Source organism: Bubalus kerabau, chromosome 10 (genome assembly GCF_029407905.1).
Source record: "Bubalus kerabau isolate K-KA32 ecotype Philippines breed swamp buffalo chromosome 10, PCC_UOA_SB_1v2, whole genome shotgun sequence".
Lineage (NCBI taxonomy): Eukaryota > Metazoa > Chordata > Mammalia > Artiodactyla > Bovidae > Bubalus > Bubalus kerabau.
The window spans coordinates 102,260,321-102,404,499 of record NC_073633.1 but is presented as its reverse complement, the minus strand read 5'-3'; the positions used below and the strand labels follow the sequence as shown (position 1 = coordinate 102,404,499).

At 42.2% G+C, this 144,179-nt stretch overlaps 1 protein-coding gene across 4 annotated transcripts; it reads right to left on the bottom strand.

The window, feature by feature from the left end:
• Positions 1-24,834: 24,834 nt before the first annotated feature.
• Positions 24,835-128,617, bottom strand: FLRT2 (fibronectin leucine rich transmembrane protein 2). Of its 4 annotated transcripts, none has more exons than XM_055538828.1 (2): positions 128,140-128,617; positions 24,835-29,593 (listed from the first exon to the last, which is right to left on the bottom strand). In XM_055538828.1, the coding sequence occupies exon 2, from the start codon at positions 29,229-29,231 to the stop codon at positions 27,249-27,251; it is 1,983 nt and encodes a 660-aa protein (XP_055394803.1). In that variant the 5' UTR covers positions 29,232-29,593; positions 128,140-128,617; the 3' UTR covers positions 24,835-27,248. The 4 variants fall into 4 exon arrangements, 2 of the variants coding, with proteins under 2 accessions (XP_055394803.1, XP_055394802.1); XM_055538827.1 differs by lacking the exon at positions 128,140-128,617 and adding an exon at positions 124,673-124,812; XR_008699802.1 differs by lacking the exons at positions 24,835-29,593; positions 128,140-128,617 and adding exons at positions 100,373-119,135; positions 124,673-124,745.
• Positions 128,618-144,179: the final 15,562 nt, after the last annotated feature.

Below are 144,179 nucleotides of genomic sequence, written 5' to 3'. Positions count from 1 at the left end.
CAGGGACAGTAACAACTCTTCCCCAGAGATACAGGGTTTCTGTCCACCTCAGTGATGGAGCAATGTCTCTGGGCAACATACACGACACGGATGCTATGAGTTCAAAGGAACTAGTAAGCTATAAACAGAAATACAAACTCTGAGCCTGCTTGCTGCTGCTGCTGCTAAGTCGCTGCAGTCGTGTCCGACTCTGTGTGACCCCATAGATGGCAGCCCACCAAGCTCCTCTGTCCCTGGGATTCTCCAGGCAAGAACACTGGAGTGGGTTGCCATTGTCTTCTCCACTGTGCCTGCTTACACATGGCTTAAAATCTATTGATTCAAAAAACTGTAATCACTTTTTTAAAATATAGATCTTATTTGTATATTAAACATTGGTAAAGCAAGTACACCATCCATGCACTGAGCACAAACATGGAGGGATGGGAAGACCAAGGGTCATTTAACACCCATAATATATAACTATACAGCAGTCTCCTGAAGTGCCACATAGTCTTGACGCAGTAAATGTACATAAGGCATATGAGGTGTTCAAACTGTAAGAGGTTGTGATCAATCAAGGGCTTCCCCAGTGGCTCAGTGTTAAAGAGTCTGCCTGTCAATGTAGAAAATGCAGGTCTGGTCCCTGGATCAGGAAGATCCTCTGGAAAAGGAAATGGCAACTCACACTAGTATTTTTGCCTGGGAAAGGTCATGGACAGAGGAGCTGGGTGGGCTATAGTCCATGGGGTTGCAAAGAGTCGGACACAACTTAGTGACTGAACAAGAACAAACAACAGATCAAACATTAGTGACACTCGTCCCAAATTCATATACATGCAAATAACATCCATAGCTGTTCATCCAGAAACTGGCATCTACAGCAGTGTGCACATGCCCCTTAGCATCCTAGATAGAGTATATTGCCTTGGACAACTTCAGTATCTTAGGGGCCCTCCCTTAAACCTCAGTTCTGATGCTCTTAACCAAGCCATTGGTGAGGAAGGCTGAAGGCTAATCTACTCAAGAGGGAGAAACTATAGATATGTTCAACTGAAGATTAAGTACTAGAGTCCATCTAGCCCGCTTGCCCTTTATTCTAAGAAGAACATTAACTGAACTCACTCCTTTCCTTTGTTTCCAATTGAATATGTCAGCTGATTTGAGCATCTGAATTTTGTCTGTATGTCTCTTTGTTTAACGACCTCTGGGAAGGTTAAGCACAACTCCCCATGTGACATTCAACTGCAGAGAAAAAGTATCATCTATTGGTCACTAATTTAGATCATATATCTTAATATGAAGGACAGAACCTTCAACCTCTAAGTGAATCTTCTCCCAAGTGGTGCTGCAACTGAGTCTTCATTGGTTCATTCAGTTCAGTTCAGTCGCTCAGTCGTGTCCAACTCTTTGAGACCCTGTGGACTTCAGCATGCCAGGCCTCCCCGTCTGTCACCAACTCCAGGAGTTTACTCAAACTCATGTCCATGGAGTCAGTGATGCCATCCAACCATCTCATCCTCAGTCATCCCCTTCTCCTCCCACCTTCAATCTTTCCCAGCATCAGGGTCTTTTCAAATTAGTCAGTTCTTTGTATCAGGTGGCTAAATTACTGGAGTTTCAGCTTCAGCATTGGTCATTCCAATGAATATTTAGGACTGATTTCCTTTATGATGGACTGGTTGGATCTCCCTGCTGTCCAAGGGACTCTTAAGAGTCTTCTCCAACACCACAGTTCATTGGTTCATTATACTGTCTTCAAAGGTGGGTTGCTTCAGGCAGCTAGTTTCCCATGATACACAAGTGAATCCTATTGACCTGAGTCCATTTTTAAAATTTTCTTCATGTCCTATAACTGAATCTACTCTTCAGAAACCTTGTCACATGAATCACCATGATGATGTACTGTAAAGTAAATCAGAGGCATGGTAACAAGGAAGACAAATCCATAGGCAGAATAATTGTCTATCCCACAATGAATAGTTGCAGCTCCCATAAGGGAAAGAATCCCATGTCTTTATCTGTCATCAGATAAATTACTGTTCCCCTGGGCATGGTTAAATGTATTAGCATTTATCCCTGGGGTTGGCAGCTTGGGTACTCAGTATCAGTTCAGTCGCTCAGTCTTATCTGACTCTTCGTGTCCGTACTCAGCATTGGCCATATCAAATTTGCCCTGTTGTTTAACCTGTGCTTAAGTTACATCGTTCCTGTTGTGAAATCTTTTTCATAACACCATTGAGCAAGCAAGAGATGGTACCTGATTAAAAAAAAAAAAAATTACTTAACAGTCATACAATGGGTAATTGTATTCATGAATCATTGAGCGGTTCCTCATCTAGGAATGTCTTCTAAGGAGAAATCACTTTGGGACAGGAATACCCCACGTAGGCTCTGCCAGTTCTGAAAGCTCCTTTCACATATCTCTTCCCTATGCACACTAAGTCACTTCAGTCATGTCCAACTCTCTATAAACCCAGGGAATGCACCCCACTGGGCTCCTCTGTCCATGGGATTCTCCAGGCAAGAATACTGGAGTGGGTTTTATGCCCCCCTCAAGGGGATCTTCCCACCCAGGGATTGAACCCATATCTCTTATGTCTCCTACATTGGCAGGTGGGTTCTTTACCACTAGGGCCACCTGGGAAGCTCTATACCTCTTGTCCCTCTACCTCCTTATCATTTCTCCAAATTACACCCATACTTTGGCAACCTTTGTTTCCAAGCAGAGTAAGCAAACAGATGCACCACTCAAATTTCTGTGCACTTGAAAGATTTCTCTCCTCTTTAGCTATTCTGGGAAACGGGTATGACTGAAGTGGCAATGCAGCAAAATAAAATCCATCAAGCAGGTAAAAAATTGCTCAAGGGACAAATTTGAGCATTCGGCCAATCTTATATATTCCATTTCCAATTGCTGTAGGTGGTTTGTAGCCTGAGCTCAAATATATTGAGTTGATAGAAAAAGCATGATCTTCACGGTTTCATAACCACGTGGGAATCCAATGGTCAAGTGTTTGAGCTTTTTCAGCATCTTTCAGCAAAGAAGGATCTTTTCTTCAAAAGAGGATTAATAATTTCAGTAAGAAGACATGATTTTGTCTTAAAACCCCAAAGATCTACATTATTAATCTCCTCTCAGATACGCAAGATTTTCCAAAACGCATGACCTATCTGCACACACACTTTAGGCACTACTGAGTTTGCTGAATCCTTCTGTCGAGTGGCAGAGAGAACAGCTGGTACCACAGCCTGGATGAGGTGTAGAATCTCCTCTTGTTCTGCAGCAAACCGAAGACCCACAGCCATAGTGATTACTCTGTAAACGTTTTGAGGAAGCGCCTTCAAAAATGGCGTCTGTTGCTTTTAGACATCCAAGATGGCGGAATCCAAGATGGCGGAATCCAAGATGGCGGAATCCAAGATGGCGGAATCCAAGATGGCGGAATCCAAGATGGCGGCCACCTAAACCGGGACTGTTTCTTTCGAAGGGACTTCAAGACATCCCCCACTGAACTCTCAGGATTTTGAAAAAGATGGCAGGTCCTGAATTTTCATGGGGAGGGGGGATTTATCCTACTTTCTGTCATTGTTGTTGTTTAATTGCTCAGTTATTTCCCACGCAGTGTGACCCCATGGACTGTAGCCTACCAGGCTCCTCTGTCCATGGGATTTTCCAGACAAGAATACTGGCGTGGGTTGCTATTTCATTTTACAAGATCTCACATGCTGTGGAGCAGCAAAGCCCTTGCACCACAACCATTCAGCTTGTGCTGTGGAGCCGGAGGGAGGGCGCGGTGGGGGGCAGGGGTGGGCACCACAACTTCTGAAGACCATGCACTGTAGATCCTGTCTCCACAAGAAGAGAAATCATGTCGATGAGAAGCCCACGCGTAACTGGAGGTTACTCCCTGCTTCTCACAAGCAGAGAAAAGTCCACGCAGCAAAATAGACGCAACACAGCCAAAATAAATACATACAATTAAGAGAGAGAGAAAAAAAGAAGAAACTAAAATGAGTCAGATGATAAGCCACTTCTAAGTTTTTATCCCCCAAGTCTCTGATTCTGTAGATAGGCTGAGGAATTTCTTGCATCTTGACTTCATTTGGTGTGAACCACCACTGAGTCCATGTTTCAGTCAACCAACCCATCACTTATATAAGCCCTCGTGACTTCTTGGGCCAGCATATTGGATGCAGATTCTGGTATTTGCAGCCATACTGGTTAATTTGGCTCAATATGTTTATACTTTTTCCCATCTGGTACACCTCCTTTCAAATCTATTTGCCACACACATTCCTCAGGTCTCTGCTGATAATGAAAAATAACCAACTATTGCCATTTTTTAATGTTTTCAGATTTTCCTCCTGGCTCACACTTTGTACTTGACCTCTACTTACGCACTGGGAACCAATTCAAACCTTAAGTCTGGAGGCAGTGAGGTGGTAATGACAAGCTATGAGGAGAAATGACGTTCCTTACACATTAGGTACTTCAGATGAGTTAGCTCTCCAATAAAGGAAAAATCAGTCTAATAGAATAGAGATGAGGAGGCCTCTACTGGCAAAGAGTTTTCAGCAGATTTAGACATTCAGTGTGGTTATGAGAATCTATATCTGTCTAATATTCCCATTCAAATTCTCTGGGTTCTCAAGCTTTCTCATCCAATACTGTCAATTTCAGAGAAAGCCTGGTAAGGCTGTGATTCGGCACTCATTACAATTTAACAATAAATAAGGTCATAGACTGCGTGCGTGTTTTTGCCAACTTCAGCTATGAGATACAAAAATTATAGTAAGTAGTCATGGACACTTCCTGGGCTCCTGACTTACCTTGAGCAAAGTATTTAAAGCTCTGAATTTGTTGTTTTCCTTCTTTACAATCTTCAGGCGTGTCAGAGAGAGCCAGCCTACCTTACAATTATTATATTTATATTTCCATCATAAAATTCTATTGAAGAAATCACAAAACCTAGGCTTTCATAAGTGCTTCATTCCAGGTGACCTCAGGTAATAATTACAAGCCAAGAATCAGCAGTGTTTTATTGTGCACTGACAAGATTTGCTTGTTTGCTTTTTGTTTTTTTGCATGCATGTGTGTTCAGTGGTGTCCTACTCTTTGTGACCCTATGGACTGTAGCTCACCAGGCTTCTCTGTCCATGAGATTCTCCAGGCAAGAATACCAGAGTGGGTTGCCATTTCCTCCTCCAGGGCATCTTCTTGATCCAGGAATCGAACCCACATCTCTTGCACCTCCTGCATTGGCAAGCGAGTTCTTTACCCCTGCACCACTAAGGAAGTCCTACTCAGCAAGATTCAGATCAGATCAGATCAGTCGCTCAGTCGTGTCCGACTCTTTGCGACCCCATGAATCGCAGTACACCAGACCTCCCTGTCCATCACCAACTCCCGGAGTTCAATCAGACTCATGTTCATCAAGTCAGCAATGCCATCCAGCCATCTCATCCTCTGTCGTCCCCTTCTCCTCCTGCCCCCAATCTCCCAGCATCAGAGTCTTTTCCAATGAGTCAACTCTTCGCATGAGGTGGCCAAAGTACGGAGTTTCAGCTCTAGCATCATTCCCTCCAAAGAAATCCCAGGGCTGATCTCCTTCAGAATGGACTGGTTGGATCTCCTTGCAGTCCAAGGGACTCTCAAGAGTTTTCTCCAACACCACAGTTCAAAAGCATCAATTCTTTGGTGCTTAGCCTTCTTCACAGTCCAACTCTCACATCCATACGTGACCACAGGAAAAACCATAGCCTTGACTAGACAAACCTTTGTTGGCAAAGTAGCGTCTCTGCTTTTGAATATGCTATCTAGGTTGGTCATAACTTTCCTTCCAAGGAGTAAGCGTCTTTTAATTTCATGGCTGCAATCACCATCTGCAGTGATTTTGGAGCCCCAAAAAAATAAAGTCTGCCACTGTTTCCACTGTTTCCCCATCTATTTCCCATGAAGTGGTGGGACCAGATGCCATGATCTTGTTTTCTGAATGTTGAGCTTTAAGCCAACTTTTTCACTCTCCACTTTCACTTTCATCAAGCGGCTTTTGAGTTCCTCTTCACTTTCTGCCATAAGGGTGGTGTCATCTGCATATCTGAGGTTATTGATATTTCTCCTGGCAATCTTGATTCCAGCTTGTGTTTCTTCCAGTCCAGCATTTCTCATGATGTACTCTGCATAGAAGTTAAATAAACAGGGTGACAATATACAGCCTTGACGTACTCCTTTTCCTTACAATGGTATGGACCAAACAGAAGCAGAAGATATTAAGAAGAGATGGCAAGAATACACAGAAGAACTGTACAAAAAAGATCTTCACAACCCAGATAATCACGACGGTGTGATCACTGACCTAGAGCCAGACATCCTGGAATGTGAAGTCAAGTGGGCCTTAGAAAGCATCACTCAGCAAGATTAGACAATTCCAAATTTACATCCTCATATAAAGTAGATCTGCAACCAGTTTTGCAATTAAGTACTTCATGTGATTAGATAAAATGCAAGAAAATGATAGCTTCAGGTTGTTGGATTCTTGCTCTCTGACATTTGGCTTTGGGACCAGGGACCAGGCTTGATCACTCAAGAGCTTTTGTGTAGCAGAGTTTTATTAAAGTATGTAAAGGGACAGAGAAAGCTTCTGACATAGACATCAGAAGGGGGACAGAGAGTGCCCCCCTCGCTAGTCTTAGAAAAGGGAACTATATACTTTTTCAATTGGCTATTACAATAAATCAAAAGAATGTCTCAAGGTTGTAAAGATCTTACTAGACCCATTCCCACAATTTACATTCTAAAATGACAGGATTAGAAGTAATAAGAGAAAGATCTTACCAGACCCACTCCCATAATATGAATTTTAAGATGACAGGATTAGTCAGAATGTTCTCAAGAAGGAAAAACATGTCTTCCAGTAGGATACTTTGTTGTCATTCGTACTGAGTTTAAGGGAAAACAAATTAAGGGAAAACAAATCCTTGAGCAAGGTTAGTTGTTTTGTTGTGCAATCATTAGCTCTGGGCTTAAAGGGAAAAAAAGTTTGTCCTTTCCTTCTCCATGAGAATTCCAAACCCCTATCTCCTCTTTGAGAGCCTCAGACCCTTTTCTCCTCCTTGGGGACCCTGGACTTCTTATCAACATGCCTAGGAATTGACACTCTCAAAATGAAAATGATTCCAGGTATTTTAAGCAAGAGAGGAGCTAATACAAATATGAAGTGTGTATAAAATCAGTTAAAGAGCCTGGGGCGGGGTGGGGGGGGGGAGTGAGGAAAGAAATCCACGGCCATTTCTTACACTATTATTTACATTGGTGCAAAAGTAATTGTGGTTTTGGACCCTGAATTTCAAATCATTATAACTAGATTCAAATATATCTTTATTAATAAAATAGGAACCATTGCAATCAACACATTTTTGACAATGAGAAATAAGTTTGTTTATTCCTACAGCATAAAAATCCATGCCTCAGGATTTGATGGACTCTTGGAAAGCATTTTATGCATCAGGCTGGTTGTGAAAACGTTTTCCCTGCAAAAAGTTGTCAAGATACTTGAAGAACTGGTAATTGGTTGGAAAGAGGTCTGGTGAACATGGCAGATGAGGCAAAACTTTGTAGCACAATTTGTTCAACTTTTGAAGTAATGGTTGTGTAACTTAAGATTGGGCATTGTCTCAGAGAAGAACTGGGCTCTTTCTGTTGACTCATGTCGGCTGCAGGAATTGCAGTTTTTACTGGAGCTCATCAATTTGTTGAGCAGACTTCTCAGGTGTAATGGTTTCATCAGGATTGAGAAAGCTGTAGTGGATCAGATGGGCAGCAGACCACCAAACAGTGACCATGACCTTCTTTTGGTGCAAGTTTGAATTTGGGAAGTGCTTTGGAGCTTCTTCTTGGCCCAACCACTGAATCAATCATCACTAGTTTTCATGTAGTGATGACTGTTGTCACTTTTCATCACAAGTCACAATCTGATCAAGAAATGGTTTGTTGTTGTTGCATACAGTAAGAGGAAGACAACACTTCAAAATGTTCATTTTTTTTGATTTGCAGTCAGCTCATGAGACACTGTCATGAGCTGGGAATCCTTGATAGCTAGCTCAGTTGGTAAAGAAGCCACCTGCAATGCAGGAGACCCTGGTTCGATTCCTGGGTTAGGCAGATCTGCTGGAGAAGGGATAGGCTACCCACTCCAGTATTCCTTGGCTTCCCTTGTGGCTCAGCTGGTAAAGAATCTGCCTGTAGTGTGGGAGACATGAGTTTGATCCCTGGGTTGGGAAGATACCCTGGAGAAGGGAATGGCTACCCACTCCAGCATTCTGGCCTGGAGAATTCCATGGACCATATAGTCCATGGGGTCACAAAGAGTCTAACATGACTGAGCGATTTTCACTTCGCTTCACTCCATGAGAAACGTACCAAGCTTTTCCACCGTTCTAGGTGCTTCAAATGTCTAACGATCATAGAACGGTCGACGTTGAGTTCTCAGGCGGCTTCTCATATAGGTGTTAAGAGGATCAGCTTCAATCATTGCTCTCACTTGGCTTCTCTGATGGTTCAGATACTAAATAGTCTGCCTGCAATGCAGGAGATGTGGGTTTGATTCCTGGGTCAGAAAGATCCCCTGGAGAAGGAAATGGCACCCCACTCCAGTATTCTTGCTTGAAGAATCCCACGGCCAGAGGAGCCTGACTGGCTGCATTCCATGGGGTAGAAAACATCAACTACCAATGGGGGGCCACTACGCTTCTCAATTTCAAGGCTCTTGTCTCCTTTGCAGAACTTCTTGAGCCACCAATGCACTGTACATTTGTTATCAGTTCCTGGGCCAAATGCATTGTTGATGTTGTGAGTTTTCTCCACTGCTTTACTACCCATTTTGAACTCAAATGAGAAAATTTTGCTTGAATTTGCTTTTTGTGTAACATTACCATAGTCTAAAATACATATATAAATGAAACAGCATGTTGTAAGTCACTGGGCTTCCCTGGGAGCTCAGCAATGTAGGAGGCCCTAGTTTGATTCCTGGGTTGGGAAGATCCCCTGGAGAAGGGATAAGGTACCCACTCCAGGGGCTTCCCTGGTGTCTCAGATAGTAAAAATTCTGCCTGCAATGCAGGAGACATGGGTTTGATCCCTGGGTTGGGAAGTTCCCCTGGAGGAGGGCATATAACCCACTCCAGTATTCTTGCCTGGAGAATACCTAAGGACAGAGAGGCCTGGTGGGCTACAGTCCATGGAGTCACAAAGAGTCAGACACGACTGAGTGACTAAGCACACACACACACACACACAGTAAGTCATTAGCAAAAAGCATAAAGCACAAAATTCACATTAAAATGGTGTATAACACAGCCACATTTATTTAGGAATGTATTCCAAAATCAAATGGCAAATTTCAATAATGCAAAACTGCAATTACTTTTGCACAAATCTAATATATCCAAGAACACTCTGCTGTAGCCTTTATCCTGAAAGCAGACCCTCCTGCTACTGCTTCTTGACCTCAGTGAAGTTCATGACTAGACACTGGAACACTGAGTATGGCAATCATGCCTGACCTCTACCTAAGCCCAGACATCCAAAGGCGGACTTCACTTCAACTTCACATCAGCCTTGGAAGGTGTATATTAAATTGAGAATGATGAATACCACACCAACTGACCATATTTAGGACTTGTTTAAAAGAGTTGACTCTGAGAACTTGCCACGCCAACAATAATCACTGTATTCCCTTCTTTTATCCTTTGAGGCTCTTATGTATTTTAAAAACCTTCTCTACTTTTAGTTTTTACTTTAGTGGGTTTTAGCAGAAATAAATTATAGACTAAATACATTGTAGGAGGGAATTAGAGTATTGCCACCCACGTGATAGAGAATTGCACTAGATATCGAACGAGCTTTACGTGTATTTAAACTCATTTAGCCCTTGCACCAAATCTACTAGGGATGCTGGCTACAGTTTAAACAACTTGCCCAAAGTCACATGATTAGTAAGAAGCCAGGTCAGGATTTCCACACCTCATCTGTGCTATAGAAAAGCCTAAGGTGATCTCTACACTTTAGAAATATTCACACTAATTATCTCACGCTCTTTGTGAGAAAGACGAGGAGGCAGCTTGTCATGAAGTATTTGCCAGGTCATTTTGGTTGTTTGCTATGTTCTAATCAAGGGGCTTCAATTTCTTTGCAAAGAAGCTAGACTCTAATAGAAAAGACTGAGCCTGATCACTGAGAATCCAGAACATGTATAAAGATGTAGTAATATGCACAAGACATATTATTTAAAAGTAGGAAATTTATGGCAGCCAGTGGTTCTGGGCTTCCCAGGTGGCACTAGTGATAAAGAACTTCCTGCCAATGCAGGTGTCCTAAGGTGGCAGGATCAATCCCTGAGTTGGGAAGATCTCCTGGAGGAGGGCATGAAAACCCACTCCAGTATCCTTGCCTGGAGAAATCCCATGACAGAGGACCCTGGTGGCCTATGGTCTATAGGGTTGCAAAGAGTCAGACACGACTGAAGCGACTTAGCACAACACAGCACAACGGTTCTGTAATGGCAAAGACCTTAATGAGACAACTTAGTCTTTATTATCATTATTAATGAATTCAGCCTCTTCTAATTTGCTACTGGAGAGAAACCTGTCGGTGGCTTTCCCAAGGATTAAATAAAACAAAATCTCAAGGTATCTAGCACTTGCTACACATACACTTTTGTGACTAAATTTTATTTCCCAGGGGAATCTGGGTCATGATCTTCATTAAAAGCTGGTAATTGCATGATTGCATGTACCCAGAAGGATGGTCGGGTCATTAATCCTTGGAGTGCCTTGCTATCCTGATAAAATATATAATTTTGGAAATAAAGAGATCAGGTTGGTCATTTTTAGATTTCCTTGGTTTTATCTGCAGAACGGTCCACCACCTTACAGTGGGCTTCAGTTATCTCATCTTTAAAATGGGTGATGCCCTTGATGATAGCAACAGTCTGTAAATATGGATTCTCAATATTCACTCTAATTCTAGCAATAATCACGAGAAAACTCAAAAGCTCTCCCAACAGGGGTGGAGGCAACCCATTCACTGCTACCATTCTTTGGGCGCCTTAAAAAGTAAGTAGCCAGAAGTAAATCATAAGTTTCAGAATTATTGGTGGGACCCCGTGTTCTGTTTGTGTTATAGAAAGCAAATGTAGAACCTTGAATACCTGATGGCCTTTAATATTCATCTTTCCGTCCATAAGGGTAAACTGCTATCAAGAGGAGTAAAAGTATATCCACTTCAGATAGAAAATTCAATTCGCTTTCACTCCTGTCAAGATTTTGTCGACCTAATGAGAAGCTATGTTCATAAACAACTTGCCATCTGCTGCGTTGAATTTGTCAAGGAGTACTGAGGCTGGAAGAAGCAAATAGGACAATGGTGAATGAAAGGGGCCATTTTTCCAGTTTCCAGAGGTTGATTGAGAAAATCAGGAGACCTGTAGGGATAGTTAAGAGAACATTGTTATTCTACATAATATAAGAGAAACGTAGAGAAAATTGTTACAGAGTAGCAGCTGCCTATTTTGGGAATTCTTTTGATTTCATTTGAGTTTTCATCTATTCACAGGAGACACTTCTCTTAACACAACAATCATTTTGATTATCTTTTTCATAGATATTTTTATTTTCTTATAGAATTGATAAACTTGGTTTCACATGGCTTCAAATAATTGAATGCTGACTATTTTTGTTTCTTATACTTTGTGTTTTTAAATTTTCACTCAGGGTACATTAGGGTGAGTTTCTTAGAAATTTGGCAGTCATCAGAGAAGGGAAAACACCAAATACTGATTAATCAAAATAAAGTTGCTGTAAAAATAAAGCAAAACTTGGGCCATGCATAGGTTCATGGACATCATTTAAATATACAGAATTAAGCAGTCAGAAGTTATAACATGAAGTTAGTTATACTAGTAAGGGACACCTTTAAGTTCAGCCTCACCCTTTCATAAAATGATAGTCGGACCTGCAGTGAAATTTAAACCTTGAGCAGGAGGATCAAGAAGGAGGCTTCCAGGGAAGGCTGCCAGGTTAGCATGCAAAAGACTTATTTGCAAGGACTCTTGCAATCCACAGCTGTGAAAAGGATGAATAAGAAGGAAGATCAGGGTAGGGAAAGAAGTGAAGCTGCCGTGAAATCTTAAATGAAGCCTAAACTGAACCTGCAGTCCATTTGTAAGAAGCCTTGACCACTCTGAGCTGATCCAAGTTGCAGTAAAATACCCAGACCAAGACAAGAGTCACCAGGCAATGGTGCTGTTGACCTGGAGGAGAGGATAGAGGTGAATATTCTTTCTTGGCTGTTGTTTAGTCACTAAGTCATGTCCAGCTCTGTTTGCCACCATCTGGACTATAGCCCACCAGGCTCCTCTGTCCATGGGATTTCCTGGGCAAGAATACTTGAGTGGGTTGCCATTTCCTTCTCCAGGGATCTTTCCAACTCAGGGATCAAACCCACATCTCCTGCATTGGCAGGTAGATTCTTTACCACTGAGCCACCAAGGAAGGCCCACTCTCTCTTTAGACTTAAGCTTTCCACCAACAGCACTGGAGCTCTTTCTTGACAGCTGGCCACATAGGCATATCTTGCTCTCCTTAATGTTGCTCTCAAATTTGGCATCCCTTCTGGTGGCTATTCATCTTAGTGGCCTCTGCTCCAAACTTCTCCAACTTTCCTCTCTCCATCTATACTCAGTTGTCTTGTTCCATCCTCTACTGCTAATTGTTAGGTTGGGATAAGACACATATCCCCAACTTCCATCATAATAGCTAGTAAATACTCCACTTTTTGAAAATTTTGGCAGCATGAAATCCTTTTAGTAATGATGCCTGGTATCAAGGGAATAAAGACACTGGTGGCAACTCCAAGCAGAGTGGAGGATGATGGAACAAAGAGGAAAAACAGGGAATTTAAACACCTTTTAAATGACATAACTATGGGCTGCATATGGCTTCCCTGGTGACTCAGATGCTAAAGCATCTGCCTGCAATGCAGGAAACCTGGGTTCGATCCCTGGGTTGGGAAGATCCCCTGGAGAAGGAAATGGCAACCCACTCCAGTATTCTTACCTGGAAAATCCCATGGATGGAGAAGCCTGGCAGGCTACAGTCCATGGAATTGCAAAGAGTTGGACATGACTGAGTGGCTTCACTTTCTTTCTTTTATGGGCTGCATAGAATTAAACTTACTGATATACAATTGAGAGATTACATCATGTGAAATTTGCAAACATGCCTCACAAGCTCTCCCAGAGACATCTACAGAAATGCCAAAGGAAATGACTATGTTTTAAATCTTAAAGTAATAATTCAAGCACTAGATGAGCATACCCAAACTATGGCAGCATTGATGAGTCCTTGCTCAAAGCTTCATCACTCCTGGGCTCATGAGACAGCATCTCTCTCTAGCTGAGGATTTCATGGAAGGGCATACTGTGAGCACCCATGACAGGAGTACAGGAAGGCAGTTCTACCAGAAGGGATAGCAAGGGAAAGGAAAGAGACTAGAAATTACAGGAAGAGGTTGGATGCGGTTAGTATAGCTAAGTGACTGCTATGAACTAGGTGCTCTTCTCTTAACTTTCAATGAATTCTCACAGCAACACTATGGTAGATGTTTTTATTATATCTTTAAATAAATATATATATATATATATATATATATATATATATGAAACAAACAAGTATTAAAGAAGTTAGTTATTGGCTAGGGAAAACAGCTGGTAAGTGAATGGACAAAGACAAGTTCAAAGCATTTGAACTCCAAAACCAAGGCTTTTCCCATCATCTAACACTCTCATATATCTTATGCCTTGGGGATTCTTAACCAACCTTTCTTTTTTTAATTTTGGCAGCACTGGGTCTTCACTGTGCTGCGTGGTTTCTCTAGTTGTGGCATTGTGTCCTGTGGACTTAGCTGCCCAGTGGCCCATGGGATGTTATTCGCAGAGCAGAGATGGAACTCCTGTTCCCTTCACTGGAAGCGGGACTCTTAACCAGCAGACCCCCAGGGAAGGCTCTTAAACAAATTTCAATAACAGCAGTTCAACTTTCTAGTGCTTAGAGGATTCATATTTTAAACGATTTGTTAATATTTTTAATAACTTCCTGGCTGAGATGTAAATATTCTCATATTTTCTAAATGAACCCTGATTATTTTAACTTATACCCATGCCATAAATGATTTATATATTTAAATATGTTTACTCTTATGTCCATAATACACATTGCCTCTTTTTCTGTAAAAAATAAATAAATAAATGTACTTAACACCATTATTTCCTGGTCTGTCCTTTGATCACTCTGCTGTAAAATACATATGTTTATGTTTTTTTATTTGTGTGTGTGTGTGTGTTTGCCTGTTAAAATAGTAGTAATGTAGTATAATCGTTTTGTTTTCCTTTCTTCCTTATGCTGTTTTTGTTGGTTTGCTTTGGTTTACTTTTCAGATCACCTTAGCTTTTTAAAATAGACTCACTATAGTAATTCTTTCATTAATAAATTCTATCTTTATTAAAATAAATGATTTCCAAAACATGTCTCTGAAGTTTTGAATTTCCCTCACTATGGAAAAATAGTTAAGATTAATAAGAATGTATTTTTCCTTGAGGTGACTCCATCTATGATTTATTTATATTTAAGTAGTATTAGAGATGTTTCTAAACTGCTAGATAGAATTTTAATGTTTGAAAAAACACTATTAAATAATTGCATAATGTTTACTTTGATAAATCATTTTTTAAATGCTATTTTGGTCTTTTATAAAGGCAGAACAATATTTACTTAACTAACATTAAAAAATAATTATTTTACTAATTTGGTTTCATTTGATTAAATTCTAGAAATAATGGACTTTAAAAATTTAATAACAAAGAGCTAATGAATAAGAATCATAAATAACAGGTTGTAAAAAGGTAAACAGATAGAGATGCCTCAACCTGAGCTCCAAGGATGACTTTCCAAACGTACAATTAAAAGTCATTCATTTAAATCCCACACACAGCTGATAACATGTGGTGCCCGTCTTTGTGGGAAAATAATCTAAAGAAAGAGTGGATCTTTGCGTGTGTGGCTGATTCAGCTTGCTGTGCAGCTTAGACTCCTGTGACACAGTGCTGAGAGTGCGCTACGCACGAGTGCGTGCGTCTGTGCGGCCACATTCGGCTCTTTGCCACCCCACGGACTGTACTCGCCAAGCTCCTCTGTTCATGGAATTTTGCAGGCAAGAATACTGGAGTGGGTTGCTATTTCCTACCCCAGGAGAAATCACCTAAGTGCTGCAATAAAAATTATAAAGTCATTTATTTAAAGTATCAATCAGGCTGTCATAAGCTATTGGAAAGTCTGGATTAGGGAACATCTTTAATAAAACAGTATATCATTATTAAATTCAGATGTATGATGTAATCAAATAAAGGTACTGTTTACTGTTTACTGCAGGGATTCTTAGGTAATGACATTGAGGCTAAACATTTTGAAATTAATATCCCACTGTTATCTAAGCAGTGGTTTTATAAATATATTGAAGGTCCTGAAAAGAAGCATTTTCTAATTATTTGACATTCTTGTCCTTTATTTTTTTTAGACTACAACTGCATACTTTTTGAAGGTTTAAAGATAAGAAATGGCAGAGTCAGGGATAGAATCTGTTTCATTTCATCTAAAATAAATATTTATCAATCATAATTTTCCTGAATATTCTTCTCATAATTTTCTGTTGGATATTTAAAGTTTAACAGCTATCGTATAAAAGGCCAGCAAAGATACAGCTGAATTTAATATTTTAAGAAACAATTTTGCCTTATACAATTGTAGGGAAATCTACCTTTGATATTTTTCATTGAGATAAAGTATTTTATAAATGTGTCAACTTAGTAATATTGCTCGAATTTTCCTGTTTTAAAGGGAAGGTAATTGCATTAATCAGAAAGAGCTTTGTTCCACTTTCTTCTCTTTTTATTCATTTGTAATTTTTCAGCAGTAGTGATTAGGAATGAATCCCTGTCACTGCACTGAGCTCTTGAAATAAATTATCTCACTGAGTCCTCATATGTTTTAGTACCCCATTTCACATAGGAGGAAACTGAGGCTCAGGGACATTAAATAATGTTACACAGGTACAAAGTGGGAGTTGTGATCCCACAACTTATTCTTTAAATGATTGTGCTTGTTGCTTCCCAGACATACTGAGTTTACTCTTGCTATAGCTAATGGGAGACATGCCAGTCTTTACGATAAAATTAAGGAAACTGAGGGAATGCTCCCTGATTTCCACTCCATCCACATTTTTTGTAAAATTGATAAGAACATAGGACATAAAGCAGTCCAATTAAACAAAGCTAAACTTGAAAGAAAAATTAACGAGGGTGAAACAGAATTTAAAGAACTTAAAAAATCAACCAAATTCTGATGCATTCAAATATAAAAGAGAAGCCTGAGAAGTGAACGTTCTCACTCAAAATGCAAGAGAGACTTGAGCTATGTAGCCCAGAGTCTGGACATTAATTCCATATATTTCCAGAAAGTAAGTGACAATTATTGAGCACTTGGTATGTGTCAAGCATGGTGCTGAGTTGTTGCTGAGGTAAATTTTGCAATTACCCTTTGCACATATGAGAGAATTGAAGCACAGATGTGTCCAAGGCCCAAGCATTAGTATGGGCTGCAGCAAGGATGAACTGGGCTCTCGAAAGCTTTGAACTCAGAATGAAAGCAATTCACCATCTTTCAGTAATTTAGCTTCCCACCCAGCAGGCTGCATAGAAGCTGCTGGTCTCTATCAGGTGTAACTGTCCTGTATTACAAAGCAGTTGTTTTCCCCTTACTTCAGATACACTTCAGGAGCATCCTATATTCCAACTAACCAGCGCTGCCACTATGTGAACTATTTAACAATAGAAAGAGCTGTGGGCCAATCTATCAAAACAGACACTGGCCCAAACAGACCATGGGATTGGTGGCATCGTCTTACAACTACCAAAGAATTGGCCTGAAAACAATTACACTCTGCAGTCTAGGACTAGAATAGAAAGTATTTATTTTTTCTTCCCTTAGCATCAGAATATTTGACCTTCTGTATTTATTGATCAAGGAAAGATGGGATTAAAAAGAAAATAAGGCTAATATAAACCCCGGTGAGGGAGCTGCTTTGAGACTATTTTCACAACCATGAGCAGAAAGTATACAGAAGAAAAAAAAACAAAAAAAAACCAACTCAGCTGAGGAGGATGCATGTTTCTTAATTACAACTAGATTACGAAACCAAGAATGGTATTGATTGCAGAAAGGAACTGTGTGACAGCTGGTAGACTATCGCATCTGCGCTGCAGAGCCATTACAACCCTCTTCCGTTCGGCTGTCACCGGCCCACTCTCAATCAAGCATGGATGCACACTGCCATAGTCTGTGGTGTAGCAGAATGAAATACACCTATGCCATTTACCATTATAGATTTCTGAAACAGAAAGTTATTACCTTGATTTTTTGTTAAGCGTTTCAATTTCTTGATGTCTTTGGAACACTCGTTCTGATACCCATGTGAAACAGTTCCTGAATTAATTTCAGGATAACCATGCCTACATGTCCTCTGCAGATCAGAAAGGGAATAGCTACTCTACAAAGAAGTCAGTCCTCTTTGTAGGACAGTGTTCTATCCTGTTCAATGGATCCCACTCACCAATGAGACAGAAGACCTGGTGTTGCTTTGTGTTACACTAGGGAACCTCCTTTTCCCCAACTGTTCAAGAAAAAAGAACGTGTGTGCATGTGTGCTCAGTCCCATCTGACTCTTTGAGACCACGTGGACTGTAGCCCACCAGGCTCCTCTGTCCATGGAATTTCCCAGGCAAGAATATTGCAGTGGGTTGCCTGTTCCTACCAAGGGCATCTTCCTGACCCAGGGATCGAAGCCAAGTCTCTTGCGTCTCCTGCACTGGCAGGTAGATTCTTTACCACTGTACCACCTGGGAAGCCCGGTACATGAAAAATGAATAGAGAAAATTAAAAAAACTGCCTGTCAAACTTGTATTGAGAATGGTTATACACAGTGATGTGGGATTTTGAATGCTAACTACCTCTAAATAGATGATTCCTTAAATCTGATTTTAATAATTCTAATAATTATTCTGATCTTAATCCTCAAGAAGCTTCATTTCACCATGAAAAGTTGGCAACATGTCTCCCTGTGCTTGTGAATTGGGTGTCTGGAAAATACAGAGGCTGAATGTCATTTATTTCAATCCCAGATGATGCATTAACTACTATGCTTGTGTGCTAGGTCACTTCAGTCATGTCTGACTCTGTGATCCCATGGACTGCAGCCCACCAGGCTCCTCCATCCATGGGATTCTCCAGGCAAGAATACTGGAGTGGGTTGCCATGCCCTCCTCCACGGGATCTTCCCAATCCAGGGACTGCACCTGAGACTCTTATGTCTCCTGCATTGGCAGGCGGGTTCTTTACCACCAGCGCCACCTGGAAGGCCCATTAACTGCTATGTGTGCCAGTCACTCAGTCGTGTCCAACTCTTTGCAACCCCATGGACTGTGGCTTGCTGGGCTCCTCTGTCCACGGGATTCTCCAGCCAAGAATACTGGAGTGGATTGCCATTCCCTTTTCTAGGGGATCTTTCTGACCCAGGGATCGAACCCAGGTCTCCTGCATTGCAGGTGGATTCTTTATCAACTGAACCACTAGGGAAGATGACTAACTGCTCTACATGCCTCCAATTCTGTCAGCCACCACATGTGTTCATCTAAGGTAAAAGAAACTGATAACCCTTTAAAATGTAAGTTATTAGCAAGGCCAACTGGCAGGTCAGTGACAGAGGCAGGTTTCAAAAAAAAAAAAAAAACATCAGCCTGATACAAATTTGAATAACTATCACTCTCTACTGCTTCCTTCTTTATGGGAATATAATTTCTAGGAGAGACTATTTACTCTCATGGTAATAACCAAGATAATACAATGTGAACCTTTAAATGATATATGCTGTATTTTTGGTATAGGATGTGACACAGTGAATAATGACTGTCCCTTTTGATATTGCTGATGGAAACAAAAAAAAATCTAACTCTGTTTTTTATATGTGAAGAATTCGTTCTGACTAGCAAACTGTCAAAATGTTTTTTTCTTTGACTCTGTGTCGCCCAATACTTTGCATATTTTTCGTGGTGGTGACATTTTGTTGCAAGAAGATTCTTTAAGATAGCTCTTTATATCGCTTTTGCAAGCTGGCTCAGTTTTGAGGTTGTGTGTAAAATATTCTTCGAATTATTTTAATAGTTCTCTTAAACATATCCTGAGTCCATTTCAAGCTTTCAGTTAATGTGTGACAAAAACAGAATTCTGCAAAAAATAGCAATGGGTTACCAAAATATATTAAAGGAAATATATGTTTTGCTTTTGAGCAAAACTTATTCTACATAATTCACAATTCTACAGCTCTTTCTGAGGCTTTAAAAAAAAAAAATATTCGGCCACAGTAGATTGACTGGGTATCTGTTTTCTGAGATGCTGCTGTGTGTGAAGAGCTGATTCCACAGAGAGCCTGACGTCACCGCTGGGCCCCCTGTCCTCCAATCACATTTTCTCCAGAAGCAACGTGTGGGGCACGTGCGGGGGCAAGACACCGTACACAGCGCTGGATGAGACACAGCTGTCGATAGAATACGTGCTCTGTCTCCCAGAACCCAGAGCACAGGCATGAAACAAACCCATGCAAAGTTCAAAAATATCAGTGCCACAAACAAAAGAGTAACTGCTAGAGAAACTGCACAGAGAGGTGGTATCTTGGGTAGGCGTGACCCAAGCTTTCCAAGTCAATGCTTGTTGGGGGTGGTGGTGCATTCAAATTGTATCTTGAGGGAGCAAAATGTCACCAGACAAGGTGTTTGAGATCTTTGGAGTTAGACTTAAAGATTTTAATTCATTTGGTCATTTAAAATATATATCTGATCCAGAGTCCATAACGCATGAGGAAATAATACTGGTAAGGATTATCAGGCAGCAACGTGTGGCAGGACACGTATGTTATGCAAAGAGTTTGATTCCTCTCTTAAGGTCACATTTAATGACACATTTTGAAATTCAGACAGTGTCACACCAGGTATTCTTTATAGATTACCCTTTGTTCCTCTGGCAAGGCTGAAGTGGAAAGAGAGGAGAGGAAGGATCTTGACCATGTCACACATTTGAGAGATTAAGTACTGGAACTAGGATTCTTAGCTGATTGTTTTATAGGTGCCTGAACTCTCCAAGGGCTTCTCTGGTAGCTCAGATGGTAAAGAATCTGCCTGCAATGCAGGAGATTCAGGTCTGATCCCTGGGTTGAGAGAAGATCCCCTGGAGAAGGGAAGGTCTACCCACTCCAGTATTCTTGCCTGGAGAATTCCATGCACAGAAGGAGGGGAGCTCTCCAAGAAGGCAAAGAGAGGGAAATAGCCTAGGCTGTGAGTTGAACACTAGCAGCTTCCAGGAAAGATTTTTGATGATGCAAAGTTAAGTCTGCTGGAAAACTGTCTTACTCAGCACCAAAACTTACCTGGTCTCAGCGAATATTTGCTGAATGAAAACAAAACTAACAAAGACCCATACTAAGCTAAAACAGGGAGTTTAATAGACTCTCTGATCCAGCAGTTTTATATTTGATTGGGGAAAGATGGACTCATGATGGAAGCTAATTATGGAAAAGGATAAGAATTCCCCTAAAGGTACATTGAAACGTTCATCTAGTTTAGACCTCATACGAAGAACATGGACAAATGAGATCATCAGTTGGTGTGTATGTTCCAGTGACACTCGGTTTGGAGTTAAACATTAAAAATTCTTTACCCTTGACTTTCTGTAAAACTAATGAAATAAAGCTTGTATAATAGCCTCTAAAGCAAACATTCTATATTTGTGCTATGAAAAAAAAGTCTAACTCCAGAAGCCAGTTTGCTAACACCCTAATAGATTGTGACATATGAGCATCTTCAGCAGGATTTACAAAATATTTAAAGCAACCTCTCAAGTATGAAACAAATTCATTACCCAAAATAACCTGACTCAAGTCCTTTTAATACTTCTCTCAGCTCACCCTGTGGATATACACAGAGCTTGATTCCATCTGAAGCTTTCAAGTCACATCAGTGTGCAGACATCAAATAATCACAAAAACAGAACTACTGTTAAAATCTAGGAGTGGATCACCAAGGAAATTCAGATATTTGGAGGTTTGTAAAAATATTCCTTTGATTTGTCAAAAATAGTGAATGTGCCCACTGGGTGAAGTTGTGATACCTCCATCATTAAAAACTTTAAACATTAAGAATTTGTTCTGAGGACTAGCCAGTCTTAAGGCTAGTTGAACAATTTAGAGGCAAGAAAACAGTTAAGAAGGATCCATGGAGTCAGGCGCCATTATTATTATTATTTTGGATTGATTTCCATTCTGGTGCTCAATGGGACTGTAAGAGGTTGTTGTCTGTAATCACCAGACAATTCTGAAATTTTCAATGACTTGGTGTAAACTTGAAAAGTTAACTCAATTAAAGTCTGATTTTATTAAGGCCTTGTCACTTTGCTTCATCTACTAAACACCAAGGTCATCTATCATTTTTCTATCTAACATATAACTTTGATGTGTTATCACATTTATCAACAGGTATGTACACCTCTCGTATCTTAGATATTCCATTGAGTTTTAAATGAGAGAATGTCAAGTTATTACATGAGCTCTGAGACACTGGGATGTGTTAAAAAAAAAACCAAGTTTATTACACAGTCTGTGGGCTTCTTAGCAGCGGAGTCATGTTTTTCTCTGAATCCCCAGTAGAACCTAACAAAGTGCTCTGTAAAAAGTAGATGAGAAGTAAATGCATGGGATGAACAAATGAAGTTCTTTAGAAACATGGCAGAGGGGAAGACAGGCTTGACTTGGCCACACCTGTATTTTATTCTTCTATCAAACCTCTGAACTCAGACCAGTGCCTAGGTAAAGGTCAATGTCTCCTAAACCTTTTTGAATTAAAGGTATTCCTTGACTAAGGATCTAGTCTCCATAGAGTAAAGTCTGTACCTCTTGGTAAAAGTAACCAAGAGTATGTAGATGTTGTATGTAAAATCTCCCAAATTTAATATGGATCACCCTCTTGCACGTTCATAGTTAATTCCCCAACAGAGATTCTGCAGATCATTAATACTTATAACTAGAGTGTCATCATTTTATTTCCTGGTTTCATCTCTGTCAAATACATTATTAGTAAAATGGCCAAGAGGGGTCAGAGAAAGGGGGTTCAGGAAAAATCAGGAGATTAATCCCAAGTTGACTTGAGCATAGGAATAAACACATTTTCATGAGTGCTCAGTGAATGTATGGGTGGATGAGCCATAAAAATTCTGACGTAGAAAGTACCATGAGGATTCTTAAGGGAAATGACATTTTAAATTGATATATTATGAAATAGGGAAAATGACTATTCTGATGAGGTGACTACATTGGTATTTATCTATATTCTAAACACAGATTTCACAAACATAAAATAATATGCTCAGGTACGTGTGTATATTCAAAAGATATTCGTAGGAACATAATAATTTAGCCAGGAAGTAGAAAAGAACATGAAGATTTCATATAAACCCCTCACGCAAAACAGCAGTCAAAATGGCCTTAAAACACAGAAGCTGTGTTCAAGGAAAGAGAAAGTGAAAACCCCTATTATCTCCTCCACCCTTCTCAACCTCCAGCATCCGGAAGCGTCTCTCATTTCTCTTTGACTTGAACCCAGAAATGATGGGCAGTAACCCAATGAACTTACTCAGATAAACACAATGAGGTTTCTTTTTAAAATAAGCCTTTACTGAATATATCAACAAGGTACTGTATAGTGTAGAGTGAAGCATCTAGTTAACAAAGTGTGCGACGCGGTCGGTCTCAGAGGATGTGTGATGCACTCTCCCACCCCCCTTGCAGTCCCTTGTCAGCGAGAACGCACTACACGGAAACCAGGAGCAAATCGGCACGTGGCTCAGACGAAAACAAATCATCAGCACTAACTGTCAGTGGCTATATACTGATCCTAGAAGGGGCACACAGTGGCGACGTCTTCACCTTGCCTCAGAAGGTTATAAATCTTCCATCCCATGGATGTAACTATGAACACCCCAGTGTGTGCGTGTGTGTGTATGCAAGTGTGTCTGTTACACTAGCTTAAAAATGCCTTGCTTTGTGCTCTTCTGGTGAGTGTGCTGCTAGAAAAACTAAAACTATAGCAAGAGAAGGTGATATTTTGTTATAACAGGATTCCATGTGTACAAAGCTTTCTCCCACAATCAGGGACAAGCACCCCCTTTGTTGGCTCGCTTTTCACCCCCCCACCCCTGGAAGAAATTAGAGAAGGGGGGCAAACTACTGCTTCCTACGTGACTTAAAGAAAGTGCATCAAGCAAGGCTGGACAAGACTAATAAAGAAGGAGTTTTGGGGTTTGCTTTGTGTATCTCTTCCTCTTTGGGAAGCTCTTTTCTGTTCTGCTTTCCCATGAAGTTGGACAGGTAAATCAGGAACAAAACCATTATGCTCATGTTCTAAAGTGAAACACTGTCTCCTTTTCATAGGGTAGTGATAAAAATGTTACAAGCAAAGAAGTAATGGAAATTGATGACTTCTAGGTCTAAGGTTGCAATGGATGCTGCAAGCGAGATTAGCTGACCAAGCCATCTGCTTCCTGTGGACAGCAAGTGTATCACCTTGTGTCTGGAATGGATACTTTGCTCACAACATTCAGAATTTGTCCTCCTCAGTGGGGAAGAAGTTCGGATATTCATCCTTTTTACCAGACTGGTCACATTATACCTTTTTTTTCTCTTCTTTTAAATCTCAGGGAAAACATCCAATAAATATTCAACAAACATCCAGATAACTAGAAACTGCATGATTTCTCACGATAGACTTTTTTCCACTTTTCACACAAGAAAAATAGGGGAACACCCTTTTTCTCTCTGCTTCTGCTTGTCCCTTGTGATGAGCTGCTAATGCATTTGACAGTTTGAAGGAAGCTAGGGGCCTCTCCACGTTCAAACACGTCTCCCTAAATAAGTAGGTATCCATGACAACCCTGGGTATGAATAATGGTCGGCAATATCTGTATGCTCCCGGTTATGCCTTTTCCTTTTGGAATTTTTTCTGCACAGTAACAGTTACTATCTCTAAAAGTAGACACATGATATCTGACATCACCCCCATTGGGTCACACAAGCATCAAGCTCTTTATCAACTGGAAAGTATGGCTTTGTTCATGGTCTTGTCCTGCACCTTCAGTTTTGATTCTTGGTAACCTCAAAATGCGTAATGATGAGCACAAGAGAGGTCCAACATAGAGATGATGTATCAGCAAAACATTCCCATGACAAAAGCACCAATCAAAGCAGAATCTGCCACTGATGGTCCTTCAGCGGTTTTCCTGAGACAGGTAAGACAGTGCAGATTCCATGATGTGCTTTCTATTCTGGTGTGGGTGCGAGTCCCAGGTATGCTACTACCAACAGGAGACCAATCTTGATTTGAGCAGTCTCTGTCATGTACACAAGCTTAGAATTAAGCCTCTAACTAGATTCTATCTCTTCAGGAATGCCTTCTAGCAAAGGAACCATTTCAGATCATCCTAATCTTTTCACATGACCAGGTCTCCAATCATAGGACTTAAGCTCCAGAGAATTCTGTAAATCTCATAAGACATTATAGAAACGTCTCTAAGCTTGGTCTTCTTGGCTCAAAGCAAAGACATTTGTTTCAGCCGCCACATATCCCACTGGAGGTTATACACACAATACAAATAAATGAGAATGATTATTTTGTAGATAAAAGGAAAAAAAAAAACTTCAAAAATCAAAGTACCATCATTTGAACACATAGTTTTATCTACACAGCCAAGGAGAAAAGGACAGTGGAAGGGAATTATCCAGTTAAATACACAAAGCCCCGTGTCATGGTCCTGCATTTCAGATGGCTTACTGCTACACTAATCGTTTTCACAGATTTTTTCCCTTCACTGTGTGGACCTAGCTTTAAAAAGGCAACAGTCAAAATGAGCTAGCTAACAGACTAAAATGGAAACCAAAGTCACTTTAGAATTAATTCAAATTAATTCATAGTTAATTTCAGCTTGACTGCACAGTTTCGATTCTTGTGTCTGCAACATTATAACTTCAGTTATATTTTCGGCTTATTCTGAGGGACAAGGGAGATTAAAACATACTACTTGGGGATATATTATTAAAGAAAATAAAGCTCTTACTATAAAGAAAAACTTGCATAGCATTTTATACCTAAACTTTTACAAAGAAGACACATCACAGTTCTATTTTGTTAAAAGTAAGAGGGACAGAGAAAGCCAAAGCAACATGACCGTGACGTTAACGTCATAGGTTCCTAAAATAATGACCAGCGATCAAGGAAATATGCAACACAGACAGAAATGCCTAAATTTGATTTTCTAAAGAATTTCCCAAGGGTGTACTTTTTAGATAAGGTGTGTGTGTGATCGATAGCCCTTCTACTTCTAAGGGATGGAAAGGAGGACATTATACATGCTTTCTGAAGACGGACATTGCTTCAAAAAATATCTAGAATTAAGCGTGGACATCCTTCTCTTCTCCATGCCCTCTGTTCAGTGCCCTGTGCTGCCAAGATTAGGGGAACAAACCTTCCCTCCCAGACTTGTTCATTTTTCATCTGTTATCCTGTTAATATAAGATTGATTATCCCTCACAATTCCCAAAGAAGAGGAACATCCACAATTTAGAAGGAATAAATGAAATTTTAAAAAATGGAAGCAGATCAAAGTCAGTTCAAGGTGGAAACACAGTATTGCTTTTTTTTAAAAAAAAATATGATATTTTGCCAGCTTTGATGTGTCCTTACAGGATTATTAGCAGGGAAAATTAGTATACATTTTAAAGTGAGTATGGATATTTTGTGCAACCAAGACTGGCATCCATAATTTTCTTTCAAATTTTTAGCAGAGGGGTGACCAACAAATGTATCATCAACAGCTAATTATGAAAATATACGTGAGGTGATTGGAAGACAAGAATTTCTGAGGGGATAAAGGTATTAATTCAAGCTATTTCAACATGATACTAACAAAGTTAGTTGATATAGAATAATGGGACCACTGATTACATGCTTTTGTCTAAAGGGTATCAATTGTTTTTAAATAACCAGTTTAGTACGTTCCAAACATTGATCCCTTGTTGGTCTAAATATCATGTTGACATAGCTACAGTGAATCTACCCAAATAATTCTCATTATCAAAAATAATTCCATTCAATATAATTCTTCCCATTATTTTATTAGCTTCTTCTAAAAAAGTATTCTAGAATATATCTCTGTTGAACGTGATTCAACCTGATGTATAATTTGAACAGTAACACTTTTAAAGGGACTTTTCTTGCTGGGGTATCCTACCTGCCCCGAAGATGACTGAAACCAGACTCAGGCTTCTGTTTCACATAGGGCCAGGGGAGCCTGAAGGGTGATTTTTCAAGTTCCCAGTCAGAAAGCCAACCCCTGGATTCAAAGGTTTTTTCAACTCTTGTCTCATTTTCTTGATTCTGCCAGGATGGGTTAACTTCTCTCATAGGAACTGATTTCCTCCAGAGATGCCTTCTGCATTTCCTCCTTTGGGTCAAAACAGGGTGACTACCTCCTTTCTTAGATTCTACAAAATTTCACTTTTCTTCCAGAACCGGAAGTATATAAATAGTATGAAGATATCTGGGGTGCATTTCTTGTTTTATGACTATTATCTGCCCTACTCTGATGAGTCCACTTTAACCTGCCCTTTTATCTGACCACCAACTCTAGGAAACGAATTTGTTCTGAAGCATCAACAGTGAAGTGGTGAATTGCATCAGGAGGAAGAATCACTCATTCTTTCACCCTGGCATTGGGTTCTCATTGTACAACCCTGTACAGTACTTCAGCAACTATTTTTTTTTTTAAGATTTAAAAAGCAAAGAGTTACAAAACTGTCTGTAATTAACTTGGAATAGAAAAGATAGCACTTTTTTTTTTTTAAATCCCATTATATAGTACACCGTATAAATTACAGAGTATTCAAATGCACAAACGCATTTGTGTAACATTTATCAAATGTAACTCGCGTGTCTTTACGTGCACACACGTGCATGTTCTTGAGAGTCTCCATGTCCGTCCACTCGGTAGCGCTGGGCCTCTGTCTGTCACGTATGGCAGTGCTCCAGGTCTGGCACGCTGCTGTTGCAGTATCGCATGTTGTTGGGGATATGGCAGTCTGTGTAATTAATGCCCCCATTTGGGGTGTAAATGGGCTGCAGTCTGAAATCTCCTTTAAGGAGCTGATCGTTATTTAAGGAGACGATCTGGAAACTGGTCTCTGTCATCTCCAGGATGGAATTGTCCTTCTTCGTGCCCGCCTCGCAGTAGTCATCTTTCCGCCTGCCTCGGTTGTATTTCCACTTCTGGGAAGTGTAGCGCCCCTTTCTGTGCATGTGCCAGCAAAAGACACTGAGCAGGACCACAAGCACAAATATCACAGCGCCCCCGATCAGGCCTGCCAGCAGAAAAGGGGAGCCCAAGCTGTGGGAAGTCGTCTGTTCGTGGCTGGAAGCCGTGTTGCTGCCATTGTTCACATAGGAGTCATGGGTGGTAGCCTCCGAACAAATGGTGTCTTCTACAGCTCGGTAGTTAAATGCATCCAGGGGCACTAAACAAATCCGATAGGTGGATCTGGGCTCCAGATTTACCAGGCTCAGATGCTGCTTCTCGCCGCTGACGATGCGTTCCTGAACGATGCCCCCCACCAAACTGTGGCCCATTTTCACCCACGTGAGCTTGTAAGCCATCACAGTGAAGAGAGAGAGCCAGCCGACTTGGATGGAGGTGTCATTCACGAAACGGATGGAGAGTTGGATCCGTTCAGAAAGTGGTGGGGTCACCCTTTCTCTGCCGTCCCATTCGGGAATCGTGGGGGGCTTGGAAGCTGTGGGACTCAGGGGTGTGTAGCTTCTGCTGGGGATCGGGGCAGAGAATGTGGTGGGCTGAGTCACGGGAGAAGCTGAACTCAGGGCTGGGGTGAGGGGAGGCAGGCCAGGGGTCGTGGTGGGGCAAGACAACAGATTCATATTCAGCTCCCGCACAGCCATGCCCCTGACTTGCTCGGGACCTTGGCACATGAAACCTCGTACGTTGAGCGAGGCAGGGATGTGTCTGAGCCACTCTGTGACCCATTTAATGCTGCAGTCACAGAACCAAGGGTTGTTCCGAGCAGTGAGCTGCTTCAGGTTGGAGAGGTTGTCGAAGACCCCTTGAGTCAACATGCGCAGCTGGTTGTTGGAGATGTCCAGCCGTTCCAGCTTCCGGAGGTTGGAGAAGGCTGTCAAAGGGATGTGGTTGATTTGATTGTCCTGCAGGTAGAGCCTGACCAGGTGTGTACCCGGGAGGTCAGGAGGTGGGCGGGAGAGTGAGTTCCGGACGATGGAGAATTCCTTGAGCTTGGTGAGGTGGCCGAAGGTGCCCTCAGCGATGCCCTTGTTGGTCAGGAGGTTCCCGTCCACGATCAGACGCTCCAAGCTCGTGAGGTTCTGGAAGGCCATGTCTGAGATGACAGCGATGCGGTTCTCATCTACACGCAGCTCCTGCAGGTCCACGGGGAGGCCCACTGGCACACTGCTGAGGTGGTTCTTGGACAGGAACAGCAACTTGAGGCTCAGGGCCTCGCGGAAGGCCCCATCTTCCACGCCCACAGTGGAGATGGAATTGTCATCCAGGTGCAGCTCCTCCAGCTTCAGGAGCTGGGCCAGGGCTGCCCGTGAAATGGTCTGAATGTTGTTTTCCTGCAGGTGGAGGACGCGGACGTTCTTGGGGAGGTTCATGGGGAATTCGTCCAGTTGGTTGCCGTAAAGGTAGACGGTGTGCACAGACTGGACGTTGTGCAGTTCTGCAGGAAACCCAGCATTATTAATTTGGTTGTTATGGAGGTAGAGTACAGTGACGCCCTCCGGGATCCCAAGAGGCACTGAGGTCAAGCTTCGTTCGTTACAATAGACAAAGTTCCTGTCACAGCGACACACACTAGGGCACGCCAGGAATTTTGACACTTGTGAGGAGAGCCCCAGGGAAATGAGAAGCCAAGATTTCAGGAAAAAAGCCCCCTGGCTGGGCCCCTGTGTGGTCTGTAGGCCCATTTCTGAAGTACAGAAATCAAATACAATGCTGTAGGGAAAAGAAAAGTAAAAAAATAAAAAATAGAAACAGATAGCTAAACCAAAATAATTGAACAGGGTTCTCAAGTCCAGAACTCCAACTAGAGGAAATGTCCTGAAGGCCAAGGTCAAAGAATATTCTTGAGGTCTCTGGTCTTCTCAGCTTGTGTTGGCCTCTTTGCTGTTGTCCTCCATGTGCAAAAATATTTCAATAGGAAGAATTTTCCACCCAGGCAACAAGTGAAGCCAAGAGGGGCCCAGCCAGGCCGACAGAACCTCTTCTGTGGTCAGGCAGGTCAGCGTGGATCAGCCCACGAGCTTCTTGGTTAAGCTCAATCTGCAATCTGTTGTAGGAAAGAAGAGAGAAAAGAGTCAGTGAAGGGTAGACAATGGAATAAGTGCTGATCTGACTGTTGGCTTTTCAAAAATGCTGTGATTGGAACTAAACACCCAGAGGCTAGTAGTTGGCATTAAGTAATGTGTTAAGTAATAATAATTCACTTGAAAAGGTATTCAAGAAATGAAAATGATTTGTCTTCATCGTCAAAAGAAAATCTTATTGTTGCCTCTCATTATCAATGATCATGCAGTGAATTTTACATCACAGTCTGCATCTTCTCTCAGAGATCTATTTGCATATCCAAACAGAGGCATAAGAGGCCTGGGGCTGAATCTGCTGAATCAAGGATGACTATTATAAATGCAACTGGTCACAGTCATATTTCACCATGAAACGACTGACAGAGCAAAAAATACAACTTAAGGGGAAAAATGTGAAACCCTTTTCAGTTATAAACAAATGCAAAATGGAGACTGATAAAGTTCTTTGGAAAGATGCCTCTTTCCATTTGCCATTTTTCAATATAAAAAACGGAATCAGTATACCTGAAACTAAAACAACATTGTAAATCACTTGTGTTTCAATGAAAAATTATCAAGTAAAAAAGTGACAAACGAAAAAGATGCATCTTTCTAGATAATTTTATCTGTCCCCATTTTGCATTTGGCTTCCCTGCTGGCTCTTACGGTAAAGGGTCCATTCGCAATTCAGGAGACCCAAGTTCTATCCCTGGGTCGGGGAAGATCTCCTGGAGAAGGGAATGGCTACCCACTTCAGTATTCTTGCTTGGACAATACAATGGACAGAGCAGCGTGGCAGGCTGCAGTCCATGGGGTCACAAAGAGTTGGACACCACTGAGCGACTAAGCACATGAATACATATCAACTATATATAAAACAGAAATATGCATCCTTTTGATCTGACACTGTGATGAGGCAGTTTAAAGGTGACGTAAAGATGCATGTGTGAAGGCAGAGAGAGGACTTTTTTTTCCCTCCCCTCCCTGCCTCCTCTCATCTCTGTCTGCCTCCCACATAGCTCACATTTGAGTTACTACCCAGAAAGACCAAACTCCAGTCCATGGCACATTTCCACTTATCCCCTCTTTTGAGACCTCTAGGTACAGATGAGACACGCCACTGTGATTCCTTTGAGAGCTGACAAGCTCATGACTAGGAATACATTATTTTTCAGCAACGCAACCTTCCTCCCACCTGTGAGTGTTTTCCTGCTTCTAGAAAAGGACTTTCAGCAAACTTTGAAATGACAGGAGACACATTTGGGGAAGTAAAGGCAATCTGAAGATACTAATCAAAAGCTTCTTGCTCCAGAACTCTTCCATCTATTTGTATATTAGAGAGGTAAAGACGTTAACTGAAAGCTGTCAGATTTGATTTCCCTATAAAATAAGCTAACATGACAGGACACGGCAAGCTAGAAGTCACTTAATTCTCACCAATACACAGTAATTGAAACAACTTGCATGTAATGCACAGAGGAACTGTTTGAAATTGTTTCCTTGGCTGTCTTTACACGCATGAGAACTAAGTCACTTCAGTTGTGTTCGACTCTTTGCGAGCCCATAGACGGTAGCACGCCAGGTTCCTCTGTCCATGGGATTCTCCAGGAAAGAATACCGGAGTAGGTTGCCATGCCCTCCTCCTGGGGAATCATCCTGATTCAGGGATCGAGCTCTCGTGTCTAACGTCTTCTGCATGTAGGCAGGTTCTTCACTACTAGCACCACTTGGGAAGTCTGCTGTTTATGTTTTTAAACATAGTTAAAAAAGAAAATAAAAAAATGTAACCTCTATTCAAGTGTCCAGACTGTTAAATTTGTTCTACCATTAAAAAGATTGTGAACCATCTAAAAAATGCCTTTGCTGACCAGAAATGGTAATATACATTTTCAGTTGTTCAGAAAATGTTAAAGAAAAAAAGGAGGTTGGTCGAGAGAGTCTCTTTCCAGGCAAAAAGGATGGGTGTGATACTTTATTAAAAATCAGGAATTATTTAATTTGTTAAAAATTACAAATGTATGTTTTGTCACAGGAAGCAGGAGCAATCCCCTCTAGCAAAAATCTCCCTATAAGCTTACCGAATAATTTAGGAAAAAAAAAACCTAAGGTTAGTGAGGGAAAAGTGAATTCAATGCCATCAGCTTGATGCCATCCCTAGCTTAGGTTTCAAATTATCAAACCATCCCAATATTCCCTCATAGCTGCTACTGAGTGTGGTCTTTGGTCCAACAACATGAACCTGACCTGGGAAGTTGTTGGAAACACACAGTGTGTGCCTTAGCAAGAGCCTAGGGCACGCACAATAAAATTTGAGGAACACTGCCCTAAACACAGCGCCGTCTTACTTAATCATCCAAATGCTTTAATTTATTAAATGTAAAACAAAATCAAGAGTATATCAAGTGACTGATTTAGAAGAGTAAAAGCCTAAGGCATACTAATCACTTTGGTCCCGGGGAGATGGTCTCAAATTACATCTTATATGTAAATGACATCTTATAAGTAGAGTAGCCCAATGACCAAATATATCACTTGGCTTCAACAGATCCTTGGAAATTTATGTTTGCATCACAGACATTAATATCCAGTAGGAGCTGAAAGAGTTATTTGTAATCAGAGGGACACACTCTCATAAAGCGTGATTTAAAGAACAAAAATCTGTTTGGTGCTATTAGCATTTCCTCTTCAAAAAAGGTAGGAAAGTGAGACTAAAAGAATAGAATCTAACACATTTTTGAGGATTCCACAGGAATCTTCCAAGTGCGAAAGTGGTGCACAAGGAACAGAATTTTCCAAGGGAGGAAAAAATAACTTCTCCAGGGTCTTTAAATTCTTATGTAAAAATAATAGATGCTTCTTAACTGCGTTTACAAGCTCAGTTTTAAGGTCCTAGAAACAACAAACCAATGTTTCAAGATGGTAGGATTGGTTTAGAAACTTTATCTGTGAATAGCCTCAAGGCACTAATGATTGAAGCATCAACTCACGGGAAAAGACCCTATTACTGGGAAAGAATGAAGGCAAAAGGAGAAGGGGACCACAGAAGATGAGATGGTTAGAGAGCATCACTGACTCCATGGATGTGAATTTGAGCAAACTCTGGGAGACAGTGCAGGACAGAGGAGCCTGGCGTGCTGAAGTCCACGGGGTCGCAAAGAGTGGGACATGACTTAGCAACTGAAAAACAACCGTGACAGTGATTGGGTGCCAACAAAGTATTCAGAAATGGGGCTGGAGGCCATCACTGTGCATCCAAATGGCAAATATTCCACTTGCTTCAATTGTGTTCTCTTAAAGGGGAAAAAAACACCCTGAAGGCCAACCCTTTGTCCCAGGTCTTGCTCTCTGGCAGGTGTGCTTTACTTATAAGTGGTTCTTGTATAATTACATAAGAAGGGGATGTGGTCCCGAAGAAAGCTCCTAACGGGATTACATGGGGCAAACTGTCACTGTTTATCCCCCTCAACAGGAGAAAAATCTCATCTGGATCACACTGTGTTGATCAGCTGTGACAAGTTCAATGTTGAATGAAAACAAACTCTCAGGGTGTCCTTTGTGCTTCTCGGGACTCCCACAAAATAACTGTGCATGGTAGACTTGTTCTAATTCTTGGATCGACAACAGTCTATATATTATGTCAGCCAGTAGACTGTATCTTTGTTCAAATCAGTGCAAGTGTTAAATCGCAGCCACCTAGGCAATAATGATTTTTAAGTCAAGCAGGCTGAAATCTCCATATTTTTAGCTGTAACTCCTACTAAATACTAAGGGGCGAAATCCTTCTTTGGAGAAGTCTGTCTTGGAAATGTTTTAAGAGAAATCCTAAGATAGAGACTCAATTTATAGAGAAAGTAGCACAGTATAATGGTCAAAAGCATAGTCTCTGAGTCCTCACTCCACCTCTGGTCCCTTACCTGAAAAATGAGGATAAAATAGTTCCTAACTCAACAGCACTGTTGAGAGGATTAAATAGGATAATATTTGTGAAAAGCTGTGTGAGGCCTGACACGTGACAAGGACATAATACATAAAACTGTTATTCTTGGTATACTTGTTATGATTCATGATATCCAAAGAGGTAGACTCCAAAATGTAGAGTAAAATAAAAATCACCTTTGACCACCCACGTTCTCCTTACTGACACCTACTCTATGATTTCTGAACATCAGCACTATTCAAATTTTGAGCCAGATAATTCTGCTGTGAGGCTGCTGTGAATGTACAGAGGTGTCTCCAGATATAGGTATGTCCCCTGGGGAGGCAAAATGCCTCCAGTTAAGAACCAATGACCTACTCCATCTTACAAGTACCTTAAAAGCTTAGTATTTTTATTCTGATTTTATAGAGTAAATTAAAGATGCATTTCTAATAAACTGAGGCTAAATGTGCTTCATGCCATGGATACCAAAAAAGCATGGAAACTCAGTATGTTTTTCATCTATTTATTCAGCCAATATATTTGGTGGGGGGCACTGGAATGAGGGTAACTTCATGCAGAGCTGATACAGTTTTTGACTTTGTGAGTCTTAAAAATGTAATGAGGGGAGAGCAGTGAATAAGCAGGGAATTACGGTGCTGTGTAAAGGTTTCCAGCCTCAGGGTATCAGGGAACTGCGGTGCCTTGTAAAAAGCTCTAGTCTAGTCCATGGGGTGACAGGAAAAAGACAGTGGCAGGAGGATTACCTTTGTGAGGATCTGAAGGATTGGAGAAGGCAATGGAAATCCCATGGATGGAGGAGCCTGGTAGGCTGCAGTCCATGGGGTCGCTAAGAGTCGAACACGACTGAGCAACTTCACTTTCACTTTTCACTTTCATGCATCGGAGAAGGAAATGGCAACCCACTCCAGTGTTCTTGCCTGGAGAATCCCAGGGACGGGGGAGCCTGGTGGGCTGCCGTCTCAGGGGTCGCACAGAGTCGGACACGACTGAAGCGACTTAGCAGCAGCAGCAGCAGAAGGATAGGAAGGTGCAAGCCAGGGAAGAGATTTCAGATGTTCTGTCCAGGGATGGCCGTAACATGGATCCAGAGGTGAAACCCAGGCCCGCTCAGAGACGGAACGGAACTTTAACCACACAGCTCTTTCTTCCAACTCTGTCTGCTTCCCACTGAGACCGTGCTATTTCTAGAAGCTAAGAAACAAACCTATGTTTCAAAATCATTAGCCACTTCATAATGGTTGTATATTAAAAGATTCTACTTCACAAGATGCATTTAAAATACTGAGAACAAAAGTTGTGCTTTTTTTCTTTTTCTTCTTGCATCTTTGCTGTTTGTTTGAACATGGCACTGACAGTGTCTCCTCTCCAGAAAAGGAGAGATTATGAAGAAAGACTTAATGGAAGATGCCAGGTAAAAGCAGACATTTTCATTTATATCAGAAAACACAGTTTCAAAAGCCTAAGTATAAATCAACATGCAACCAGTTCTCTTTGGAGATAGCAAGAACCCGCCCCTGCCTATCTGTTAAAGATGACAATAACAGGAGCAGTTATCCCAGGCTCATTTAATTTAACTCTTTCCAAAGAAACTGAGACTCAGAAGATATAAATCAGGTAAAAGCTTTCTGTAAAGTGTTTCTCTCCTAGTGCTACCTACAAAGTGTTGGGTTTTTTTTTTTTTTTTTCCCTTTTTTAATTAATTCCAGGAGCTTGTATTCCAGGAGCCCTTAATAAACTCAGACTATAAAAATCATACTACAGAAAATAGGGATTGTCAATAAGTACCACCAACTGCATTGTATAATGACATCAGGCCAAACCTAATAAAATCTTAAATGGTTCGGCACCGAATCCATTCATGCCAAGAGACAACACAGCGCCTGAAGTGATGCTACAAGTGAAAAAGCTAACTTGACAAGGAATTCTCCTGGAAAAGTGTCCCTGGGTACATCAGATTTAGAGCTTCTGGAGTTAAGTTTGTGCTTAAAAATCAGACACACACAGGTGCAGAATCCATAGGCCCAACTACACTACAAATGTCTTTGTTACAATCTGGAAACACTAAAGCAATTTATAGATCTTGTGCACATTTCCACATTCCTCCAGATAGGTTATAAATACTGTCCCTGCAACAATCAGGAGAGTTCTATAGTTAGCTGGCCAAGATGTAGGGATTAGCAGAGGAATTTGGAGAAAAATATAACAATAGCTACCCTCTAACTTGAAACCATTTTTCCATCTCATTCACTGAAGCTTAATCAAGCCCCTTGAAGTTTTTCTCATTAGACAAATATTTTTCTTTGTTAAAACAAAGAGAGAGAAAGAAGGGAAAATGGGGGAAAGGAAGCAAGGAAAGCAAGGAAACACTTTATTTAAACAGTTGACAATTTTCTGGCTCCAGTCAGTCTAGAATTGAAAACATTAAAATTGGACCAAAAAAAAAAAAAAAAAAAAGAAGAAGAAGAAGAAAAACTATTCTCCTGACAAGCATAAAATTCTCCAACACATTTGAAGAGTTGTTCTCACATGGATTTCAATGCAGTTGGTTTAAATAATAGGGGTAAGTTTAGTACTAGTTACAACATTACAAACTCAGATGCATAAACTTTGAGGACACATTTATTACTGCCATACAGCTGCTCTCAATCCACTGGGGAGCTCCCACTGACCATCCCTGGGGTTCATATAAATCTGCATAATCAAGGGCTGCAAGACTAAGTCTTTAGGATATTTAATAAGCCCAATGGTGAACAGACACTAATAGAGAAGAATTTCATTGAGGCATCACCAATAGGGGGAAAAATAAAAGCATATGGTCCATAAAGGAGGGAACTTGCCATAGCACATGTCTATACACTTTTCAACCCATTTTAAAGGGAGGTCATTCAGTCATTCATTCGTTTGCTCAGATACTAAGGATCTCATGGTTCAGGTAGGAAAAAAAAAAATGCTGGTATTTTTTAGACTCATCTTTTGGAGAGATTTTCCCATCATCTGATCCAGTGATTTCCCACCCCCAGGGGTCATCAAAAACACTTGGGGAAGGTGATGAACCATTAGGTTTCTGGGTCCTATCCCTGTAGTTTCTGGTTTGCCTGGTCTTCAACGAAGTCTGGGCAGAGACATTTTGCCCACTTTCCCTAGATGGGTCCGATGATCAATCACCTCAGTGTCCGACTACCCAGACATGTGCTGATCAGAAACTGCTTTCAGGAAATTGAGACAGCTGGTCCTTCTTGTGTCCAGACCAAACCAGCAAGTGAGAGGTAGAAGTGAGGTGGAGGCGTGGAAACACCAAACGATGTCAGGACTTAGTGGAGCCAGAATTCAATCTGACCTCAGCTCAGAGTTCCAGAGAATAGCAAGCAGAGATAAGAAGGCCTTCTTAAATGAACAATGCAAAGAAACGGAAGAAAATCCCCATTCTGGAATGGGAAAGGCTAGAAATTTCCAGAAAGTTGGAGATATCAAGGGAACATTCTGTGGAAGGATGGGTACGATAAAGAAAAGATAAGGACCTAACAGAAGCAGAAGAGATCAAGAAGAGGTGGAAGGAATACACAGAAGAACCATATAAAAAGAGTCTTTGTGACCCAGACAACCCGGATGGTGTGGTCACTCACCTAGAGCCAGACAACCTGGAGAGTGAAGTCAAGTGGGCCTTCGGACTAGCATTTCCATGAACAAACTTAAGAGGACAGAATTCCAGCAGAGCTAGTTATAATCCTGAAAGATGATGCCTTGAAAGTGATGCCCTCAATATATCAGGAAATTTGGAAAACAGCAGTGGCCACAGGACTGGAAAAGGTCAGTTTTCCATTCCAATCCCAAGGAAGGGCAATGCCAAAGAATGTTCAGACTACAGTACAATTATGCTCATTCCACATGCTGGTAAGTTTATGCTCAAAATCCTTCAAGTCAGGCTTCAACAGTACATGAATTGAGACCTTCCAGGTGTACAAGCTGGATTTAGAAAAGGTAGAGAAACCAGAGATCATATTGTTAACATCTGTTGGATCATAGAAAAAGCAACAGAATTCCAGAGAAAAACATCTACTTCTGTTTCATTGACTACTCTAAAGCCTTTGACTGTGTGGATCACAACAAATTGTGGAAAATTCTTAAAGAGATGGGAATACCAGACCACCTTACCCGCCTCCTATGAAACCTATATGCAGGTCAAGAAGCAACTAAGAAGCAAGTTAGAACCAGACATGGAACAACTGTCTGGTTCCAAATTGGGAAATGAGTCTGACAAGGCTGTATATGGTCATCCTGCTTACTTATCTTCTATGCAAAGTACATTATGCAAAATGCCAGGCTGGATGAATCACAAGCTGGAATCAAAATAGCCAGGAGAAATATCAATAACCTCAGATATGCAGATGATACCACTCTAATGGCAGAAAGTGAAGAGGAATTAAAGATCCTCTAGTTGAGGGTGAAAGAGGAGAGTGAAAAAGCTGGCTTGAAACTCAGCATTCAAAAAACGAAGATCATGGCATCCAGTTCTATCACTTCATGGCAAATAGATGGAGGAAAAGTGGAAGCAGTGACAAATTTTATTTTCTTGGGGTTCAAGATCACTGTGGATGGTGACTGCAGCCATGAAATTAAAAGATGCTTGCTCCATGAAAGGAAAGCTAAGACAAACCTAGATGGCATATTAAAAAGCAGAGACATCACTTTGCCGATGATGGTCCATATAGTCAAAGCTATGGTTTTTCCAGTAGTCATGTATGGATGTGAGACTTGGACTATAAAGAAAGCTGAGTGCTGAAGAATTGATGCTTTTGAACTGTGGTGTTGGAGAAGGCTCTTGAGAATCCCTTGGACTGCAAGGAGATCAAATCAGTCCATCCTAAAGGAAATTAACCCTGAATCTTCATTGGAAGGACTGATGCTGAAGCTGAAGCTCCAATACTTTGGCCACCTGATGGAAAGAGCAGACCCGTTGGAAAAGACCCTGATGCTGGGAAAGATGGAGGGTAGGGGGAGAAGGAAGCAGCAGAGGATGAGATGGTTGGATGACATCACAAACGCAATGGACACAAATTAGAGCAGATTTCCAGGGACAGTGGAGGACAGAGGAGCCTGGTGAAGTTCATTCCATCAGGTCAAGGAAAGTTGGACAGAAGTTGGTGACTGGACAACAAGAAACAACAGCTCAGCCACTTCCATTAATGGAAGGACAGCGACACTAAACCTCTTTCAACATGGCTGTTTCTATGTCATTAGGAGATAATAAGCCACGGGAATTGCTGAGAACACTAAATATGATGCATATGAAGTAAACCAAAACCACTAAGTAGGTATTCAATAAACTGTGATTTAGAAAGGTAGAGATTGCTTTAGGTTGACCAAAAAGTCTGTTACATCTTATGGAAGAACTTGAATGAACTTTTTGGCCAATCCAATGTAAGAGAGAGAGAGCCTCTCTCTGGGGGCAGCTGACTTGGACAGCTTTTCCACAGACTAGCTGTGCTAACTTGGGCACATTACTTCATTTCCCTACGCCCTAGTTCACCCATATGCAAGATGGGGAAAACGATGATACTAATCTCAGGGTTGCTGTAGGACTATAAATCACTTAGAATTTTATCTAACATATGGAAAACATGCATTCAGTGTGCCATTCCTATTATAAGCATTTTGAAAACTAACAAAAAGCCCTTGTTTCAGGGAGCTTTTGTCCCTAATTTAGTAGAGAGGAGGTTCTTTTGAATTCATCAAGTTTTATTTTCCTCTGATTTTCATTCCCTATTTTTACCATAGTTCTTTCCTATCTAGACACATACATCTTCCCATACATTAACCTTACAAATATGTGAAGATATTTATTGGGTCTCTGAGCTCTTCTCCTTTCCTGTGTAAATGTCCCTTCTATTTCAAGTGTTCCAGGATCTCAGCAATGCTGAGGCCTTCATTGGTAATGCCTTTCTTGATATGCACTGCTCAGAATGGAAGATAAGACTCATAATGGTCTGACCAGCAGCAAGTACAGCTTAGCAAATACTCAGGGAACATCCATTCCTGCCAGGCAAGGAGTTGATTATCAGAAAGACAACTATGACACAGCCCTTACTATTGAGTGAATAAAAGTTCATGTCAGATCAAGTAACTCTTTGTATAGGCTCTTCATGGGGCTTCCCATGTGGCTCAGTGGTAAGGAATCTGCCTACCAATCCAGGAGACACAGGTTCTATCTCTGGGTAGGGAAGATCCCCTAGAGTGGGACATGGCACCCCATTTCAGTGTTCTTGTCTGGAGAATCCCATGGACAAAGGAGCCTGGCAAGCTACATACAGTCCATGGGGTTGCAAAGGACTCAGATACTACTTAGCAACTAAAAATAAAAGATAGACTCTTTAATATCCAACACATTTTAATATGTTTCGTTTTATCTAATCCCACAACAACCCATCGGAGAAATTTTTATCAACCTCAAATGAAATCCACGGAGATGACATAATTTGCCTGAAGCCACATAGACAGGACAGAAAATCAGTATGATCAATTTTCTACATGAAAATGCAAGCTTCAGGTATGATTTTATGAATGGTGTTAAAATGGTGTTGAAACCAGTACCCACCTTCCTGCAAATCTAAAGCCCCTCCTCAGTGCTGAAATTTACAAAGCTAGCAGCAGCCTGGCATTTAAGTGGGTACCACTTGCAAGCAGCACTGGGACATAAGTAAAGGATAATTACACCAGGGGGCCTTTTACTGCTCTCCCTAAGTGGCGGCAGTGCTCAGCGGGAACAGGAAATCAAGGGCTGCCCAGCTGACGAGCAGCAGCAAGGTGCCAAGGACTGGAGGCACTGAAGGACAAGTGGCTACTGATAAGCTGGTAGCAAGACAGACAGCAAAATCTCCTTGTGTGTTAGTTGCTTAGTGGTGTCCGACTCTTTGCGACCCCATGGACTGTAGCCCATGAGGCTCCTCTGTCCATGGAATTCTGCAGGCATGAATACTGGAGTGGCTTTCCATTTCCTCCTCCAGGGGACCTTCCCCACCTGGGGTTCAAACCCGGGTCTCTTGCACTGCAGATCCTTTACTGTTTGAGCCACCAGGGAAGCTCCTTGCCCGCTTCACATCCAAGAGTCCCAAAGCTGTCACCGCTACGTTTCTACAGTTTGGGAAAATCTGTATGTGGGGTCACTATAGGAAACCTAAGAGATGTGGGTTTGATCCCTGGGTCAGGAAGATCCCCTGGAGGAGGGCATGGCAATTGACCCCAATATCCTTGCCTGGGGAATCCCATGGACAGAGCAGCCTGGTGGGCTACAGTCCACGGGATCGCAAAGAGTCAAACACGACTGAAGTGACTTAGTGGACATTCATGCACCTGCTGCAGGAAAAGCCACTGAAACGATAAAGTAATTGACAACTGTCTGTCATACAGCCACCTTATGTACACTCTTTAAATGAGATGTTGTAGGTGCCCTGAGTTCCTTGAATTCCAAGTGAAAACACCTGTAGAAAGTGGGAAATGTAAGCTACCGAACAGTACTTTTAGGGAAAATCTTGCTCTGTCTTCTTTTACTCTACAAGAGGCTGTGTTCAGACAATCCCATAAAAGCACCTGACACCAGGGAGTCTAAAAGGTTTCCTCCCCCTCCTTCCACCGGAGAACTCAGCATGCAGCACTCATTCTGAATACGTGAGCCCCTTCCCATGCCGTCCCCCAAGTGCAATCTGCCAGCGTTGACCTGGAGGAGCGGATGAGAATGAGAATTCATCCTCTTTTCCTGATTCCTGCCTCTCTCTTTTTCCAAAGGCAAGCTGTGCAGTGCTAGAACAAAAGATTCAAGCTTAAATTTTAAACAGTTCCTGATAGTTCAAAAGAAGGAATAAGCAAATAACTCTACCCGCATTATTCACTAGTCTCCTGTATATAGCCAACTTGAGTTCAGATTCAGCTAAATATCCTAATACCTACTGACGGCTAGCCACTACTAGCCTCGTGAAATACCTTACAGAGGCCTGAGAAATAAGTCATCACTAATTTACAATTAAGGAAACAAGCCTGGAGAAATTGGTGTCTTCTACGCGTTCAAATAATAGCATATTTCAGAAATAGGACTGGGATATGCAACTCACTTTTCCTGGCTAAAAAACATCAGTGCTCCACCCACAACACCCCGTTTTTCCTTACCAGTTTAGGATATATGATCTCTCATTTAAAAAATTCCTCTGCCAACACCCCAGGTTCTCTTGTCCTCAATTCTTTCATGACACTAATCAAGCAAACGCTTGACTCCCATGTCCGCCTGAGCTTCAGAGTCCCACCAGAGAAAGTCACTTAACACCACAGGCTAGGTCTATCTTAAAGAAGAAATCCCAGGGACTTTCCTGGTCGTCCAGTGGTTAATAATCCTCCTTCCAATGCAGGAGAGTCAGGTTCAATTCCTGGTAGGAGAATTAAGATCCCATATGCTGTGGAGCAACAAAGCCCACATGCCACAGCTAAAAAAGCCCATGTGCTGCAACTTGAGAGAAGCCTATGCCCCATCTAGCAATTTTACTGTATTCATACTTCTCTGGAAGGCACCCTCTCCCATTCTCCTCAAAGATGGCATTAACCTTCAGTCTCTTTACACCTCCACTCGCAATAAAACAATGCATTTTCTACTGCTATGATCCCCATAGAGGGAATGGCTCCAAGTTATTAAGTAACTTCTCCAAGGCAGATCGGCAGAGAAGAGACACAGATGGACTTGAACTCAGGCATGGTCTGCAGGGCCTTGCTCCTAACCTGTGTTCTGTCTCCCTGTAAACTCCACACAGTCACAGAATGGTCTGCTTGTGCTCACTATTGCCTCCCCAGAGTCTAGAGCAGCACGTGGCAGGCATTCAAGAAGTGTCTGCAGAATAAATGGACATATCAAAGGGCGACCTTCAGATGATTACTTTGTTTGAAGAGGCAGTCTGTAAAATCTCTTTCACATCTTCAATCTGAGGTCCCATAAGGAATCGTGGAGATAATATTTCAGAACTGGCTTCAAGAGTTTTATGCTACACTAAGCTAGCTGGAGAGATTGATGGATAAATAGTCCCCAAACACAAAGGAACTAAATGACCTTAGGAAAAGACACAGACCATGCAAGTGGAAAATAATTGTAATTACTAGAGCACTGTGCTTGTTTTACAAAATGACATCAAATTCTCTGCTCTTCTTCAGCAAGAGTACCACTCACATACGATCAGTGTGATCTATATAACTACAAACTCGTTTGATGAAAGGCATGTTTGATCATGCTTGCTACTTAACACCTCAGTTCTAAAATGGTGATGATCTGAATGCAGGTAAGTCTTTACAGTCTAAGCAAATACGTGTTTGTGCTCATATATACCAACAGCTTATAAATATTTACATACATTCGGTGTGACAGTTCAACTGTGTTTAAATTGTGCATCACTTTACCACTTCACACAGTTAGCATCGTCGCGAAATAGGCCAGTTTCAGAGGTATAAAAACACTTATGAAAAAAATAAACTGAATCCAAAAGTATAAACATGGCCTCTTTTCCCACCAAAATACCGCACCCCATATGTGACAGATATAATGAGACAAAATCTCATGACTCCTTCACAAGGAGAATGCAGATGTCAGGCATGATATTGATTAGGCATGTGAAATGAAATTACAAAGTGTGCATTTCCAGGTAAGTTATATGGTTTTGAGTCTAAAAAAATGAAACACTCATTGCTTAAGCCTATTTCAGTATGATAGGAATGGCTCTGAATGTAAATGGTGTAAAATTTCCTTACTGAATAAATAGGCTTTACAATGCACTTTCTCATCTTCAGAATACCTGTCATGCAGATGTGTCAGGCTATGTTCAGGGGACTATTTCTGGATTTGGGAGATGAGAAGGGACAAGAAACAGCAGAAAGATAATTATTTCTTATCCTTGACCCTCTCCTTCTCTCAAGGACATTCTCCCTTGCCCCTGACCCTGGATCACATTCAGATAGGGGCTAAGATTAAATCAAGGGATTTCTGAGACATAAAATAAAACCTCAGATGAGAGGCATCAATACCATGTTCATTACGGCTACAGAATTCAGATAAGAAACAGTTCATAGGAAAGCAACAATCATAAAAAACCTACACAACAGATTTTGAAAGCTACCTTTAAAAAAATCTATACTGGTGGCCTTTCTCATCTGAATGAATTTTGGAATATGCACCCCCCCCCGCCCCCCCACTGCTACTGCTGCTAAGTTGCTTCAGTCGTGTCCAATTTTGTGCGACCCCATAGAGGGCAGCTCACCAGGCTCCCCCGTCCCTGGGATTCTCCAGGCAAGAACAATGGAGTGGGTTGCCATTTCCTTCTCCAATGCATGAAAGTGAAAAGTGAAAGTGAAGTCGCTCAGTCATGTCCGACTCTTAGCGACCCCATGGACTGCAGCCCACCAGGTTCCCCCATCCATGGATTTTCCAGGGAAGAGTACTGGTGTGGGGTGCCATTGCCTTCTCCACACCCCACCCCCAATTCTTAGCAATTGAAACATACAAGCAGATCCTTTTATAGGTTTATACACAGTCAGAGTCCTGCTTTCATTTATAAACTCTGCAGGTTTCCAACTTTACCCCACATGCAAAAAGCTTGTATTCTCCAAAGTATATGCTGTCAAACAATTTCAAACACTTTAGTCTTTGTTTAAATAAATAAAAGAGCTTCCACCAAAAGAAAAAGAAAAAAAAATTAGGAAAACCTGGTAACATTTCTTTTCTTTTTTAAGAAAAGCAAGCCACAGCCTGACTTGGTCCATGTCACCCGGCCCATGTACACAGAGCTGGCACCAGAGGTAGGCAATGGAGCTGCAAGATGACCCCAGTGACACACACGCACGCACGCACGCACGCACACACACACACACACACACACATGAGCCACATGAAAAGAAAGTTTTGACTGGCTTTTCATCTTTGTCTCAGCTACTTTATAGTTGTTCAGAAAAGAGTTCCTATCTTCCCTTGTAAATAAAACTAAAATCCCATATACTAGAGAGTAATGTGAAGTTTGGGATGATAAAGCAGATTTTAAAGATCATGAATGGGAAGCAGGGCATCATGTGTTTGAAATCAGATCGTATTACTCATTCCTTCCTTAGCTACACTTTCACACTTGACTGAAATGCAGGGGCCCCTGGTCCTTGGGAGTATTGTGGTGGGTCTAACAACTTTTAACTTCTAAAGTATTACATCTAAATGGCAGGTCTGCTCTCTTAGACAAAACACTCAAGAAACAGATCAAGGAAAAATACTCGTGGGTGGGCAGCCACTTAATGCGACATGGTTTCCCAAGGGACCTCTGTTTCCTCAAAAACCTTTTTACACCAGCTCCCTGACACAATTTCACAATTACAAACCAGTTTCTTTGGACTAGAATATTACCCTCTCTAGAAATCCAAATATCCTTGGCAGACATTCTAAATCAAGCGAAGTGTACGGACTTTCTCGTAAAGCTAGTATTTCTCATTCATTCATTCATCACACAAGCGTTGAGTGGCTATCCTGTGCCAGACACAGCTCAAGGCCCTTGGGATACAAAGATGAACAAGACAGATAAAGTCCCTACAGTCAGAAAGGTGATACATTTCAAAGGCAAGACAGAAAAGAAATATCAAATAACAACTACAAACCCGAGACTGGAAATGATAAAATCACGAGCGATGTCATGAAGGACATAAAGAAGTATGATAAAGAACACTGGGGGGCTGTGAGTGTGGACTTAAATATGGCACACGTGGATGGCATCTTGGAGAATGGGATTTCCAAAAATGAGCAGTTGATACCCACGGGGGAACTGGGACCAGGGAGAGCAGAGGTTAACCCAGCAGGCCAGGTCTTAGTGTGAGCAGGGGCAAAGTCAGAAGGGAAGAAGACTGCTCTTTCCTGGGAAGTCAAAGACCAGTGTGGCTGCAGATGTTTTTGGAAAGAACGGGGTGCGTAGGCGGGGGCCAAGGGTTCTGACAGGCCTGGACACACAAGGCCTTGAGGCTTTGGTAAACTACCTGGATTTTTATTTTAGGGGCAACGGAAAGACTGCAATTAAATGGACTAGAGCAGCCAGGGAGAAGGAAGGTAAAGATGAAAACCGACGGTCTGACGCTGTACAGCCTGGAGTGGTAAGAAGTGGTAAGAAGGGGGAGGGGAAGTAAGGATGAAGCAAAGGAGGCAGTTTTATCAACAGGAGGAGCCAGGGGTGGGGGTGGGGGGGTGCGGGGCGGGGAGGAGTAAAGCACCTCCAACCTGCTAACTTCTGAATTGTTGCCGCAAACATCCTTTTTCAGAGAACCCCCCAAAGCTGCCCTGCTCCCATTTTTTCATATCTCCAGTTCTCTTTGGAAATAGACGCTGCCTACATAACGAATAAATAAAAGAAACACGGCTCTGCCTGAAGAATCTGCAAGACCAAGCGAGGTACCCATGTGGCGTAAAGATACCACGCCATTCATTAGAAAGCTCTGCCCAGTCATTAATTAGAAAGCTCCCCCCCCCCAACTTTCATCGTGATCCCTGAAGCCTTTCACCCTGCTTGGCAAACTATCCCTTCCACCTTGAAGGATGCAGACCACCCACTGTTCCTGAGCAAGCCAGTGGGTCCCTCACTATAAATTATTCTATGTGTTGAAGAAAAGCATTGGCTTTTTAAAATGTTTTCCTGAAGCTATGAACATAGCCCGGCAAGTCACCATAGGTAATTCTGAAAACGTGGCTTTTCACGACCCCGGTGACACACGAGTGGCTCCTGTGGTCGGGTTTGGCATCCACGAGTGGTCGGGCCATCTCATGGGAGTGCAGGTGTGTACCACCGCCCCGGCTCCCTGCAGGCGAGGTGGGCACCCTGCTTCCTGCCTTTACCCGAAATCTGTTCACACGTTTCCAGACCTGAATCTCCTCACAAGGAGCGAGCCAGTCTTTGGGAGAGACTTCACAGGTGCAGAAACTGTGGGTGTTTGGCGTCAGGACGTAATGAAGCAAATCCCCACATGAAACAACCACTTCTGTCTGCTTCATTTGAACGTAGCTAAGCCCTGACCTTGGGCTTCCCTGGTGACTCAGAGGGTAAAGAATCCACCTGCCATGCAGTAAACCTGGGTTCAATCCCTGGGTCAAGAAGAACCCCTGGAGAAGAAAACGGCTACTCGCTCCTGTATTCTTGGGCTTCCCTTGGGGCTCAGCTGGTAAAGAATCCACCTGCAATGCGGGAGACCCAGGTTTGATCCCTGGCTTGGGAAGATCCCCTGGAGAAAGGAAAGGCTACTCACTCCAGTATTCTTGCCTGGGGAATTTCATGGACAGAGGAGCCTGGCGGGCAGGCTACAGCCTATGGAGATACAAAGAGTAGGACACAGATGAGTGACTAACACACAAACCATGACCCTGGTGTTTTCTCAGAAAGTTCTGATTGCCTGACTCTCCTGCTCATGCTTCAAGGAAGCCAGAGTATGAGGATAATCTCAAAGCTAGTGTGAGGTCCTGAAGGAGCTGAAACTGATCAGAGAACCACCCTCAGACTACGACTCGCACCCTCCCATCAGGGCAAGGAGTGCACAGGGCCAAACACCATGCCTGCCTGAAGGCTGGGCAGCATCTTCCAAGCTGCGCTCTTTGTAGCCAAGGTCCAGAATTCCCTGCCCCAAACCTTCTCCCAGGGCTGGGTGATTCTCTCATGGGTCTGTCCTCTCGAGGTTCTGACACTCTAGGTGTCGCTTGCTTCCCTTGGGGAGGAGAGTGCAGAGCTGGTATGCGTGGGCCAAGCCCCTCGTGGTTCAGGGTGGAACCCCAGTGGAAACAGAAGAGGCTTGGGACCAACTCTCTCTTTTGCTACTTTCCACGCAGAACTGGTGGAGTCAGACTTCTAAAGTCAAACCTGCCTGGGCTTCCAGGACATTCTGAAAGACAGATCAATCACAGGTCTGAGGTAGGAGGACTGTACACACTTTATGAACAGTGTGTTCCGAAGAGATAACTTTTCAAAGATTAAATCTGTAGTGGCTTCTCTCTAACCCTTGCTCAGGGGCCTGCGAATGTTTGGGGCAAGCCTGCTGATAGCAGGGGCTTTTCACATGATGAGACATCCTTCCTGTGTGAAGAGTGGTGAAGAGTTACTGAATAATATAAACGTCACCTTGGGATTTTACCTCCTAAGCATATCTTCACGTTAATAGAAATATAACAAATTTAAGAAACTTATCGATAACTCACACGTATTGCTAGAATTGCTAATTCTTCAAGTAGCAGAAATATGAATAAATAATTCATTTGTAGGACCTCCCTGGTGGTCCAGTGTTTAAGACTCTGTGCTTCCATTCCAGAGGGCATGGTTTCTATCCCTGGCCAGGGAACTAAGATCCCTATGCTGCATGGAACAGCCAAAACCAACCAAACCAAACAAAATCCACTCATTCATTCATCATCAAATGCCCATTACCCAACTGGTAATGGATTGTTATGAACTGAACTGTGTCCTTTAAAACTCAAATGTCAAAGTTCTAATTCCTAGGACCTCAGAATGGGACATAAGGTCTTTAAAGAGGCATTGAGTTAAAATGAGGTCATTACAGTGGGCCCTAATCCAATATGACCGGTCTCCTTGTAACAAGAGATTATAGGACATGGACACACCCAGAAGGAAGGCCATGATATAAGGAAGCCTCAGAACCCTGCCTTAATTTTGGATTTCTAACCTCCAGAATTATGAAAAAATAAATTTCTGTTGTTTAAGTCACCCAGTATGAGGTACTTTGTAACATCAGTCCAAGCAAACTAATACAGAGATATGCTCAGTTTGATGATTCATAATACAGTGGAAAAGAAAGATATGCCAAACTAATTGTAAGACAAGGTGATTAAAAACAGCTCGCTTACATCCAACTCTCAGAGCAAGACTGCAAAGCAGACTTGTTTGTAAACCGAAGGAAGGTTTTTCTTCTAGACATCTGCTTTAAACCTAATTTCAGCTTCTAGAACTCCCCAGAAGGATTTCTGATTCTTGGAGCTGAAAACGTTCTTTTCCCAGGAGCCATGGTCATGTCCCCAGCAGATCCAAGAACCCACCCATCAGATTATTTTCCCTTAAGAGTATTAAAACACGATGCATATAGTTCCCTGTGCTATACAGAAGGTCCTTGTTAGTTATCTATTTTAAATATAGTAGTGTGTATATGTAAATCCCACCCTCCTAATTTATACTCCCATTTCCCCTTTGGCAATGATAAATTTGTCTTCTAAGTCTGTGAGTCTATTTCTGTTTTGTAAATAAGTTCATTTGTATCTATTTTCAGATTCCACATATAAGCAATATATATGATATTTGTCCTTCTCTATTTGACTTACCTATCATACTTTAGTATGATAATCTCTAGGTCCATCCATGTTGCTACAAATGCCATTATTTCATTCTTTTATATGGCTGAGTAATATTCTACTGTATGTTTATAGCACAACTTCTTTAGCCACTCATCTGTTGATTAATATTTAAGTTGCTTCCATTATAAAGAGTGTTGCTATGAACACTGAGGTGCGTGTATCTTTCTGAATTACCGTTTTCATCTTTTCTGGACATATGTCGAGGAATGGGGTTGCTGGGTCATACAGGAGGTGTGTTTTCAGATTTTTAAGGAATTGCCATAGCATTCTCCACAGTGGCTGTACCAAATGACATTCCCGCCAACAGTGCAGGAGGGTTCACTTCTCTCTATACCCTCTCCAGCATTTATTTACAGGCTTTTTGATGATGACCATTCTGACTGGAATGAGTTTTAATTTGCATTTCTCTAATAATTAGGGATTATTCAAACTCTGTATTATAATTAATAAGAAAAAAAATACAATGCAATAAAATAGGGAAACACAAAGGAGCTATTTAGTGTATGAAAAACTACTTGAATGGCTTAGAAACATTCATGAAAGACAAGTTAGTCAAAGTTTCTAGCAAATTAGGGGACACAGAAGTAAGGAGAGGGCAGAATCTTAAAAATCTGGAATAATTCTACACTCAGATTACTCTCCACGTGCCTACTTGCTTATATTTTAATATAAGAAACTGGAAATCAGAGTTGATGCATTAGGGGAAGGAAAATAAGATTAATTCAATCAGTGGGTCCACAGGCAAGCAGTAACTTGGACCCTACATCAAAAGATTGGCAAGGCAGTGTCCATCCAGATAGTTTAGTGTTTCACTATCAAATATTTTTATGACTTTATTTAACTGAAATTACTATCAAAATTATGTCTAATATTAGATTACTTGTACACTATATACATTTTCAAATGTATAACATGGTTCTATTAGCCCTATAATCTGGGGTCTGGGTCGGGGGGTGGTGGGGAGACCTGTGACTTATTATTGAGGCAAAAGCTTAAGCAGAGGAGCTGAGTACCATCCAATGGAGAGAGTTACCATTACCGAAATAAATGATGCTCCCTACTTCCAGTTATACTTGTAAGTTATTGAAAGAGTAATGTGGCCAAGCAGAGAAGGCAATGGCACCCCACTCCAGCACTCCTGCCTGGAAAATCCCATGGACGGAGGAGCCTGGTAGGCCGCAGTCCATGGGGTTGCTAAGAGTCAGACACAAATGAGCGACTTCACTTTCACTTTTCACTTTCATGCATTAGAGAAGGAAATGGCAACCCACTCCATTGTTCTTGCCTGGAGAATCCCAGGGACTGGGGAGCCTCGTGGGCTGCTGTCTATGGGGTCACACAGAGTTGATCACGACTGAAGCGACTTAGCAGCAATGTGGCCAAGAGAGATAAAACAAGGGACTGTCTTGACAAAAGAGAGCTAGAGACAGAGGCAGCGGAATAGAGACAGAGAAGTGACAGAGAGAAAACAGGGAAGCAGGTGAGGGGGGAAGATGCTAATCAGATGGAAAGGAGGCCGGGGATAATATTCAAGGAAAAGATGAAAACGCACCAAGTCTTCCATACCCAGGCACTCTGACTATCTGAATTATTTATCAGGTTCACTGCAATTAGGCCCCCAAAGGGCTGTGAATTCTTAGTGGTGTCTTCTTTGTAACCTGCGCTGATTCCGAAACTTCGCTAAGAGTCACACCTTCGGTAAACAGCAGTGAAGGCGGAAGAGGCTGAGAGGGCCACTGTGGTCTTCCCATTCTCTTTCCTAATCCCCGCATCCCACCCCTCTGGGCAGAAGCAGCAGGAAAGACTAATTTCTTCCCATTTTCTAAGCACTCTTTGAAGGCATTTCCCTAGGACTGCTCTGAACTGCAGCTATTTAGAGCAATTTAGTTTATCTGCATCCTTTTATTCCTGCTACCATTAGTCCAATTTCAAAAACAGTAAGAACAACAACAACAAAAAATCTTCTCAGTTTTAAAAACAATCTTTAGGCTTATTTTCTTTTTCATTTTGGTGGAGCTTTCCACCTCTCACTCAATTTCTTCATCCACAGTAATTTATGCAAACAAATGCTGCCCATAGTAATCATTAATTCTGAAAGGAGGACCTACTGTGAATAATAATGTTCAAAGACTTGGGCTTGGTTGTAAGAGGTCAAAAGAAGTCAAAGATACGATCTGAGTCCCTGAACCATGTACATTATAGTTCCATAAACAAAATATACACATTAGAGGAGATTACCAAGCAGCAGATAAACATGTGAAATATAAACGAAATAAGGTATAAGTGAAGGAGGATCCGGATAAGTGTTAGGAAATAAATCGTGACTTTACTCCTAAACATTCCACTGATACAGGCAAGTCACTTAGTTTCCCTGGGCATCCTACCATCTTTATGGAAAAGGATGGACTCCCCATTATATCTAAGCTCCTTTCTTTCTGTCCATCCCACCCCCCAAAAAAAACAACAAAAAACTTCTCAAAAATGTTTTCAAAAACTCATAAAATGAGATAGGGTTAATTTAAGTGGGACCAGCTTTGACATTCTTGAGTTCAGAGAAATACACTATAGAAAGCAACAGATGGGGGTTTTAACCAAAGCAGCACATTTTAACATTGTTAAAATGGTCCTATTAAGACACAATGAAAAGTTACCGTTTGCTACCCAGAAACCTGTACAGTTTTAATCTCTGATCCCTTCTCCCTTCTTCATTCAGGACTCAAATACCTGCCAAGATTTGACAAGAAAGGAAAAGAAGGAAAAATAGAGAGGGAACCCTTTCATCTTCTATCAGAAATTATCTGTCCTTATCTTGTCCTCAGCAGAAAGCATCACTCATCAACGAACAATAAGAAAGACAGGGGCATTTTTTAATTTGCCGGTTTTAAGCTTATCAGTTATTCGGTCAACGCTGTTTTTTCTAGAAAGAATTATGACACGTCGTTTTTTTTTTTTTTTTTCCTTCCTTCCTTAATAATCAAGACCCAGATCCTCAGCCTTCCTCTCCTCTATGGATACAAGCAGAGGGGTCTCCATCGACCCTTGCCTGGAGCTCACCTCACTGGAGCAGCAGCAGTTACCAAGTGAGTGTGTATGAAGCACAGGGCTCGAGACTAACAGCCTTCAGGGAATTCAGAAACGAATTAGTCCAAGTCCTTGCCTGCCTGTTACTTAGGAGACCGGAAGACAAGGAAGATGGATAAATGAATAATTGAAGGCAGAAGGTCATAAATGCCATAACTGGAGGTATCAACACAATTATATACAGGCAGAAAAGAAAGGGAATATTTGATTGGGAATATCTGAAAGACTTGGAAAGTAAGTGGCATTTGAGATTAGCTTTAGCTCTAACTCCTTACCGAGTTATAAAGAAGAAAACCACTTCACAACCCCCAAACTCCCTAAATAAATCTGAGCAAGTGATAATAATTAATATGGGCTTAAACAGATTTTTCTCTGCAGTGTATCTTAAAAAGTTATTAATTTGTTTTAAACAGGAATGAAGAATCCCCACACAGAATTCACATGCATCAAAGGATATGCTATAAACTTAGAATATTCAAGCAACTTGTTTCCTAATAAATAATTTGCCAGATATATTCAGCTAAAGGGCAAATAATGTGATGTGAAGGTAAAGTTCCTAAAGCAAAATTATGCCCACTCTTTCTATTTGACTCTCCATAATAAGCAGAGGTTTTGTGAAATCACAGTTTTCTGTACTGAATGTCGAACTCCATCCATTAAGCTACTCTGGCTTTGAGAACTCTAACATGGCTTTGAACAAATACTGACAAAGACAAAGAGAGCACAGAAAATAATCAATCCTGATTTCTCCCGTTTGTTCCCTGAGCTTCAGGGTGCTGTAATGAAAGCGGAAATGCCAACTCCCCGCAGTGAGGAAGGTAGACGGAAAGAAGAGCCAGAGTGGACCAGGGATGACTCTTGAATGGTAACAACAAATCTTCACCCAAAGACTACTTCAAGGTTGTTTTAGCAAGATGGTTAACTTCGAGAAACTGGAATAAATGTATCATTATTTGAAAAGACAACTTTGTAGGAGAGAGCAAAGAAAATAAGGTAGTTATGTATGTATGTTCATGCAACAGACATATAAATTTTTATATACATTTTGCAAGATGAGATCAAACTGTCAATATTTGTTGGCTCATAGAAAAAGCAAGGGAATTCCAGAAAAAAAATCTGCTTCTGCTTTCTGGACTACATTAAAGCTTTTGAGTGTGTGATCACAACACACTGTGGAGAATTCTTAAAGAAATGGGAGTCCCAAACCACCTGACCTGCCTGCTGAGAAACCTGCATGCAGGTCAAGAAGCAACAGTTAGAACTGGACATGGAACAATGGACAGGCTCAAAACTGGGAAAGGAGTACATCAAGGCAGTTCATTGTCACAGTGCTTTTTTAACTTATATGCATAGTATAATATGAAATGCCGGGCTGGAACCAAGATTGCTGGGAGAAATATCAATAACCTCAGATATGCAGATGACACCACTCTAAAGGCAGAAAGTGAAGAGGAATTAAGGAGCCTCTTCATGAGGGTGAAACAGGAGAATGTAAAAGCTGGCTTAAAATTTAACATTCAAAAAAAGAAGTCATGGCATCAGGTCCCATCACTTCATGGCTAATAGGTGGAAGAAAAAGTAGAAGCAGTGAGAGATTTTATGTTTTTGGGCAGTGGATGGTGACTGCAGCCATGAAATTAAAAGACTCTTGCTCCTTGGAAGGAAAGCTATGACAAACCTAGATAGCATATTCAAAAGCAGAGACATCACTTTGCCAACAAAGGTCCATATAGTCAAAGCCTTGGTTTTTCCAGTGGTCATGTATGGATGTGAGTTGGACCATAAAGAAGGCGGAGCACTGAAGAATTGATGCTTTCGCATTGTGGCATTGGAGAAGGCTCTTGAGAGTCCCTTGGACAGCAAGGAGATCCAACCAGTGAATCCTAAAGGAAATGAATCCTGAATATTCATTGGAAGGACTGATGCTGAAGCTGAAGCTCCAATACTTTGGCCACATGATGGGAAGAGCCGACTCATTGGGCGGGGGGAGGGGAGGGGGGGAAACTTGATGCTGGGAAATACTGTAGGTAAAAGGAGAAGGGGGTGGTGGAGGAAGAGATGGTTAGATAGCATCACCAACTCAGTGGACATCAATTTGAGCATACTCTTGGAGATAGTGAAGGACATGGAAGCCTGGCACACTACAGTCCATGGGGTCACGATTTAGTGACTGAACAAAAACAAGATGAGTGTGTATATGTATTTATACACAAAATACATTTATACCCTCAAAATCTACTTCCCTACCCTTTCCTATAAATATTTCATGACAAATTTCAGATGTGGCTTTTAAAGAAGTGTGTACTGCAGAAAGGGCCTTCCTCTATACAGACAAAGAGATCCTCTTTTTCATGGACAAAGAGATCCTCCACCTGAACTCCCAGAGCAACCATGTGTATAGCCTGGTATTCAGAACACTCCACAGTAGACTCAAGGATACCACTCCCAAATGTGAGTACTGTATGTCAGATATGGGGCAAGACTTTTGCTAGCAATATTTCTTAGCCATTCACATCTCTGTGGCTATTCCAACAATAATGACGGTTGTTTAAAAAAATTAACATTTGGATATAATTTAAAATTTATGAGACCCTCCCATACATCTCATTAGATCTTCACAACATCTCCATAAGGCAAGTCTATCATTAGTCCCATTTCTAAATGCAGAAGTGAGGCTCAGGCAGTTTCAGAGATTTGCTCAAACTTATCTAGGTAGCGGGGGCCTCCCTGGTGGGCTCAGATGGTAAAGAATCCACTTGCAATGCAGGAGACCTGGCTTCAGTCCCTGGGTTGGGAAGATCCCCTGAAGAAGAGCATGGCGATTCACTCCAGTATTCTTGCCTGGAGAATCCCCATGGACAGAGGAGCCTGGTGGGCTACAGTCCAGGGGGTCGCCAAGAGTTGGACATGACTGAGCGGCTAAGCACATGTAGGTAGTGGGTAGCAAGGCTGGGGTTTAAGTCCAAGTGTTCTGCTTCCAGAGTTGTGCTCTTTGCTTTGGGGTGGGAAGACCTTTAGAGCTTTTCTCCCCAGGCCATTAATCGACTGCAGCCTGTCATTCCGCAGCTGCAAGAGCAGCCTGCTGCCTTCTATTATCCGGAGACCTGCAGTCTCCCTGGGGAATTGGTGATGTGAGGCGTCACCAATTTAGTCCTAGATGTCTGGCTGTGCTCCAGGACCTCTTTATTAGGATCACACTGTGTCCTTCAAAGTTCAGTAGGGCTTGTGAGCAACGCTGACAAAATGGCTTACTGATGGTCTCTGAGTCCACGCAAGTTCGACCCAGTCCTGATGGATCTGGGCTGCCGGTACCCTGCCCACCTTGGGCCACATTCTGTCAGTGATTCTCTTCCACATTTTTCTTCCCTCCAGGCTCATTGTATCCTCTTTCCAGTCCTTCTGTTCTGTCCCTGCAGCCTCACTGCCTTTCTGAGTCTCATCCGCACCTGGCCATCAGCTGAACCTGCTCCTTTCTGATGTTAACCTGCGTCCTTTATCCCACATCCTCCCCATCATCCTGCCTACCACAGGACATGGTTTCCATTTGCTTCTTTGAGACCATGATTTTTCAAATGTATAAAATGAGGGCAATATCTATCTTTCTGGTTGGATTAAAAAGTCAAATTAGTCATTCAACAAACTGGGGTGGATGACACCATGGATAGCATCTCGAACTAGGTCTTCTGTGATGACAAAGATGATCAGGTCTCCATGATTCCAAAAACTCATTCCCAGCATTGGGAGTCCGTCAAACTTCTAGTCCATCTTTCTCCTTGCCTTCTTGTATGTTATATTATGTCTATTTCTTACCATCTGGATCTTTATAATTCAGTTCACACTATCCTTGAATACTTTTGAAACTTCTTTCTCAGAAGTCCACATTATGATTTCATAATATAGAACCCAAAAGTCTTCCTTCACCCTGACTTTTCTGCAAGGAGCAATACTCCTGACCACCTTTCCTTTCCCTAAACGTCCCCCTTCTTCTGTTTCTCTGATATCCCATCAGATTTCCTCTTACTTTTCTGAATCCATTTGTTTTTGTCCCAGTCTCTAAATGTGGACAGTCCTTATAGTTCTGTCCTCATTCACCTTGTATTTGGTGCATGATTAAAAAATAAATAAAATGTTACTGCTTTAATCATCTGAGTCTGGATCCCCAGTCTCCAAAACAGTTCCAACACCCCATCAGAAATCCAGTCCCTACATTTCCATGCCCATAGACATCAACAGCCACACATCAAATCAGGACCTTCCTCTGACTTCTTCATTTTGACCAGTGGCATCAGCATCCTCTTAGCTATGCACAGTGAAGAGGTCACCACTGCCTCCTACTTCCTCCTAACTTACCAGGCAAATGCGTCACTGGTGAGGTCAGGTCTAGCTTTAAATCTCCCTCTTCCGATACGTACTGCTAACTCCATAAATAAGCCAAACTGAACTTGCCTCATATCTTCTTGTCACCACTTTCTCTTTTCTGCTAAGTCACTTCAGTCATGTTCGACTCTGTGCAACCCCGTAGATGGCAGCCCATCAGGCTCCCCCGTCCCTGGGATTCTCCAGGCAAGAACACTGGAGTGGGTTGCCATTTCCTTCTCTTTTCTATTCACCCTCAACTAGTTACAGGTGAATATCCTGAAAGTATCACTGTATTGCTCTACTCAAAACTTTATTTCTACTGCCTGTGCAGATACTATAATTTAAACTCTTCTGTAGCTGGATGCAGTCTTTATATTTGGGTCTTGGCTTTAAGTCCCAGATGTATCATTCCTGGCTGTATGGCCTTGGGGAAGTTTAATTTAAACTTCCTATGGTTGCCTCATCTGTAAACTGCTCATGCGTTTGTTAACTCACTGATAAAAGAAAGCAAGGATGAATGATCAAACTGAATGTCTAAGGTGCAAATTAAGAAGGAGAAATTCATTTTGTTGTGCATGGCATCATTAGACTACTTAATATTTTTTATTTTTAATTAATAAAATAAAATTAATTTTTTATTTTTAATTTTGTTGGTCCATTGTGGTACATAGGGAAACATATAAACTTTATAGTTAGAGAAACCAGTGTTCAATTACTAAATATTCTATTGAGTATTTGCATGACATTGCGAAAATCATGAGTCATAGTTTTTTCCCAGTAAATGGGAATAACAATACTAACCCTACAGAATTATTTCCAGAATTAGGAATAGCATCACATTATATCTATGGTAGCTACCAATTCGGTGGTAGCTACTAAGGCTAGTTCAAGAATGGTTTAAGGAGGGCTATTTAGAACGTGGCCATCTATAATGCTAGGAAGTATTTTTCATCCATAGATTCAAGAATCTTTCATGAAGTCAAAAGCTACTTGCATTTGTCATTTGAATTTAAAGCAAACAAACAAACCCATGTCTGCATTTTATCCTAATGCATAGCTGCATAAAACTTGATGTATATGACTACATCTATTACTCAACACTACTTTTTAACAAGAGGCTGTCTAAACAGTCAAAAGAGGTAAAGTCACGGATTCCAGAAACCCGGCTCTTTGTCATTGTTTTGTCACTAACTAGCTGTGTGGCCTTGGGGAAAGTCATTTCATTCTCTAGGCTTGAGTATTAAAACCATAATGGGAAGGGGGTTTTTATATTGCCTAAGGTCTCTTTCCGGCTGAAAACCACATAAGTCTCTTGGATAGAGTGCCACCCATTGGCAACTGGGATGTGGTTTTAAGATTTGAAGGACTTCTCTGAGCACCTGAATATCCCCAGAAGAAATCAGGGCTGAGAATGAATAGAGTGGACATAAAGCATCGAGGAGGATGACAAAGAAGACTTGATTTCTGAATTCTGTTTCTGGTAAGCGTCATCTGTGTACTACAACCAAAAATCACGTGAAAAATCTAAGGAGGTTTAGAATTCCAGTAAAATATCTTTACTCAGTTGAGAAACCTGCTTAGCTCCAAGAGGAATACACATAGTCAGAGAGACTTGTGTGTCCGAACACTTTCCCTGTCATTAATGAACTGTAGGCAAATATTCAGCAAATCATTTAGCTTCTCTAATCCAAAACTTCCTTACACCACGGTTGTAAAGATTAAATGAGGGCATTTATGCAAAGCTTTTACTTAGTAAATGGCCTGAATGGAATAACTGCTCAATAAATGGCATTCATGATTTTCATCATTTGACTTAGACTGTGTCTATATGAGGGAACCAAATTAACAGTTTTGAATGAAACAATTACACTGAAATAGTGACAAGTGTCGAGAAGCCATTAAAGAGAGTCTAAAACTCAGGAGATCAAAGGTTTATTTTCTAACCATAGACAATTGTGTTTATGACTGTAAATAAGTCTGTTTTGCTGGTGTAAAAAAAAAATATGCCACCAGAGCCTATTATCTCTGGAGTCCCACTCAGCGGTCACATCCTATCAGTAAGTAACTTTAAGCCACACACTTTACCGTGTAATTCACCAGTGACTGAAGCATAAAGACACAGTATCTCTGTGAATAGACCAGACTTCTCACAGGTTGTTTAACCCCCTAAATATCTTTAAGTTGACTGCATTTTAGCATCTCCAGCATTCCGTTTTAACAATGAAAACAGTGCGATTTAAGAAAAATATCACCCCATAGGCTTTTAAAAAATAAATTGGGGAATAACTGCTATACTGTGCTGTATTCATTTCTGCTATAGAACAACAGTGTGAATCGGCCGGAAGTGCACGTACATCCCCTTCCCTCCCACCCCCTCATCCCCCCCCACCCAAGGTCATCACAGAGCACCTTGAGAAAGAGTAATTCAAAAAGATACCCACATTGAAGCACTGTTTACAATAATCAGGACATAGGAGCAACCAAGACGGCCACTGACCGAGGGATGGATAGAAGTTGGGGCACATATGAGCACAACAGAATGCTGTCCAATAGGCTTTTGTCATCCAATTGGGAATGACAGTGGGCAAAATCTAACAGAACAGATTAAGAAAACAAACTTCCAATGGTACCTCCAAGTCTTTTCCCGTAAAGAGATCAAATGTCTCCAAATGACTCATTTCATTGACCCACATCTCTCTCTCACTTAGTAGGAGACGATGTAGTGGGTCATATACACACCTGTCGTTCATGCCTAAATGCTTAATATTTCTCTTCATTTTGCTTTCACACCCTGCCACATTTTTTCTCATTTTCCAACTCCTTAAATTACATTTTTATTTCTTATATTTTAATTGACTTTTCATATTCTTCTTTGCTGGAAAGGCTGATCTGAGTTCAAGAGCACCAAGCGCTGTATCTTTGGAGCAGAGCCTTATGTCATATTTAATTTGATCCAAACTTTGATAGTAAATTCTGGTTTTCCTCTTTCTATGTTTTTCTTCCCCGCACAATACAACATGATGAAGGCAGAGCTAATAATCATAAAGATGGAAGAAGTAGTTTCTGTCATTCAAACCCTCCGATTTCACCTTGAGTTTCACACGAGTGAAACTCCATCATTTTAAAATGTTTGCCTGCTTTCTGAGAATCAAATCGTTAAAACCATATGCTATCTCCCAGCCTGGCATCCTCATTACCATTTAAAGTGTGCTTAAAATCAATTGAAAGTCAACACATCACATAACAAGGCCCAGCTAACATGTTCTGATCTGTGCAGCTGCAGGATAACTGCTTGCCTATGAAACATCTGAATTCTCCCAGGTATCGTGGTGAGAGACAGAAAGAGCTTAAACAGTGAAAATGTTTAAAAGAGAAGCAAAAAAAAAAAAAAAAAGACAGAAAATCTCCTGAAAGATGACGGGCTCAGTTACTTTAGAAATTCTAAATCTGAAGTTCTTTTATCTTCTTGCACCTTGGACAAATCCAGAAAATAAATTCTCACATGAAAGTCCTTTTCCCCTTAAGAAAAGAAAAAAGTTACTTCAAAAAAAGCCTGCCTTGTGTTCCTATCTAATCTCTAGTTTGGTCCGTGGCTCAACAAGGCATAAACATGACAAAGAGCAAACAAATGTGAGGGAGCTTCTCCAAAGAGCGAAAACAAAAACAAAAAACCACATGAAAAGCGTGCGCTGGACGTCTTTAACATTTGCAGGAACGTCTGACTCCTGTGAGGATTCTTGTGACGATGAGGGCTGGTGGTTATTGAACTGACCCCACCCAAATCTGAGAGGATAGATTCTGTGTCAGTCTCCAGATCTGGAAGAGAAGATAACCTGTGAAAACAAACCGCGTAGAAAGTTCAGAGGAGTGTGTTTCCTGGCCCCGGGTGAGATGTGGCCTCCCTGCCCCGTGCAGGGAGAGGCTGTTTGTTTGTTGGAAGTCAGTATTTTCAAAGGCCCTTCCTGAACAGTCAAAAATGAACTGTAATTTCCTGAGAGAGGCAGCCACAAGCCTGTCCGAAGATGAATGAAAAAAAAAATGCCAGTTCCGACAGCAGAACTCTCAAAACCCTCCACATCCTTCCCAGAAGACTCACAGAAGTTGACTCCAAGTGACAGACCAAGCAAGGAACATGTTTGCCTCTTGCCAGTCAACTGAACCATTCTAAGATACCAGGAGAATATATACGTGAAGACAGAAAAATACAGCAAGACAGATATGTCCCACAGGGCCTGTTACTTGATATTGAGAACTTATCCCCCTTAGAAATAGCTACAGGTTTCACTTCCAGGCCTTTCTGCATTAAGACTTCAAAGAAAATTCGGAATATTAATCCTATTGACGCTATTTGAACATGGTAGGCACTTATACCTTGGATAGCAGCAGGACATTAATTCCTAAGCTCTTTTCATACAGACTTCAAAAGGTTCTTTCTTCCCTATCTTTGAAAGGAATCCATGAGTTCTCCTAGCTCTGTGCATATCCACATACAGAAATAAATAAGCATGAATATACATTCAAAATGTGTCTAGGAACTACAGACACTGTCTCCAGGCCAAGCACCTTGTTGGGCATTTCTTTACGTCTTATTGCTAATCCTCAGAAAAGCCGTACAGGTACCTCATTACTGGGATTTTTTTTTTTAATCTAAACTTAATTAAAGTGAAATAATTTGATCAAATTCACGCAGATTACACACATCAGTTTTGAACCTAGGATGATGTGAATACCAAATCCCAGGGTCATTCAGACGTATCACAGGGTTTCCGTTAGGTAATGACCAGGGCTATATGAAGCTGTAGGGAAAATCGTTGAATTCTTAGCAAGATTATATGAAAATGGAATGGGAGGACTTTGAATCCAATGTGCCAGAAGATAAAAACCTTTTGTATGTTTACAGACTGAAAATCACCGAGATGGGGACAACATTTTTTTTTGGTACAAATTCAGTGTAATATCTCCACCAGAAGCAAATAAGTTTTAATTAATTAACTTTTTTGGCCAAGCCTCACAGCATGTTGGATCTTAGTTCCCTGACCAGGGGTCAAAGCCATGATTCCCTGCAGCGGAAGCAGAGTCTGAACCACTGGATAGCTAGGGAACTCTCAGGGACAACTTTTAGGGTTCAAGTTCTTTCAGAGTTCAGGAAGAACATGTCTCACTGCTTATCAAGCACCTGCTAAGGTGAGAGGGACTTAGGTTTGTGGTGAAGGGCTGAGTGGGTACAATTTTAAATAAGGCATTTGAGCTGAGGCTTGCAGGAGGGAAGGAGCTGGACACACAGCCACCTGGGGGAAGTGATTCAAGGAAGCTCTGCTGTCTCTCTCACACACACATACACACTCAAAGCCACACTCTGAAGTCATACATTCACACACACTCCATTCCAGAGGCAACAAATTCTACTTCTCCGGAGTAGCGATTGCATCCGCATTTCTCCATCTCTCCCTCTACTGAGGACAAGCTAGAAACACAGATAGAACTTGAGCAAAACTCTTGCACCCATTTAAAAAGTCACTCCACCACACAAACCACATCTCCAATCCCCAGACAAATGTGCAACTTCCTCATATAGACTTGCAACTAGCCTTAGGGTTAAGCCCCTGCTTCTTGACATACGTGGGGAATGTTTGTAGAATTTTCTCTCCTTTAATTTCTTTTCTGTTTCCTTCAGTCCAATGGTTTGTTCCCTCTGTCTCTTCCTTTCTAAAATCACGTCTGTGGGCTTATTCTTATTCTAAGTTAGAAATCAACCTCGTCCCATTTTAAGGGTTTATTTGTAGTAGGAGAACCCCCTCCAACAAAGACAAATTTTTATTGCAAAATGCATTCTTATCTGAAGAAAAACCCTGGAAGGGTTCACAGGAGGGAAGTCATGCTGATGGGTGACACGGGGCATCCAGCCCTCTGTGTCCCCTGCCTCCAGCCCACGCTTCATGTTCTCAGCCATAGAAAGAGACTCATCTCAGTCACATCTAGGCAGAACCTAGTTCATTTTTCTTGTGGCTGTGGAATTACCTAGGCCTACCAAGTGTAATTTGAATTTTCTAGAGAAACTGTCCTGAGGAGCTTAAACCTAATATTGGTTCATTAAAATATTCAGAAGGCCACAACTGCACAGACTAAAAATCTCATTTCTGTTGAAAATCTGAATTTTAGCTTAGGTAAATTATTTTGGGTTAAAGAACATTATGGCCACTCATCTACTGATAAAGTTTCATTATTAGTTTGCTTAATATTATTTAAATAGTCATATCTAAGTAGTATATTGTTGTTGTTCAGTCGCTCAGTCATGTCCGACTCTTTGTGACCCCATGGATTGCAACACGCTGGGTTTCCCTGTCTTTCACATTCTCCCAGAATTTGCTCAAACTCATGTCCAGTGAGTCAGTGATACCATCCAACCATCTCATCCTCTGTCGTCCCCTTCTCCTCCTGCCTTCAATCTTTCCGAGCATCAGGATAAGTAGTATATACTTAATATTAAATACTGTTTTTAGATGAACTCGAAAACAAATTAATAGCAGATACTTGTGACTGGCATGTTCTTAACAAGCAGATGGATGTTAGGGTCTATAGTATATAAGATGGATAGAAACTTTTAAAATACTATTTCTAGAAATTGGATATTGAGATGTTTTAATGTTCAGAACCAGGCATAAAATAATTGCAAATCAAGAAAAAAACAAACAAAAAAACACAGGTAACTAAGAGCCCTGTAAATGCTAAACAACTGCTAAACAACCAAAAGACACAGTTAAGGGTTGGCAGTGCTATAAAGAGTTCACAATCCATAAAACTTTATTAATTGGTTTTCAGATAGACTATAAAAGATCCAACAATATCCCTCAGTTCCAATCCCCAGAAAATACACGACATATTTAAAATCCTACTGGCACCTACTGATTTTGACTGAACACGTTTAACCTTATCAAATCAACAGGGTTTCAACTGCACTTAAAAAGACATTATATGAAAGGCACGACAAGCCTTAAATTAACCTACTGGCCATGCAGTCCAGAGATGAGCTGCAGAAAAATAGAGCTTGAACATCATAGGAAGAATCAGCTTTGAGTTTCATGGAATGTGCAGCACAGAATGGGGCCACACAGACATCACAGAAAAATTTAGAAATGTTTAAAATAATTAGGTACTGGGAGCCTGTTGTATAGCAGAAGGAGCCCAGCTTCGTGCTCTGTGATGACCTAGATGGGTAGGAAGCAGGTAGGGGTGGGAACGAGACTTAAGAGGGAGGGGATATATATACACATATAGCTAATTCACTTCATGGTACAGCAGAACATAGGAAAGCAATTATACACCAATAAAAAAAAGAAAATCTAATAACTCATTAATTAAGCATTAATCTAGAGTTAGTATACATACATCAAGTCAAGTAACCCTTTTCTGCTTTCTTCTGGAGCGGCATCACTTCTAAAGTTCTTAAATATAAGAGTTTGAAAAAGTTACCCTTATCCAGATGTGTACTGAGATTTAGTGTAGGGTAGATAGAGATGTATTTTGTGTATTTTCCACCCACTGATTTGAAAATATTATGTGAAATATTTATGTAATTTGCAAACAGTATGGAATGACTACAAAGAGAGCCCTGTGCTTTGTAGACAGACACTGGAGCATGTTCTGCGCGTCTGGAGCCCCCACAGCACTCAGCAAGGGCAACCTGCAGAACAGGTGCAGAATTAATGTGGTTACAGTTTCTGACTGAGCAAGTGATACCAGTCCTTCACTGTACACACCAGATTCCACTTACTTTCAGAGCCAATGTACTTTTATCCCGAAAGGTTAAAGGATGTACCCGTTCTTATCTGATGAAGAAGCAAGGGAAGGAGGAGGTCTCCATCCACCATGTGTCCTTCAGTTGGCAGCCCAACGTCCTATACAGTTGGGCAGGAAACCAGGCACTCAGCTACTAGGGTGAGCAGCACAGAAGAACAGAGCCACCTCTGTCTTTCTCTAGGGCTCTCTCCTTCCTTTTCTATTGTGTCCTCCATCAGAGGACAGAATATATCGATTAACTCTAAGAAACCAGAAAGTCATCTTCATCCTACCACTTTGTTGTTGCTGTTAAAAAGAGTCTTATAAAATATTTTTGCTTTCTTTGCATCACATCTGTTTTTAATGACCCATCTCAAACAGAGTTCATCAGTAAACAATCTACCTGCCAAGCAGGAGACCCAGCCATGATTCCTGGGTCGGGAAGGTGCCCTGGAGAAGGGAATGGCAACCCACTCCAGTATTCTTGCCTGGGAAATCCCATGGATAGAGGAGCCTGGCAGGCTACAATCTATGGGGTCACAAAAGACTGGGGCACTACTTAGCAACTAAACATCTCAGACAAGGTAAAATCAACTACCAGGCAGAGGTAGAGAAATATTTGACACTTAAAAGTCGATTTGCAATTTACTTTGCTGTTTCAGTTTACTGGAGTGACTCATTTATTTCTTGACTGTTACTGTGTTTGAAAAGCTAAGATAAATGCATATTAAGTTTATATAGCATTCTATGTAAGTATAACGCCCCTTTACTTTCCACATCCATAAGAGTCAGGGTTTAGCTCATGAAATATTTATTAGCAATAAAAATGCTATATATTCAGGAAACAAAACTCCACTTCATTTATAAATTAGATACCCATGTATACTTGTCACACAATAAATCAAAATCAATTAAAAAGAATTACATTGAGTTGCCTGCTAATCTATAAAGATTTACTTTACTCTCACCTAACTATTTTATGTGCTCACTGGCAAAAACAATTTGATGGCTATCTTGGAAGCCTGAGGTGATAGGATTTCTCATCACCTAAGTGCTTACCTCCCACTCCAGTACTCTTGCCTGGAAAATCCCACGGACGGAGGAGCCTGGTAGGCTGCAGTCCATGGGGTTGCAAAGAGTCGGACATGACTGAGCGACTTCCCTTTCACTTTTCACTTTCATGCATTAGAGAAGGAAATGGCAACCCACTCCAGTGTTCTTGCTTGGAGAATCCTAGGGACGGGGGAGCCTGGTGGGCTGCCGTCCATGGGGTTGCACAGAGTCGGACACAACTGAAGTGACTTAGCAACGACTTAGCAAAGCCCTCACCTGAGTTACCTTTTAGGAGCTATTGGAACCCGCCCCATACATTCCTCAAGCCAGAGGCAGGGGTCTGGTCTGTCCTCTGCCAGCGTATCTTCAGACCCTCAGGGTGCAAGCATTTTATAATTTTATTGATTTATTTATTTTCCTCCGCGCTGGGTCTTCCTTGCTGCTCGTGTTTTTCTCCAGTTGTGGAGAGCAGGGGCCACTCTCTAGCTGTGGGGTGTGGGCTTCTCCTTGCGGAAGCCTCTGTTGTTGCAGAGCTGGGGCTTTAGGATGCTCAGGCTTCAGTGGTTGTGGTGCCTGGGCTTAGCTGCTCTGCAGGACATAGGATCTTTCTGGATCAGGGATCGAACCCTTGTCTCCTGCATTGGCAGGCGGATTCTTTAGCACTGAGCCACCAGGGACGCCCCCAAGCACTTTCTCACTGCAGACTCTCTAACCTGGAGAATAAATTTACACAGGACTATATGCACTTCAAATGTACCGACACTGAAAGAGGGCAAGACACACCCTCCGCTCCTGTGAAATGAACGGAGACACTGACATCAAGACACCACCGATGTGTGCTTTTACTACCTTTTTCCAAAATGGTTCTGTATTTATACCCAAACCCTCAGCTTCAAGACAGCCTGAGGAAGTGTCTACCCCTGAGAAAACCGAAACCAGCGATGACTTGGGAAAGGTGTGCGTGGCTACCTCTCGGCTTTCTTCTTAAAGTATTTTATTCTAATGGCTGACCAGTGGACTATTTCATCTTGAAAGTAAGTTATCTCAGTGAATGAATATACTTTTCCTTTTCAAAAACTGTATTTACTTTTCAATGAACCAGATGTCTTAGAATTCCTTCCAAAAGGTTTAGGAGTGAACACACCACTCTCCAAAGTGAAAGGTAAAAGGCATCGTTTTCTCAAAAAAAAAAAAAAAAGAGGAAGCACAAATGATTCAGTGACTCGCTGAAGGCCACTTAGTCATTCAGAGAAACAGTGATAGAAGTCTGACTCAGCAAACACACATTCAGCAAGCAAGAGAGTTGAACACTTAAACATTTAGTGTATGGCTCTTCACGTGTGCTGCTATGCGCATGATATTGCCCTCACGAGGCACAGACCCACCACCATTTTACACTGACCACACCCACAGCAAGAACAGGAAGGCGTCTGTCAATGCACTGAGTCCATCCTCAAGATGAACAAGCAGACGCTAACCTTCACTTGCCAAGGGCTAAATCTCTATGTTCATAAGAAAGAAAGGAGGGAGAAGAGAGAAGAGAAGCTGATCACTGTTGCTATGTCCTAAATGAACAGGGAGTGGCAACACAGTAAGAAGAGTGAGTGAAAGTGAAAGTCACTCAGCGTGTCCAACTCTTTGCAACCCTATGGACAATACAGTCCATTAAATTCTCCAGGCCAGAATACTGGAGTGGGTAGCCTTTCCCTTCTCCAGCGGATCTTCCCAACCCAGGGTTTGAACCCAGGTCTCCCACATTGCAGGAGGATTCTTTACCAGCTGAGCCACAAGGGAAGCCCAAGAATACTGGAGTGGGTAGCCTTTCCCTTCTCCAGAGGAATCTTCCCTACCCAGGGATCGAACCAGGGTCTCCTGCATTGCAGGCGGATTCTTGACCAGCTGAGCTATCAGGGAGGCCCACGAAGAGTTAAGAGGAAGGGAATCCATCTAAAACATCCCCAAGCTCTGCCACGTAACTAGTACAGTGATTCTCAGTATGGCAATCCTGCCCCCCTCTCCAGGGGACATTTGGCAATACTGGAGACTTTTTACTAGTCATGGTTAGGGCTGCAACTGGCATTTAGTGGGAAGAGACGGTGGATGAGACCGTGGATGTTGCTCAGTCTCCAAGAAGGCAGAGTGCAGCTTCCCACAACAAAGAGCTAATTTCAGTTCAAACTGTGGATAGTGCTGCAGTGGATAAACCCTGAACCAGTGACACGACATTGTATAAGTTATTGAACTTCGGGAAATGCAAGTCTCTTTATCTGTATAATACTATTAATAATATAGCAGTCCCTACCTTGATGGATGGGTGAGCTACTGCAAAAGATAATTCAAGTGAAGTCCTTCATTCTGTTATTGGAATGTTTAGAGAACTGGAAGTATTTTTAAATTATTTTTTGTTAATAATAAGCCCATGTCACTTCATGTAACAGCACGTGAAGAAAGGAAAATATGTGGGCACCAGAATAATGCAACAGTTTAAGCTTAAAGATAGTATTTAAAAATAAAATTCAGAATCAAACAGTCTCATTTGGTTCAGTCTAGACTATTTTAACGGAGAAGGCAATGGCACCCCACTCCAGTGCTTTTGCCTGGAGAATCCCACGGACGGGGAATCCTGGTGGGGCTGCAGTCCATGGGGTCGCTAGAGTCGGACATGACTGAAGCGACTTAGCAGCAGCAGCAGCAGACTATTTAAATTAATCCCATCTCCACCAATAAGAAAAACTATAATGGAATCAATCCCCTGGAACATTCCTCATCATTTACCCTATGAGAGTTCTAGAGATTTCCCTAAAAGGATGATTCAGAAAACCCAGCCTTACAGTTTTGTGGGGAGTATTTCATCAAGAGAAATTTATGCTAAAAGGGGATGTTTAAAATTATTATCATTTTAATATCATCTTTGAAATCCGAGCTTTTATTCCAAGAATGGTTTTTTATTTCAAGTCTTCAGGGTTTTGATTTCATTCTTTTGAACTGTCAACTGTGAGCACATCTAAAGAGACAGTTTGCGTTTGTCTGCTGAACCCATCGTGGGGTTTGAGTAACAGCAAAGTGTTCACTTAAAAAAAAAATTCCACAGTCAAGTCCTTTAATTTGTTGAAACAGTTAGAAGCTGAGCGAGACCCAAGAATCGAATATGTTTTTCTGCTTTAGGTGGTGAAAGGGGCCAGAAACCACAAGATTATATGTCAAATGAGCAAACAAAGCAAGTCTGGAAAATCTCGGACCGCAGAAGCAGCTCTTCCTCGGGAATCCTTTGGCACTGTTGGTACACTGGCGTCTGCTGTGAGTGACAATCAGAGACCAAGACAAGATCTGCTACTTTTCATTTCTTAGCCAGATACAAACTGGATGACAAAGCAGCTTCAAGGCTGGGTTACTTGTGCCCATGTCCTGAAATGCTGAACGAATGTAAACGTGCTTCTTTCTTAATGTCATTTTGAAAACAAGGTAAAAGTGAGCTTCCTCATTTGATAGTTACAAATACTTTCAGTTCTCTAAACATCCCAATAACAGAATGAAGGACTTCACTTGAATTATCTCTTAAAACCTCCAGTTGGTGTCTCATGTTGATGTATGGCAAAACCAATACAATATTGTAAAGTAAAAAAAAAATATTAAAAAAAAAAAAAAGAGCCTTCTCAAAAAAAAAAAAAAAAACCTCCAGTTGGGAACTGCATCACCTTTTCGAACACATAACCAAGGGTCAAATATCAAATAAGCTATTGCTTATATAACACAGTGTAGATTTGCCTATAGCCAAACTGGAGAATACTAGTCTGTAAAGGAAAGTCAACTCAAAAAAGAAAACCTGTACTGTCTTTAACATTCATATGCTACCTGGGAAAGTCTTTGACTCATCTAAATTCCATAAGAACCAGCATACCTTTCTGCGTTGATCTCTTGGATTTGAACATTTTTTCTGATTTTGAGAAATATCATGGCCCCATTATATAAATGTTGGGATCATTACTAAACTGATGCCATGTCTACCATGCCCATGAGAATTTGCCTACCAGTGTTCTAGCTTCAAATGCTTTTATTTTTTTAATTAAACGAAGACCTCCTTTTACTTTGATACCCACACATATAGATAGATATAAATATATAGGTATATATAATGAACATCATATTTCCAATTCCTAAACTGTGGAAAGATTGACACATAAAGATGAGTTTTACCAAGATTGTAAAATGCTGCTTTGGGACATTATTTCATTTCATTTATTTTATTTTATTGTGGTAAGAGCACTTAGCAAGACCACCCTCAGCAAATAAAGTGCAAAATGCAGCAATTGTTAATATAGACACAATGCTGTAAACAGATCACTAACACTTACTCATCCTGCATAACTGAAACTTCATGCTCCTGGATCACTATTTCTTACACCAGCATTATCAGTGCAATGAGCAGAACAGATAAAAAGCTCACGCTCCACAGCACCTGGGGCTGAAGCTGGGCTCTGCTGTTAGAAGCTGTGTGGTATGTGGGCAAGTTACTAACCTCTCTGTGCCTCATTTTCCTCCTCTGCAAAAAGAATAAAATAAATCATATATGTGTATATGCTATATATATATATATATATATATATCACACATAACATATATGTGTGGGAATATATTGGTATGTGTGTGTGGCATGTAGAACTAATGCCAAGAAGATAGATAACATAAAAATATTTGCAATCATTATCACTCTCAGCAAGTTGAAGCACTGGTACACTAAAGAACATCAAGAAAGGAAAATGTATATGCCTTTGTATTCTCATTCTAAAATGAACAAAATCCACACATCCTCGATCTCAGCAAACTTTACATTGCAGAATCCAGAACACTGAGTAAAATACCCACCACATATACAGTCTCATACCTATAACACACACACACACACACACACACACACACACACACGTGCAATGATTCTGTGTACTGAGATTATAATTGCTGATGATTTCACTCTTTTAACTTTGGATTTTCCAAACTATCTACAAATAAGCTCACCTCACCTCTTTAATTAGAAGTAAAGAGGTTCACATTTTTCAAAGGAGGATAGTTGTGGAATTCTCATTACAACTGAACAAGACCGAGCCCTGTTTGAGTAAGGGAGGCAAGGTTAGCAAACTGATAATACAGAGACTGCCCTGAAAACATCATCATCTGGCATGAAGCAGGTGGGGAAAAGAACAGTAAGAGAAATACAACATTTGAGTGATCTCTTGCTCTTTGAATGCAGAGGACAGATCTCGAGTCAAACCTGAGGAGGGGTGACTTGGAAACACTTGGGCGCTGGAGACCTTATTGAATATTGATGACGGATAACTTGACAAGCATTATCTCCCTCAATCTCACCTCCACCTGGTAGGTCGCTATTTGGACCATTTTACAAATATGGAAACCAGAGGTCAAGGTCACATCGACTGTCAGTGGCCATGAAAAAAGGCCAGTCACATTCCCCAGCTCTGTTACTTACCCTTTCAGGATACCACGGAGGCCCTCATCTGCGTTGCGCCTCTCCTCAGCCCTGATACCTTTCGTCATTGCCCCTACCACACTGCCCCTTCATGCCCACCCTGTTCCTGGCTTTTGGGATGTGGCCTCATTTGCAGTGAAGAGTCCGTAGGAGTAAAAAGCCTCATATTGCTCCCATGCAGAAGGCCTAAGGTAGGGCCAGAGGTGTCTGCACCCACCAGCATCCTCGCAGATGAGCAGCTGCAGGCATGGACACTGACTCCGTGAAGCTTCGGAAAGCATGTTTCAGCACCATCTAGAACCCCCTGTCAGCCGGCATCTGAGGAGGAGGCTAGGTCCTGCACAGCAAGTGGGTCTCTGCTGAAGTTGGGCAGGCCTGCACGGACCCCAGAGGAGGACGTCTGTCCTCTATGGCTCTGGGGGGCACACCATCCTGACCTGAAAGATCAGAAGGGGAGAGAGAGCTGCAGAGATGGCTTAGGACGAAACTCCAAGCCCTCCTGCACCCAGCCACCGATTTCGGCACAGAAAGTCTATTGCTCGACAGAAACGCAGAATCAAGACCTCACAAAAAATAGCTTTTATGATTCTAATTGACCGTCACATTTTTTTTTCATGTATACCTTTCAGCTTTTTTTTTTCCCCTCGTGTAATTTCTCCTGCTAATTATTTAAAGAAGAAAGGAGTGCAATGCCCAAGTCAATACCGTAAGGCCTGGTATGTGCTCACGCCATTCCTAAAAGGCATTTCCCAGTCCTGTACAAATACTAATCAACTCCTGCATTTTGTGAGGCAAGTAGTGAAGAAGCCCCAGTTCATCAATGCTTAAACAGGGGTTAGGACAAGAGAGTAATGTAATTGCGGAGGTTTCCTCGGACTGAAAACTCACAGGTAACAGACAGGGAAGCCCATATACCCTGAGGGATACATAAATAAATCCTATTACAGGGGAAAAGACAGTCCTGGGAACCACAGGAGCCCATCAATAGCAACAACCTAGTGCCAATCTCCTCCCATTCTTAAAACCTCCATATACCCATGGTCAGATTCTGATTAGCTTAAGAAAGGCGCCTTTCTCTCCTTTTCACTGATTTTCAGGACTCACAGCACAGTACGATCAACAGGCAGCGCCTGTGTTATATAAAGTAAGTTGTATTTTGTCCCTTGTACAATGCCTTGAGGAAATACTCTTTAAGTAAGCCAGGAGCGCTGATCTAGACTGTATCCTTAGGAGCCCTGGGATGTGCTAAGAGGGTCTCCTCATGGCATATACTGCCTGATTCTGGGGGTCCCCAGGGCTTTGAGCCACTGAGGCTAAAATAGGAGTGTTCTGCTCCCAGAATTCACTGCTTTAGCCCATATCTGGATCCTGTTCATCCGACACAGTGCCTTCACTTGCTCCAGGGATTAGCTCCTTGACTCTTACCACTGGGGAACTCTGCCCACTCCAGTTTACCAGCAGCATAGATTTCAGGCTTCACAAGCACGAGGTCCCAGGTTCAATCCTCGGCACCTCCAACTGGAACTCAGCCTCTTGTGTGGCATTACTTTGGTGCTAACCAAAAATGGTCCTTGGTTTTGAGGACTTCCCTGGTGGCTCAGTGGTAAAGAATCCACCTGCCAAAGCAGGAGACTCAGATTTGATCCCTGGGTTGGGAAGATCTCCTGGAGAAAGAAATGGCAACCCACTCCTATATTCCTGCCTGGAGAATCCCATGGACAGAGAAGCCTGGCGGGCTACAGTCCATGGGGTCACAAAGACTCAGACACTACTGAGCAATGAACACTTTCACCTTTCTACTTCTTTCAGTAGTATGACTTAGCATAAAAAATTAAATGAATCAAAATTAAAAACAAATAAATGCTCTCAAAGTATTTACTACCAGAAGGATTGGGACATTCTAATGTTCAGAGTTGATCCCTCTCAATAACTTTCAGAGTCTTATAGACAGTATCTTTCAATGATTTTCCGCACACAGTTTCTAGAGCCCTAACTTACCTTCACAAGGACAATTTCATTCCTCACACAGGAGCTTTCTCTAGGTCTATTTTTTTTTTTTTTTGGATTGGCTGATTTTCTATTTTAGAAAAGGGCTAGGAGAGGAATATGGAGGAAGCTTAGCTTAACCTCCAAAGTCGTGCAGTGAGACAATGTGCAACTCTTACTCTGAAAACTTGTGCAGAATATAATGGAATATAGAACAAAACAATAAGATTGATCTAAGAGACAGAATCCTGTGGAAGGGTGCCCTTTTTTCATAGTTACCACTTAACATCTCTCAAAATTAGGTGTTTTCATTCTAAGTTAATAATAAAAAGCAGCTAGACTTTACTGAGCACTTTCTTTGCAAGACAAATTGATGCATAACAATTGTATGTAATGCCTACAATGAGTACATAAGATAAGTAACTCTTATCCCCATTACATATATCATAATAATGATTGTAGCAGCAACAACAGCTAGGATTTATCTACTTAGTGCTTAACTACGTGCTAAACCCCTTCCGGGTAGCTCAGCTGGTAAGGAATCCACCTGCAATGCAGGAGACCCCGGTTTGATTCCTGGCTTGGGAAGTTCCCCTGGGGAAGGGATAGGCTACCCACTCCAGTATTTTGGGGCTTCCCTGGTGGCTCAGATGGTAAAGAAGTCCACCTGCAATGCAGGAGATCTGCGTTCGATCCCTGGGTTGGGAAGATCCCCTGAAGGAGGGCATGTGAACCCGCTCCATGTCCTGGAGAATCCCCAAAAACTATGGCAGGCTATAGTCCACAGGGTCACAAAGAGTCGGACATGACTGATTGACACCTTACTTAATCATCTTTATTTAATCCATATAGTAGTGTTATGAACCCAATTCTCTAGTTGTTTCCATTGTACAAATGAAGAAATTGAACCCACAGAGGTTAAGGAACTAACCAAGATCATTACCAATGAATGCCAGCATTTCAACCTAGATTGAAATCACTCTAGACTTCTTAATCACTTTGATCTATTGTCTCAAACAAACACAAAGTACAATGAAAATCAATAAGTGGGATTGAGGAACATCTCTACGAGTTTTTGTTTGAGGCAGTAGGTCAAAGTGGTTAAGAAGTCTAGAGTGATTTCAGTTTCAGGCTCTTTGTCACTTTCACAGAGGTTCCTAAATCAAAAGAAACTATGATTACCCATTACACACACACGCACACATCACATAGTCATAAGGCATATGTATCAAAATAATGCTCATCTTGCTGTTGATAAGAATACAAAAACTTTATTTTGCTTTACTACCAGCCTGTGGATCTAAGAGTAGGACCTAAGTCACCTTAAACAGGCAGATGCCTCACAAAATGGGATGGCAGGTGATTAAGTAAATATCTTCCACTGTTAGAGTTACTGGTTCCTATAAGTAGCTTCTTTAAGCTTCATCAGAACATGGCAGAAAGATTTCTTTTGTACAATTTAGAGACATGAAAACTTAGACACAGAAAAATAATGAATCACACAAATACTTAAGATGAGTTCTTCCTCCAAAGCTGGTACTCTTTCCACGAACAGACAGGGTGAGCTCCCCACTTGTCACCCCCTCCAAGAAAAAGCAGCCAGTGTAAACGATAAACTCTGTGAGCAGAGAAGTCCACTAAAATAAGTACCGAAGTTGACACCAACTGCCTCTGTGTTCACAGGTACAGCTGTCAGCTGTGACCAAGTCTTCATCCCTTCAAAGACTATGGCCCGGGTTGAAACAAAGTAACAGAATCATATTTATCAGACATCCTAATTGTGGACAAGATGATACGGAAAAATAGCACTGCAGAAAGATCGCAAATATCAGGCCTTTTTTCCACTCAAATGAAATGTGGCAAGGGATCTTTGGACCCTATCCTCTAACCTTGAGCCCACTCTCCCAACAAAAAACCCTCATTTTTTCTGAATAAGAATAAAGAATTTTATTATTTAAAATCTATTTTTGCAAATTAAAAACAATGGATACTGTAAAACAAACGTTATAAAATACACGTAATGTCACTGTTGCAGAGGGAGAATGGTCAGCCTTCCGCCCCATTAGACAATGGAGGTCTTCACCCTCGGGTCAGGCTTCAGCCAACAAGGCTGGATTTGTGACTTCAGCTGTCACCCACGAGGACTGACTGGATCTTTGAACCAAAGGAAGGGAACAGCCACCATTTTGTCCCAGGAAGAGGAAAAGTGGTAGAATTTCCTGAACCGTTTGAACTAGGACTGAATGGTCCTGGGGAACTCTTGTTTTCCTTTCTTTGACCACCGAGCATAGAGGCTGGTCCTCCCTGGGGGTAAGCGGCATCCTGTAAGGAGCCAAGCGAACCCACCGGCTCGCCATTCAGGGCACTGCCGGCTGGGTTCTAGAATCCTGGAACACCCCCGCCTGCCGCTGCCTCCTGACCATCTCCAAACAAATGGGAAGCTGATTTGCATAAACCTCATTTCCATTTTATTCATCCCCTGCCCAAATCTAGATCAGAATGTTTAATATCATCCCCACTGTGGGAGGTTTCGTGAATTCAAAGGCCATTCGTGGTCAACGATGAGAAGGCCTGGATTCTCAGATGTGGGTTTATATTCGAAATTAAAAGCAGAAACAAGAGAAAGTGTGTTGCCAGATACAGAGCATGGAAAACAAAAGGACCAGCTAAAGGATAAACGTGGCAGAAACCAGAAACCGCTGCTAAGGCCACCCGTTTCTACTGGTGAGCTAGCAAGTCACCATTTAGGGACGCCTAAGATGACACCCGGCTCTTTACTTGCATTTCCACATTTAACCATTTTTTAACTCCCAAATATACAAGGAAAGATCCAGAGGAAAATGACAACCAAAAGGAAGGAGGTTTTCTCAGTGTTAAACACCCTCTAAACAGAAGAAGCAACATTCAGACTCGTGTCTAGCTGTGACCTCATTCCTTCACACACCACCGCAGCTCCCCTCTCTTCCACTGACCCTTGGTTTTCTGACATTAGCCCAAAATACAACGGAAAAGTGTCCTAATAAGGGTAAACAAAAACTGGTGATTCATTCAGTATTTGAGTGTTTTCTTCTCCTTGAACATTAAAAGGACAAACTGTTAAACTAAACTCTAGGTTTATGAGTCAGCTTTTGAGAGTGTGTATGATTACTGGTTTCCAAGAATAAATCTGCTTAATGTTATAATAAACACATACACACACACATATATGAACACATAATTTCTTGAGCAAACACAGTCCCATTAGAAGGAGAAAACACAACTACTTGTGAAAACTCTGCAAAAATCCTGCAACACAAACAGCATCTTCACTGGCTCATTAATTCTGGCCTAAATTTGCTACTGTCAGGCAAATCAGGCACACTGTCCGGCAGACACCCACCTGCTATTAGGCTGAATGTGCCTGGCGTCTTGACATTCTATTGATTCCAATCCAAAGCTTATGTAAAAAAAGTCAGCTCAGAGTCCAAAAGGAATTTTAGCCACAAATACTTTGGGACAAATCCAAACAACTGAAAACAGAAAGAAAGACAAGATGCAAATCTGAGTGACAAAACTGAGACAACCCAAACCGGCCCGGTAGAAGCTCAAGGACAATTCAACAAAGGACCCAGCTTCCCCTTTTGACAACTACCGATTTTAGGACATTCCAATGGCCACCGCATTGAATGGGACTTCCCGGGTGGCTCTGGTAAAGAATTCAACCGAGAATGCAGGAGATGCAAGAGATTTGGGTTCGATCCCTGGGTTGGGAAGATCCCCTGGAGTAAGAAATGGCAGCCCGCTTCAGCATTCTTGCCTGGAGAGTTTCACGGACAGAGGAGCCTGGTAGGCTACAGTCCATAGGCTTGCAGACAGTCAGACATGACTGAGCAACCGAACACCCACACTCGACGCATCTGCACTATCACTACCCACAATGCATTTCATTACTGCTCCACGGGTGTTACTTTCAAAGAGGATTGCCAATCTCTGACCCTGGAGCCCCGTGAGTCTTCACTAGAAACTTGCTGCACCATCCATAGGATCCTGATCACGACAAAGGTTCTGAAGCTGTTCAGAAGAACCAGAAACCACTTACAGTGCTTAAGAATACTGCATACTTTAATTTTCAGAACAGCCCCATGAGCTAAGAGTTTTATTGCCATTTTACAGATAAGGAAAGCTGAGGTTCTGAGAGGCAATTTTCTCCAAGTGACTGAAAAAATGAGAGACTAAAGAAGAGAGGGCATCAGGATTCATTTCGAAAGTTTCTGGCACCTCCCCAGCCTCCCTCCACTCCTGAAATAACCTCAGCCTAAATGGAATGGGTGTATGTCCAATTTCCAAGTCCTGGCACTCGTGGCTTCGGTGGCAGCTGCTTGTCACAGTCAACTTTGCATGAACAGGCTGGCTCTGGTGGTGGTCTTTAAAACCAGAATAATTCTCTTTACTTAAGCCAAGGGAAGACATGCATTTCAAAATAAAAGTGAGGATCTATCTGGATAAAGAGGCAAAGGAGAAACTTGCAGTCCCACGGAGCAACACGGCTCTCAGCTGGCCCCCTGTCCTCCCCTCCACCCACCTCCCGGCTGCCATCAGCCGCTGCAGGGCGCCCTCTGCCTTCAAAGACAGCTCCGGGGGAACAGAAGCCCCAGGTTCAGAGGCCCAGCTGGCAGGGGGACCGCACCCCTCGGGAAGGGTGGAAGAGGAGCGGAGATTCACCGCAGAGGTCGGTCAGCTCAAAGACAAGAATTCAAAGGGTTTCCAAAAGCTGATTTCTATCAGGACTGCCAGGGCAGATCAGAAGGTATGAGGTGCCAACTGAGAGGGATGTGTCTCTGCTGCTCAGATGCCAGGTTTGCAAGGAGATCCCGGGATTCTGAGCGCCAGGCTGGATTTCAGGAGCAGGGGTGGCCATCAAGGTGTCCATCAGACTCATTTCCTCCCCACCACCACAAAGCAGCAGAATTTCACCCACCAATAAAGCTGTCTGTGACTGAGCATTTCTGTGAGTTAAAGCAATCTGCTTTTTACAAGAATGCTCCTGAACTGAGCTAGATAAGCTAAACACGTGAAATAAAAAGTTCCTTAGGACAGTCTGTAGCATGCCTCGACCCCCACCTCCCCTCACTTGCTACAGTGTCACTGTCTTTGTCCCGTGATCGGAGTTGGAGCCCCTGCCTGCAAGTCAAGCCAGCGCATCCTTCCCTTTGCTCGGGCCTCTGATTTACAAGGTGATTTTTCAGAGACAGCCGCGTAGCCATCTATTCTTGGTTTATCATCCATCGGTTATCATTGTTACTGCTGCCATTTATTCAAAATGATTATGGACTTATAAAGATGTTCTTCTCTGATAATAATGTTTGCAATATGCTTTCACACTGCCTAGTTAACACGGTGTGCCTGTGATTTTTTTGTTCTGGCACAAGTTGCAAAAGCTGCTGCAGTGGAATGTTTCGTAGCTTTCAAAATGATTACCTGTAAAACTGGTGGGGGAAAAAAAAACAGGTGCCTATGTACCTATCTATCCATCTATCGACATCTGTATATCTGCATAGATATTTGTATATCTACAGATAGATAGATACGTATATACACACACACACATATTTTAAACAATGAATTGTGTAACAATGAGAAAGGCAGCACCGCATGCAACATTAAAAATACTGGCCCTTTCCTCGTCAACTTAGTGCGACAGACTCTGACAGTAGTGACTGCCACCTGCTGAATCAAGGCCCAGGTCTGCCCTTGACCCTCTCCCTCAAGTCCTACTGACAGTTGGGGACGTAGAACAGGCATGTTAAAGGCAGAGCATGGTCCTCAGAGGCTAATAAACTGAAAAATGGTATACTGGCCAGAAAGCAGAGTCTCAAAAGGGAATACGGCTGCAGGAAATTAATAAAACTCCATGCATATCTTTTTAAAGTCAGCAGCAGTGGGCTGTGACTGGAATTCACCTCTTCAGTCATGCACTCGCCTCCCCTCGATATGGACAGGAGTTCTATAAGAGCACTGCAGGAGAAAATGGATTCATACGTCATTTAAAATGAATCATTTCACTTCCTCTCCTCCATTTTTATACATATTGACAAAATATAAAAATACATTTTAAAAAATCGATTCGCCTTTGTTGTTTTCTACACCAACAGCAAAAGGAGACATCAGAATTATAACACTTGATAGTCTCTGAATAATTATTTAAATGGGGTCACCCACAACGGACATTCCGAGGGCCTCAGATGGGCCAACCCCAAACGAAAAACAGGCAATGCATTACAAATCGCATCTTATTTATTTCGAGATTTGAATTTCCATTTTATTTTTAACAAGAGCTTCACAGTTCGCTGACAAATGTCCTGAGCTATATTTAGAGGAATAACAGCATTTAAGATCAGGAGCTCACATGGACAGATTCTGCTTTTCACTTTTCTAAACAGAAATACACAACACGTGGGCATTGTGTGAATTTCATGTCAAGGATTTGGATTAGTTATCAGAATTTCTGCTCTCCTCTGAGTGTAGCGTGTCATTGCTCTTGGGGGTATATCTGAAGGGCTTTCGAGGGGTGTCTGTAATGTCTTTTCTCTGATGCAATAGAATATTTCCACCACCAAGCAAGCAATCGTTTTAATATGGCAAACTGAGTCTGAAACGCATTTGGAAATGAAATCAACAAATGACTTGTTAGGCTACTCACAAAAGGTACAAGCCGTTTGTACTGCTGTTGCTTTAGGAATTAGATTTTCAGAAGTTGGAAAGCATAGTCTTTGACTTTCCTTGAAAGAATGCTAGAGGCAACATGCTGATTATTTTTCAAAGAAGGAAAAGGAAGTGTTGAAAACTTATAATAACATGTACAATTCTAAATTTGTAAGCACCGAACACAAAACAATGATAATGTTTTATCACTTTATAAGTGTAAGGGGCTCTCTCTACTGTTTGGAGACTGCAGATACTTGTAGACAAATTATAACATCCCCGCTTCTATGCCCAGATAGAGGAAAACAACCAAATACGAGGCACCAGAAGATAACCATGGGGATGAAAATACATAGCTGTTGTTCCAAAAGGAAAATACGAAAACTCCAAGCATAATTGAGATAGTAGTAAACCTGAAAGCAATCCGAATAACTGAGGGTTTGCTCATAAGTTTCTGAGACTGTCTCTGACAGCCAGAGTTTCAATTACAGCATAGACTGCAAGAAAGATTGTTTTACCTCTACACTGGTCACTGGTGAACTCGATGGCAGATTATTAATCAGAGGAAGTACAGAGTATGAACATACAAGGCTGTGAATAATTTCTGAAAGACTTAGTGCAATAAGCCTCCTTCCCAATTCTAGAAAATGCCTTCCCAAACAGTTTTACAGGCAAGAGAGAATGAAGGTTTACTGAACACCTTAAAAGCCATGTCCCTCCCAGACACTGTGCTAAGCACTTAACATATATTCCTCGCTTTAATCTTCTGGATGGTACAGCCAAGGAGGCGGTATCATCCCTTCTTTACAGATGAACAATTTGACACTCAAAAGTGAAGGCGCTTAGCAGCAGAACCATGGCTGGAAAGTGGTTCTGTGGAACAAAGGGGCCGCCTCTGTCTTCCCTCCTGCACCCTCTTGCTCCCCACAGCCTTTAGAGAGGCTTGAAATTGCTGCTGCAGGTTGTTCATTAGCTCTTCCGCCCCGTGGGAAGAAGCACAGTCTACGGCAGGGTTTCCAATAGAGCTCTAAACAGCTTTGATTTGGAGCCTCAGGCATTCATCCTGTTCATCTCTCCTTATTCCATTTACCTACCCAGGTGTCTCAGTGGTAAAGAATCCATCTGTCAATGCAGGATACACAAGAGATATGGGTTCGATCCCTGAGTCGGGAAGATCCCTTCAAGGAGGAAACGGCAACCCACTCCAGTATGCTTGCCTGGAGAAACCCATGGACAGAGGAGCCTGGTGGGCTACAGTCCATGGGGTCGCAAAAGAGTCAAGACACCGCTGAGCACAGCACGGCAGCAGGAGATTACCCTTGTGGGGCCCGATAAGCCCATTCAAGAGAAAGAACTTTTGTTTCCCCACTTCCAACCTAACTTATATATACTTACAAACAAGGAGAGTCGGTGTGAGGACATCTCTCTTTCTCGAGCTGCAGAGCGCCTTGTTGCTGGCACTGTTTACTCAGTCGTATCTGACTCCTTTACAACCCCATGGACTGTAGGCCTCTGTCCATGGGATTTCCCAGGCAAGAGTACTGGAGTGGGCTGCCATTACCTTCTCCAGCCCAGGGAGTGAGCCTACATCTCTTGTGTCTCCTGCATTGCATGCAGATTCTTTACCGCTGAGCCACTGAGAAAGCCCACAGAGCCCGTGAATCAATTCTAAAATTTGTGGGGTTTTTTTTATATCCACCAATAGAGGTATTGGTGGATATTTATTGGGTATCAAGAAATATTTCATTAAGAACAAATTGTCCTCAGCTCCAGAAAGTGGGAAACGGAGTTCTAAGTCACAGAGTCCCTTGTTTCACACACATTCACTCCACTCAAAGTTACCCAGGAGTATCAGATATACACATTCAATATTTACCTTGAGCCTCTTTTAGATTAAGGAATGTGTAGGATGATCTGGGTCGTTTCAAAATCTCAGAGAGATGACAGAAGTCCAGGAGCAAAGGCTGGGGATAAACAACCTTCAGACGGTGACGGCTGCGTCCACACAGCTGGACTACTGCCTCGGCGATCACAACAGCTAAAGGCACCACGCTTGTACTGCTGTGCTCATAAGACAGGTGTGCCCGTTAACTGTACCCAAAAACTTAGTAAATAAAAGCCAAAGTGAAAACACCTGCTCACCTAGTGACAACTGGGTTTTCTTTCTTTTTCTGAGTCAGTCTATACTAAGCATGGACGGTACCCAGAGATCAATTTCAGTGGAAATGAATCCCGGTGGTGTTGACCATGACCTGATCTGCTCTTAACAATGGCCAAGGCCTTTGTTTCCTACCTTACCCAGTATGTCTTGGGTAATTTTTTTTTTTTTTTTCCCCCAAAGGAGACTAAAGAGATGCAATTTACAAACAGTGGAAAAATATTCCACTTGGAAGAATAACTATTTGGATAGCCAACAAATTGGTCAATGGGGAGGTCTCAGATTCCTCACAAGTCTCATCAAAATAAAGTTCTGAAATTTAGGAGACGGTAGCCGTATCCATATGAGAAATGTTGGAACAGATTTCCACATGAAGAGATGGCTTAATAGGAGCTGTGTGGCTAGATTCCTTTGCACTCGAAATCAAGCTCTTCAGTTTATTTCAGGAGTAAAAGTGAACGCAGCACTGGCAAAATGCAGCATTAAGGGAAGGAAACAAATACACGATTTTAAAAAGTCACCTTCAAATTTCTTTCTAATACAATGATCCTCCAAAGGTTTAAGATGCAGGTTTGCAGGCTGTACCAAAGCATCCACAAACCTATTTTTGTATAGGGATCCTTTTTGACCCTTTGGTATTAACACCTGTGAAAGAGTCAAGACTCTTCTGGCTTTCTACGGTGTGAAAAGTTGCCAGGTAAAATAAGATACTTCGAATAGAGCATGGGACTTAGACATGCAAACAAATAGTCACTGCTTATCAGAAATTCAAATTTAACTGGGCATCCTGTACTTTTATTTATTATATCTATTAACCCTGTAATAAAGAAATGGCAACACACTCCAGTATTCTTTCCTGGAGAATTCCAGGGACAGAGGAACCTGGTGGGCTACAGTCCATGGAGTCACAAAGAGTCAGACACAACTGAGCCACTGACACACACAAGGCTTCCCAGATGGCTCAGTGCTAAAGAATCCACCTTCCATGGAACAGATGCAGGTTCGATCCCTGAGTCAGGAAGATCCCCTGGAGGAGGAAATGTCAACCTTCTCTGGTACTCTGGCCTGGAGAATCCTTTGGACAGAGGAGCCTGGCAGGCTACAGTCCATGGGGTTGCAAAGAGTCAGACATGAATGAATGAACAACTGAGCACAGAACCCTATAATAGAACCACTAACCAGCTCGAAAATAGTTCATTCACAATTTGCTCAAGAAGTCATGAGCAAATTGTGAATGAACTATTTTCGAGCTGGTTAGTGGCGCAACCATAAGTCCTTAATCAGTGGCATGCTTCATGCTTTCCTGGGAAGCTCTTTGAAAATGCAAACTCCTAGGACCTTGCCCTAGAGATGCATTCTCCTATGGGTTGAGAATGACTGTTTTAACTCAGACTAATAAAAAATAAATGAGGAAGACACAATAAGCCAGATTTCTTTGATGGCTCACATCACTCCACTATGGCTTTAGAGGTGGCTCAGACATCCTAAATCTTAAGATGGTATGAACTTGAGAATAGCAAAGGATACAATATAAAACAAATACTGGTTAAGAAAATACTGTCACAAACCACTTCTTCCTTAGCCACATGAGGACACCGAGGGAAAATCACTCACTAAATTAGCAACCCAGAAGCACAACCTAAAATAGCATCTTTGACACCTGATGCCAGAATCCACCCCATGCTGTCATTTCTAAACAGTTCCTCCTTGCATCGTCTTTCTCAGACAGCTGAAAGAGCTGGCACGCCCAACAGAAGGAGCTGAGACATTCTTCTCCCCTGAGCTAATGTGTGAACTCCTTCGCCCCCGTGTAGTATGTCCAATCGCAGTATAACAGAATGATATCCACATACGAATCAGGAACTAGTTCAACAGACGTGTCTTCATTGTATCAGTAAATGCTAACACAACGTTAACAGTGAGCAAAGAAAAATCAAATTGTTCTTTGCTGAAAATAAAGTTCCATTACTTTTTGTTTCCAAGGATATGCTGTTTGTGTGTATGTGTGTGTGTTGCCTATGAAGGGACAGAAATGATGGAGGAGGGAGTGTTTCCTTCTCTTACCATCAGAATTTTTTCCTCTGAGATACGTGTGTATGCATGTGTTAGTCTCTCAGTTGTGTCTGACTCTTTGTGATCCCGTGCAGTGTAGCCCACCAGGCTTCTCTGTCCATGGAATTCTCCAGGCAAGTATATTAGAGTGGGTAACCACTCCCTTCTCCAAGGGATCTTCCTATCCCTAGGATTGAACTTGGGTCTCCTGCATTGCAGGCAGATCCTTTACCATATGAGACAGCAGGGAAACCTTCTCTGGGGATATACTGGTCGTTTACACTAGCTCTCTTCCCATCCTTCTATTTACAATACATAAAAACTTTCCTTCCAGCGAAGCTATGTTTGACAACCCTGGGTTGCTAACTGTGAGGTCCAAATGACCAAAAGGATGACTCAGCTAAAGAAAGATGTTAACACAGAAACTCTGGTGCATCAGTGATTAGGATGGTCAAGAGCTGGAAAGCTAGAACTGAAGCATGGGTCTGGGTGCAGGAGAAATTCAGTAGACTGAAATTTAGGGATTAAAGCTCTGTCTTGAGAGCTTTTCAGATTTGCATTTAAGTCTGAGTTTTGTCCTGACTGGCCCTGAGACCTTGGGCAGGTCACTCAAACTCTCTGTGCCCCTTGCTGCTGCTGCTGCTGCTAAGTCACTTCAGTGGTGTCCAACTCTGTGCTACCCCACAGACAGCAGCCCATCAGGCTCCCCCATCGCTGGGATTCTCCAGGCAAGAACACTGGAGTGGGTTCCCATTTCCTTCTCCAATGCATGAAAGTGAAAAGTGAAAGTGAAGTCTCTCAGTTGTGTCCTACTCCTAGCAACCCCATCGACCGCAGCCTACCAGGCTCCTCTGTCCACGGGATTTTCCAGGCAAGAGTATTGGAGTGGGGTGCCATTGCCTCCTAGGCATCTGGAAAATGTAAGCAGCAGCTAATTCAATGAGCTTCTATGAGGATTAAACACACGAGAATTTGTGAAGCACCTACCACAGGGCAGGGCATGTTCTCATTAAATGGGAAGAATGAGAAGCAAGGGTGTGAGTCTCTGTGAGCCAAACGGGTCGGCCCATAACCATGTATTCACCAGCATTTAGGCACAGACTCAATCTAGCTACATACAGGACAAATGAGCAACACAAGAACATCAAAACCTACTTACTGTCTGCACATACTTACATTCAACCTACTTACATGTCTGCATTGTCTTATAATCACTGAACCAATGTTTGCTCAATAACAACACCTGCCAGGAACTTGGGATCTGATTAACTGGTGTAACAATACAACACATCCTAAGACAGGCTGCCCTGTGCCCCTGTCTTGGTTGAGGAGATAACATACATCTCCTGAAGAAGTTAATAAAAATGATGGTTGGATAATAACAACAAAAGGACAACATAAAAGTGCAGAAGACAGTAGCTGAATCTCTGATGAGCCTTCAGACAAGTGGTGTAACTGATAACGCCCCTGATGACCTCAGAGGAAAAGAAAGCTGCTGTGAGTCACAACAGTCTGGGAATTCTTCATGGAAGATAAGTCACTTGAGACTGGCCTTGAGAGAAGAGTACGATTTAGATAAGCAGAGAAGAGGAAATCCTAGGTTTAGGACACAAGGAAGGGGAGGGCATGGCAACCCACTCCAGCAGGCTTGCCTTGAGAAGCCCGTGGACAGAAGAGCCTGGAGGGCAACCATCCATAGGGTCGCACAGAGTCAGATACGACTGAAGTGACCGAGCACACACACATGCATGACACAGGAAAAGCCACAGAAACGAGAAAACACATGGCTAAGTGATAGGCCATCCAACCAGTCCGTCCTAAAGGAAATCAGTCCTGAATAGTCATTGGAAGGACTGATACTGAAGCTGAAGCTCCAATACTTTGGTCACCTGATTCGGAGAACTGACTCATTGGAAAAGACCGTGATGCTGGGAAAGATTGAAGGCAGGAAGAGAAGGGGACGACAGATGATGAGATGGTTGTATGGCATCACCGACTCGATGGATGTGAGTTTGTGCAAACTCCAGGAGTTGGTGATGGACAGGGAGGCCTGGTGTGCTGCAGTTCATGGGGTCTCAAAGAGTCAGACACGACTGAGCGACTGAACTGACCTGAAAGCGATGCCTTACCGATATGCAGTCCATTATCCATACCGTTTGCGGCACTGAGTGCAGGACACAAAAGTTGGACCGTTGCTGTGCAGGCCTGTGGGTTTCAACATTTTATTGTTTGTCTTACCACTCTACATTCTTGGGGCTCCATCCAAAAATATTTTGGTGGCACACATAAGACTGATTACAAATTAAATAAAATCTTAGCAAATTTATACTAGTATCCTCCCCACTCCAAACACACACAGACACACACAAATTCCATTTCACTGAAAGCAAAACAATGGCCTCTCAACACATAGTTTACCGGCTGTCTTAGGACAGGAGCCTCTAAGAGCTTTGCTAAGCCAGGTCAAGAGACACTTGATATGGAAAGAAGGTGCTCGGGACTGCTATGTACACAATGCTGCGTTGAAAATGGTTAACCAAGAAGGATGTACCACGTAGCACAGGGAACTCTGCTCAACATTATGTAACAACCTACCTGGGAAAAGAATTGAAAAGAATAGAGAAATGTATATGTACGGTTGAATCACTCTGCTGAGCATCTGAGCTACCAACTCTCACAGTATTATTAATCAACTTTACTCCAGTATTAAACAGTTTTTATTTTTAAATTAAAAGAGGGAAGATCTGTATACTTAACAATGTACCCATCACAACTTAATGATAAAAGAATGACCCAGAAGCATGAACAGAGTAATGGAAATTTTTGTTTTAAAGTTATTAACAAAAATGTCTAATGAAGGTGAAAAAAAAAAATAGAGATGCTGTGTTCTTCAAACATCAAGTGCTCTGAGTCAGAAGACGGTCCTTCTACGGCTCTGCCCCCATGGCTTCACCCCAGTACCTTGTTACAATTCCTTTCACTCTGCAGTGGTAAGATAGTTCCAGAAATACTCAATACCAGATGAATAAAGAGTGGGCTTCCCAGGTGGCGCTAGTCATAAAGAATCTGCCTGCCAATGCAGGAGACATAGGAGATGGAGTCAGGGTCCATATATTCTGGGTCAGGAAGATCCCCTGGAATAACAAATGGCAACACCCTCCAGTATTCTTGCCTGGGAAATCCCATGGACAGAGGATCCTGACGGGCTATTGCCCATGGGGTCACAAAGAGTCAGACACAACTGAGAACACTTGATTCTCTTTTTTGAAATTACATTTTGATGGAAATTCTACAAATTTCAGTGAAAGAGAAGAGCCCAGAGATTAGATAAGACATTTCTTCTTTCTTAGGCCCAGATCAATCACTCCAGCCATTGGGTTATACTTTTTAAACTGCAAACTGTGAATCCTTGAGTTAAAATGTCATAATAGGCACTATTTAGCCATCATATTTCAATATCCTTTATGCCCCATAGGGTTCTTTATAGTTTGTTAAAGTTTTTGAAACTAATATTTAGGAGGGTGATAATTTCCATTTTAAAAGAAATTCTAGAATATAAAAATGTTACAGCAGATCCAAATATAAACGCATTATATGCTTGTGCATGCCAAGTTGCTTCAGTTGTGTCAACTCTTTGCAACCCTATGGACTGTAGCCCACCAGCTCCTCTGTCCATGGGATTCTCCAGGCAAGACTACTGGAGTGGTCTGTCATGCCCTCCTCCAGGGGGTCTTCCAGACCCAGGGGTCAAACCCATGTCTCCTACATTGGCAGGCGAGTTCTTTACCACTAGCACCACCTGGGAAGCCCAAACACATTATAGCCAACCCTAAAGCTAACATCATTGGCTCTTAAAATCATGCACTCTTCTAGGGAAAAAAAAAAAAAAAAAAAACTTTAGCAGAAAGCATTCTGTGATAAAATAAAAGTATATCCATTTTAAATTTCAGCCTTGAAATCAGATGAAGAAAAGCCCTGAGATCCAAATCCTTAGGATGTCAGTAGGGCCAAAGATACACTGTAATCACCTTATACCACCCAAACCCAGGACCACTGAGAGCCATAAACAGGTATTTTCTTAGGAGATAGTTCTTACAAACATGTGAAGCCACAAACACTTTAAAATCTAAACTCTTGATTCATTGCAGATTGCAGTAAGTGTAATGGTATATATTAAGACATTGGGACAGTTTTCAAGGAAATGATAAAAAATTAAAGGAAAACACAAGCAGAAAGAATGCCTTTAAACCATGTGCTTCACTCTTAGCTCTTTCATTAAGCGGGTAAATTAAAGCACATCTATGTAATGCTAAATACATACACACAAAACCTCTAAATGCAAATTCATTTAGCTGCTTCCAATACTGTGGTCAGGCTGAGGTAAGAAAGTCCAGCTATGAATTCTAATGCCTAAAATGGAAAGAGTTCAGTTATTACATGTTCAATTTTTGTAGGTATCCACTTAGGTATTCAGAATATCCTCACATAGAGTGGAATTTGAAACCTACAAAACCAAGGGCTTTCACTTTCAATATTCAACACAAACTTGGCTTTGGAATGAGAGAAAATCTGTGAAGGAGCCAAGGTATAATCTGGGACAAAGAAGGTAACGTGACTCTCCTGGGTGATGACTGGTAATGCCAGGAACTAGAGAACGAGGAAGGAGGTGATACACAGTCTTAAATAGTGTGAAAGCTTGGCACTTTCTCTTCTTGATTTTTTCCTAAGGTTGAAAGATGATATGTCCATTTGGAGAAAGCCTGTTTAAAAAGTATAGATTAAATGGACACACCAACATCCCATCAATGCCACTAAGACTCTCTGTCACATTTCATTAGCATGATCCCCAAACTGAACTGGCCAAAACTTTTCAAAGAAAACATCTTGGTAATGGCAGCACTTGTGATGATTTTTATCGCTAATGCAAAATCCTTCCACAGAGACAGGAAAAAAAAAAGATGCTTAAAAAAACCTTATTTTAGGATTGGTATCCTGCCATTGTCTCATTGGTGTTCAGCAAGATAAATGTTATCTTTTAGTAGCTCTGATAAGACCAAAATAAACTGCTACAACCAAAGGGCTCAGAGACTAAACAAACCTCATCGGAAATTCTCAAAACACACTCCTGGTTGTGACTCTCTGCAGAATTTTATGAGAACTCTAAAGTGCACTCACTATTGTCCTGGTTCCTCCTGGTTCCTTGTCTCCAGCATTTAGCTCTAAGGGCTGAGCTCAGTGCATCCAGGGTGGTGCTTGCTGCAGGAAATGATTCCTTCTTCCTGCTAACCTTGCCCTGCTCCAGCCCACAGTCCTGGCACAGAGGTCTGGGTTCCACGCTCCCTGTTGCCCCTGGTGCCATTTCTTGGTCAGTTCAAGAAACAGAGGAGCCAAGTTGTGCCCTTCTCACCTCCCCAGGCTCATAAAAGGAAACCTGTGCTAACAAGGGTCTCCTTAACAATAGATGCTCAGCTGGAAAGGAAGTGGGATAACGGCGGAGCTGCTTTGGGTAGACACAGCTCCTCTTTTCTTTCTAGAGGGAATTCAAGAACATTGCCCAGAGGCGAAACGATAACCTCTCCTAGTGGCTGAAGTGCCTTCTTTCTCCCCTTGCAGAGCCCTCAGTGGTTTGTCACCATGTCCCAAAGGTGCATCATGAATACAGCCCTCCTTCTCAGTGAAGGGCCGTGGTTGCTAGGAAATTCACATCACAATGTTAGAACTTTTCATGATGGGGTTTGCTCATCAACTGGTGTCATGGCTGGAATTTCTAAGATCAAAAATTGAACGGCAAATCCATAAGACAGTAGGATAAGAGGAGACAGGAAGGGATGGAAAGAAGGAGAAGCAGAGAGAAGTGGTTAACATACAGCAGGCACCGTGCTAGACACACGGACCATGTCCATTAACCTCAGAAGAGATTCGAGGCTTCTCCATGTTACAAAGAAAATGGGTTTTAAAAGTCAAGTAACTAAGAGGTGAGAGGTAAAGAGAAGAGGAAGAAGTAGCCAAGGTGGAGCCTGCGATGGGATATCTTCATTAATTGATGGGAAGTGGGTGTTGGATGGCAGAATCAGGACAGCAGATCCCTGAGGAAGTTCGTGAAAACAAAGACAAAAGAAATGACAGGTAAACCAAGTGTGAGGTTCAATTATCATCTTGCATGCCATTTGATCCAGAGTCGCTCCAAGCTTCCTGAACATGAGGATACTTTTTTTCTTGTTCTTTTTTTATTTTTAATTGGGGGATAGTTGCTTTACAGTGTTTGGCTGGTTTCTGCTGGACAACAATGGAAATCAGCTATAAGTATACATTTATGTATACTTCCCTGCCTCTCCCTCTCTCTTGATCCCCCCAACACTCCCATTCCACAGTTTAGGTTGTCACCAGAGTACCAAATTGAGCTCCCAGTGTTACACACCCACTTACCACTAGCTACCTATTTTACAGATGGCCAATTAACACATGAAAAGATGTTCAACATCATTTTGAACATTATTAGAAAAAGGCAAATCAAAACTACAAGGAGGTATGACCTCTCACCAGTCAGAAAGGTCATCATCAAAAAATCTACAAGCAAAAAATGCTGGAGAAGATGTGGAGAAAAGGAAACCCTTCTGCGGTGGGAAATGTAAATTGATACTTGAGAACATTTTTAAGAAAAAGTCCCCATCTATATCATAAGAAGGAAAATTAAATTCAGTTGGAAATAATACTTAGCAGTGACCACTACTCAGTACTAAGGTCTCCTTCACACGTAATTGTTAAAGTTTTTTTCAATCATGTTTTTGTTTTTTTTTTAATTCTATTAGAATATAGTTGAATTTTTAGAGCCAGTGTGGCTCAGATGGTAAAGAATCTGCCTGCAATGCAGGAGACCTGGGTTCGATCTCTGGGTCGGGAAGATCCCCTGGAGAAGGGAATGGCAACCCACTCCAGTACTCTTTCCTGGAGAATCCCATGGACACAGGAGCCTGGCGGGCTACAGACCATGGGGTCTCAAAGAGTCAGACATGAGTGAATGACTCACACGTTCCCTTTCACACAGCTGATTTCCAACACTGTGTTAGTTTGGGGTGTACAGGAAGGCGACTCCGTTATATGTATATACAGATTCATTCTTTTTCAGAGTCTCTTCTCCAATAGGGTGCCACAGAGTATTGAGTAGCGCTTCCTGTGCGAGACAGTGGGTCCTGGTTAGTTACCCGTGTGGTAGACAGTAGTGTATGTCAGTGCCGAGCTGCAGACATCTGGATCTCAGCACTCATCCTCCTTACGATAACCCTTTCCATTGCCCATGCAATTCATTCCCTTCAACAGGAAGCCGAGTGATCAGCCTAGGGACGACCTGTAACAAAAACCGAGTGCTCTGCCTCACAGACCCACTTTCCTCCCCCAGTAGCCCCTTCCCCAAGTCAGCGAGGTTCTGTGAATAGAGACAATGTCTGCTGCCCTCTCACTTCTTTGTCTTTATTTGTCCCCTGATGAAACAGGAAAAGGGGCAAAGTTTCAAAGGACCTGCTGTGAGGAGAACAGAGCTGATGACTCTCCAAATAAGTAGGAAGGACCCTTGCTCTACAGAGGAGCTGTGCAAGCCTTCTGCAGCCTGCCCGCTAGAAGAAGGGCAGGTCATGCTGTTCATAGAATTTGACTGGCTGCTTGATCAGTTCCCTTGATCACGTTCTCTTCATCGCTTTAGGAAAAGGAAATCTACTGAAAAGTCCTCTGCCAGGTGTAGAGTCCATCCTAAGCACTTTACAGATAGGATGTCCTTCAATCCTCCCAACAACCATGCTAGCAGGTGTTGTTACTGTCTGCATGATGCAGAGAAAGGTACTGAGGCAGAGAGATAAGGGGCTGTGCCCAGCTCCTAGGTTAACTAGTGACAGAGCCAAGGTATAAGCCAGGATGGTGAGCTGAGACTGGTTCTGGAATCCATACCCTCAATCCATATAATATGGCAGCAAGGCAAGCACACATATGACATAGACACAGTGTATCGCTTCCTAGAAAGCTCCATTTCGGTCTAAGACGAAGTGTATGGAAAGAAGTGCCAAATACCTTTGGCGTTTCTATTATGTGCAGGCACCATGCCAGTGATGGGAATACCATGATGTTCAAGACATTCCCCAGATGCCCAAGTGGTTCTGAGGGCACATTATCAAACATGGCAGCTAACCCGGGATGGTTGCAGCCACTTCTGCAAAGCTCAAATCTACTATCCTGCTCCCAATTAATGTATGTGTGAGCACACACCTTCCCCAGTTCCTCTGAAAAAGATTACCCCTGAGCAGGGCGTCAACACAGTTTTCATTTAAATAGATTCCAAGAGATGTGTCCTTCTTCCAACTTTCATCGACACTGGTTGAATCATGAGGAATTTTGGTGACCTGTGGAAACTATTTTCATTACTTTTTAGACCAACACAAATATTAATACTGTTGAAAGTTCTGTACTGTATTACCCTTCATCTGGCAGAAACAGACTGTTTTTTCATCCTGACTAATTCACAAACGACCAAACTGAAACATATTTACACTTGCTTCATTCCTGGGAAGCTGATATACTGAAGGGGTCTGTTCCTTTTTAGTCATGCCAAAGATTTGATACGATGCAACGCTGAAACTATTTTTTCAGCCACCGGATGACATTTTTTCTCCCTGCAATGAAGCCAGGAATATAAACCCTGAAGAGTCTACCATACATATCTGAGTCAGCTATGGAACAATTCTAAATACTGCATTTTCCCAAATGCTTTCACCAAAATAGCAGCAGAAATCTCCATCTTACACACACACACACACATACACACACACACACACACACACTCATGGTAGTAGTAAGGATGGTTTCTTTAGGATTAGACTTGAGAAACTGCCAGGTGCTATCTTATGGGTTTAAAAATCAAAATGATCCTCTAGATACCTCTACAAAGCAATTTCATTCTTGGAAAATTGCCCCAACTTCAGTCTTGAATGTAGTAACAATGTGCGGTATTCATTCTTTGAATATCATCTTCCCTGACCCAGGAGTGAGTGGCTCATCAGGGTACTTAAGGCCACAATCCTTTGATTTTTTTTTTTTCCCCTCTAATCCGTCTAGAGACTACTGTTTGCTGACTCATGTGCTCTCGCTAGGGCCCTCAACCAGAGTGACCTGGGCAACTGCCAATAGGAAAGTGGATCTCTGTCCAGGTACATTCAACTTTGCCTTCTAATCTCCATTGTAAGAATCATCAGGATAATTCATGAGAAGACTGCTGCTGGGGCAGCAGCAAATTTCCCTAAACTGGTTGTTTTCCTCTACTGGTTTATCTGTCAGCATGGCCTAGTCCGGCAGAAAGCAGAGACCCATCTTTCTTCTGCTAATGATTGGAGGTATGGGAGAATCTTACAAGAACTGAAGCATTTTGCTTACTCATTCTCTACTGAAAGCATTGAAATTTCTGTCTGGAGGACTAACAAAGCAATGGCTTTTCTCCCTTAAGATATGGCCTGTCGCTAGGCATATTATAATAAATTTCATTACAAGTTCTAAACCTTCCCAAGGCCCCATGGATTCAATAAGTAGGAATACATCAGTGTCACACGTCAAGTACACTTTCCCTCATGATTTGCAACGGCTCTTTCAATCTAGGATCTTTTTATGCTATTTCCCAGTGTCTTTTAAGCATGACAACCCAAAATAGTAATTTTTTTTTTAAGCTAACAGCATGTATTTTAAAACTAAGAGCCTGAGCACAAAGACCCTCAAGCATATATACCTTAACATAACTCTTGTGAGTTTGGCTCCTGAAATCATTTGAAAATAAAAAAATAAATAAATTTGGTCACTAACTGCACATGTATGGGAGAAATGCTGACATTCCTATTTATCAGATTAAAAAACTATCAGGGTCCAGATGTTACATAACACTGCAAATAGCTCCATCAAGGTCATTATTTTTACACCCAGCCCATTAAAACAATTGCAGATTCCCTTGTCTCATATCCACATTTTAACTGAAAATGGATATGACAGATTTCTTATGAGAAAAGTAATAGCACACAAGTGACATTATGACAAAAGCTATTTTTATGACTCCATACAACCTGGGAATATTAATATCACTTCTCGTTTGCAAAAACAACTGTCTGACACTGCGGACTGCATGTCATTTGGATCTGGAAGAATTTTGTTATCTTCATCTCAATAGAAATAAAAACAAAACAGTGTTTAAAGTAGGGCATTTCATTTCATTTTTCCTAAGATTCCTGAAAGAAATGGAAATGATAGAAATGGAAATCTAGTATAAAATAAGCCTTCAGGATTTCTGTGGCATTGTACCCTGCATGGTCTATATAATACCTTATAAATTCTGTTCCTGAGACTGGTATAGTCCATAACTCCACAACTCTTTTCCTGCTGTCATAGAAATGGTGAGACAGAAACAAGATAAAACCAGTGTTCATATGATAAATATCTTATCTCCTTCATACTATGAAACAATCAGAGAAACTTCAACAATTTCCCTTTCAATATTATATAAATTGGTTGGAACCCAATGATTCAGGAGTTTATATTCTCTTTCACATAGAGGAAGTAATATTTTAAATTCCCAAAGACTTGATTGAATCATAAAATTAAATTGTTTGCTTTCTGGTAAGACCAGGAATGCAATCGAGAACTAATTCATGACTCTACAGGAAATATGAGGAGAACAATTTCATGAAACAAAAGGAAATAAATGTAAATGGGTATTATTATGCAATCATAAGATGGGACAAGATAAGCCACATGAAATATGTCTTAATGTACAAACTATCCCATAGAATCAGAATAACAGACACCACTAGGGCTTACGCATGAATAACACTCATCAACTTGCAAGTCATTTTTTTGATAGAATCTCACACCTGATCACTACAAAAACCTTTGAGATCAACACTATTATAATGCCCATCATATAGATGAAGCTGATTTGCAGATCTACACAGTTTAGAACTGTTACAGTAAATTACATATCATTTGTTTCAATCACAATAGGTTCAGTGATATTTTCCTGTGATAGTGTTAACCATGCCTACAAAAGACTCAGAAAAATGGTTCATATTGCAGAATCTTAACTCACAAATGCTTACTTTCTGTGTTATCTGTGAGTCTAAAAGGACATTCAGAAAACTAGCCCTTTTTTCCAAAGTCAATATGTCTTCACATAGGTCTTCCATAGGTGCATTTCAAACAGTCATGTTCGGCCCAATGGACATGTAATGATTCCGGCTCTTAGTTACCTAAGCATGTTTCTAAACCAGGTCATTAGTGATGGTTTTCACTGTTGAATTTCTGATTATCCTACATCTCTCTAAGATAATCATTTTGTATGAAAACGAGGGAAACCAGTGTTCTTTTTAATACTTCCAAATCGGTACTCACAAACGTTTTAAAAAAAAAGTCACTAAAGCTTCTAAACCTACCCATCCAACTCAAGCAATGCATAGTCATCAGTCAAATCAATTCATGAGACATGAAAAGAAAGTCATTTGGTTATAATATTCTCCATAAACAGGCAGAGAAGTGCAGATTGCCAAGTACCACTTTGGTTTTCAACCATGTACGTATGGAAAACTGCACTGAAGACTGAACCCCTGCCTACCTGATACTGCCCTTGATACCATCATCTTACGGAGAAGTTCAAGGAAAGAAATCAATGGCCAGACTTCCAGCTCTCTATTCCAGTGTCAAATGTAGAAATACCTTTTTTAAGGACCCTATCATGCTCAGACTTTTACCTGCATCAACACTGTCTTCCTTTTAACTCTAGTATCTTCACGGAGATCTGGAGTCAACTATCATCTATGAAGTTATATACAAATATCAGACACATCCACCTAGGAATAAATGTATATAATAGTTCATATTTTTGAGAGAGAAGTCCAAATTGCTCTGTTGTTTTTCTTTCTCAAGGTCACATAGAGTACTGGGGTTTGGAGGTAACAGAAAATCTGAACCATGTCAGTCACAAAAAAAAATTGCCCCTGGCAGGGAGGGGGGTGACATTTAATTCATCTGGCATTTGTTAAACAGCATAACCCGCAGTCACATAGAGCTGGTCCCATTCCAACGTCATGACTTCCTGATTGTGTAGCCCTGGTGACAGAGGTAACGGTTCTGATATTACTTGGGTGTAACTGTGATAATTCATATTTCATGAAGCTTCTGTGGTAGATACATTGAATAAGGCAACAATGTCCAGAAAACCATAATTCTAAAAAACAATGGCATATGTTTCTCTTAAGGACCTGATGTCCTATAGATGCATCAAGCTATCGAAACTCACTTAAGAAAAATAAAACAAATTAAAAAATACATGTCTTTATTATTTATCTTTATACTTAACACAGTGGAAACAGCCTTCAAAAAGAAAACAAGAAGCCAGAGTTCTAGTCCACACACACCTTCTCAATCACCTCTGGGTCTCTGGGACTCAAGAGCTTTGTCTCTTCTTGCCGGGTTCTATTACAATCCATTGATTTTTCCTCACAGTATAAAATTTCCTTTGTTTAATTTCATTGGGCCATTTCCCCTGGGTCACTCTAACCGCTTATGTTCCTTGTTGTTTATACTATTCAACCTTCAATAGATTTCATTTTGAAGAACATGACGCAATCATGTGATGGCATTCTTTCCTGTTATTGACCTGTTGTTGCCCAAAGAATGTCCTAAAGAACAGGAAAATAATTGATGCCTATAAGTATCACAATCATTACGATAATTGTGAAATAAATTAGAGAGCCTGCATCTTGATTTAGAAAAAAGGTGGAGTAAGGACGGGAGTTGGGAACTAGCCTCAAGTAGCTGACATTATATACCCATTTACTCTCTATCTCAGATCCTTGTATCACCTCATCTGACTCTCAGAACAAGGCGTGACATGGTATAATTAATGTCAGTTTACAGAGGAGGAGACTGGATTTCCAGAAAGCCAATAATCTGCCTCCCAGCCAAAAGACGGTAGAGATTGCACACAAACTTGGTCCTCTTGATGCCAACTGCCACACATCCTCCGTGGCAAGTCCAGGAATCACATAAAATATTTACCTTGTTTATGTTACATTCCAATTTCTTTTGGCTTGCATTTCAGAAATATCCCTTTGGAGACCTGAGTCAGTGGGACTCAACAAGCTGGCCAGCTGTGCGGAACTTTCAGAAGGAGACGATACCTTTCTTCCCATGAACATTCTTCCCCCGTTGTTCAGTAGCTGCTCCAATGACCTGCATTTAGTCCAAGGCTTTACGTATAGTCTGAAAATGCAAATCCTTTCAGGAAATGAAAGCTGAGCATCGGTGTCTGTCATGTTCACTGTAGTGGGAGTGAGTTCCAGCTTTTCTTGAGACAGGTTGTATTGGTAAGATAGCTTGAGGATGGAAAAGAAATATGGTGGGATAGAAGTGTCCCACTGAGGTAAGGCTCAGCTCTGGAATCATAGTGGCACTAAAGCCAAACAAGCAACTGCTAATACTGAGAAAACAAGAACCACGATGGAAACAACGGTACTTTTACTCAAGTCTGGGGCTGTCATAAAGAACTAATGATTCTCAGGGCTACATTACTATTCATTGTACAACAGGGGATATTTACCATTCTGTTTGGAAAGGTTCTGGTGTGATCCTACGTGATCTCATTCCTACTTTATCACTGAATACTAGGCAGCCTTTCTGAAACTTTACTCGTCAACAACGTCATCCACTGTAATAATGGAAGGAGAATTTCCACGAAGGCAAGGACCATATATCAGGACGCCTTGACTTCCACCTGCTGGGGCTCTGGGAGCATTCTAGTATATTTCCAGCACCCATTCTGCACCATACATAATCTAACAGATGGCACCATTAAGCAAGCATCCCTTGCAGTCAGTCTCTTTGAAAATGAGGGCAAAGAAACGCAGAATAAAAATTCCATTGACTTGAAGAAACCGCATCCTTATTCCTTACGGTATGTTGACAATGGCTGACAAATTCCTAGCGGATATAATCTTGCAGAACATGCATGGTAACGTTTTACAACAACATAAACTGAGATTGTAAGATACCTTGATAAATAGCTACTTTCTCACCCCAGGCTGTGCACGCCCCTCTCCAGACACACGCAGCTCCTATTACCATCCAACAGCCAGGGGAGAATTACATACTTCTCAGGAGATGGCTTCTGAAACGATGAGGAGATGTTAAAAAGCCACACTGAAATCACAGAGTGGTGGAGCAGAAGGATGCTAGGCAGAATGTAATAGCAGCTTTGGAGGCAAGACATAGCCACTGTGCAACCGCAAGGTAACGGGGAAAAAAAGTTTAGTGCTCCGCTCACTGACACCGAGCTGTTAACAAGGTAAAATTACCAAATATTGGTGCAATTTGCAGCTGGCATTTTCTGTTTGGGGAGTTGTGATAATGTGACAAGGTTATCGTGATAATTAGCTGAGTAATTAAAGCAGAGGAGTAATTGCTCTTCTGCATTTTTTCACAGTCAGAAACATCACACTGTAGAAATATAAAGGAGAGAAAAGAACATTCTTCATTCATTTTTTTAAATTTCTCACGAGCATCTCAGAACCCAAGAGCAGGTAGTCTAGAAACACTGCACCTAGCACCTTTCAATTTTATTCTCTTGAACAACTTTTTTTTTTTTCCCCTAGCCTTTCCAAATTACTTGTCACATAGCATGGATTCTATGTGAAGACTGTCTTTACTGGGAGTCAGGTTTTGGGCTGTGTGAGATCATTTCTAAACCTGATGGGTTAGATGTCTCTCTCTTTCTTGCTTCCCGATTTTGGACTTAGTTTCAAGCAATCGTATGTTCACCCTGTCTCACCTATAAAAACGAGGAGAAATACCATTGTTTCACCCAGGCAGGTACAGGTCCACATCCAAAGAGAGATGAGTCAAACTTTAGAAAGAAAGAAACCTACCCATCCCTGCAGAGTCAGAGCCGGGATGGACAAAGTCTGCTGTCTGTCTGGCAGAAACACTTTCAAGTACAGAAGTGAAGGAGCAGCATGAAGAGATCTGGTGAAATTCCTGGGGGGGGAGAAGGGAGCCGCTCTGGCAGAGGTACAAGGAAGTCAACATTTCTTTTCAAATCTTATGGGCTTCTTGAGACAGGTCAACAGTCCTGTCCATCCAGCATGAAGCGATAGCCATGGAGCCAGGAAAACCATTGAATGGTGCTGATGTCAGGGGAAGCCTGGGATCCGAGAGGGAACCTGGAACCTGCCATCCCACCTCGGGGTGGCAGTGGGCATCACACACCTGGGGAAAGGTGGCTGGTCCCAAGAGTGTCCTGGGAGGGAAACTGGGCCACGAGATCCCGTGCAAGACACAGAACTTCTATGAGCCTCCCTTCCCTCATCTGGAAAATAATGACCCTATCCCTCTAACTCGTTGAGCTGCTAAGAGGTAAAAGGGGTTGGGGGGAAGTGTAAAAAGACATCTGTATTACATGTACTCAAATGTATCTACATTACACATATATGTGCATATACATATATGACATAGCACATATAATCTTTACTGTGTGCAACTATGGCTTAGCTCCCTGACTCCCTTTCCTTGGGGCAGTGCATTCAAAGGACAGCTGAACTTTTTAGAAACAAAAGAACTCATACTCATTTTGGTATAAATTTAGCCCCAAAGTGCTCCCTTACTTTGCCTGGTAGACCTCAAAGTGCTTATCTGCTTAACTAAATTCCTGTTTGTTCATCAAAGATCAGCTCAAAGGTTGTTCCTTGTGGAGCCTTCCCAGAGGGGAGGTGAACCCCACTTCTCCTCTGCCCCCAGGCTTCTGTGTACCTCCCCAGCCATCACAGCCTGCCCCCGTGACCATCCACCACCAGACTGCGAACAGCTTGAGACAGGGTTTGAGTCCCCGGCACATCTGTACCATTAGGCTGAGCATGTGTTCAGAAAGCATGTGGTGGCTGGGCTGAATAACAGGTTCTTCAGCAAGAGTAACTACGACAGTTGTGTGTGTGCATGTGTGTACATATACGTATACATATATACATGTGTGTGTATGTGTATGCACAAGCATGTGTACACATCTACGTGTTTAGATGTGTATTTATCTGGCCACATGACTATATCTTAAATACAGGTTTCTTTGATGAGGACATGGACCGCTTAGGAAGCTGCTAGCCACCCATATTGCCAGATCCAGAGAAAGCGGTGGGAATAACCAGTTCCTTTATTTCAGATCAGCTTATTCCCTAAAGGTCTTAGACTGCTCTGGCAATTGCAGCATCATAGCCATCACTCTGTAAGAAGACGGTGTTCAAAATCAGGAGCCAAAAGCACTCAAAAATCAAAACGTTGATCTAGAAGGGAATCTTGCAGCGGGAATGCCCCGCTCAACACCTCGACACCAATGCTCCGGCCGCTGTTCTGAGCCGCTGCCTCTCCCCCTGTCCTTTGTGATGTGATTCTAAACTGAAAGCATTAGGTAGCAAGCAGCCCTGTAATTAAAGCTTCAAACAGAAAAAGATTGAGGAAACACTGAGAAAGACGTCTCCTTTGAAAGTGCATTTCAATTCTCCCCGTGTCTCTGGAAGAAAAACGCTTCTGACAGTCTATATTTTACCCCTATTTCATTTAATAATGCAGATCGACGTTTATCCAGGAGCATCGGCAGTGGCTTTACTTTTCATTTTAATCAGCTAAGCACCTGTCCATTCCCATCTCCTCCCCGCCCCCCGCCACTTCCACCCACCCAGTTTGCTTTTCTCTGATTGTTCTCATTTACTTACTTTTTAAATTAATTTTTGAAGCAAGGATATATGTTTCATGCTGAAAACACTAATTTCCTGAAAGATCTGAGTATAACTCTCAAGGCAAAGGAGAGTCTCTTGCCTCCTGTTCTGCTTACAAAATGACAAAGTCATAACACACACAATTGAACACACACAATTGAACACACACACACACACACACAGAGGACATACACATTCCAAGAAAGAGAACCAAAGAGACTAGACAGAGGCTTCATTATTCTTCTGATCTGTGCTTATAACATAATAAGAGATTTTTTTTTTCCCACAAAATTCCATTATGTGCTTTATTTCCTAAAAAGGATTCCAAGTTTACTATTTCTATAATCACCACTTTCCTTCTAATATGAGCTCGTGTTATACATTAGTTCTGAGAAGCATGTTTCATACTTTGCTTTTATTTTATACTTTCTGGGTCTGTGTAGGGACATTAATTTGCATATCTCTTTTTTCAAAATTGAGGTACCCTTCTAATAATATCTCCTATCCATAAGGCTATAAACTTGAAGAGGAAATCATTTAAGCAAATTTATTCCTCACTTCAATACTCTGTTAGGAGATGTGGAGACATTTCAAGATGCATATGATATGAACTTGCTCTCAGAGAATCCGAAAACTAGTAACAGAGCTTCCTCGTAAAAATGCTCTAAAAAGAGCACTCTAAAATAGTTACGGCTTTAGGCTTCCCATTGAGTAAGAGGGTCTGTGTATTTTGAGGGGTTTTATCACTTAGAAGACAGAGTTCACCTCATTTACTAGGTATGACTACGTTCACAAGACTATATTTAGCAACTTAATTTCTTTAATTACATGCTTTCTATCTATACTATAGTAACATCTCACTACTAGAAAACAAAAACCATGCTTACATCTTTATGCCTATTTCTTCTGTTAATTATTAAAGTGCTAATAGTCATCAGCTTTCTAATTTTTAATAGCTGGGTTTCTTCCTGTGCTTCTCTCCTCACCAGATACATATTAAGATTTTAGACAGGGAAGAAATACTTATGTTGCTGACTGTAGCATCTCATAGGAGTGTAGGCAGATTCTCACATACTGATTAGTTCATTTCTGAAGGTGCAGCAAGATTATTAGGACTGCTAACCTCCTTTGGCCTTAGCTCAAGATCTGAATCTACTGTGAAATCTGACGTGAAAAGACTTCAATACCTTGCCACTCTTAGACTTTTCCTCCCTCTCTTTCAATAAAGACAGCTGTTACACAAAGAGTAAAATCAAATTTTGAACTAGCATACCACGTCTCTAAGGACCAAAATTGCATTACCAAAATGATGCCTATCTCCATTAGAAAGGCATTATTAGATGATGTTATAGGTCTTTAATCCACATCAGTGCATTCCGTGGTGGTGATGTATACCCGATGGGTGAGGGCACATGAATCTGATGTGGTACCAAGGAACACCTCTGACTGCAGGACAGCAAACCACCTTCAGGGAAAAAGCACCTCAGAATCAGACCTCAGCAGGCACCAGGAGTGATGAAGAACTGTTCTCTTCACTGGGCTGAGCTGATTGAAATTCACAGCCGCAGTTCTCCATTTTTGAATTCAGAAAGGAATGGCTAAAGAAACGTAACCATGCCTCGGATTAGTTAAACACCACACTCATATTCACCGTGCTAATTGTTTGGTCAAAGCCAATGAATTAAATTTTACAAATAATAGATCAAGTAGAAATATCACAATCTTGAGAGGGAGAGAGTCTCAGCCCGATTAGGTGAGTGGAATTCATTGTCAGCTCTAACTGGAAGTCAGGATTCAGTTTAAGAAAAGAGGTGGAGGATTCAACATAGGTATTCAAACCACATAGAAGGGGTCTGATAAAACCTGAGTTATCTGTATGCCACTGGCAAGCTTTGAAAAAAGAAATGAAAATGTAGTACATCCTGGACTGTATTTCTTAGGTGCATTAATGTATCAGGAAATAAAGCACATAATACTTCTACTCTGCAGGCAGGGCGTCTTCACCCTGCGACGGTCCACTGATGACTGTTTCATCCTCTAAGACGTATTTTTTGCTAGATGACGATTTATTAAATCACCCCAGAGAGAACACTAAAAACTAGTACTTAGAATGTTCTAGAATTTGGGACTTCAATTAATAATTGTTGATCACTGTCTCCATCACAAATCTTCTTTCTTTTTAACTTAAAAATATGTGGTGCCATGCAGAGCATGATGAAGCCCCCTAATAAGTTCACCCCTTTGAAAAAGAAAAAAATATTAAAATGTTTTCCCCTTTCTTCTACAGAAGAAAGTGAAAACAGGAAGGGAGGCTAGGGTTTCTGTTCTTGATGAGATTTGCCTTTCAGTGGAAACCCTCACAATCACATTTGAAATGATCTGCCCTACTTTACCAGCTGATGAATGGAAACTGAGTCAATGCCGGTTTCTGGATAACTGTGGCAAGTGTATAGGCAGAGCTGTACTTTGATTCACTCCAAAGGTCCTCTATTACGCTGTGCCTTTAATAGGATAAAAGGACTCTATCCGCTTTCCAAAACTACAATGCAGAACCACCACCGCCGCCAACGAAACTTATCATCACTTATTGAAGGAAAGCTCACACCATCTTGATTTCTACCATCTCCCTCCTTCCTTCCTCCACCCTCTCACTCTTTTCTGCCACAAATATTTGTTGAAAGAAAGAAAGAAAGTGAAGTCGCTCAGTTGTGTCCGACTCTTTGTGACCCCATGGATCGTAGCCTACCAGGCTCCTCTCTCCGTGGGATTTTCCAGGCAATAGTACTGGAGTAGACTGCCATTTCCTTCTCCAGGGGATCTTTCCGACATAGGGATTGAACCCGGGTCTCCCACATTGTAGATAGACGCTTTACCATCTGAGCCACCAGGGAAGTATCCCTACTATATCCCTGATCTGTGCTGCAACCTGAGGATAAAAGGGAGATTCAGACAGCCTTCATCCCAAAGGGTTCAGTAAGGGAGAGGACTCTGAGATGCTCCTGCTGGCGGAACCCACTGAGGGAGAGGAAGAGACAGAACAAGGATCCCTGGAGGCAAGCCACTCTGCCAAATACCGTGTCTGCATCCTTAACATCGTGTCATCACATCTCATCCTGATTTCAATTTTGTGGCCATCACTGCAGATGGTGATTACAGCCATGAAATTAAAAGATGCTTACTCCTTGGAAGGAAAGTTATGACCAACCTAGATAGCATATTCAAAAGCAGAGACATTACTTTGCCAACAAAGGTCCATCTAGTCAAAGCTATGGTTTTTCCAGTGGTCATGTATGGATGTGAGAGTTGGACTGTGAAGAAAGCTGAGCACTGAAGAATTGATGCTTTTGAACTGTGGTGTTGGAGAAGACTCTTGAGAGTCCCTTGGACTGCAAGGAGATCCAACCAGTTCATCCTAAAGGAGATCAGTCCTGGGTGTTCATTGGAAGGGCTGATGTTGAAGCTGAAACTCCAATACTTTGGACACCTGATGTGAAGAGCTGACTCGTTTGAAAAGACCTTAGTGCTGGGAAAGATTGAGGGCAGGAGGAGAAGGGGACGACAGAGGATGAGATGGTTGGATGGCATCACTTACTCAGTAGACATGAGTTTGGGTAAACTCTGGGAGTTGGTGATGGACAGGGAGGCCTGGTGTGCTGTGGTTCACGGGGTCGCAAAGAGTGGGACACGACTGAGCAACTGAACTGAACTGAAACCTTTATCACTGCAGTGCCTACTGCATGCTTTGGCTCTGTCTGAATGCTGCAAGGCAGAGTGGATGTGCATTTCACAACAATGACCGGCACAGGTGCCTGTCCACTTTTACCCAAATCAAAGGAATGAGTTAACAGGTGGGAGGTGGCTGCCCTCCCAGTATCCCCTGCCTTATTTACCATCTGTGGTGCCTGAAAGTAATTCACAAAAAATTCCATACTGAAAATTTAATGTGAGAGTCCTAGCCTGAGCACTGCACCCTGAAATGCTATTTCCCTTGTCTTCTAAACTGAGATCCTAGAGGTTCGGCTGGTAAAATTGTCAGACATAATGTAGTGGCAGAAGCATCAGATATACGAGTAGCAAGACTCATTACTTAGAGCAGTGCAGGCCTCTTGGAAGGATTTCTGGAATAGCCCCCTCACGTCAAAGGTTTCATGATCAGCCCTCCAAGTATTAGTTTCTCAGTTGTGTCCAACTCTTTGCAATTCCATGGACTGTAGCCCACCAGGCTCCTCTGTCCATGGAATTCTCCAGGCAAGAATCCTGGAGTGGGTTGCCATTTCCTTTTCCAAATCGCTTCATAAACCAAAATGTCTCTGTGTCTTACCTGTGTGCACCAGGAAATTCCATGCTACGGCAGAATCATCAATAGTTATCTTTGTGAAACATCGGCTGAGCTCCTAGAGGGAGAGAGAGGGACCACACCTCTTCCTGAAGAGGCGATGAGAAGTTCCTCTCTGATTACCTTCTGATTACTTGGTAGCTTTGAAGAGGATGACTTGGTCTGCTGGGTGAGTAACACAGAGACACATTAATGTCTACTGCTTTCCCCAAACCTCCAAGCTATCACTTCCAAAGTGATACTTGGCTTATTCTTTTAATAAGCCATGTTGGAAGACTCACCAATATTTACTGAGCACTTAACTCTAGCCAATGCTATGTTCCATGTGCATTATCTCATTTAATCCTCATGAAAACTTGTTTTTTTTAAAAGACATATTTAATAGAATTGCAAATTTGAAAAAACACATGCAAATATTAGTGATTGTTACCAGTATTTGGGATTATACATGACATATTTTCCTTTCTATAATTCCTAGTGTTTAGTTTGTTTTCTGGATTATCAGATGTTGAAACTGCTCTATTAATTATTTTTCTTTGCTATCTTCTGTTTTACTGTTGCTGTCGATGGTGGGGTTACTGTTGTTGTTCGTTTGCTTTCTTTCCTTTCTCTTTGTGTAGCATAATCTCCTGTTCTTTTATTTTAGAACTTCAGGTATAGTTTTTTAATAGGATTGAGATGTCTCTTGTAAATAGTGTAATACTTGCTTTTCTCCTTTACCAAACATGGAATCTCTGTCTAATGTGTAAATTAAATCTACTCACATTTATTTCGATTACTTATATATTTATTTTGCATTTTATTAACATGCTTTTTCTTTGGTTTGTTTTTTACTTGGCCTTTTTCTGACAGTTTATTTTATTGAATACAGTTGATTTATAAGGTGTTCATTTCTGTTGTGCAACTAAGCAATTTAGTTACACATGCATTCTTTTCATAGGCTTTTCCATGAGGGTGTATCACAGGATAGTGAATACAGCTCCCTGTCCTATACAGCAGGCCTTGTTTCTCCTCATGGCAATTTTTTAAAGAGGGTTTTAGTTTCCCTACTGCAGAGATGAGAAAGGTGCAGCTTATAGAGATAAAGCCCCATGCCAAGGTGCCAGAGCTGTGAAGCAGTGAAGCCAGCTAAAAGCCCAAGAAGACAAGATGCAAAGCCTATCCTAACCTCTAATGCTGGCTCCCAGATCTGAGAATTAGAGATTTATGTAACTACCCAGTCTTAATCAAATGAAGAAACTGAGGCTCAAGAGGGCTGAGTAATTTGACAGAGATCAAAGATTTTTTTTTTTTTTAAGACAACAAAAATTAGAATTCAGACCTTCTGCCCACCAGCCTATTGATCTTATTTTCTTAAACTGGGGTATAGTTGCTTACACTGTTGTGTTAGTTTTTGCTGTTAGGTTTTCACAAAGTCAATCAGCTAAATGCATGCATCCATCCCCTTTCTCTTGGACCTCCCTGCCACCCCCCAGGTCATCACAGAGCACCAAGCTGAGCTCCCTGGGATTCATAGCAAGTTCCCACTGGCCATCTTTTTCACACATGGCAGTGACAAATGTCAACCCCAACCTCCCAATTCATAAAGTCTGTCATACAGAGTGAGGTAAGTTAGAAAGAGAAAACCAAGTATCATATATTAACACATGCGTATGGAATCTAGAAAAGTGGTCCAGATGAACCTACTGATCTTCTGATGATCTCATACTGCTTGTCTAGTCCAATTCATGGCACCGATTGAGAAATGGACATGAGTTTCCCATGTCATCTTCCTCTCTAGGAATCTATGATACAGCAGTAACTGCACACACCAACTACAGACATCAGAAAGTAAAATGATAAAACAAACTGAAGGCTTTAAGAAATTAAAGAAATAAGAATTACACAAATGGAAAGTATTAAGAAAAACAATTCCCATCTTCAACTTTACATTTCACACCATGCTTTCTTTCTGGCAATAATTAAATTAAATCTTTAGTTATTCCATTAGGGTCCACTGCAATTCTAAATAAAATGAATCTTTAGAGATTTCAAGGCAGAGTATACAAATGCATCCATCCATGTATGCACTCAAGCATCCATTCATTAAAGAACTTAGGATAGAGTGGTGATTAACCAAACACACACAAAACTAACAATAAGATCCTACTATGCATAACATTTTGCATAACTTAATCTTTATAAGAACTCTATAAAATTTTAATGTCTCCATTTTATACAAAAGGTTGAGATAAAATTTGTCATTTGCCCAAAGTGTCACAGTGAGGTAGTAGCAGAGCTGGGATTCAAACTCAGGGTCACCTGATTCCAACACTGAACAACTGTGTCATCCTTGACATTCCCTCTACCTGGAGTCATGCCTATGACCACAAAGAACTAGCTCCTCCCCTTTCCTTCTAATTAAAGAAGTGGAGGTGACACAGGCGGTTTATTGCTATCACTGGGGCTCCAGAGAGTTAAATCACAGAGTGACATGAGAAAAGCAAGCACTGCATTTTTGAAAACCAATTCTCAATAACTCTCCATTGGAGAAGGCTAAGAGCTACTGCAGGCAGAAAAGGAGATTCTAGACGATTATGTCTACCAGGGGCATGCCCATGTTCTTCTAAAGCTTCCAGCCCACCTCCACGTCCTACTGTTCCCAAACAATCCCATTCCTTGTATCACTTCCACTGTGGCATCACGGTTCTGTTCACCACACTTCACAGATGCCAACTAGCTCTCCACCATCAGCAATATGCTCTAAATCTTGAAGAGAGATATGGGACTTGAAGCTTCAATCCTTTCATCTTCTTATTAGGAGTTCTGATAAAAAGGTGGAACCTCAATCACACCCAAGCTACCATTAAATGAAATTAGAGATTTCCCTCTTCATTTCATTATTTACAAGTCTGTCTGTCACTTAAGGATGAATAATCATCTGAATACTCATTTCTTCTGGAATTCATTTGCTATTCACAGAAATGCCATTAATGATCTAGAAATAAAGAATTATGAAAAGGAGAGGGGGCGGTGACAAGCCAGCTTGTGTGCATGCCTGTCAAAGAATATCAAATTTAAGCTCAGATATCAAGATAATTATTTGTGCTATCTGAAAAATTGCTAATGAAGGAAACATTACAATTTTCCCATAAAACCCCTTCCAAATGTCCAAAGTATTTTATATAAGAAGATCAAGAATTCCACACAAAGAAAAATATATTCAAGGGTAAGCTCGGATATTGGTTTATTAAGTGTAAAAAATGTTGTATAGATCCTTCTTTATCTACTAACATGTGTTTCCAGACTATGGACAAGCCTTTAAAGTGAAATCTAAGTAAAGCTGAAACAACACTGACTTTTTACCAGATAATAAGTCTACCCATATAATTTCACATGACTACAGGGTTTTGATATGAAAAGCACCTTCGTAACTCTGGAACTAAACAGCACTATGCAGCAAAAGAAAACATATTCATTAGCCAATTATAATTACACTGGTCATTCGTGCTAAATGAAATGCCTCACATCCATCATATTTTCCACAAGGTGGACTGGCCACAACAGAATTATTTACTTGGTTTGCCTTCGTTGAGTCCCTCTTTGTAATAGCTTTCATTTCACTGTTTACCTGCTTCCTAATAGACAGTCCCTGGAGTTCCTGAAGAGTTCATAACGTTCATTCTTAGAAAGATTTTCGCTGAGATTTTTACATGGCGCAACACTCACAGCATCATCCCCACAGAATATATTATGAGCATTGCTATTTTAGTGCTTATAGTGACAAGATCAAATTTAGTACAAAGATTCTCTTCTTTTTGCCTGTTGATAAGCCAGAGTCCTCTGCGGGCAGTTGTTTTTAAGAGCACTCTCTTTGGGTAATTCTTTTCTAATAATTCATGATCCCCACTGTTTTTCAGGCAATAAGACTGCTGGAAAGATTTCTTTCTTTCCCAGAAAGCAAAATGATTTTAAGAATTCTTCGACAGTGAGTGTCTTAATTGAGACAGAGTGGTAACTATTTCTAAAATCTTGTTTCCTCTTCTGGACCCCAGAAATAAATACTGCTAAGGAGAAATTGGGCAAGAAGTCCTATGACTGCACAGAGAGATCCTTTAGGGAAACAACGACACAATATTAAAGAACTGACTTGTCTATGCAGGACAAAAATAGCCATGTATAAACCACAGCATTCATGTTGTTGCAGGTTGGAGTGCAAAAAGGAAAGAGCTAATGCTTACTAGTACTTGACGTATGTTGCGCTCCATCACTCAGTCGTGTTCGATTCTTTGTGACCCCATGCCCACCTGGCTCCTCTGTCCATGGGATTCTCCAGCCAAGAATACTGGAGCAAGTAGCCATTCCTTTCTCCAGGGAATCTTCCTGACCCAAGGATTGAACCCAGGTCTCCTGTATTGCAGGTGGATTCTTTACCATGTGAACCACCAGGGAAGCCCCACCTGATGTGTGGCAAGCATCACTTAATCTATTCATGACAGTGATCCTATGAGATGTGTATTATTTGTCCTCTATTTAAAAACTGAGGAAGTAGAAACAAAGAGGAAGAAACACACTCAGGCTACCCTAGCAGAACCAGATTCAAATCCATCCGCATAATATTCCACTGCATGTATGTACCACGTCTTCTGTGCATTCCTCTGCTGATGGACTTTAGGCTGCTTCCATGTCCTAGCTATTGGAAACAGTGCTGCCATGCATGCTGGGGTGCCTGTGCCTTTTTGACTTATGGTTTTCTCTGTGTATATGCCCAGGAGTGGAATTGCTAGGTCATATGGCACAGGGAACTCTACTTAATGCACTGCGGTAACCCGAAAGGGAAAGAAATCCCAAAGGGAGGGGATATAGGTATATGCATTGCTGATCCATTTTGCTGTACGGTAGACACTAGCACAACACTGTAAAGAAACTATCCTCCAAAGATATCAACTTAAATACTAAAACATTAGAAAAAACAAACAAAAAATCCATCCATCTGAATCCAAACCCCATGGCCTTTATACTACCCCCACCCTCTGTCATTACATGGCTCCCTTTCTAGAAGAATACAATTATGAAGATAATAAAATGCATGTGATTGTTGTCTTTTTTCAAAACATCCAGATGTCTTCAAAGATTCCAGCAAGCTGGAGTCTATGGGTTCACAATGCTGCAAGCATCTCTTTCAGTATAAAGCAGCACACCACTCATTTTGGATATCAAGCCTCAGTTATAAGAATCCAATTCAACATCATCAAGTCTGATGCCTCTGACTGTTTCTATTTGCTCTTGCCTAGAGGCCTGGAAAGACTACAGATTTTATAAATATCAACAGAGGGTTTGTGATGCTAGTGGAATGTGCTACCTTCCTGTTTTCAAAGCAAGAGAGCACTGCTTTGACAGTGTTCCAGAGAGGGAACAAAGGAAGCTTCTATTTGGCAATTTTACAATTCTAATAAGCAAGAGTTACTTCTGTAAACTTTGCTCATATTAATCTGCTTAATCCTGAAAATGATGGAGAGCAGTATATGTAGAGGGAGACAGGAGATTTGTCCTGTGAGTTTTGGAGGTAAGTTGGAGTCAGATACCTGAGTTCAACTGAGTTCCTCAAACATTTATTGGGGACAGCCTTCCCCTAAATGAGTTCATAGACAATGGACACAAAGCATTAGGTAAGATATCACACCGCAATGAGACTATTATAAAGATAAAAGTGAGAGCTCATCCTAAATTTAGTTCAGAAGAGAAGATGAACTTTTCTTTGGGAAAATAAAGGACAGCCACAGAAAGAAAGACCTTGAGTGTCAAGCTTAAAAGTTTAGCCTTGACCTCGTGAGTAATGAAAAGTAGTATCATCTGCAGGAGAATGATCAAGAGTAGCTACGGTGTGCAGGTCAGGGGAGGAAAGACACACCTGGGTTCAACTGCAATGGAGCCAAAGTCAGGGCACGACGGACAGCATTTTTAAAAGATGCATAAAACTGGTGATGGAACAGCTGAAAATGAGAGAAAGGGAGTAATCAAAGATGAGTCAAACTCCTGGTTCTAGACAGCACATCTTGTTTAATAAAGAAATAGGAATTACACAGAATGAAATTGTGTTGAAAATGAGTGGCTCCCCTTAAAACATATCGACATTGAAGTCTAACAGAAAATCCAAGTGAATGCAGCACTCGGAGTGGAGAGGGAATAAGGGACCCAGGGTTGCAGGTGGATGCTTTAGAGATGCAGGCAGTCCAGAGGGACAAGGCAGCCATTTTCAGCAAGACTGACACAGGTATGTTTCAGCGTCTTTCATGTGGCCTGATGTCTTCTCAGTTGCCAACTGTAGAGAGCAAACGTTTTGCTTCCACTGGATTCAGCTAGACCTCCCACTGTCATAGACAGAAATAACACAGAATCCACCAGAGGGCCAAACAGAGCTGGTGTTCTCATGCAGTCCTGGAACTGAGGGCCACTCACCAAAGTGGACAGTTCCTGCCTGCATAAACAACCCCATTGACAAGCCCATCCAGATTGACCCGACTCAGAAATTATTTTATGCTGCCCCATCCACAGTGGTCTCATGACAGATGATGGGCATGGGGTGGCAAAAGAACATCCAAACAGCGACAGCCACGGTCTAAATTAAGCACTGGAGCTCTTAATTTAGACAGCTAAGAATATACAGGGGCTTTCCTGGTGGCCCAGCAGTAAGGAAACTGCCTGCAATGCAGGAGACTCAGGTTTGATTCCTGGATGGGAAGATCCCCTGGAGAAGGAAATGGAAACCCACTCCAGTATTCTTGGCTGGAGAATCCCATGGACAGAGGAGCCTGGCAGATACAGTCCATGGGGTCACAAAAGAGTAGGGCATGACTTAGCAACTAAACAGCAATATACAGAACTAGGAAGGACACATAATTGGCGAGTCTTAATTACAGTCCCCAAATTCATAAAACACAATGCGCATGCATGCAGAGATGAGGACTCAGCAAAAGGGTGAAAAGGGATGGATGGTCAAAAATCAAATTCAGCTGGGTGAAGACTTGTAAGCGCTGGGCTTATTTCAAATTATCAATGCGGGACAGCCTTTTCCAGCCCATCTCTGGGTCATTTTTTTACCCAACAGGGTTGACCACCTGAGCAATTACATAGATGTAGAAAAGGAGGGAATCTGACCTATTTATAATACAGTCAGTTGCTCATCATTTCCAGGCTCTCTCAGAAGCCTCTGACTCTATGCTATTACCTGCCCTCTGGTCACTCTATGGCCCATTATCACCTTCCACAGGGTAAAAAAGAGGTGCGTCTCACATCAATCCATTTAACTATGTATTAGCAGTGTTGGGAACAGGGTAAAGATAAGAAATGGAGACTGTGCTCTCTAATAACTGACTCCTTCATCCCTAGATACTTAACACAGACACTGGTTACTACTAAAAACATGCTAGAAGTTGTCACACTATTTTTTTTTTATTAATGACTCTTTTCTCATTTTATAGAAATATACTGCCTGGCACTAGAACTGTTTTCATTCAAAAGTGGCAAAGAACAAACAGTGACTTCTTAGGTAATTACCTGTAACAAAGTTAACTGTGGAAAGATGGACCACACGCTGCCCAGGGGACAATGAGCAATCAGCCGAGAATTTGATTTTAAGACACGGGGAAATAAATTTGGAGTGCATTTTGGAAATTACCTACTGCTTACTTATTCTATAAAACTAACTAACAGCAACTACAAAATAAGATGGGCTTCCCTGGTGGCTCAGATGCTACAGAATCTGCCTGCAATGCAGGAGACCCAGCTTCAATCCCTGGGTCAGGAAGAGCCCCTAGAGAAGGGAATGTCTACCCATTCTAGAATTCTAGCCTGGAGAACTCCATTCACTGAGGACCCTGGAGGGCTACAGTCCATGGGTCTGCAAAAGTTGAACATGACTGAACAACTCACCCCCACACACACACACACTAAGCAATCTGATGCAGTTCTCTCTTCTTTAGTTTCCCTGTATATTGTTGTTGTTGTTTAGACTCTAAGCCCTGTCTAGCTCTTTGCAACCCCATGGACTGCCACACACCAGGCCTCCCTATCCTTCACTCTTTCCCAGAGTTTGCTCAAATTCACGTCCATTGAGTCAGTGATGGCAGGCAACCCTCTCATCCTCTGTCATCCCCTTCCCCTACTGCCCTCAATCTTTCCCAGCATCCAGGTCTTTTCCAATGAGTCAGCTCGTTGTACCCAAAGTATTAGAGCTTCATAAAATGGAGTTACTAGTGGAATTTCTAAAACAGAACTACTTATCCGGGATTTTCGTGACTCTTTAAACATGATAATATACATGAACTGCATAAGCAGCACCCTAAACAAATTCCATACCATTACCACTGTTAACTATCACTACTCTTACTATTATTACTAATCCCCCTAGATGAGAACGTGGCCTTACTGACACCCAGCATGATTCAAGAATCAGGAAAGGGTATTTTTTCTAAACAGCCCCATAAATTGACTCTGCAAAATCCTTGGGCAAAGGTAGCATTCAAAGTGTTACCAGTCTAGAAATGGCCCAGGGGGGACCAAAGGCTAAAGTGGGGGCATATGAAAATGTGCTCCACAATCTTCTAATCCTGTGGGCCACTGAAAATTTTGCTTAAAAAGGGGGGAAGAGGGACCAGAGTATGTTTCTATGTGCATATACCCGCCTCACCGGCAAGCAAGTCCTCTCTGTCCATCAATCGATTATCCACCATAAAAGCAGCAAGGTGTTAGAGCTGTCTCTTGGCCAACAAGAAGGACGTGAAGTCCCTGAAGTCCGACTTTTCTGTCCCTGCCACGACCACACTAAATCACGCAAGTTTAGAATGTGTTGTACCCTTTGCACGTGCTTTGCTTCATTCAGTGTGCAAATCGTGAGGACAAGGGTGGGTCCTACTTTGTGAAGCGACTAAGGTTCTATGATTTCTAGTCTTCTTTACTCCTCTCTGGAGGGCCCTTGCTCCTCAGATATCACCATCAGGAAATAATGTGCCCAAGACAAAATAAACAAGGAGCAAGAACCTGAAAAAGAACAAATGCAAAACATCATCACAAGTTCTTTGCTCTTTTTAATTCTGCCAGGAAAGAGACACAAAGTTAACACTGTGAGTTAAATTTCTGATTTTATGGAAACCACATCTGCGTGGATATAGACTTAACTGATGGTTTAACTCCGTGCCAAGAAAGATGTTTCATCAGGCAAAAGCATTCCTTCTTTAAACAGATCTTCCAGTGTGACATCGGAAATCGCCTCGTGTGAGGTTTGGAAAACTTGATGCAGATCAAGGTTGGGTTAACCAGAAAGCTTTTGCCTGACAAACCTGTTTAGAGTAAGGCAGAACAGTGGTGGTTATATTTTTTTCCCCACATTGAGCAACCACATCTACAGGAATGGAAAAGCACTTCTGAGGAAGAGGGCCCTATTACTAGATGAGGAATCTTCTTGTTTTCCAGGAGGGTACAGCATAATTACATACGTATTCATTCAGTTACATTTATGCAGAACCTGGGGCACTGAGCACAATTGTTCGCTTTAATACCAGCAAGACAAAGAAACAAATGAACCAAGGTTTTGGAGTGCAGAAGGGAGGACAGATATGGGAACAAATGTATTACAACACGACCTCAATGGGGAAGTCACAGTGGGACAAACAAAATACTTAGAAGCACAGAGAAAGCAATGACGAATTTTGACAGGGAGGGAATGTGTCGTTCTTGTGGGTCTTAAAGGAAAAGAGTTTTTCAGGTGGAGAATGAGCAGGTAATATGCTATGTAAGAGATAAACAGCACAAGCAAGGCTGTATATCAAGAGGCCTGGCCTTACGACCTTTGGAGCATTGGTGCTGAGGATGGGTGCTGAGGATGAGGCCTGAGAGATCGTTGGAGACCCAGACTGTCATGGACCTCATGTCATGATAACAAGCTTGGATAAGCCTTATCCAGAGGCACAGGAAATCCAGGCCACAGGTGACTAGTAAGTCTGAGCAAGCTCTGGGAGCTAGTGTAGGACAGACAAGCCTGGCGTGCTGCAGTCCACGGGGTCACAAAGAGTCAGACATGGCTGAGTGCCTGAACATCAACCACAGCAATATGATGTGCTTTTTTAGGGCACTAATTCTGAGGACACCAAGAGTGGTAGATAGATGGTGGAGACACCACACAGGAGACTGCCCTGATGTCTGGTCACTTCGAAGGTTCCCCTGGCAAAGCTGGGTTAAATGGAGCGACATTTCCTAGGTGGCAGAATATATAGAAAAAAATACTTTCAGAAATTCACAAGTGACTTTAGCCAGACAACTATAAAACCACTGAGCCTCTGGCTCAGGAAAAATTCTAAAGATGATCAGTTAGTGATCTCCAGTACCGGGAGCATCCACATTCCCAGGCTTCATCACAGACAGAGGACGTCTGCATCTCCAGGTCTCAGGTTGAGGACCTGCATTTTTAACCATCCCCTTCAGTTCACTCATGGCTAAGTCAAGTTTTCGAAGGGAGAACTCTAGGCCAGGTCCATTAGATTTCCTGGTGAGGAAGGACAAGGTCTTCTCTGCAAGAGTATCCCAAATGCTCAGCACAAAACTTAGCATGGTGCCTGGCATGTGGTAAAAAAAAAAAAATCAACCTTTGTCAAATCCCCAGATACAGGCTTGTGACTTGAATGGATGTCTGCTTTGCATTCCTTCAGGACTCAGAGATTATGAGAACTTAGCTTTGAATTCCACTGCTCTCAGCACTATTGGACTTGTTCCTTACCTATTTGGGTAAGAAAAAATATTTTAAACCATTTCCCAAAGAATTTTAATCTCTCTAATACGTTCTAAAGTAGCAAAACAGGGTCTTATTGTTTTATGTTGGGTGGAATGTTGGTGCAGAAGCTACTTACTAAGACGTGAAGAGCTTGCCAAGTACAGTCAAGTGCCTGGTTCTCTCTGCTCCAATATGATTGATTATATGTATACATATTACATATATAGGATGTGATTTTAATAGGAAAAGCTTCTGCATTTCCAAACTTGGAAGTTAGGGATTCCTAACATCTTAAATATACAACCTTCCTACATTAATTTACAGATTCAGAGTGTCAAAAAAAAAAAAAAAAGAACCACGTCTCCATTGTTCAGTAGAATGCAGAAATTATACTATACATACATGCAATCATAATGATAAATGCAAAATAATCCCAGCAGTGTGTATTTTGACCAGTCTTTCTGAGGGCTCTTAGGAGAGTCCAACACAGGCACAGTAAGAAGCTCCTTTACTTAAATTAACTGAAAATGGCTTTCTGAAAGAAATATTTCCAACCAGAAGTGCTAACCCAGAGGCATCATTCCTATTTGAACATCCATCATTATACAAGCAAGGCATAATCATTCTATAAGCACAGAATAAGCATGATATAAACAGAGCAATGATTTACGTGTTAATATTCTGCAATAAAATATTTTCTTGACTCTGCCAAGAGTCATGTGTGAGATGAGTTGTGGGAAGCGAGTGCTTAAAATGCTTTCTGAAAAAAATCTTTGTAGACCTGCAGAGATATCATAGCCATGGTTCACTGTGTCCAGGGTCACAGTCTAGACGTAGGACTTGTTACAAGCTGCAAGTACTGTCTCCATGGAAAGGGACATGGAGGTGAGTCGGGGTTGGCATGCCAAAGGTGATGCTTTCAATAACCAAAAAAACTACAAGTTAGGCAGGACCCCGCTGATGTCACCTTCCAGTTCCCCAAACTGGGACAGGCTTCTTTTTTTTTTTTGTCTCTGTTCCTTCTCTCTGGGCCTTCTCACACCATCAGTCTACACTGTACCCCGCTAGCTAGGAGCTCACTCTGCCATTGAGTGGAGGGCCCTTTCCTCTGCCATCCCTTTCATGTGCTGTTACCTGCATAGATTACAAAATTTTCTTTTGCAGAAGAAGCTGTAACCTGTTAGTGAACAGGTTCAAGAGGTCACAAGGCTTCTTTGGGATTCCAGGGAAATGCAAAGGTATTTGTAGAGGGGGAGAATAACATAATGGAATCATTATCATTTCAGGGAGAAGGATCTGCAGTCAGCATTTATTAAGCCTCTACTGTGTGCCAGACAGGTAGACGTTTTACATAATTACCTCAATTCTTAGAAGAACAGCTCTGGGAATAGAAAGAATTCCCTTCTATTTTTCGACTTGAAGAGGTGAAGACTAAAAAGCATGTTTAAAATGTGCCCCCAAAGTGAATGTGCTAAGTCACTCAGTCATGTCTGAATCTTTGTGACTCCATAGACTGTAGCCCGCCAGACTCCTCTGTCCATGGGATTCTCCAGGCAAGACTACTGGAGTGGATTGCCATTCCCTTCTCCAGGGGATCTTCCCGACCCTGGGATCAAAACCCAGTCTCCCCCATTGCAGGCAGACTCTTTACCATCTGAGCCACCAGGGAAGCCCCAAAATATGGTTTGCAAAATTCACAAGGGACAGAGCCACCGTTAGAACCCGAGACTCTCTCCAAATGTAAAACTTTTTTCATTAATATTCTGGGGTCCTGGCACTGTTTTCAATCATGTATGAAACTGCCTTGCCGTTAGGTCTTATGTCTTCTGTCCTGGCTGGCCTGGGTAGCCTCAGGAGGAATCGTGCGTTATCTACATTGACCTCTCCGGTCTTACTCCATGCCTGGCCCATGGTAAGTGGTAAAAACCATCTCCTGAATGTATGGAAAAGCTTTCTTCATCATTGGATATAAACCTTCTGCCTTTACAAAAATAATACCTCCTCCATGAGTACCATCCCATTCACACAAAGGAATAGCCCCTCATTACAGTGTGCGTTTATCTATGTAAAGCTTTCCTGGGCTCCCCTGGGGGCTCAGTGGTAAGCAACCTGCCTGCAAATGCAGGAGACATGTGTTCAATCCTGGGTCGGGAAGATCCCCTGGAGGAGGAAATGGCAACCCTCTCCACTATTCTCGCCGGGAGAATCCCATGGACAGAGGAGCCTGGTGGGGTGCAGTCCATGGGGAAGCAAAGAGTCAGTCACAACTTATTGACTGAAAATGCTCTGCACAAGCCTTATTGTGCAAAACCAAAGTCTGAAAAAGGCATCATCTATTCCAGTAATGACTGTGTTTTTGCAAAAGGTTAACTTGGATGGCTAATGTATAAAGCCAGACAAAAAGAAACAACCTTACTTCAGGGAATGCTGCTCCCCACCCCCAAAAGATCCCCAGTGGAATCCATTTGTGATAAATTCAGTTTCCAACAACAAGCCAAGCTGTCAGGGAAGGAAAGTTTGGCCTTTGCACCCAACTCGCCCTGATCAGAATACTTACATCAAAATAGAGTAAACTCACCCAAGGAAATGATGCACCATTAAACGAAGGGATGGAGTGATGGAGAGGAACACCAGGCACTTTATTGGTGAGGGATATCTCAGAGAACTCTCAAAAAGCAAAAGCTCCTGGAGGGCAGGGCACTCTGATCTGGCTGTGTGTGTGCACACTCAGTCACTAAGTCATGTCCGACTCCTTGCCATCCCTTGGACTGTAGCCCGTGAGGCTTCTGTGTACTTGGGATTCTCCAGGCCAGAATACCAGAGTGGGTTGCCATTTCCTACTCCAGGGGATCTTCCTGACTCAGGAATAGAACCAGTGTCTCCTGCATCTCTGGCATCGGCAGGCAGATTCTTTACCACCACCCCACTTAGGAAGCCTTCTGTCTTGGTTACCTTCCTATTTGCATAAAACTTAGAACTATCCTAGCACCTGACAGTCCTGCAGTGATAAATGTTATCAATTTGACTAATGCCTCTTCATGGGAATATAACACTGAATTATTAGTAAGGTATTTTCACACCCATTAATCTTATTTGACCCCACAACAACCCTGTTGAACTCTGCAGAGAGGAAATTAAGTCTCCAGAAGATGAAGTAATTTGTCCAAGGTCATCACTGTAGAAAGGAGTGTGCTGACATGAGAACACAGATTTTCTTTCTATTAATACATCTCTTCTTTCTTCCAAAACAACCTCCCTATTTCTCATTCCCCATCACAGTACAAGTCCCAAAACACAAAGCTGACATCATAAAATTACCCCTGGGCTAATAGGCAAACATATATCTAGCATGATGGGGGAGAGGCAGTGAAAGGCTCTTTTTAAATCTAAATATTTACACGATTGCAAGATTTTTTTTAACAGTTTTAATTTTTTTTTTTTTTAATCCACCTCTGATCATTTTGGTTGAGTTTGTAGAGAAGGAAGTTTCTGAACTGTATCAGAGAGTTCAACGTTGATCTAGGTAATTAAACGTAACCTTCATGATTCTGTACAAAGTCAAATGGTTTAAGGGAGGAGTCTGTGCAACCTGAGGTAGCCTTCAACTTCCTTCTGGCTCCTGTTACCCAATGAGAAGCCAGGTGGGTGGGGCTTTCTGGGACCAACTCACAGAAGAGGAAGTTGTGGAGAAGAAATGTAATCCTCTATATGAGCACTGGAAAACATAACAGAGGAGGGGGAGAAATGATTGGGAAGAATGTATTTTAAAATCAGTTCCATAAACACTGCTTTGACTCCACTTAGAAGAGGTACCTTAGAATATTCAAATTCATAGTGTCAGAAAGTACATTAGTAAATGGCACGGGCCTCGGTGGGGGGGTGGAGTTAGTGTTGAATGGCCACAGAGATTCAGGTTAGGAAAGTGAAACATGGCAGAGATGTTTGATGGTGAGGGCTGCACAAGAGAGAGAGACTGCCCCTAGTGCCACTCAGCTGTAGAGGGAAGTATGGTTAAAGTAGCACGCTTTGTATTATGTGACGTTCACCACCATACAAAACCCTTAAAAAAAGGAAGAAATCAATATCATGCTTCAGGGTCTAAACAGTTTCCTGGAACTTCCATGGCAAATGTTTGTCCACCTACCCCCTGACTTTCACCTTCTCTTACCCTAATGCCCTTGAGGAATATTAAAAGCCCATGCATCATCTCCGTCTTCAAAACACGCGAGCCCAAGCTCTGGAGCCAAGTGGAAGGGAGAACTCACACAGGCTATCCTGACACTGGACTTTCATGAAAGTGACACGCGCGGGCAGCTGAGGCTTGAGAGTGACACCAGCACGTGGGCCTATTTTGGGACCCATATGAGTCTCAAGTTTTCCATTCAGCCGTATGACCTCTGTTGACTCCAATGGGCCGTGTATTTGTGAACCAATTTTAGGAGCCGCTGTTCCGTCACTCCCCGTGGAAGGAGGGGTAGGTGTTCTGAGATCTAATAGCCCTGATGAACCTGGAGACCTGATATTTTTCGGTGGGTTTAAATCGGAAAGCCCTCGGGTCCTTAAAAGGTTCAGCTGGAAGATCCTTCTATCTGTGTCTTGAAAGCTCTAATAAAGAGAACTGAAATACAGCACGTGACCTGTGAATTGAGCAGAAACAGAGGAACTTTTGCCAAGGTTCTCACTCATTCCCTTAAAAGCAACCTGGGAAGAAAGTGAGGAAAAACTGCCCAGTTCTAATGAGCGCTGAACGGATAAGAGCATCCCAGATTGATTTTGTAAATGCCTCAAAAAAAAAAAAAAAAAAAAAAAGGCTGAGGTTTTCAACCACTAAACTGTTGGAAAAACAACGTGTGCCCTTATTAAGTATCTGCAGAATAATTGACAGGTATTTGAGAAACATGGCTGTGTCCATTTGACCTCCCAAATTATACAGGAATATTTTTGGTGACCTTCCCTTATGACAGGTCCATGAAAACGACACAGCTTTGTTCAGACGACACATGGCGCTGCACTCATCTGCAGAAACGCCCCCCACCCCCATTAAATTAAGTTAGAGGTGGTATTTGAAAAATAAATAAATATCGGAGTTCCAACTCACTGCAAATGGTACAGGAGGCCAGTAAGTGGGGAGCCTGCAAGAGAAGGACTTCTTTTAGAAAGATGTTTTACAGGACTTTTTCTGCATCATTAACTCCTCTGGAATCCTGGATATAACATGATGAATTTCCCAAAAAAGTAGCTACTGTTTAATTTTGAATCACTTCAAAGAGCCACAGTAGAAAGAATCAAAGTAAACCAAAAAGACCAGTAGATGCGAAATTCGCCAAGGGGAAAGGAAAAAAAAAAACAAAACAAAACCAAGAAGGTTCTAACAGATTTGACCATGTACTGAAAATACCACTGATTATTTTACTAATACAGTGTTTTACTGTTCCGTGCGACTGAAATAAGTTTCTGTATTCATCAGAACACAGGATATTTTTATTACAATATTTGTGTCAGAGTCTTTTAAAAAGAAACATATTTCAAACCTTGAAAAGAATCTCTGTCTTAAAACGGCCCTTGATGTGTACCTGTGTATGTTTTACTAAAACAGATATTTAAATGGAAATCATGTTGATGAAAGGAGTAAAAAGATACTGATAACCTTACTCTGATCCCCAACATGCAGTTTTGAAAAAAAAAGAAAAGAATAACTTTTAAAAAAGCAAAGCAATTTGGAGGGTGGGGAAAAGTAATAAAGTTGGGATATTATAATAGTTGTTTAACTTTAAAAATAATAATGATAATAATAATTGGTCTTTAAAAATGTCTTTGGTATAAAATCTGCCCAGGGGAAAAGAAAGAAAGCCTCCTAAAAATTCTATATTCCCAAATACCAAGAGATCAAAAACCATCTGGAAAATGTCAGATAATGGTATCCACCCACCTAAGAAAGTCAGTAAACTTTGTCTTCAATTACTGTTGAGGATAATCAGCTCAAATGGAAATTTTGATTCGAAAATGCTCAGAAGACAAAGCTGGATTAGGAACCAGATTTTAAAAGTCTCCTTGAAAGACCATCTGTTTACAGACACCCTTCTCACACCCCACCTCGCCCTTGATTTTGGACCATAAGTTCACAGCAGAAGCACCGCTGAATTTAAAGACATACACGCACTGCTACTATGAAGCCTAGTTTCCACATATATGTTCTGAGCTTGTCTCAAGTTTCCCTTGTTATGTAAGCACTCTGGGGCAATAAAACTTCACTTACATCCAGCAGTTTGTGAGTCTCTAAACATAAGTCTACCTAACTGTACAATTCTTTTATTGACAATGGACAGCACTGGTGTTTTATTTACATTGATCACATTGTCGATGCTATATGGAATAACCATTTAGTAGCCTATTAGCCTGTAACATTTTTATTACTGTTGTTAAATATCATTACCCATACTGAACTGTGCGATAGAAAAATCAAGTCGGAAAATCTAAATACTCAGAACTACAGAGCTGTTACTCACCACCCCCCACCCCTGCCCCAACACACCCATGTAATCTGTAGATTCCGATGAGAAGAAAGGAAAACAATGAGTTTTCACTTCTCACAGATAGAGGTCACTAATGGCCTGGATTTGAATCGCTGTGGCAGAAACCACAAAGTTATTAAAGTAATCTAGTGAAAAATGAACTTGAATAGAAATTAAAGATACCGAAAGACAGTTATCCAGAAAGGTCTGACCTGAATGGAAATGAAATTACATCACCTTGACCTTTGTTGCATCTTCTAAGCAGAGCAAAACCAAAAGAGAGCCGCCAGGCACCCTTGCTGTTTTTTAACTTCAGACACTGGGGACCGCGGAAGTGGCAATTCTTCCTTGCAGAGCATAAAGCTGAAGAGTCAGGAAGAGGAGATGTTCACACCGGGTCTCTACAGAACAAGGCTTCTGCACTTCTACATGCTTAAGCCTTTCTTGAAACCAAGCTTCAGACTTGGAAGATATAAAGTTGCTTTTGGGAGATGTGTCTAAATCCTAAATCAAACTCTCCAGCAGGCCAGAATATAAATGTAATGGTATCAGAGGAGGTTCAAATTAGATCCAGGCGGTCAAAGGCAAACCCGGATAAGATCATAGTATCTGAAACCCGCCATACAGGAACACCGATGCCTGTTTGGGGGAACCTGAGGCAGCCCAGCAGGGTATCATCTGGAAATCTACTTTCTGGTGTTAAAAGTGCCCCCAGGAATTTCTAAAACTTCATTGAAGCTACTGAAGTGTTAAGACACAGGCATCTTAAACAAACAAACAAAAAAAAACCAGCATTCCTTCCATGCTAGGTTTGTAATAGGTCTGCTACATAGCTCAATTCTTTTTCCAATTTCTTGTACCTACTGCCATGAGACATGGAGTGATGTTTGAAAATGCATTTTCCAACCTCCTCCACTTGCAATTCACCATGACAGTACGGTGTTGCATGGTCACTCATGTGATTATTAATAATCCATAAGTGGTTTAACCCTCTCCTGCACTTCTGATGTGGGGCTTCTGATGAGGGGAGGCAGAAAAGTTGTACTGGGAGACTAGTGACATTATAGGCAAATAAGCAACTTTTCATGGCATGCCCGAAAGACTCTTCAGTCAAAGACTGATTCTCATCTAATATGGTGGCCTGTCAATCTTACGTATCTGGCATGTTGCTCAGTGATTTAAAAAAAAAAAAAAAAATTAGCCCAGGGCTAACACTTCAGATAATAACCTAAAATTGTACATTTCATACTGATTCATACTGCAAGGACCAAATACATCCCCAGACACATGCCAACCTGCATTCTATCTACCTCAAAATGTTTGGGGGTGGGGGGGTCATCTTTTAGCTGGAGATGTAATAAGGTCATACAGCTGAAGTCCATAGACAATATCAGCGGGAGAAAGAAGGTCGCCATCATACTAGCTTTTGGCTGGGAGAAGTTAGGCATAATAAATTTATCAAGAAGCCTGTGAGCCAGTGGACTAGCCCCAAAGCTCCCTGACCCTGGGTGTTTAAAGAGTCTCCCAGCTGAGTGGGGAGCAAGAGCTCCCAGTTAGAAGAGGCTTTGCATACCAAATACAGCATGTAAAGAAATCTAATCAGCACCTTGCATTTCTGCGAGAGCATTTACACGGATTTGTGCCTTGTACTTGATTAGCTTACTGGAAGCTTTACAAGAGATTCCCTCCACTAAAATTAATCAAGAGCTCTCGGAGACTGTTTTCCATTTACAAGAGAAGGCAGGAGGAGTTTTCCAGGTGAATAAATAAGGATCATAATAAAGATGATGGAGCAACAAACGCCGAGATGCTTGGAAACTGGAAACTCGACTAGGGGAAAAGAGACGTCGGGGAGTTGGGTCGGGACCCTTTTTGCTCTCAGGGTGAGACGCAGGAGCTGTTTGACCGGCATAAGAGAGGTTACTGCTCAGGAAACGTGAGTCCGCTTCCCGCGGCTTGGAGCACACACGCGACCACTCACTACCCTCCACGCCACTGTGCATCAGGCCACCGAGGAAAATCGGCCTCTCTGCAACGCCACTCACCCTCCACACACACTCACACACCCGGGCAGACGATCACTGCATATCCACACCAACAACGGCTAACATGGTTCCTCTCACCCTTCTGCAATCAAAACGAGCCTTCCAAAGTTCCTATTTTATGACGCCAGAAGGTGAATGGAAGGAGGGAGGCAGGGCTCCGGGTATGCGAAAGGGTGAAAAATACATGTTCCCTTTGCTTCGTATTGTCGCACCTCGCCCCCTCCCTGCCAAGTAGCTTTCTGGCATCAGCTCAACCGGGCAAGCGAATGAGGATGGGCTCGTATCGTTTTTAAAAGATACTAAATTGGGGTGAGAGAGTAGGAGGGTGAGGATGGGACTGAGTGAAATCTACGCAGCATTTCCCTGGACTGGAGAATACTAAAAGCCATTGAAGAAAGATTGTAAATGTCCTCCGGGCTCCAAAATGAGGCACCATCTGGGGCCAAGGGCTCCCACCCGTCCTCGGGGGAGGCTGGCCTCCCAGGCCAGCTGCCCACCCGGGGCGAAGAAGCGCCAGAGATCTCGCCCACGTTCCAGGAGCCCTCCCCGCGCTGGGTGCCCACTCTCGAGGATCTAGAACTTCGCCTGGATCTGACTTTCCGCCGGATCAGGCGAGCGTCTGAAAAAGCGCTAAGGGAGGGAGCGGGAGCCCCGCGGACCTGCCGGGAAGGAGAGGGTCGGGGGGTAAGCGTTACCTGCGAAGGTTTTGGAGGTCTCCCGGCGGCCCCGGTAGGAATTCCGCTCGGCGCCGCGTCCTTCCCCAGATCCAAACTTTTGCTCCGTCCTCCAGGTGGCGGCGGCGGCGGCGGCGACGGCGGCGGCTGCCGGAGCCCGGCCCTGTCGCCCGCAGCGTCGGGGCGCGGGGGTGCGGAGGCCGGACCCTCGGAGCGACGCGTGCCTCCCCGCAGCCGGCGGGCGCCCGGGCGCCCGGCTCGCCTGGCTCGCTCTCGCCTTCCTCCCCTACGGAGCCGCGGCATCGTCTCCCCGCGGCCGCCTCCGCCACCTCCGCCTCCAGGGCTCGGGCATGCCACTTTCCTCTGGGCTCCGGCCGCCGCGGCCCCCGCCTCTTCTCACCGCCTGCAGCCTCCCCCTCTCCACCTCCGCCGAGCGCCCCGCAAGCAGGCGGGGGAGCGGGGGACCGCGGCGGAGAGCGGCCCCGCAGCGCCCGGGGCTCCTCAGAGACGGAGGAGCCCGGGGGAGGGCGGCCGGAGAGCCGAGCGGGCGGGCGGGCGCGCCTCCGACGCCGGGGAACCGATCGCGCAGAGCCGGGCGCGGGGCGCAGCGCGGGGCGCGCGGGGCGCTGAGTCCGGCGGCGGCTCCGACCCGACTGCCGCCTGGGCGCAGCCCGGCCGGGCTAATGTAGGCGCCGCGGCGCCCACCCCCAGCCCTCCGGACACCCCCAGGAGGTGTTTACTGGAAGGAATTCGCGGGATCGCCTCGGCCGCTGCCGCGCTCCTCCTCTGCCTCGGTCCCCGGCGCTCTGGCGCGCTCCCCTCCTCGAGTCCTCTTTCTCTCCCTCCCTCCCTCCCCTCCGCCCTCCCTCTCGGAGTCCCTCCCACATTTCTGGTTTAAAGAATGCTCGGGAGGCGCGGCTGCAACCCCAAGCTTTCCAAGAGGCAAAGTCAGCCGCGGCCGTTAACCCTGTCCTCCCTGGAGCGCGTGGCACGGCGAGCGCCGGGGCCAACCCCGCGGGTGCCGCCCGGACGGCGCCCGCCCTCCCGACTCACTTTCTTCCCTGCACCCTCCCACCCCAGCTCTGAAGGATGTGGCCACCGTCGGAACGGCCGAAAGTTGATCCCCCCCCCACCCCCCCCGCCTTGCCCGCCCGGCGTGGTCCTTCTAAAACCAGCTGATCTAGGATTTAGACGCTGAGGAATGATCGAAACGGGAGATTAGAGGGTAAAAAAATACAACATCTTTCAACCAAGATGGCGTAAATTCAAATGCAGGCAACCTTGGTGAGTTGCCCCCTACCCCACCCCTAGTTCCCTGATCCCGGATCTTCTTAAATAATTTAACCGGAAAATAATCCAAAGTTTAATATAATTAATTTAAACACCCCCATTTTCTCGTTACACCCTGGCCGCTGGAAAAAGCTCGCTCATTTGCCCCCACAGATGACAAGGAACGACCACTTTCAGACGCATGGTTTAGGGAACAGGTTTGACACCGGGGCGGGGTGGGGAGAGGGAGCTTGATTTGCACACAGGCTCAGTTTCCACTCTGCGATCTCTTTGCAAAGGTTAAAGAGGAATGTAAGAAAACCAGGTCCACGTCTCTCTTGGAAAAAGGGGGAAGGGAAGCTTCTGCTTCTCTCCTCTCACTTCATTAAGGTTCCTCCTGCCTCCAGTACGTTGCTGTCATGTTTTAACAAGTCTGGAGAGAGGCTCAAGCTGAACAGAAGAGGGAGAACGAGTTCGCGCCAAGCGCCGGGCTGCGCCGAGACGCGCCGTCGGTGGGGCCGGGCGGGAAGCAGCCCGCGAGCTAGAAGGCGGCCCAGGAACAGCTCCCGAGGGACCCGCTCGGCTATCGCGGCAGAAGAGTTAGGCAGGGGCGGTGACCACCGCCAACCCGGGTTTGATTTCCCCGTCCTCGGTTCGGAGTCTGAGTCACTTGGCACCACTTTCCTAATTGTTTTTATTTCCTTCGCATCCCTGTTGTGTCTACCGCCTTCACGTTTTGTGAGCGCCTCCATCGAGTTAAGCAGACTTGGAGGAAGGCCCAATGTGCCTCGCAAGCACAAGCCGCGCCGAGATCCACCCAGACGCATGCTCGAGACGCACGCTGGCACTCGCGCTCACACACACACACACGCACACACGACCCCAGGTCGTGCCCGCGGGCCGCTGCTCCCGCGTTGCCTTCTGAGAAGGTGGCCCCGTAAAATGCGTTTGCCTTACACATGACAAAGCCGCTTTCCTCCCCCAAACTCAGTGTGTGATTCATACACAGCCCAGGTTGGGGGTTGGCTGGGGGAGTTAAGTGAACCAAGGCTGACAGTGAGTGCCATCTTGCTGGGAGGTGCCAGCATCAGAGCCCCAGGGACCACAGCAGCGGTGGCCTCCTCCTCCACCCGCCGCTGCCGCCGGCCGGAGCCTCAGGCGCTCCAGGAGTTTACCGGACATCAAGTGTGGGTTCAGCCTGTCCCAGGCACCCTCTCCGGATACTTCCTTTCCTTGGTTATTGTCCCGACCTCAACCCACAACCTTGATCTTGGGCCTGATTACAAATGAGAGTGACCTCGCCGGCGCTGAAAGCGCGGGGACAAGCCCGAGACCGGTCGGCGTGGCGGAGGAGGCATCTTTCCAGCCTGGGGCGCGGTGGCGGCTGGCGAGGCTCCACTCGCGAGCTCCTCGCTGTCCGATTCGCCTCTCAACCCAGTGCTGGAAGGCGTTAACCGTTCCTCTCCCCGCGCCCCGCGCAGCCGGAGTCGGGAACACAATCCCAGTTCAGCCCGGTGGGCTGCTCCCGCCTTCGCCGTCCCCACTGGCGCGCCTAGAAGACGCGCTGGAGGGAACTCAGTGCCAGACCGCTGAAGTCCAGCACGGCTGGAGAAAAGACTTGCTTAGGTGTGTGTGGGGGTGGGGTGGGGGAGTAACTTATGGCCCAACTCGAAGGAAAAGGAACCAGCACCCTCCGCATCTTGTTAGCCACTCAAGGATCCCCGGTTGCGGGCAGGGGGCAAGCTGGTGGTTTTAGATGCAACGGCTTGATGGTAACGCTGGTGACAGTACCAGCAGACGGAGCGTGCGCAGGGGTGGGGGCCTAAGGGAGCGTTGCTCTCTCAGAAGTTAGCGTTCATCCTGGGGAAATGAGAGGTTGGATTCAGGCAAGGTTAGTGGATCTAGAAACCCCAATTTAGGATCGATGCTCCGGGTGGACTAGCTCACTTGCGTCTTGACCCAGAGCTCAGTTATAAAACTCCTTAGAGGAGGGAGGTTCGACCTGCAGCTAGATTTCTCTTCTCTGAAATCGGGGGAGAGTTAAGCAGTCTGTTCTTTCGGTGGATGAAAGATAAAGCTTAAAGCATCCTATCCCAAAGATCACCCCCAGCGGATTAAATAATAATAATAACAATCCCCCTTAAGAGACCGCGTGGTGTTGGCAGAGCGGCAGCCAGGTCGGTTCTGGCAAAGTCCACCTGGCACCTCAGCCCCTTTACCTGGCGGCCGCAGCTCCTCGCACTGCGCTCATCCGAATCCGACAGGGTCGGGGAGGTGGGAAGGGAAGGAGCTGGCTCCACAGCAGCGGGGCTCCCGGGGCATGGTATTATTTTAGGGGTCGCCGCCAAGGTCCCTCCTGCCCATCGTTGAGAACTGCCAACCCGATCCCCGGGCTGGGTGGACGCGGCGGCGGGCGCGGAGCTGGCGCGTCTCGGCTCCTGGACGCGCGGGACCGCAGGCCAGAGACCGCCCCCCCGCCCGGGGCAGGGACCGCGCGGCCGCTGGAATGCTCTCCGGGCTCCCCGGTTCCTCCGCGGTGAGACTGGAAGATGCCACCCTCGCAAGCGACGGCGAAGGGTTTCGAACGTACAACTAACTCGCAGGTACCCAGCCTGAGACTGAGAGCCGCCTTCCCCCTCCGCCGCCTGTCCCTCCTCCCGGGGAGGGAGCTAACTTAACCCTGTGCGCGCCCTGCTCTCCTCCCTGGAGAAGCTGTGATCCACGAGGAAACCGCAGGCGGCGGCTCCCGGGCAGCGAGCTTTGTTCACGTGCGTTTCCAGTGGGTGTGTTCCTGTCTGGGGGCACTCGCGTGGCAGAACGCCAGTGGCAGGCTTCCAGCGCCCGTCTCCGGCATGGGAAGGAGCCCTAGCGTTTCATCCGGACCAGACCCAGCCCTCCCTCGGAATCTAATTTTTTTTTTTTTTTTTTGCCAACAGTTACTAGATTTATTGGAGTTGCCAGCGAAGTTGGGTTTTATTCCCCCCCCCCTTTTTTTTCCTGCGCCCTCCCCTCTCCTACTCGGGACCCCCGGATTATTTCCTTTCCTAGACCGTGCTTTGAAGTTGTGGAACTCTCTGCTCCTTCTGACTCTAGCTTTTTAACTGTTTGGCGTGTGCGAGACGAATTGTAGAAGGCACCCACCCACTCACGCCAAATTGAAACGAAGCCGCAAGGGTCTCCCAGTCACCCAGTGTCTACAGCAGCCCAGAGACCACAACCTATTCAAATAAGATTAAGAGATCGGAAGGTGGGGGCGGGGGTGTGGTGAGGGATTTTTGAGACCTGAATGGGGAAAGAGGTGGGGGGTGAGGGGGAGACACAAGAGAGCCCGCGCCTTAAAATGGAATCAACAAGGCAAACACGGAAGAGAATGACGAAGCAAAAAATATATGAGTCCCGACGTGGAAAGCAGTCAAATTTGAGAACCTGGATTTTAATGCTTATTTCCCCAGTTTCTTTGGAAGCGATAAAAAGGGAATATGAGCCTCCGCCTTGGCCACCCAGATGCTTCGCATTTTGTAAACATCTTCCAGTAAGTGCTCCGGACTCCCAAGAAGTTAACTGAAAGTTGGAGGCGAGTCATCCCATGGAGGCGGAATGGAAGGTTAGACGAGAGAAAACGGAGAACAGAGAGCCTCGCTGTCAGCGTCGGCCCCCAAAGGGCCACTCAGAGCGCACACTCAGACGTCCCCAACCAACTCCTTCCTTCCCCATCTCCATTTCGAACTAAGAGAGACCGAGCCTTTAAAAGCCATTCAGAGAAGAACACTTGAATCTTGCCGAACCCGAGTTATTTTAAATAGAGGAAATCCACCGGAGGATAGATGTTCCCAGATTCTCTCTGCTGCATAAAGGCCGTTTCAACAGCCTCTCTGAGCCAGGCCAGCCCGCCTCGTCAATGGGAACGCTGTTTCCAGCCCGCTGGGTACAGAATTCCGTTGTAAATCCTTCTAGTTTGCCAAGGTGGCAGCAAAGCATAGGAATAATTCCTCAGGCTGCAGCAGCAACTAGGGAGACCACAGTTTAGGAAGAATATTCATCTACCTGCTTTTAAACACCCATCTTCGTGTGTGAGAGTGTACATATGTATCCGCTCGAGGTTCTTTGGAAACCTCAGTGTGATATGACAGTATAATTATTTCATCTTTAAGGATGCATTTTTGTTTCAAGGCAAAACGGAACCCTGTTCAGGTTTTACTTTCTGATGTATGCTGCTGGAAAATGAATGAGACTGAGAAAAGGAGAGGGGATGCTTGCAGATGTCCAGAATTTGCATATAGATGATTGCTGTTTCTAAAGTATAAGAGACTGTCCTGTGAACATACTCCCATTAAAGACTGCTGGTGCTGTTTAATCCAGACAAGGAAAATGAAGTATGGAAAATACCACACCAAATATATGAAATTTCTTAGGCACATGACCCATGAGTCAGCTCTAGAAAAGTATGATGGTGAGGCCAGAGGAAGCAAAAAAAAAAAAAAAGTTAATGTGGTTTTTGGGCTCCAGAGTATAGAAGTTTTGCAGGCTCACAAAACTGTGATAATTAGGTTATTTTAATATTTTATATTTATATTTTATAGAGAAACTATCACTAATACATGAGTATAGAGATGGAGAGAAGCAAAAAGCAAATTTGTGAGCTTCAAAAACCAGAATGGGTGTTAATTGTGCTTAGGACTTCAATCTCCAGTAGAGTTTTCAATTGAAACTTAATGGTTTCAAATCCCTTAGTGCCTCCTCTCCATGTTTCTTATTCCCCTCCCCCTCTGCACCTGTGCATTGACTTTTCTTTCTGATACTCGGTTAAAGTAAAGATAACATAGAATTTGGATTCATAAGATCATGGTTTAAGCCCAAAGGCACTAAAAATTTTGATCCTGGATAAATTCAGCTTCAAGCCACTGTCTTATGAAATGGACATCACAACACCTGTTCTACCGGCCTTATAATACTGTCAAATCGTGAGTCAGTGTTTGTGAAAGTGCTTCAGAAATTTCAGTTGCTGTTGTTGGTAACAGTACTATCATTACATCATACAGTGTCAGCCTTCAGAACATAGGAAAGTTACATCAAGCTAAAGGTAGTTTCCTCTGATGTTATCGTCTTAGATCACCTTGGCCCATTTATCAAAAGGAAGAACCAACACTGTTGCATTGCTACTAACTAAACTCAAGACTTCATTCCTATTCCATCAGTTTTTCCACTCATGTCCTTTATTTCAAAATCTCAGCTCGGGTACCAAGTTGCCCTTGGCAATCACATCTCCTGTGCTCTGTGACAGTTGCTCAGTCTTTCATTGATTTTCATGCCCCTGAGAGTGTTGAATGAGTAAGTCAGGTATTTTGTCTCTCAGTTTGGGTTTGTTGGATGTTTTCTCATGACCGGACCCCAGACTAGACTCTTGGCTTTGGGGAATGAATACCATGGAGGTGGAATGTCATTCTCATCACGTCAGGTGGGAGAAGATATCACCATGACATCACTGATGAAAAAGTCACTACTCCTTAAGAGACTGTGTGCAAGATTTCCCCACGATAGGATTATTTGTTCATTTCCATGCTCTGTTGTTTGGAAATAAGTTACTAGTTCCCGCCCACTGTCATGAATTTAGAATTTTTGAAAGGGCAAAATAAGTATGCAGGGGGCTCATCAAAACCCCAAATATCAAATTCACCCAGGAATTATCTCCCAGGAAAAATTCTTCCTGTATCTATGTCCTTAGAAAAGTGTTCAACCATCTCCTCTTGGGAACGTATTTTTAACCCATCTTTCCAAACTCAGTCATTCTCCAAATCCTGTTTTTTTCTAACGTCCCTTTCCTTTTCAATCCTTGCTGCCATGTGTGGTTGGTTCAGAATGCCAAGATGACACTCAAGACTTCTTACTTTTATCTTTCTTTCATGGTTTTCTGATAGTATGGTGTTCATTTCATTCTCCCTCAGAGTGACAGTAGCTATCTTCATATTGGTCTTTGGACTAGATCTAGTTGTCTCAAAAACTGAGTTGGTATTAGGTTTCTATTTTTCCGGTAAATACTCAGAATACCTGTGTTTACTTTATGAGTTAGTTCTTCCAGCAGGTAGACAGAAATGCATTCTTTCTCCTATGTTGAGAACCAACATAAGGAAATCCATGATTCACATACTGCAAAAAAGTGACTTATCATTTTTTTCATGAATATAAAATACTCCTAACATGTGACGGCTTCCCTGGTAGCTCAGCCAGTAAAGAATCTACCTGCAATGCAGGAGACCCTGGTTCCATTCCTGGGTCAGGAAGTTCCGCTGGAGAAGGGATAGGCTACCCACTCCAGTGTTCTTGGGCTTCCCTGGTGACTCAGATGGTAAAAAATCTGCCTGCAATGTGGGAGAACTGGGTTTGATCCCTAGGTTGGAAAGATCCCCTGGAGAAGAGAACGGCTACCCACTCCAGTATTCTGGCCTGGAGAATCCCATGGACAGAAGACACTGGTGGGCTATAGTCCATGGGGTTGCAAAGAGTCGGACACGACTGAGCAGCTAAGCACAGAACAGCACAGCAGTGTGTGACACATGTTTTATGAGTGTGGCTTGGTTTTTGTGATTCAGTGACATTAATAAAACGAACATCTTTCTGACTTTGGAACACCATACTACAGTATGTGGTTCGTCTATTCATCCAACAGACATCTGTAGAAAACAAAACAGATAGCAGGTATATGCTGAGTAGACTCAGTTCCAAACTTGTCAAAACTTTCAGTCTGGTAGAGACACATTGCCAAATAATTATACACTCATGAGGTAAATATAACAATTGAGGTATATGCAAAGTACTTCAGTGTCCTGAAAGAGATTCTCTCTAGAGGAAAGACCTCATGCAAGTGATGAGGAAGATCTTTTGACAAGGTCTTGATTTTAGAGGGGATTCTCTGTCTTTCTTTTATATCCAGCTGTCTGCATACAGCAGTCCCAGGTACCAACTCGACTCTCATGTCTCATGGAAAACTCTTTGGGCCAAGAATTGAAAAAGCAGTGTGGAAGTAATTGATTGAATATCCATTTCTCCAAGCCTTGGTTTCTTTGACTTTCCACGCGGGTTACAAGATGATTATAAGTGAACAAAAACAGAAGGTGCATACTGACAGGAAACACAAGTACATTAAACCACGGAGATTTCCTCTTACATAGACCTGCCATTTGTTAAGCAGTTGTTCTCCATTCCAAAGGGAAGCTGGCAAACACCCTGAAGCAAACACTCTCCAACAACGCTGGGATAGAGTAAGTGAGGGAGACGCCCTTTTAGCAATGCTACAGGAGTGATGTAAAGATATAAGCCATTTTAAGAAGAGATGAAAGATCTACTCAGGGATTTATTCAAACCTGGTCACAACCGTTGTGGAAAATGTTCCCCAGCCTTCCATATCTGACAGTAGTCTTGATGAAGGCAGAGGTGCTATTTTAATCTGAGAACACAAACTTAACTGAATGAGTATATAGGATTCTGATTGGAATATATATTTGCATACATTTATATTTTCTTATATATAATTTCCCAGTACACTGTACATATACATGCATGCACATATATGTGTACTTCCTACAGTCTGGTAATATATTAGAAAAATAAAATTGCATTCTTTAGAAGGTCAGAGACAGTTTTTAAGACTGAGAGTCTTTATGAGAACAAATATCTTATCACTTAAGTTTTTTGTATAGTTGCAACAGCCCTGAACTTGAATTTGTAAGATGGTACTTTAAACCTCCAGACTTCCCAGATGACTCAGTAGTAAAGAAGCCACCTGACAATGCAGGAGATGCAGGAGACAGGAGTTTGATCCCTGGGTCGGGAAGATCCCCTGGAGGAGGAAATGGCAACCCACTCCAGTATTCTTGCCTGGAGAATCCCATGGAGAGAGGAGCCTGGTGGGCTACAATCCATGGGGTAGTAAAGAGTCTGACAAAATTAACTCTTCATTTTACACTTCATATTTTACTCTGTAGAGCCTTAAGCCATGGGTTTTACTTGTGTTGTAATTTTTGCTTTTCTGGTAGCCTTGTCTCCGAGCTTCAACATAGAGCACTGCTAAGTTTTTGTAAAGTTGTTCTAAACAATACTTGCTGGTACGACTGTTTGCTACTGAGTTGAACTACTCAAAAAATAAACTTTCTCAGCCTAGGAAATTCTTAGCTTATCTTTGCATTGTATCATTAAAATGTTTCCATAAAATTCTGTTGGCCAATTTTCTTTCAGAGTTGTTAGTTTCCCCACTTAACTAATAGAGGTAAACTAAAGTTTTTCAAATGATTCTTTTATTTAGTCATTTCCACCCCCCACCCCCCCATTTTATGGCTGGATTATTTCAGTTCTTGACTTTCTGGGTTTAGTCATCTCATCTGCTTATTCCGTTGGAACAACTTGGATTTCATGTTTCCACTTTTCCACTTAAAACATTTTTGAAATATAAAATTAACAATAAAACTTGATCATAAAAAAAAATTTAAAGAAATACTTTGTCACAGATAAAGCTGAAAAATCATGTATCATGAATGTAAGTAAGTTTATCAGAATTTGGTTTTTACTATTTATCAATAGTACAGGGACAGAAGATAAATTCTACTTCCTAAAAACTAAAGAGCCATTGTGGTTCACCAGTCTGTTTTGTAGGTGGACAAAGGTCATAAAAAGATACTGATGCTGGGAGAGATTGAAGGTGAAAGAAGGGGGTGACAGAAGATGAGGTGGTTGGATGGCATCCCTGACTCAATAAGGAAACTGCAGGAGATCGTGAAGGAGCGGGAAGCCTGGCCTGCTGCAGTCCATGGCATTGCAGAGAGACAGACAGGACTTTGCAACTCAACAGCAGCACAGAGGCCATGAAATTCAGCTCAGTTCAGTTCAGACGCTCAGCTGTGTCCGACTCTTTGCAGCCCCCATGGACTGCAGCACGCCAGGCTTCCCTGTCCATCACCAACTCCCGAAGCTTGCTCACACGCATGTCCATCAAGTCAGTCATGCCATCCAACCATCTCATCCTCTGTCGTCCCCTTCTCCTCCTGCCTTCAAAGGCCATGAGGTTAGTTTCTCCAAAGAAGTCATTAAGAGCTTGAGTTTGAAAGGTCTTCCCATTCCTTGGCATTTTGATGAGATGTTTAGTAAACCCCAGACATGATGTCAAACCACAGAAAGACCTAAATTCTTCTGTTCTTGGATAATGTATTAATTTTTATTTTTCAGGATTCTGATGTATTTTCACATTTATATAGTGGGATTTCTTTTCCCTTTCACTTCAGTGCTTTATAACTGTTACAGCATTAGATTATTAAGTGCAACAGATACAAGAATAAAGATTATCAGATCAGACTTGGTGGAAAGTCAAGCAGTCAGCATAAAGAATACATTCATTGCTTAACCCTTTATCCCTCACAGCATTTCTAAATTAACTATTTTTATAAGAGAATTCCCCACCTCCCGCCCACGTCCCAGGTCACAGAACCAGAGAAGCACCTATTGATATATTTCAGGTCTCGAGAAGCCTGTTCAGAGTTTAGCCCCTCGTCCAGACCAACTGTATGCTATATTCTCTCATAAGCAGGAAACTTTTTTTCTTGTCACTTTGGATAAAATCAAAGATTATTAAAAAATTTCCCTATGATTTAAAAGCCAGATTCCTTTAAAGACACAGTGTATTCTTCACATATCTGTCCTAAGCAGACAGGCTTAAAATTGCAGGAGTAAACTTATAAAAGCTAAAGAATCTTCAAATCATTAAGGAATTTCAAATCATAACCACAGTGAGATACCGTTTCACTCCCACTATAACAGCAAAAAAAAAAAAAAAAAAGCAACCTACCCCCATTCCAATTCTTCACTGTCAGTCCAGTAGTTAAAACTCCATTCGTCCAATGCAGAGAGTGTGGATTTCATCCTTGTTTGGGGAACTAAAATGCCACGCTCCTCAAGGTGCGACCTAAAAAACAAGCCCCAAACCCCACAATAACCAGTTGGTGAAAAAGCAGATAATTTGGAAGTCTCATACATTGCTGATGGGAATGTAAAATAGGACAGCCATTTTAGAGAACAGTTTCGTGTGACGGTTTCTTAAAAAGTTAAACATAAATGTACCATGTGACCCAGAAGTTCCACTCTGAGTTATATCCACCCAAGAGAAATGAAAACATAGGTTCACAGAAACACTTCCACATGACTGTCCTTAGCAGCATGATTTGCAATAACCCCAAACTGGAAGCAACTAGCATGTCCATCAGCTGGTGAACGGATAGCCCGACTGTGGCACGTCCAAGCCATAGAACACAGTTTGGCAATAAAAAGAACCAAGTGGGGATACATACTAATGCATGAGTGAACCTCAAAAATATCTTGATCAGTAAAATAAGCCATACTCAAGAGATCTCCTATTCCCTGTTTTAATTTATAATAAATAGAGAGAAGAGGCAAATTTGATGAATACAGAGAGCAGATTAGTAGTTTCCAGAATGAAGAGGAACTGGAGGAAGGCAGAAGAAACTGGGGACTTCATTGGTGGTCCAGTGCTTAAGACTCGGCCCTTCCACTGCAGGGGGCGTGGGTTCAACCCCTGGTCAGGGAACTAAGATCCCACTTGCTGTGTAGTGCAGCCAAGTAAAGTAGATTAAATTAAGATTTAAAAACAGAAGAAGAAATGGAGATTGGCAGTAAATGCACAACTGATTCATGGTTAAGAGATGCATAACTTGGTAAATTTACTGAAAATAATCAATGAATCGTACACTTGAAAAGAGTGAATTATGTGGTATGCAAATATGTCTCAATAAAATTATTTTTTAAAAGCTAAGAGGGTTGATGTCAACATCCATGAATATTTAATCTTGTAAATATTCTTGTTAGATCCTCATACATCACCAATAAATAGGACTTGAATTATCTTGAGTGATAAATAAAGAACATGATGGTATTAGAAATAGCAAACTAATAGTCAAGCTTCAATAATTCATTCTCCTTCCTTCTTTAAAACAGCAAGTCATTTGCAATCTGAGTAAATCTATGCATGTGGTCCGTAAAATTCAGAAGTAGAATAAACAAAATGCTGAGTGATATATCCTCTCCACTCCCTTCTCTGGGGAAAAAAAAACAACAACTAACATTTGAAAAATGTGTATGAATCACTAAGGAAAAACAAATTTTCTTCTTTGTATTAAGTTCTCTGCTTACCAGACTCCTCTGCCAAAAGATTCTATTTTCACAACCCATAATACATTTGTTTACTATGGTTTAAGGAAACATGATTTTCTATTAATAAAAACCTATCATCTTCCACAATAGAATTACCAATTAGTTTAACATATCTCTTTAACAGCTAAATTCCTTCAGATATTCATCAATCAAGAATCTTGTTTCTCTCTGTCCAGTTGCAGCAATATAAATATCATTTTGTGGAGATGTCAAATTTTTCCTTTTTCTGGCAAAACAAGAAAGCATAAGACAGATGGGTTAAGAAGAAAGTCAGACACAGTATCGGCTGCCAAAGGGAAGAAAAAAATAAAAGAAAATAAAGACAACATCTTGTCCATCAAGTAGCTCTGATCACGAGTCTCTCTTTTCTCAAATGGTGACAGCTCCAGACCTGTGCTCAACCGGAAAATAAATAAGCAAGACCGCTGACAGGGTTTCTCCATGGGCTCCACTGTACTGTCTGGAATAGATACACCTGTCATTTTACTAGGAGGATAGCTATAGGAAGGGAAAGAAAGGAAACACAAAGGAAAAAGAAGAAAATTGAACAAGAGCACGCCACGTGCATTACACTGGGATAAATTGTCATCATGCTTTTCCGGGTACCGCTGGTGAACATGCTCATGAAAAATAATCTACCCCGAATAATACAAAAGGATCCAAAGGACAGATAATCTTCACGTGGGGAGCTTCAGGACAGCTGACGCAGTTGCTCTCAGTTGAAAATGGGCCCTGATGGGTATTCTGCCTTCATTTTTCTCAAACAGGAGTTTGCCCACCAGATGCGGTGAAGTCAAGTGTGTGTACTGTCTCTGGTGGCCTTTTTTTACAGCCAGGAAGACCTTGTTTTTCAGGCCTCAGGAAGCTGTTGATATAGTGAAGGAGGTTAGAATGGTGACTAGATCCGCCAGACCTGTGGGCCATCCATCACCCATTCACAACGGTGTCCCAGCTGGAAGGGAGGTGAGGATGAGCACATGTAATGAGGTCTGAGCTTTGAAGGGAGAGAAACACAAGTCTGAGGGTTTTGAGATCGACTTCTTGAATGGATGCAATGAGAAATATTTAAAATATTTTATCATGGCTCTGAATCACATTTATTTATTTATTTATTTTACATTTTGCACTCTCAGGCTCTAGGAAAAGCCTAGGTTTTGAAGGTATTAAGCATGTTTCTTAATGGGCCAGATTCTTTGCCAATGCCTCATAGGAGGTGTTTAAGTCTAAAAGCGGGTTGCAGCATATTTGGATTAGAACCAGGCTGAGTTCTGGTATCAAATATGTTTCCAACTAGCTGAGTATTTAGGAAAACCACTCAATTTTCATAAGGCCCAGATGTCTCATCTCATAGGTGATAATAATTTTTGGCAAACTTGCTTTACATCATTTTGCAAGCATAGAATAAAATGATAAATGTAAGAGTATCTCAGAGAAAAAGCATATCCCTAAGTTAAGGCATCATTCTTATGAGAAAACGAGAATGTCTTCTCTTTAACCCCTTGGTTTGCTTGGAGATGAAACCCAGGGTCACTCCTCTAGGAAATGATCCGTTTCTGGTTTGCGTTTCTTAGGTTATAAGGGGGATAAAGGGCTGATCCTCAGCTGTGACAGGTACAAAGTCCTATGCTTGGCCTGGTGCTTGGAGAGCCTCATTAATCATGCTCCATTGTGCTGTAAGTTCTGTAAACAGTGCAAAAGCATAAAGCACAGCCCTTCGCAAGGGACATCTTTCCAACCTAGCTCCAGGAAGCCTTTGAGATTTCCTCAAATAGCTGGGTTTCGTTTCAGTCATTAGTTAACCCTGCCTGGTGGGTGACTCTGAACCCCACCAGGCAGGAGTAAGGGGATATGTATTCAAACAGTACAAGCATGGCTTGTGCTCGTCACATCACCATTGGGAACAGTAGGGGGCTTTCTTTCCTCGGGATAAGTCAAATCATTTATGCAGATCCCATAATATTCCACATTATTATTGCCTTTGAAAACTCATGTCACAAAGTTACAGTTAGAAAAAGAATGCTGACCATCCTTCTTACAGATACTTTGGGTAAGATTAAAAGGCAAGTGCCATTTCTTACAGATTTATATGATCTATTGGGAAAGTCTTTTCTTCAAATAAATGAGTGACTATGAAACAATATAGAAACTCAGATCACCTTTGGGACTATGAATCAGAGAACACTGAGGTATGTTCCAGGACTCATCCACTCAAAGTTCCTTACTATATTTTGGTTACACTTAGCTTCTAAAGTCTGTAAAATCCTCTTGTTTCTAAAGATTTTATGATTTCTTTATTAATTAATATTTTATTAATAATTTCCTTTACAGCAATGTTTTAAAGCACATCTATCCATTGGAATGTAGTTCTTTTTAGCTGTGAAAGCAAAAACCCAGCAGAATTAATGCAAACAAGATCAGTTAAATAGTTCTTTGTGTGAAACTGGTACAGAAACGTTGTTGTTGTTGTTTAGATGCTAAGTTGTGTCTGAATCATTTGCAACCCCATGGACTGCATCCCACCAGGCTCCTCTGTCCATGGGATTGCCCAGGCAAGAATACTAGAGTGGATGGATAGTTCCTTCTCCAGGGGATCTTCTGCACCCAGAGACTGAGAACATACATCTCCTGGATTGGCAGGTGCATTCTTTACCACTGATTCACCAGGGAAACCCAAAGATATACATAGAAATGTATATTTTAATACTATTAGCTTTACAATTTAGTTGAGGAAGAATTCATTGAAGTCCCAGTTTCCAACTTGTTTTGGAGATCCAAATACAGTAAGTTGAGTAAAAACACTCCGTTCTGGCTCATTTCTTGCCTTTGATGCCCACTATTCATTCATATCCCAGGAAAAGCCATGACTATGGTGGTTAGACACTGGTTTAATGAGGCAAATGCTGGAGTCTACATAATAAGCAAGATATTATCCCTCATTATAGGTAACATGGAAAACTTTATGAGCCTTACATTAGGGTGACATTTTGCACAAGAAAAGAGCATTTGGCTGGATCTAAGATCATCTATAACCACAGCTCAAGATAGAAGATATTCCCATAATTAATGTTTATGAAAAATGAAGCATGTATTTACTTTCCCTATAACAGCGATTTTCTTCATCATCAGTGCTCCTAATATTTCTCCTTCTCTGACTTCTAAATGTTTTTTCCCTTTCATATTAATACTTTGCATTATTTCAAAATAGTGAGATTCAAACTAAACAATTATTAAGAGTAATAATAATTTGCAGAGGGTAAGTTAGAATCATTAATAACAAGATAAATGGATGTGATAATGTCAACATGCTTAGAATAATGGACGGAGCATTGTGAATTACAACTATGGAATTTTCTGCTGGTCCTTGTATATTATAACCCAGTAAATATGTTGAGTTATTCCATCATACTTTCTCATAGAATATTACCTGTACAAATGTAGCTAATTTCTCAACAACAAAAAAAGTCTATATTCTCTCTCTCATTCTTGGACTTTTTCTACATTGCTCTAAATTTGGTTGTTCTCTTTGACTTTTACAAGCTTCCTGTCATAGATTTTTTTTTTTTGGGGGGGAAGTATCTGCATGGTGTCCTTGTTTTATTGCTTAGGTTATTAAATACTTCTGAAGCCCTACTGTGTGCCAGGCACTTCATTTGATCCTGGCAACAGTGGCAAGAAGTAGATTATTGCAGAGGATTCAGACAAGTTAGTGGAATTATAGTGCAATTGTGTTCATTGCTAGCCAGGGGAAACGTGGTGTTCTGTGTAAGAGCATAGAATAAGTAGGTACCTAACTCAGTCTTTTGGAGTCAAGCATACTTTCTGATAGGGTGTGAAATGTGACAGAAATATGAAGCTACTTACTTTGCTTGGGCTATCTATTGTCAAGGAGAGGAAAAACAGAAGAGACAGAATTTAATAACAGGGCTTGCAACTTGTGTTTAAAAAGTTGAGTTTTATACTGAAGGGAACAGGGAGTCATTGAAGGTTTTTAAATAAATCATAAGATCCAGTTTGTGCCTTTGCTATTTGACCCTGCCAAAGACAGCATGTCAACAAATGAACATGTGTGCTTCAATAAAGCTTTATTTGCAAAACAAGGAAGCTGCCAGGAATTGACCCACAGGCCACAGTTTACAGAACTAGAGTGCCCCTGCTGAGGCAAAATTACAAGAGTTTGGTCACTGGCTAGAAATAAGGGATAGGGGGACAAGACATTGGCTCAGTCAGTGTATCAGAGACAACTACCAGTGGATGACAAAAAAATTGGTTAGAGGCATATGAAATTACATATCATGTAGGATATTGTAGAAGAAGGCAATGACGCAGTAGAAGTGATTACAATTTGGAAGATATCATTCAATGGCCATGCAAACATGAGTTAAATTAAGCACTGTAAAATCAGAGTGTAAGCTAGTAACTATATTTGTAAAAAACTGTGATGCAAGTTTATACCTGTAAAATGAATAATCATTTTTAAACATAGGAGTTAGGAAGACAGCATTTGAGCACCAATGAGTTCTAAGAATAATAGGTGCTAGATACTGGCAAAGTATTATGACGCAGGAACATGCAATATTTTGAAAAGCTTAACAAAGAGTCATACATAAGCTGCCGAGAGGGGAATAAATATGGAAACAGTTAAAGAAAGGATGTGACTCATAGGAAGAGAGCCAACCTGAAAATTCAGAGAAACGTAGGGAGGAGACCAAGGAGAAATCCAGAGTGAGATGAAATAACTGTTTGGGGAGCAGATGGTGCAATATCTCATTCTTAAGAGATAAGACCAGTGAAGAGTCTGCCTTTTCTCCTTAAAAAGTTACATTACTTGTATTTTGTATTCTACTTCTTTCCTTTTGGGAGTGATTTCCTCTGTAATTCATCTTTCTTCAAGATTGGAATGTTATCAGTATCCCATCTAATGTCACCCTTGTTACCTTAAAGACTTAAGATTTTCACCCCATTTTATTTCTCTTACCCTCTCCATCACCATTTTTGCTTCCATCCTATATGTTCTGCAGATGAGCATGAAGTCAGTGAGGCTGCACAATAATGTGAAGTTAAGATATTTTGGCAACTCCTAATTGCTGGTTCTGCAAGACATTTGGGAGATATTATATATCATGAGTAAAGGAAATCCCTCACCCCTCCTTTTTGGCATGCTTCTCTTGGGCAATCACAGTTAGACCATCAATGCAAGAAGATGTAGCTTTTAAACTCTTGGCAAATATAACTGGGAACATCAACATTTCATTGGTTTTAGCATCCAAGATCCAGATATCCAGCCTGGACTCCTCCTCCTTGCCACCTCCCCAATCCCCATTCTTTGGAAACTGGGTGTCAATGTCATCAGTGTCTAGAGACTTTTGGCATGGAAACCACCACCAAGCAATGAAACATTTCCTTTACATGTATGTTGAGTCACGTCAGTGTGCTTTAGATCTTGAGAACCGCTCCCAGAACTGTCTAAATGCCACCATTTTAAAGGAAAGCATTGATACGAATGTCAAAAGCCAGTGACAGCAGGGTTGATGCCATCCCAAGTTCTTAATTCCAGCATGACAAGCCCTGACTATATCCAGATGTCTGCAGATAAGGTTTCATTTAACTTGTCCAGAAAAAGAACCTGGAGGATTACAATTGAAAGTTGTTTATTCAGAGCCTGTGTACAAGATCTAAGAAGCACATTGACGTGGCTCAATGTACATGAAAAGGAAATGTTTCATTGGCATCCTCCTCTCCCTTATTTCCAGCCAGTGAGCAACTTTTGCAATTTTACTTCAGCAGGGACTCTCTGGTTCTGCAAACTGTGGCCTGTGGGTCAACTTCTGCCAGCTGCCTTGTTTTGTAAATAAAGCTTTATTGAAACACACATGTTCATTTGTTTACACATTTTCTATGGCTCAGTTGAGTAGCAAAGGCACAAATTGGATCTCATGACATTTAAAAACCTTCAGTGTATACATGTATATAGGTATATATGTGTGTGTATGCACACACAAACACACACACACACACACATATATATATATATATATATATATGTTCCAAAAAGCAGATCCTAAGACTTACATATTCAAAAACTTTTATCAACTTCTAAAGATACTTTGGCCACCTGATGCAAAGAACTGACTCATTTGAAGAGACCCTGATGCTGGGAAAGATTGAAGGCAAGAGGAGAAGGGGACAACAGAGGATGAGATGGTCGGATGGTATCACTGACTCGATGGACATTAGTTTGGGTAAACTCCAGGAGTTGGTGATGGACAGGGAGGCCTGGCGTGCTGTGGTTCATGGGGTCACAAAGAGTTGAACACGACTGGGTGACTGAATTGAACTGAACTGAAAGATCCTCCTAGTTATATTGTCCATCATGTGGAAATAAGTACACCAGTCTCATAATTCATTCTGGAGCTTTTCTCTTTAAATATGTGGTTCATTTTAATAAAACAAGGAATAGGTTTTTTGTTTTGTTGCTGTTTTGTTTATTAAAGAAGGAAAAGTGCTAGCTTTCTACCAAGTACATTGTTAGAATGAGAGTGGATCTATCCTAGATGGTGCTTCATTGTATTCAAAGTGTAAAGAATATTTCAGTTCTATCATATCTAAAATATAGCTATAAAGACTATCACATACACTGAGTTTAAAATTTCTAAAGATTCATCAATAGCATTGTTTTATTGTCTTAAGTTACACTAAAATATCCATTACTCTGACTAAGTAATGAAGGTTAATATGGCTTAATCCTAATTTAATTTTCTCACAGCTAAGTGTCTGCAGAGAGCAGGCAAATTACCATATTTCTTTATTAGGTTCATTAAAACCACTGAAAGGCGATATTTACAATTAGTTGTAAAAACTTATTACCTTTGGCTGAAACAAATCCACAGTAGGTGACCAAGACTGTAACTCTTCAAAAGTTCATAGCCACAGTACATGGAATACATTTTAGAGAATTCAAAATGCAAAAATCAATGCTAATTTTTTTTAAGTCCTATCTCAGGAAATTATGACCAAAGGCATTGGATAATGTTCAGAGATTCACTACTTAAAA

Excerpts from the sequence above, each read along its gene's own strand:
- FLRT2 (XM_055538828.1), bottom strand. The coding sequence starts at position 29,231 with ATGGGCCTACAGACCACACAGGGGCCCAGCCAGGGGGCTTTTTTCCTG.